The 142,062-nt window shown below is 33.0% G+C and overlaps 15 protein-coding genes and 3 long non-coding RNA genes across 27 annotated transcripts; 9 read left to right on the top strand and 9 right to left on the bottom strand.

Moving 5' to 3' along the window:
• The first annotated feature begins 7,063 nt into the window (after positions 1–7,063).
• Positions 7,064–8,326, top strand: LOC128284060 (uncharacterized). Its single transcript, XR_008274368.1, has 2 exons — positions 7,064–7,190; positions 8,142–8,326. It is a non-coding gene; the product is annotated as an uncharacterized LOC128284060 (long non-coding RNA).
• Positions 8,327–15,347: 7,021 nt separating this feature from the next.
• Positions 15,348–19,588, top strand: LOC108466883 (probable LRR receptor-like serine/threonine-protein kinase At1g74360). The gene is made up of 2 exons (XM_017767238.2): positions 15,348–15,940; positions 16,166–19,588. Exons 1-2 carry the CDS (start codon positions 15,856–15,858, stop codon positions 19,378–19,380), a joined length of 3,300 nt encoding a protein of 1,099 aa, XP_017622727.1. The 5' UTR covers positions 15,348–15,855; the 3' UTR covers positions 19,381–19,588.
• Positions 19,589–20,176: 588 nt separating this feature from the next.
• On the top strand, positions 20,177–22,196 carry LOC108467326 (40S ribosomal protein S2-2-like). Its single transcript, XM_017767949.2, has 2 exons — positions 20,177–20,979; positions 21,821–22,196. Exons 1-2 carry the CDS (start codon positions 20,329–20,331, stop codon positions 21,977–21,979), a joined length of 810 nt encoding a protein of 269 aa, XP_017623438.1. The 5' UTR covers positions 20,177–20,328; the 3' UTR covers positions 21,980–22,196.
• A 4,000-nt stretch (positions 22,197–26,196) lies between these two features.
• Positions 26,197–34,397, bottom strand: LOC108466911 (uncharacterized). Its single transcript, XM_017767279.2, has 8 exons — positions 33,932–34,397; positions 31,673–32,980; positions 29,754–31,568; positions 28,252–29,340; positions 27,607–27,711; positions 27,363–27,452; positions 27,091–27,201; positions 26,197–27,010 (listed from the first exon to the last, which is right to left on the bottom strand). Exons 1-8 carry the CDS (start codon positions 33,995–33,997, stop codon positions 26,465–26,467), a joined length of 5,130 nt encoding a protein of 1,709 aa, XP_017622768.2. The 5' UTR covers positions 33,998–34,397; the 3' UTR covers positions 26,197–26,464.
• A 2,435-nt stretch (positions 34,398–36,832) lies between these two features.
• On the bottom strand, positions 36,833–40,851 carry LOC108466913 (uncharacterized). 3 transcript variants are annotated; one of them, XM_017767282.2, is made up of 3 exons: positions 40,612–40,851; positions 39,008–39,152; positions 36,833–38,578 (listed from the first exon to the last, which is right to left on the bottom strand). In XM_017767282.2, the coding sequence occupies exons 1-3, from the start codon at positions 40,747–40,749 to the stop codon at positions 37,182–37,184; spliced, it is 1,680 nt and encodes a 559-aa protein (XP_017622771.1). In that variant the 5' UTR covers positions 40,750–40,851; the 3' UTR covers positions 36,833–37,181. The 3 variants fall into 3 exon arrangements, with proteins under 3 accessions (XP_017622771.1, XP_052878004.1, XP_017622772.1); XM_053022044.1 differs by having other exon boundaries at positions 40,547–40,739; XM_017767283.2 differs by having other exon boundaries at positions 39,992–40,739.
• Positions 40,852–43,481: 2,630 nt separating this feature from the next.
• Positions 43,482–48,617, top strand: LOC108466915 (uncharacterized). Its single transcript, XM_017767285.2, has 8 exons — positions 43,482–43,787; positions 43,880–43,964; positions 44,425–44,466; positions 45,022–45,190; positions 45,918–45,970; positions 46,459–46,680; positions 47,850–47,896; positions 48,207–48,617. The coding sequence occupies exons 1-8, from the start codon at positions 43,573–43,575 to the stop codon at positions 48,259–48,261; spliced, it is 888 nt and encodes a 295-aa protein (XP_017622774.1). The 5' UTR covers positions 43,482–43,572; the 3' UTR covers positions 48,262–48,617.
• Positions 48,618–49,011: 394 nt separating this feature from the next.
• LOC108466912 (uncharacterized) lies at positions 49,012–55,633 on the bottom strand. 2 transcript variants are annotated; one of them, XM_017767280.2, is made up of 8 exons: positions 55,379–55,633; positions 53,385–53,635; positions 50,959–53,245; positions 50,744–50,792; positions 50,406–50,653; positions 50,207–50,305; positions 49,316–49,529; positions 49,012–49,174 (listed from the first exon to the last, which is right to left on the bottom strand). In XM_017767280.2, exons 2-8 carry the CDS (start codon positions 53,575–53,577, stop codon positions 49,115–49,117), a joined length of 3,150 nt encoding a protein of 1,049 aa, XP_017622769.1. In that variant the 5' UTR covers positions 53,578–53,635; positions 55,379–55,633; the 3' UTR covers positions 49,012–49,114. The 2 variants fall into 2 exon arrangements, with proteins under 2 accessions (XP_017622769.1, XP_052878003.1); XM_053022043.1 differs by lacking the exon at positions 55,379–55,633 and having other exon boundaries at positions 53,497–53,625.
• A 1,764-nt stretch (positions 55,634–57,397) lies between these two features.
• Positions 57,398–59,819, bottom strand: LOC128283810 (uncharacterized). Its single transcript, XR_008274219.1, has 2 exons — positions 59,751–59,819; positions 57,398–57,564 (listed from the first exon to the last, which is right to left on the bottom strand). It is a non-coding gene; the product is annotated as an uncharacterized LOC128283810 (long non-coding RNA).
• Positions 59,820–73,852: 14,033 nt separating this feature from the next.
• Positions 73,853–76,929, bottom strand: LOC108462126 (glycine-rich RNA-binding protein 2, mitochondrial-like). The gene is made up of 5 exons (XM_017762115.2): positions 76,781–76,929; positions 75,849–76,002; positions 75,690–75,758; positions 75,174–75,280; positions 73,853–74,564 (listed from the first exon to the last, which is right to left on the bottom strand). The coding sequence occupies exons 2-5, from the start codon at positions 75,991–75,993 to the stop codon at positions 74,052–74,054; spliced, it is 834 nt and encodes a 277-aa protein (XP_017617604.1). The 5' UTR covers positions 75,994–76,002; positions 76,781–76,929; the 3' UTR covers positions 73,853–74,051.
• Positions 76,930–80,408: 3,479 nt separating this feature from the next.
• Positions 80,409–81,303, top strand: LOC108466163 (uncharacterized). Its single transcript, XM_017766520.1, has 2 exons — positions 80,409–80,881; positions 81,021–81,303. The coding sequence occupies exons 1-2, from the start codon at positions 80,409–80,411 to the stop codon at positions 81,301–81,303; spliced, it is 756 nt and encodes a 251-aa protein (XP_017622009.1).
• Positions 81,304–81,745: 442 nt separating this feature from the next.
• LOC108467211 (nuclear transport factor 2-like) lies at positions 81,746–86,878 on the bottom strand. Of its 3 annotated transcripts, XM_017767789.2 has the most exons (10): positions 86,627–86,878; positions 85,790–85,981; positions 85,096–85,393; positions 84,782–85,008; positions 84,516–84,693; positions 83,965–84,086; positions 83,804–83,866; positions 82,802–82,865; positions 81,924–82,142; positions 81,746–81,848 (listed from the first exon to the last, which is right to left on the bottom strand). In XM_017767789.2, exons 2-10 carry the CDS (start codon positions 85,979–85,981, stop codon positions 81,844–81,846), a joined length of 1,368 nt encoding a protein of 455 aa, XP_017623278.1. In that variant the 5' UTR covers positions 86,627–86,878; the 3' UTR covers positions 81,746–81,843. The 3 variants fall into 3 exon arrangements, with proteins under 3 accessions (XP_017623278.1, XP_017623277.1, XP_017623276.1); XM_017767788.2 differs by having other exon boundaries at positions 81,746–82,142; positions 83,804–83,863; positions 86,627–86,876; XM_017767787.2 differs by having other exon boundaries at positions 81,746–82,142; positions 86,627–86,876.
• A 10,760-nt stretch (positions 86,879–97,638) lies between these two features.
• On the top strand, positions 97,639–106,797 carry LOC108467055 (uncharacterized). Of its 2 annotated transcripts, none has more exons than XM_017767518.2 (9): positions 97,639–97,977; positions 99,705–99,954; positions 100,102–102,641; positions 102,758–102,867; positions 103,111–105,015; positions 105,189–105,237; positions 105,325–105,572; positions 105,672–105,770; positions 106,204–106,797. In XM_017767518.2, the coding sequence occupies exons 2-9, from the start codon at positions 99,762–99,764 to the stop codon at positions 106,427–106,429; spliced, it is 5,370 nt and encodes a 1,789-aa protein (XP_017623007.1). In that variant the 5' UTR covers positions 97,639–97,977; positions 99,705–99,761; the 3' UTR covers positions 106,430–106,797. The 2 variants fall into 2 exon arrangements, with proteins under 2 accessions (XP_017623007.1, XP_017623008.1); XM_017767519.2 differs by having other exon boundaries at positions 97,643–97,977; positions 99,709–99,954.
• A 2,017-nt stretch (positions 106,798–108,814) lies between these two features.
• Positions 108,815–110,890, top strand: LOC108460615 (probable UDP-arabinopyranose mutase 2). The gene is made up of 4 exons (XM_017760179.2): positions 108,815–109,245; positions 109,760–110,010; positions 110,093–110,261; positions 110,347–110,890. The coding sequence occupies exons 1-4, from the start codon at positions 108,919–108,921 to the stop codon at positions 110,689–110,691; spliced, it is 1,092 nt and encodes a 363-aa protein (XP_017615668.1). The 5' UTR covers positions 108,815–108,918; the 3' UTR covers positions 110,692–110,890.
• Positions 110,891–113,661: 2,771 nt separating this feature from the next.
• Positions 113,662–115,085, top strand: LOC108466762 (uncharacterized). Its single transcript, XM_017767131.2, has 3 exons — positions 113,662–114,153; positions 114,345–114,427; positions 114,641–115,085. The coding sequence occupies exons 1-3, from the start codon at positions 113,841–113,843 to the stop codon at positions 114,935–114,937; spliced, it is 693 nt and encodes a 230-aa protein (XP_017622620.1). The 5' UTR covers positions 113,662–113,840; the 3' UTR covers positions 114,938–115,085.
• A 2,007-nt stretch (positions 115,086–117,092) lies between these two features.
• On the top strand, positions 117,093–121,214 carry LOC108461333 (hexosyltransferase GAUT11). Its single transcript, XM_017761152.2, has 2 exons — positions 117,093–117,668; positions 119,292–121,214. Exons 1-2 carry the CDS (start codon positions 117,516–117,518, stop codon positions 120,738–120,740), a joined length of 1,602 nt encoding a protein of 533 aa, XP_017616641.1. The 5' UTR covers positions 117,093–117,515; the 3' UTR covers positions 120,741–121,214.
• A 736-nt stretch (positions 121,215–121,950) lies between these two features.
• Positions 121,951–124,254, bottom strand: LOC108466455 (isoaspartyl peptidase/L-asparaginase 1-like). The gene is made up of 4 exons (XM_017766815.2): positions 123,919–124,254; positions 123,318–123,551; positions 123,145–123,231; positions 121,951–122,613 (listed from the first exon to the last, which is right to left on the bottom strand). The coding sequence occupies exons 1-4, from the start codon at positions 124,078–124,080 to the stop codon at positions 122,131–122,133; spliced, it is 966 nt and encodes a 321-aa protein (XP_017622304.1). The 5' UTR covers positions 124,081–124,254; the 3' UTR covers positions 121,951–122,130.
• A 3,349-nt stretch (positions 124,255–127,603) lies between these two features.
• Positions 127,604–138,167, bottom strand: LOC108467222 (uncharacterized). 4 transcript variants are annotated; one of them, XM_017767804.2, is made up of 28 exons: positions 137,772–138,165; positions 136,999–137,697; positions 136,051–136,162; positions 135,851–135,948; positions 135,036–135,194; positions 134,545–134,613; positions 134,187–134,309; positions 133,960–134,109; positions 133,747–133,878; positions 133,553–133,632; positions 133,339–133,433; positions 133,193–133,260; positions 132,919–133,020; positions 132,764–132,822; positions 132,552–132,659; positions 132,373–132,448; positions 131,895–132,031; positions 131,650–131,809; positions 131,381–131,560; positions 131,180–131,296; positions 130,474–130,629; positions 129,920–130,087; positions 129,708–129,817; positions 129,423–129,546; positions 128,832–128,927; positions 128,508–128,570; positions 128,339–128,431; positions 127,604–127,938 (listed from the first exon to the last, which is right to left on the bottom strand). In XM_017767804.2, the coding sequence occupies exons 1-27, from the start codon at positions 137,922–137,924 to the stop codon at positions 128,369–128,371; spliced, it is 3,657 nt and encodes a 1,218-aa protein (XP_017623293.1). In that variant the 5' UTR covers positions 137,925–138,165; the 3' UTR covers positions 127,604–127,938; positions 128,339–128,368. The 4 variants fall into 4 exon arrangements, 3 of the variants coding, with proteins under 3 accessions (XP_017623293.1, XP_017623295.1, XP_017623296.1); XM_017767806.2 differs by lacking the exons at positions 127,604–127,938; positions 128,339–128,431; positions 128,508–128,570; positions 128,832–128,927 and having other exon boundaries at positions 129,420–129,546; positions 129,704–129,817; positions 137,772–138,167; XR_008274371.1 differs by lacking the exons at positions 127,604–127,938; positions 128,339–128,431; positions 128,508–128,570; positions 128,832–128,927 and having other exon boundaries at positions 129,708–129,813; positions 137,772–138,167.
• An 818-nt stretch (positions 138,168–138,985) lies between these two features.
• LOC128284321 (uncharacterized) lies at positions 138,986–139,618 on the bottom strand. The gene is made up of 2 exons (XR_008274731.1): positions 139,561–139,618; positions 138,986–139,196 (listed from the first exon to the last, which is right to left on the bottom strand). It is a non-coding gene; the product is annotated as an uncharacterized LOC128284321 (long non-coding RNA).
• Positions 139,619–142,062: the final 2,444 nt, after the last annotated feature.

A 142,062-nucleotide genomic window follows, 5' to 3' on the forward strand; every position in this document is an offset into this window, starting at 1 on the left:
ATAAATCTTTGATTTTAACTTTAAATATATTATTATATTTATTTTGTTTAAGCTTTCCATACTTAATTAGTTGGCTCGTACCTATATTAGGTTGAATGTTTGAAACATTGCACGTGCTAAAGAAAGTCTAAAGAGAATTTGGATTAGTGTTTGCTTACTACGAATAATTAAACAAAATTTAAGCATTTAGGCAAATTAATCAACCCAAATCTTGACTAAATAATGTTAGGCGCCTTCAAAAAGGTAACCAAAAGAAAGCCAACCATGCAAATAAAAAAACATGAGTTTAATCAATGTTTTGGTTTTTGAGCTTCATTATTATAATATATAATAAACAAAAAATCAAACAAAAACTACACATGACTTACAAATTGCATTTGTATACAATAAAACTCGAACCTAAACATCGAAAAACCCAAGACAAGACCTCATTAGCCCAAATACAAGTTTATTTATGTCTACTTATAATTGTCATCAGGGGCGAAGTCAGAATATTTTTTTAGGGGGGCCGGATAAAATTTTATTTTTTTATAGTTTATATTTTTATAATTTGTAAAATATTAAATTGAATTTTTATAATTTTAGAGGGGGCCAAAGTGTAATTTTATCTTAATTAATTTAAAATTTTTAAAAAATTTTAAGGATTTAAAATGAAATTTTCTATTTTAAGAGGGGCTGGGGCCCATGCCAGCCCCCCTGGCTACGCCCCTGATTGTCATGTTTCATTATTTAACTCTTTAACTCTTATGAATTTATAATCTATACTATTATTTAAGCATTTTAATAAGTAGGTGTCATTATTAATCGGTCATTAATTTAATTATAAATTTATAAAAATACCTTTTTTAAATTATAATTAATATTACTATTATAACAATTTTTTTCATAGTTTCATATAATCTTTCAACAAAACAATTATAAATTATAAATTCAAAATTTGATTGAACACGTGTTCAATAATATTAAAATATAAATTTATTATTTTATTCCATCTGCATCGTGAATATCTATATTATCATATTATATATTCTTAGAGAATAGATTTTGATGTATTTAAATATTGGATTACTATTTTTCTTTTTTTTTAAGACACGACAATATATCACGTATCCATCTATTCAAATACATTAATCAATTTTTTCTTAACAAAAAGTAATTTTGAGAGAAAAAATTTTGTCAATTGAATTAAATATAATATTAAACAAATTGCATGGGCAATTTTCATATTTCTTCAAACTTCTAGAGATCAATTCCTTATCCAAGAAAATAAATGGAAACTGTAATATTTATAATGTCCCATATTGTGGACTATTTTGTTTTATTTTAGTTCTTGTGGACTAAGAAAATCTTGAAGATGTAGTAAAATATAAATTTGGTTTCTAAATTGTAATTTTATTACTTATTTTTATTTTATATTGTATGATGCACGAGTTATTTGTATATTTTATAATATTATTATTTAAATAAAAATATTTATTTTCAAAATCATAAAATAATTTCTTTACGTAATTTTTATTTTCTATTTAATTGTTTAAAATTTTATTAGAAAAATAATTATAAAAAATAATTTGAATTTTAAAAGTTGTAAAATTGTTTTAAAATAGTATCTCAAAATTTTAAAACTTTTGATACTTTTAAATTGTATTTAAAAATGTTTTTTAGCGTTAAATACAAAATAGTTTTGAAAAAAAACTAAAATCAGTTTTAAAATTTAAAAAGTTTTAAAATATATACAATAACACTATTTTAAAACCTTTCGGAAACAATTTAGTTTTAATATTATCGATAAAGTGATATTTCAATTTTATTTTATTTTAAATATTTTTCAATATTTTAGATTTAAAAATATTGTATGTTTACAAACATATTTTAAAAAGCAAGTAATCATCCATGAAAATTAAAAAGAAACTATTCTTTCTGAATTTTTACATATTTTGCAGGAAAATATTTTTAAAAACTTTGTTGAAAATATATATATATATTTTTTGTCGAGAAGGACATCAATAAACTCGAAAAAGAGTTTAAAAATGTGACAAAAAACTATCAACTTCTACGAAAACGCCCACCGTCTTCAAGGGAACCTGAAAAGGAGATCGATTAACTTGAAGAAGATTTTGTAAATGTGACAGAAAGCTACCATCTCCTATCGGAGAATCTATCAAGAGTTTACAATATTGGGATTAATGAAGTTGGGAAACAAGTGTTAAATTTTAGTTGTTTTTCAAAAGGTTCATATGATACCAATCTACAAAAATGTTTAGTGATTATGAAACAAGCAACCAAAATGAATGAGAAAAATGTTTTTGACTAATTATAGAGAGATTTTTAACTTTAGTCAAAAGCCAAAAATGACATGTCAATAATCTGTTAGTAAATTAATATAATTTTTAATTGTAATGACTAATTTGAACAACTATCTTAAGTAGAAGATTAGATTGATAAAAATAAAATAAAATGACCAAAATAGAAACAATATTATTTTAAAACAATCTGTAATATAATTTACTCTATATTTCAAGTATAATATACATTTGACCCGTACATCGTATCAACATGCAAACTATTCCTAAAATGTGTTTATTCCTAATAAATAAGAATGTTGCATTAGTGAAAGAGAAAATTGGTTTCTAAATTGAAATATTTAGAAGGCTCGTATTGTGGACATTTTAACGAGAAAAAAATACACTAAAATATCGATTTTTTTGAGTATCCAGGTTGAAACTGTATATAAATTCAATTCCATAACATGCTGTTGTTATATGTGAGTTTTGTCTGGTTTTATTTCAATTCTTCCTCTGCTTTTGTGTTATATTGGTTTAATTATATTTTGTAATTGCTCCCACATTACATGTATTTGTAATTGAATTATACTTATAATTATATTATATTTTACACTTGTTCAAGAGTTGAGTTATCCACCTAACCCCAAAGGCCTACTCAAAATTTGAGAGGATGTGAGAAAAATAATAGGCTTAAAAAATAAGATTGAACAAAAAATAGGCTCATTTAAAAATTACATTGTATTTTAGACTTATTCAAGCTCGAGTCTAGCCCTTTATTTAATTTCTTAATATATTATATTATTTTTTATAATCTTTTGTAATTTATTTCAAAATTTTAATTTTATAGTAATATAATACCATAGTGTGAACATTAAAAATATTAAGTTGTCTATATATAAAAAGCTGATAAATGAAAATTTGTATAAAATTATTAAATTTAAAATTTAAAATAATATAAATATTTATAAAAATGTAAAATATAATATGAACAAACTTAAAATGAGTTTAAATTAATCATTTATAAATATAAACTAAATTATATAAAATTTAAACTCATATTTTAAAACAAACCAAATTTTTAAGTAAATATAAAATATATTAATATTATATTTAAACTCCACTCAATAATAAATACCTCTCAATTTACATTTGTAAAGTCTGAGAAAAAATCAAATTCATAAAATAAAAAGGAGAGCATTTATAACACTAAGGGACATCTAGAGACATCTACGACGACAATTATACGGAGTTGTCTAATTTTACTTTTAATATTATATTATAATTTAATTTTATTTTCCCAATTTCAGTCAGGGTTAGTATCCAATCCAAAATTAGAACCTTTGTTATCCAAAATCCCGCTCGTGACCAAATCTAAATAGACCCAACAGTTGACAATATATAATATTATTGATGACGTGTATATAGTACAATTCCACCTCCATCGTTGAATTTTTATTGTGAAGTTTTTTTTCAAAAATAAAAAATTTATATAGATGTAATTTTTTTATTATTTTTATTATAGTTTTTATTTTATTTACTTTTTTATATAATACTTAAAATTATTAATAGTCCCTCTTTAATTTTTAAGATAATAATACGCTTCAATTTACTTAAATTTATATTTTCTACATTAATAATAATATCAATACTAATCAATTAAAATTTCATTGACTAAGATACAAAATATTTGTTTGTATTATAATAAACAAAATAAATATTTTGTTGTGATTATTAAATAGGGCCGTCCTTTCTCTTTGACTACCTAAATAATTAATTAATTGAAGATGGCTTTGACTGAGCAGCCAAATTTGGCTTTGTTTACAAGTCATTACCACTCGTGAACCAATAATATAAATGGATTTGGAAAGTTGAAATTGATGATTTTCTTATTTAACTTATTAGTTTAATTTAAAACTATATATTTATTAAATTCATGGTTTAAAATTCAACGCTTATATGTCGAAAAACTCTTAAAATATAAAATAAAAATAAAAATTAATTAAATCGTTATATCAAATTCACATTTAATTAAGCATTTATCATTAATTAAAATAATCAATTAAATCTCTTCGTTAACAGTTTTTTTATTGATTAGGCTCGCCATTAAAATAAATTGATAAGTCAATTATATGGTGACACGTAACAAATGGCAAATTTTGATTTAATCTAATTTTTGTTATAAAAAGTAATTAAAAATATAAAATATAAAAATCATCAAAAATATAAAATTTATTAAATGTTAAAATATAATAAAAATAAAATTTAATATAAATTTAATAAAACATATTTAAATTTTATAAAACGTATTAAAATTCTATAAAAATAATAAAAATATTAAAAGTGTTAAAATTGATAAACTTATAAAAATTATAATAAAAAACATAAAAACTTGAATTAGATCAATTCAATCAGTTGAACCTATTAGACCGAAAAGTGAAAGGGTATCGTCGAAGAAAGCCATTAGATTGATTGACTTGGGAACCAGACGATTGAACCCGTTTTTTTTATTTTTAATATGTTTTTTATATATTATTTAATTGAATTTGACGGATCAATTGAATTGAAAAACTAATGGCTTGATCAGTTTGACAACTGATTCTGAAAACTTTGGTCAAAATTTATCATTCTGACATATTCTAATAGTTGAATATTAAAATTTTGGTTTGATAAAAATATTAAAAAAATTTAGTTCAACCACCTTGTTCTCACGTCAACCTGTCTAATGACTTTTCTCGAATTGGTACCCTTGCTGATTTCGAGCTAACCAATTCAGTTCAAGTTTTATAATCTTTTAATAGTTTTTATAAATTAATATCAATTTTAATATATTTTTATATTTTTTACAATTTCTATTATTTTTAAGAATTTTATTACTTTTTATTTTAAATATTTTAAATAAGATTTATTAATTGTATATATTATAAATTTAAATTTTTATATTTTTATAGTATTTGTAAGTTTTATAATTTTAATAAAATTATATCAATTTTAATATTTTTAATTTTATATTTTTTTATTTTTATGAGAAAAATATTAGATTAAACAAAAAATAGTTATGTGTCACCATCTAATTGATATGTCAATTTATTTTAAAACTCAACTTGGTCAATGATGAAACAGTTAATAAAAATTTTAATTAATTATTTTAGTTAACAGTAGGGGTTTAATTGTAGCGAATTTAATATAGTACTTAATTAATTTTCTTTTATATTTTTAAGAGCTTTTTAACACATAAATTAACATTGAATGAGTTTTATATTTTTACAAAATATGTTTGATTTAATTTATCAATTAAATTTTGTATTATTTGACTCTCTATCAAATTTAAATTCAATTAACTGCTTTTATTTGAAAAAGTATTCAAAGTTCAAACCACCTCAGATTTAATTAAAAAAATTATTTGCTCTTTTACGGTTTGAAAAATACACATTAAAGTTAACTCAAAAATTATTTGAATTTAAATTCAATTTAATATTATTTGATTGAAAGAATTCACAATTTAATTTTTATTTTAAATTTCTCAAAATAAACTTAAATTAATTAAAATAACTAGAAATCACGATTTGAATTTAAATTAAATTAATTTTCACAATAATTTTAAAATTGGAATAATTAAATTTTATTTGACATGGAAGGACTTGTCAAAAAAATCAAACTAAACTCAATTATAAATGTCAATTCCCACTCCATTGAAAGATTATTATTTTGTTTTCTATCACTGAATTAAAAAAAAAAAAACCTCTATAATACTCTCATTGAATAAATATAAAGAAAAATAAAAAGAAAAAAATGATTTTAAACGTCGAAACTTTTTTCAAGCTAAGGATAATTTAGATCTATACTTCTCTATCATGTTAAAGAACACACATGGATAACACCTTGGGTTTTTATTAAAGTAGTAAAAAAAAATAAAAAAATTTCAAAATAATATAATCCAAAAACTAAAAATAAAAAAATTCCAAAATAATATAATACAAAAACTATGTACCAAAATGGTACATCTCAGGGTGGTGCCGCCTATGGCAGTGGCATGACCACCCTGGGTCCGACAATCTCTGCCAAAATCTATTAAAAAAAAAAGGTGGTGTGGGCTAGACTTGTTCATAGGTCGGGCTACTCCGTCCAGCCCGAAGGCCTCCCCGAAATGTGGGAGGGTTTGGGCAAAAATATAGGCCCTAAAAATGGGCTTAGACAAAAAAAAGGCCCGTTTAAAAAACGAGCCAGGTCTCGGGTAAGGTATTTTTGGCCCAGGCCCAGCCCGGCCTGTAATGACCCAAATTTTACGGTTATCGGGAAAGTGAATCTTCGGGTCTCCATTTCTAAAAAAATAGATTCGTAAATATTTATTAAAAATATTTACGAAGTCAATTGAATGGTTAATTAGACTTTAATTAAGTAAATTTAGCTTAATTAAGAGTAATTAGTGGAAATGATTAAATTGAATTAAGTGTGAAAGTTTAATTATAGAATAAAGAAAAGTGAAGGGACTAAATAAGAAATAAGCCAAAAGGGTGACAAATGTATGGTTAAAATAAGTTAAATGTGTACAAATATAAATGGTACATATGTATTATACATGTGTATTTACTTATTATAAAATAATAATAATTAAAGTATATTATAGTAATATTATTTTATATTAATTAATTAAATAAATAAAAGTTATGACAAGTGTAAGGTGAAAAATTAATACATGTGTATTAATAAATATACACATGTATAAATAATAAATATTATAATAGTTTAATAATAAAATAAAGAAATAAAATAAAGAAATAAATGAAATAAAAGAAATGAAAAAGAAAAACAAAGCAAACGAAACAGAGAAGAACAGGGAGAAAGAAAGGAAAGAAAGAAAGAAAGAGAGAAAAGGGAAAATCAAGGTTTTGAAGCTTTAAACTTTAATAGGTATGTCAATTTAGTCCTTTTACTTAATTTTTGATGTTTTAAAATCTTTAGAACAAAGTTTTGATGAAATTAAGTTGATATTTTGAAAGTTATTAGATTTATAAATATTGTTCATGTTGAGTAAAATGATGAATTAAAGGCTAAATTGATAGAAATTCAAGTTAGAAATGAAATAAGGATTGAATTGTAAAGTGATCCATAAGTTTTATTCTTTAAGGACTAAATTAAAAGAATTTCGAAATTATGGTTTTATGATGAAAAATAGATAGTTATGTCTAAGTTTGGTTAAAATTTGAGTAGAAATAGAGTATGAATTAAGATAGAAAAGTAAGTGAATTTAGTTAGGATTAAATTGAAATTAAAAGTAGAAAATCAACATTTTGCACAAGACTATTTTGAACAGCAGCAGTAGTCTAAGTTTGAAAAATCACCAAAAATTGTATAAATTGAATTAGAGAATAAATAAAATATGGAATTAAAACTTATTGAGTCTAGTTTCCTATAAAAGAAACGGTTTAAGCAATTGAATTGTAAATTATGAGATATAATAAATTTTGTGAGACAAGGTTAGAATGAATTCGGGTTCCCCTGTTCTGACTTTGGAAAATCACCAAAAATTGGAGAAAAATAATTAGAGGGTTAAAGTTATATGTTTAGAATCCCTAATGAGTCTATTTTTAGGAGAAATCAATGGGAATATTATCCGAGTTCTGTACTGTGAGATAATTAATTTTTAGTGAAGAAGGGTCGAAACTGTCAGATAGCAGAATAGGGGTGAATTTAAAGAATAAACTGTACTTAATGGTTAAACCAAAAATTCTGAAAATTTTACGGTAAGAAGATTTGTGAGTCTAGTTTCAGGAAAAATTAACGGATCTTAATTTAGAATTCTGTAACTCAAGATATAAATTAGTAATGTATTAATGATTATGAATTGTATTAATTTCGTAGTCAATGTGGTACCGAAAATCTCGGCTAAGGAAGGACAAGACAAAGTCAACTGGAGTTAGCTCGAAAATTACGGTTTGTATTTATATAATCTGAACTCAGTCATTATTTGTTATATTTATAAACATATGACAATTGTTAGTGTTAGAATTATGATGTTTTACAATTGAAATGGATTGATTTTGGTATGTGATGAATTTATTAAATTTATATTGATTGAAATCATTTTGATTGAATTTATATTGATTGAAATATTTATTATATATATGATTTATGTAAAAATTTGAATATTGAATGAATTTTATATTGTAAAATTATATTGATTGGAATATGAGGAATTGATATGAATATATGAGATTTGTGATAATTGAATATTTTATATTGAAAAGTGAATTCAGTTGTATTGAATTATGAATGAATGTGAATAATTGAAATATATTTGTTGAATTGAATGAAAATATATGAAATTATGAAAATGTGTGAATATATGTGATTATTAGAATGGTATATTGATGAAAGATTTATTAAATTGAGAAAGTGAATCAAATACCCTATTAACAGTATCGGACTAGATTGGATACAAATGGCATGCCATTGGATTTATGATGTGATGAGGAGATTTGTAGTTCGGCCGAGAAGATGTTTCTGTTATTATATATTTCGGTTTATCTGAAGAGGCATTTAATGCCTTATTGGTGTGTTTGGGAGGATATGATATACTGGTGTGTTATGGAAGATTTATAATATTCCGGGTGTGTTTGGGTTGGATATTCTGCTGTGTTTGGGAGGAATCCACGTATCTATCAGAGTCCGAGTCTTGTTAATAGGGGTAAATAAGTGAAAAGATAAATCGAGTGAATTTGATTGATTGAGCTATTGGAATGAAATGAGAAATTGAATTGAGAATTGAAATTGAGATATGAGATTGAAAACATGAACCAAAAGGTTCATGAAATGAGTGAAGTTCAAATGGATGATGATTGATGTTAGAATGAATTAAAATGGTATATTGTTAAGAAGTAATGTGTGAATACAAATGAATTGTGAATATATTGTAAAGAATTTATACGGTAAGAAAATAAAAAGAATTGAGCAAATATGTTGTTGTGTTTGTTATATGGCTTGTATAGAATTTTTATGGTAAGTAAATGAAACTTATCTATAAAATAAATAAATGAATAGTTATATTTGTTATTGTGATTTTAAGTTTAATTGTTATATTATCAAGTGTTCGGATTATAGAAATACCACCGAGTGTATACTCAGCGTACGGTTTGTTTCCGTGCGCAGGTTAAGTTAAGGCTAGACTGTTGAATCAGCATTCCAGGCCGATCACGAATTCAATAAAGTAAAGTATGTTGAGTATTGACAATGGCATGTACCTAGGATGTTTAATGAGAGTCATTTAAGTTTTAAAAGTATTGATGAAATAAGTAAATTATGGTTGGCAACGGTATATAGTATGAATTTTGAAATATAAAAAAAAAATTCGTATTGATTCTAAATTAGTTCGAAATTGAATTTACTGTCCATATTGGACCGCGAGGGCCCATTAAATGGACGACATCTTAAAACTAGGATGAGTATGAATGTTTATTTTAATTAATGACTGAAATTGGACTGTACTGATTGGTAATGTTTCGTAATCCTGTTCCGACGACGGTATAGGGTTAGGGGACGTTACACGGCCCGAATTCACTCAATGACAAAAACAATTTGCTATTTATTATTATTATTTTTGAATGTTATTTTCTTGTTGTTTTCTCTCTATTTTGCTACCATATTACTATATGTTGCTACATTTTATTGTTATTATTTGGATATTGTATAAAACTTATTTTATTATTAATTTTATTATTATTTTAAAGGCATTTGTTAATTTTGTTATTATTTTAGAGGTATTTGCTTGTTAAGTTGCATCTATTTTAGTGCTATTTAAGTCTACATATTTTTAAAATTTATTTTCAATTGTTGGAAAATATTTATTTTGATTTTTTAATATTTTCAATGTATTATATATATATTTAAAAATTATATAAAATAATATACGGGCGGGCCGGACCAGGGTTTTAGTATTTTTATTTGGGTCGGGCTTGGAAAAATTTTCAGGCCCATTTTTTGGGCCCGGCCCATGAGCACCTCTAATGTGGGCGCCAGAGGCGGCACCGGTTGTGCCTCTGGCAGAGACAGCACCGGTGGTATGGGTCCCAGGTTTTTTTCTTCCCTCACCAACCGCCTCCTTCCTTCTCCTTCTTCTTCTCCTTCTTTTCTTTTTCTTCTTCTCCTCTCCTTCTTTCTTCCCGAAATAAGCTTTGGGAACCATATATTATGGTCCCCCAAAGAAAAAAATAAAGCCCTTGCATGAGGGGTCAAATCGGTGGTGCCGCCTCTGCCAGAGGCACAACTGGTGTCGCCTCTGGCACCCACATTATCACTTTTTTTTTCTTCAGCTTTTTGTTTTTTTTCGTTTTTTTTTATTTTAACAGAAAAATGGCAGAGGCTGTCGAACCCAGGGTGGTCACGCCACTGCCATAGACGGCACCACCCTGGGATGTACCATTTTGGTACATAATTTTTGGGTTATATTATTTTAGAATTTTTTTATTTTTTTGTACTACTTTAGTAAAAAACCCATAACACTTTTATCCCATATATAGTTATGGGGTTAATTTCACGATACATCTCTAATTTATAACATTTGTTTTATATTAGTCCCTAAATTGCAAAACATTTTAACTACAAAAAAATTATCGCTGATTCTCTCTCTCTCTTCCTATTTTACTTTATTTTTAGTTTTTATTTTGAAAGTTATGGGACAACTTTTTACTTTTTTTTTAAATTTTATTTTAAATTATGTCATATAAGACTCACGTGTCATTTAAAGATTAAATTAATGGTTTTAATAATTGAAAGACCTAATTGATATAACATCGATAATTTAGTGATTTGATTAAAATGTTTGAAAATCTAAGAGCCAATTCAAAATGAAAGTTATGATTTGAGAACGTATGATGCAATTAACACTATTAATTATTATAAATACATCAAAATTAAATTTAAATTACCAATAAGTATTTAGATTAGTGATTAAAGTAAGTTGGATTCCCTGTTCAAGAAAGAAAAAGAAAAAGAATTATATAGTTGGAGTATGATATATATATAGTTTCTAAAATTTTCATTCAATTTATAATCATAATGGAAAGAAAATGGTCCGCACCCAGCACATCATGGGCGGCTCGATTTTTAACTGGTTCATATTTTTTATTATATTCATGATTGGAGTAGAGAAATTGCGTCTTCTTTGTTCCTTTAATGCCTTAATTACAAATTGATTTATTTATTTAATTTTAATATTTTTAATATAATCTCTATATGTCTATTCTTTTTTTACATAATATTTAGAATTACTTATAACCCCTACTCAATCTTTAAATAGTAGAATAATATGCTTTAGCGCACTTAAACTCATGTCTTCGATCTTCCTACACTCACAATAATATCGATGACGATTAAGCTAATAAATCAATCTATTATACTTTTATAATTAAATTTATATAAAGTATTATTTTATTATTAACATAATAATTTGAATATTAAATTCATGCCAACGTAATTCGAATCGGAAATAATCTTGACTCATATAAATAAACTCTATCATATTGTTTTTTAATACATATAGTCATTTTTTTGGGTAGAAAATAAAATTAGTACATGAATAAATTTCCAACAAGATTAATGTCCAAGCGTCACTTCATGCAGCGAAATGTTTATGTCCTCTAATAGACTTCGCACATGTGATGGTGAATCTATGAGAACGATCAACTGGTTCAGTCCTCCTCCTGTCGCTTTGGTTATGCAGTCAATAACCTTTATCACTATTCTTCAGTAACCTTATTACTATCCCTCAAATTATGTTTAAATTTAACTTGTCAGCGTTATTGCACCACTCATGGATCATTCTGACATTCGCAATATTTGTCACTGCAAAATCATTCCTAATATTTGTATTTATATAATGTGAGTCTCTAGTTTAATTTTATGTCATACTTCTTCGAATATTTGTATTATATTTACCTATTTACTCTAATTTTAATACTAACCCTCTAAAAAAACTGAAAACCGAATTGAATGATACAAGGTTTTAGGTTTTTAAAAACAATGGATTGTTAATTTTATTTTATTTTATGACATTTATGGCATTCCTTTTTAATTTTATCTATTTTCAATATCAATTTATTAATGTAGAATTCCTTTTATCAATACTAGAGTATTCCTTGCTATGTTTCGGAAAATTAAATTATATATTAATTAATTAAATTAAAAATATTTAAATTTTCTATATAAAAAATTACTATAAAAAATATTTTTTTACTTTAAAAAGTCAGACATGCATCAAAATTTACTTGAAATAAATTATAAACATGTAAAATATCTATACACCAAAAAGTTAATATTGTCATCTTTATGTATCGAAATGTATAATTTATGTCAAATACAAGTACCAAGTTAGATAAAAAAAACAGGTATCACGTTAGAAATAAGGATCAAACTTGAGTACCAAACTATATATTATTTAATAAAACCTTTGATTGAGTTAGTGTCACCCTCAATCGAGTCATCGACTTAGTTAAGAAGTTATAATAATACCCTTTTGTATTTAAAATAAGTAACATTATTTGAAGGTATTTTAGTCATTTCACTTTTAAAATGAATACATACATATGGTAGGATTTGAATCTATGTCAATTGTATTAGTAAAATTTTTAATTTACCACTCAACTAAAACTTCATTTTAATATATTTATACATTTTAATTTTATTATGCATATTTTATTACTTTAATCAATTATATATATTAATAATGTATTTTATTTTAATAATGTATATTTTATATGCTATTATTAATTGTTTCAAAACATATGTTTTATTATTTTTTATGTTATTTTAAACAGAAATTTTATTTTCTAAATTTGTAATTTCTATATGTATACGTATGTGATAAAATTTTTAATTATTATTACGATGTAAAGCAATTTATATTAATGATTCAACCTGATAAAAGATTGTTAGAAGTTTGAGACCGGGTTTTACTGCCATTTCTTCTTTTGACTTGCATTTTAATGGATAAAAGATTGTTAGAAATATAATTCATCCAACCACGTAAAGTTTTACATCTTAATTTTAATTGCTATCTCTTCTTCTGACTATCTTTTTCTACGAGAATAACAATGTGTATGGGAAATTACATGTGAAACATGTTTTCAAGACTGGTCGGTAATTGAAAGGGCTAAGACACGTATTTACTTTTTATTTCGACAAGGATTTTTTACCTAAAATGTAGTAATTCTAATAGTCAACACGGTAGCGCAAGTTATAAATTAATACGATATCGATTGTAATAACAACTCATCTTATTAATGGAAGTCAATTATAAATATGAAAAAAAATTATATTGAAGAAAATTAAGTTTGAAATCATAATTGAAATTATATATTGTATTTTTATTCATACAACCATCATTAAATAAAATGATTCAGGAAAGTAAAAAATTTCAATTAAATTACGACATATCGTGTTTGTCATGAAAATTTTGGTGGAGAGATATAGACTGCTATGACTGCTATATTGGTAATGGTAGACTATGATAGATGCACTATTTTAATCAACTACTGTGAATTACATCATAGCTTTGCTACCATCAAGCTATGTTGATAATAAAATTTGAGCACTACAATGATAATGTCAAAATCTTCAAAATACTCTTCCAAAAATAAAAAATTAAATGTAATAATAACTAGAAAAAAATATAGCTAAGAACGCCACTATAACCTTCAAAGAAAACAAAACATGCTACCCACATCTAGAGTTGTCAATAGATCAAATCGGGGTCCACTTGAAAAATTAAAAGGTTTGGTTAAAAATATAAACTTAAAAAGTGGGCTTGTAAAAAAATAAGGATCATTTAGAAAGTAGACTTGGTATTTGTTAAGTTTTTTGGCTCAACCCGTCACAAATTTGTAACAAAAAACTTGCTATTTTGCTACTGTTTTTTTATATTTTGTTATCATTTTACTATTATGTTGTTACTATTTTAATGTTAATGTTTGGGTATTGTATAATACTTGTTTTATTGTTAAATTTGCTACTATTTTCGATATATTTACTTGTAAAGTTACACTTATCTTAGTGTTATTTAAGTATAAAGATTTTTTAATTTATTTTAAATTTGTTGGAAGATATTTATTTTAATATTTTTAATATATTTGGTTTATTATATTTCTTAAAATTTTTATATAAAAATAAAAAATATTAATATGACCAAACACAAATTATAATATTTTTATCTGAACCGAATTTAAATAAAAGTTATACCTATTTTTCTGGTTGGGTTAGATAGATAACCCTACTCACATCACAATTGCTTTTAAAAAACATAACAAATTTATGTTTTTAGTGGACCAAATTCGTTGGCTACTTTTTTTTTAAAAATGGGTTATTAGAAAACTTAATATTAAATTTTTGCGACAAACAAAGAAAAATAATAATTAACCAGTAAATAGATAAATTATCAGATTTAAGAAAATAATTAGGGTTCTTTTAATATATAATTCTAATCCTTTGTTAATTTGTTCTTATGGATGATTTTCTTAGAACCAACCAACAAAAACAGTGATACTTTTTCAAATTTCATTGTGAACATATATGGTTTTAGTCAAATGAAAAAATTAAAGTTGAAAAAAATACAAGTACAAATTTAAGAAGGAAAAAAAGGAAAAAAAATGTGAAATCGTACTCAAGATTGCCATTATATATGCCTTCATCTTATACTTGAACCCCCAGTCAACATAGGCGGCCATCCCCACCTCTCTGCTTCAACTCCCTCGTTTTTTCGGTCAACTTTTTGATTTTTTTTGAATTATTTTATTTTTAACTTAATTATTTTCGTAATTATTTGATACATTTGTACTCTTAGTGGAATTAAAATTTGGTTTGGTTGCATAAAAAAATTAATTTAGATAAATATTATTAATTATTAAATGTTAATTTCAATTTAATCGAGATTATTTAAAATACGAAAATGCCTTACCCAAAGCATTAAGTATGCAGGACGAGTGAGCTTACCTTCATACTTGTTTTATGTTTATATGAAAACCTATTTTCTGAAAATATAATTTTTATTAAGTTGATACTATATTGCTTTTGTTTATCTTCATCAACACGTGATGAGACTGTTGAAATATAAATAATGATATGATATTATCAATTAAGTTCCCAAATAGTTTAGTCTTATACCTGTTCATATTATATTACAAATGAATGATGAATAAGCAAGATCATAACTTTACCCCCAAAACATAACTGTTTTATATTAAGATTAAGACCAATTTACACAATGTTTGAAATTAATATAGTTTTTAATGTTTTCTTTAAAAAAATTATTTGAAGAAGATATTGTTGGAAACTTGTCTACGAAGCATTGGTCTCTGGTCTTTAAGTGTAGGCGCTGTGTTCTTAAACTGACTTTCTTCTTCTTCTTCTTTTTTTTTTTTCAGAAAACGTTCACAACTTTTTCTCTTACATTTTAATTTAATTTTTTTCGGGTTTAATTTAACTCCAAATTTCATTAACCTTTTTCTTCAAATGTTCTCATTTGATGGGTGCTTAATTGATTAAGTAACTCATTATTCGAAAACAAAAATAGCTGGAAAAAAAAAACATGAAGAAGAAGTTCATCATATCAGGAGACCAAGCTATTTCCTGGCGTTGTTTTACTTTGTTCATATTCTCCCTTATGATTTCAGGTATGTAACTTTAATGTTCGTCTTATCAGATAAGGATTCTCCATTGGGGATTCTTTGTTCAGTTCAGTTGTTTGAAACTTGCTTTTTGATACTGAATTTTATCATGAATGCATTGAAATGATTTCGTGTTTTCCAAGGATGATTCTGTTCTGTTGACTTAAACTGAAATTTTATGCCTACAACATGTTTGAGACACTGATTTCTGTGTCTGGTTTTAATTTACAGCTAATGTTGTCAATGGAGATTCACTAGAAACAGACAAGGAAGCTCTGTTGAATTTGAAAGCATTCCTTGAAGAACACAATCGAGTAAACCGAGGAATATATTCAGAATGGAATGTTGATAAATCCATTTCACCATGTCAATGGCAAGGAATCTCTTGTTCTTCGTCGTCTGTTGTTGGACAACAAAGAGTCATTGGTATAAACTTGTCTGAAAACAACATTTCTGGGGAAATGTTCCATAATTTCTCAGCTTTAACAAATCTTCAACACCTCGATCTCTCGAGCAACACCATCGGCGGAGCCGTACCGGACGATTTGAACCGATGCAAAAGCCTTGTGTACCTCAACTTGTCACATAATATCCTTGGAGGAAACCTAGTGTTTAAAGGGTTGAATCGTTTAGAAAAGCTTGATTTGTCTACGAACAGGTTTAATGGCGATATCAAAGTTAGTTTCCCAGGGATTTGCCAGAACCTGATTGTTGCAAACCTTTCAACTAACAATTTCACTGGTGAAATCAGTAGCTGCTTTGATGAATGCTGGAACTTGAAGCATCTTGATTTGAGTTCCAACAATTTTTCTGGTAGTTTATGGAGTGGATTTTCGAGGCTTGTTGGATTTTCAGTGTCGGAGAACTCTATTTCCGGGGTGGTTTCGGGTTCGATGTTTGCAGACAATTGTAGTTTACAGCATTTAGACCTGTCTGAAAACAAGTTTCATGGTGAACTCCCAGGCGAGATATCAAACTGCAGAGATTTGGTTATCTTGAATGTAGGGGGAAACAATTTTACAGGGCCAATTCCATCAGAATTGGGATCGATTTCCAGTATTGAAGCCTTGTTCTTAGGGGACAACAGGTTTTCGAGTTTGATACCGGAATCTTTACTGAACTTAACGAATTTGGAGTTCTTGGATGTGAGCAAACACAGTTTTGGTGGGGAGATTCAAAAGATTTTTGGGAGATTCAAACAGGTGAAGTTTTTGTTGTTACATGGGAATGCATACACAGGAGGGATCGATACGTCCGGTATTCTCAAGCTACAGAACATTTCTCGATTAGACCTGAGTAAGAATCAATTCTCTGGTCCATTGCCTGTTGAAATTTCTCAAATGCCAAGCTTGAATTTCTTGATGCTGTCCAACAATCAGTTTACAGGTAGTATACCACCTGAATATGGAAACTTCTCACAGTTACAAACTCTAGACCTGTCCTTCAACCGGCTTTTGGGATCGATCCCACCCGAGCTCGGGAAACTGAACTCTATGTTATGGTTGATGCTTGCAAACAACTCTCTTAGTGGCGAAATTCCTCCAGAGATTGGGAACTGCACTAGCTTGTTATGGCTAAATCTTGCTAACAATCAACTATCTGGAAGAATTCCTCCTGAGTTGGCTAAGATCGGAAGAAGCGCTACCCGAACATTTGAGTTGAACCGGTTGCGCAACGACACGATCATTGCTGGTTCGGGTGAGTGCTCGGCAATGATGAGGTGGATACCAGCAGACTATCCACCTTTCAGTTTTGTGTATACAATTCTCACTAGGAAGAGTTGTAGGAGCATATGGGACCGGTTGCTTAAAGGCTACGGTCTTTTCCCAGTTTGCACTGCAGGTTCAGTGGTTAGGACACTTCAAATCTCGGGATATCTTCAACTTAGCGGTAACCAGTTTTCGGGTTCAATCCCTTCGGATATCGGTACAATGCAGAATTTCAGTATGTTGCACTTGGGTTTCAATGACTTCAGTGGTGAACTGCCTGCACAAATTAGTCAATTGCCACTTGTCGTCCTGAATATAACCCGAAACCAGTTTTTAGGACAAATTCCAGCAGAGATTGGCAATATCAAATGCTTGCAGAATCTAGATTTGTCATACAATAACTTTTCTGGCATATTTCCAACAAGTTTTAGCAACCTGACTGATCTCACCAAGTTCAACATTTCGTACAATCGGTACATTTCTGGGGTTGTTCCAACAATCGGACAATTCGGAACGTTCGAGAAAGACTCGTACCTTGGAAATCCGCTACTGGATGTTCCAGATTTCATGGATAATAAAACAAATCATTTACCAAACCATAATGGTACACGAAAAAGATCAGCCAGATTTGCTGTGCTTATAGTGGCAGTAGCTCTCACACTAACCGCTCTCGCTTTTGTGGTTCTATCGGTTTTGGTTTGCAGACAGGTGAATTCCCGATCCGAACCCCAGAGGTATCTCTTACAAGATACGAAGTATCGACCTGATCTAGCATCTAGCTCTAGTGGATCATCGGATACTATCAAGGTCATCCGTTTGGATAAAACAGCTTTTACACATGCTGATATTTTGAGGGCCACAGGTAACTTTTCGGACGATAGGATTCTCGGGAAAGGAGGGTTCGGGACAGTGTACCGAGGTGTATTGCCGGATGGAAGAGAAGTAGCGGTAAAAAAGCTACAAAGAGAAGGAATTGAAGGTGAAAAGGAGTTTAGGGCTGAAATGGAAGTTCTCAGTGGCAATGGCTTTGGTTGGCCACATCCTAACCTTGTAACGCTCTATGGTTGGTGCCTTCATGGATTAGAGAAAATATTGGTGTATGAATACATGGGAGGTGGGAGTTTGGAAGATATTATATCGGATCGAATCCGATTAACATGGTGGAAACGAATCGACATTGCAGTCGATATTGCACGAGCATTAGTGTTCTTACATCATGAATGCTACCCCGCCATTGTTCACCGAGATGTTAAGGCTAGCAATGTCCTGTTAGATAAAGATGGTAGGGCTAGAGTCACGGATTTCGGTCTTGCGAGAATTGTCGATATTGGCGATAGCCATGTCAGCACAATGGTGGCGGGAACTGTCGGTTATGTAGCACCGGAATACGGGCAGACATGGCAAGCCACGACAAAAGGTGATGTGTATAGCTATGGAGTATTAGCAATGGAACTTGCAACCGGTCGACGAGCTGTGGACGGAGGTGACGAATGCCTGGTGGAATGGGGCAAACGTGTTATGGGAAAGGGACGAAATGTATCAAGTCGAGCTGTGATACCGGTTATGCTTTTGGGATCAGGACTATCGGTTGGTGCCGAGGAGATGTTCGAGTTGCTTCGGATCGGCGTTCGATGCACGGCCGAAGCTCCACAAGATAGACCGAACATGAAAGAGGTGTTGGGTATGTTAATTAGAATCACAAGCAATCGAGCAGATTTCAACTATGGCATCTCATGACAATTGTCGTAGAATGTCAAATAATAACTCATAAATATATGCAAATAATTAAAATACACAAGAAATTGTATTCTTATTATTGTAATTCTTCTTGTAAACAAAACTTTCCTATTCATTATGTTGAAAGAATTTAATCAATTTTTTATTATTATTTTGATTCAGTATTTGGGTTAAATATAATAAATTAAAATTTAAGATCTTCCAAATACCCAATAATTTTTAATCATTTTGATTCATGTTAGTTCATTGGTTTCTTTTTATTTAACAATTAGCTAAAAATAGTCTTTTGGTCAAATTTTTATTAATCACTCAAAAAATTCATGTTTTGAATTTTAGTTTCAGATCTGAAAAGTAATTGCGAATAATTCGCTTAAAAATTCCCATCTAGTTCTAATAACATTAATGAGAATGAATATAATAGTTTAAGAATTATATAAAAATTAGACTCACCTAAAAATTAATTATACAATAAAATTGAATTTGAAAAATTATAGGTTTGATTCCAACAAACTCCACTCAATTTAGTTAAAATTTTAATAATAAAATTAATAATAAAATACAAATATCGGTTTTTTGAAAAGTAAATACAAATATTGATATAAATACATGATTTAACGTGGAAAATCCATTAATAATAATCTATAAATTATTAAATGAGTCAGAAATACTTTTATTATTAAATTTTTGAATTCTAAATTAATTATTTATTTTCCGAAGAAATATAAATATACGATTAAATCAAACCTTTTTTTTTTTTTGATTTTTTAGGAAAAGAAAAAGCTTACATTGTCGGGCAAGTAAAGTCCGTGTACCATAGCCCATGTCCCCAAACCCTAATTTTCCTTTTTAACACCCACCCCATTTAAAACCCTAAACTTAGCCGCCCCATTTCATCGCTCCCACTATCTGATCCCTCAAAGCCTACAGAAAAAAAAAGGAGAGCAAAAAATGGCAGAAAGAGGCGGCGGAGAACGTGGCGCTTTTAGGCGCGGCTTCGGTGGAGGAAGGGGTGACCGTGGTCCAAGAGGCAGGAGACGTGGCCGCAAGGACGAAGAGGAGAAATGGGTACCCGTCACGAAACTCGGCCGTTTAGTCAAATCCGGGAAAATCACGTCCCTCGAACAAATTTACCTCCACTCTCTCCCTATCAAAGAGTACCAAATCATCGACCAGCTCGTCGGCCCTTCCTTGAAAGACGAAGTCATGAAGATCACTCCCGTCCAGAAACAAACACGTGCCGGCCAGCGCACGCGTTTCAAGGCCTTCGTCGTCGTCGGAGACGGAAACGGACACGTCGGATTGGGTGTCAAGTGCAGCAAAGAAGTTGCGACGGCCATAAGAGGGGCGATAATATTGGCGAAGTTGTCGGTTATCCCGGTGAGGAGAGGTTATTGGGGGAATAAGATCGGGAAACCCCATACGGTGCCGTGTAAGGTTACCGGGAAATGTGGATCCGTTACTGTTAGGATGGTGCCTGCTCCGAGAGGTGCGGGGATTGTGGCTGCTAGGGTCCCCAAGAAAGTTCTTCAGTTTGCAGGGATCGAAGATGTTTTCACTTCTTCCAGGGGATCCACTAAGACTCTCGGTAACTTTGTCAAGGTATTGAATTTTCCTATATAGAATCTTCAAATTAGTTCAGCTTTGTTGTTATTTTATATTGTTTATAGATTTATTTAGATGCATTTGGAAATGGGTTGTTAAATGTTTTAGATCCTGCTCCTCAACTTTGAGATTGTTGGTTAGTTTCTTTGATTGAGTAATTATAGGGCGAATCTACCTAAGAGGTCCCTCTATTGTAGGGACCTGATCAAATTAGTCCCTCTACTACTAAAAAGAATCAAATAAGGTCAAATTGGAATTGAGTTAACATTTACTGTTTATCAGAGTTAATATTTTCAAAGTTTTTATGGTTCTGTGAATAAAATCTTTTGTATGGAATTGAATTGCAATTGAAAAGAAAAAGTTTTCAAGACATTTTTATACTGTAGATGTTAACTTAGTTACAATTTGGAGTTAGTTGATTCTTTTTAACAATATAGGGACTAAATTGATCCATTTAATAATAGGGGGACTAATTTGGTCCCATCCCTATAATATAGGGACCTCCCAAGTACTTTAACCGTTATTACAGTATGCTTGATTTGTTTTAGATTACATGAGTGATCTGAGTTATTGATTTGTTTGATACATATTCAGACATGTTTATAGGGATGTGATCTTTCAAGTATGAAGAATGCATAAAAAATTGAAAACACCCATATGAAAAATACGCACTCGTATCAGTGATTATCTGTTGCTGTTGGGGATGTACCTCTATTGAACATATCCAATGGCCCTAGTCCTTTTAACGTAGTTTGATAGTTATATATTTACTGCATGATTTATGTGGAGAAGCTTCTTCGTTTATCTGATTTTGTTGCTGTTGGAAATGGAATTGCAGGCCACCTTTGAGTGTCTTCTGAAAACTTATGGTTTCTTGACTCCCGATTTCTGGAAAGAGACTCGTTTCACAAGGTCTCCTTTCCAAGAGTATACTGATCTGTTGGGAAAGCCGGCAAAGACCCTTGTACTTGAAGATGCAGAGAGGTTGGACGTATAGTTCCCGATATACGAGTCATTAGTAAGTTGCGCCTTCCAAGCCTGCGTGGCTGCGTAGGGTAGCAATATGAAGTTCTGTTTTGTTTCTTAAAAGAATCTTAATTTATATGTTATGTCTTGTTTGGTTGGTTTTTCATGAAATTTTCGGTTATTGTTTTAAGGCATGGAACATTTTTGTTTTCCTTTATATGGATTCTTTATAAAATAGTTGTTTTGCATCTCCAAGCTATCTGAGGTAGGGGTGAGCGCGTGAAAAAAGTTCCAGATTCTAATTCGATGGTGAAATGAAATTTGGATAGAATAGAGCAAAATTGTTCCAGTTAAATTTAAAAAATTAGACATGTTAAATTAAAATCTTATTACTACGATATAATTAATTTCATGTTAAAGCACCTAAATTTGAAATCGTATTTATTTGATTTTCAAAACAAAAAAAGTCGTTGCCTGTGTGGACGAAAATAAGCCATATTTCTCGGTCAATCTACAATTAACATTACACATATCAACAAGCCATAATTAGATATCCAAAACAAGCCAAAATAAGTGGCTAACCCAACAAATTACGTATAAACCATCATTAAATAAAATATCTATACATGTCATTATAACTAAAATCAAAACATTCGAAAGTACCGATAGAATCGATGAATAGTGTGAGACAACTTTGACAAGTTTCCAACCCAATCGAGCTTTCAATAATTTGAAAAGTAAAAGAAGACAAACACATAAGCAATGAATGCTTAGGAGGCTCCTATAAATTTTATTCATATATAAATTTTAATCATATCAATTCATTTTAAATAAAATATTTATACATATTCGAATAATCCAATCCGATATCACAATATTTAAACATATCAATTTATACATATTTAGAATAATTCATAAACTTATTTAGGTTTCAAAATTAGTATTTTAGAAACTTTTTAAAATTTTAGGTTTTTTATATATTTTTATGATTTTTTAAATATTTTAAATTTTAAAAATTATTTTGTAATTTTATTGAGATATTAATTTGTTTATTTTAAAATTGACAATGATCAAAGAGTATTTATACTAATTTATTATTTGAATTATTAGAGTTATTCGAATTGTAAAATTTAACTTGACTTGAAATTCAATTATTTATTTAAATAAACTTGAATAATATAATTTAATTAACTCAAAATTTAAATTATTTTTTTTAATATCGTGAAGTTTTGTTGAATATGAAGTTTAAACGGCAATGAAAAATGATGAAGTGAAACTATCCAAAGGTGGAGTTAAACCAATGTTACCTCTGGTTCCAATGTGTAATTGGCTCATCCTGTTGAACCCAGCTGGTTGTTTTAAATGGGATTTTAAAGCTAAAAATAAATATTAAATCTAATAAATTGTTAATAAAACATGCATTTACTTATTGCTCTGTTTTTAGAATCTCAGACACCTGAAAAGATGGAAAATGGTCATTTTTTTCCTCTTCAAAATTGGATCACTACGAAAACCAAAGTTGCCTTATCCACCCATTGTAATAAGAAATTTACAAATAGAATTAAAAACTTTTATTATTTTTAAATAAAATTTAAGGATGTATGAAAATTATTTTCATCAAATCTATTGAAAATTATGCACATTATCCAAAATAACGTTATAAAGAAGGAATAATCAAAACAACGTTGTGTATTTTAATTTTTTCAAAGAAAATCTTATTTTTCAAGAAAAATCTTCAAATTTAAGAGAGTTATTCGCATAATTTTTATTTCAATTTTAGCATATTAATATAATTTGTTTTACTCATTCTATATCATATTAGATTACTGCACAACAGGTGAAAAAATCAAATGTGACTTTAGTTGAAATAATAATAAATTTATAACTGGTAATAATGAGGCAATGAAGTTATCTTTGGCTTGAGTTTAAATCTCATGAATCTTGTTAATTGTATATTATTTTCTTATAAAAAAACATAAATGCTTTCAAATTAATATTTATTACTTTGCATCTTTTTAAATTTATCAAAAATATAAAAATATAAATACTTTTAAAATAATATTTATTATTTTAGAAAAAATAATTTTTTATAATTTTAAAATAAAATTAAAACCCAATTCATTAATAACACCAACTAAAAAACTTATTATAGAATATAGATAGAGTCATATTAATTTTGTATCATATCTTATTTTCATTGCTTTTACATGTCATGCTTTGTATTATATCTTATTTTGTATTATCATTTTCTTTATATATCATTCCTTCATGAGAAAAGATTGTATGAAATAGAGATATTATTCTTTTCAATATTTTTATGTCACATCAAAATTTCATCTTGAATTCAAGATTTTAAATTGAATTTAACTTTTTTAAAAAATGAAAATACTGATGTAGCATAAAATTATTAGAAAAAGAATATAGATAACATGGCATCACTGTTTCATACAACCTTTTCTCTTCATTCGCAACGACTATGTCCCTATGTCCCTAGAGTCCATCATTAAAGCACCAAGAGTTCATGTTGATACCCCTGTCAACCATTCTCGTTTCCTATTTTTTTAAGTAATAAAAGTAGGTTGCAGCCTTGATCTATTCAAAACACTCCCCGCAATATAAAAATTTATGTCAGCCCGAAAAATTAGAATTTTTTTTAAAAAAAATTCACATCAATACTAGAATAGTTAAGAAAGCTAACTATTTGAATTAATTAATAATATTATAAAAGAGAAACCAAGTTATAATTAAATTATAAAAATTTAAATTTAAATTTCAACATAATAAAGAAAAATCAAAACCGTAATTACACTCATTTATAAATAAATTTATTTCATAGTTCACAAGTCATCACCTATAAATTAAGATTTTCTAAATAATAATTCAATCTATTTGAACAACAATCTACATCTCCATGTTCGAAGGAAATTTCATAGGAATGCTACAATAATCTATCATCTTAAATAATATCCACCTTTTCAAAAATATGAAACTTATCAGTTATTTAATTTTTTGAACTTTTTTATTTATGAATTTTAAGGATTATCTTTCATGTTTACACACATATTGTCTAATTGATTGAATTTGAATGTACGTGGAGAAAACCATAGGGGTACAACATTTCAGCCAAGACAATTTGGTGTTAGAAGACAAGATGAAAGAGGACAATGATAGGCCTTGTGATGGGTGCATGCTCCCAATCTCAGCTCCATCTTATCATTGTTCAAAGTGCAATTTCTCCCTTCACAAAACCTGTGCTGAATTATCCAGAACCAGCACCAATGGTTTCAACGAGACGCCATCAACCTTGAAGCCCTTGCTTGATCGGCAATGGTGTCACTTGTGTGGTCGCTATTCTAGTGGTCTGCTTTATACTAGGAGCCAGGAGGCACTTTTGCCTTAAGTGTGTTGCAGACGCTCATAATTAGAAGTGAGTAAAATTGATTTGTTTTGAAAAATAAAAATAAAAATTAAATTTAAATAATAAATTACTGTAAATACTCCTTTAGTCTCTATCAATTTTGAAAATAAACAAATTAACCACTCTCAACAAAAATTACAAAAACTTTCAAAGTAATTTTTAAAATTTAGAATATTCATAAAAGTTCTATATCTTATATATTTTAGAAAATATAAATTTTAAATAAATTCTAAAAATATATAAAAATTTAAAATTTTAAAAGTTTTCTAAAACAATAATTTTAAAACCTATACAAATTAATAATAATTTAAGTTTATCATACTAAAGTATCTTATTTTACTTAGAAAAGTTATAATTTTAAATTTATGTGCTCAAACATACAATGAATTATACTATAACAAAATTATTCAAGTGAGTTATACTATAACAAAATTTTAATTTGATATTTTTAATTTTTAATTTAACCCAAATAATTTACTCAATTCGATTTCATTCGATTCAAGCAAACTTTCTTCCTTAATAGAATCTTATTGCAACTATTCAAATTAATTTATAATACAAATAGATTTATATTGATTTTGCATGCTCTGTTTTATAGCTTATTTTGTATCCTACTTTTCTCTGTATAATTAGCACAGAAAAATGCGTCAATTACACTCGAACAATTTGTCTATTTATGCTGAATACACATATTTTTGTCATAATCATTTTAAATATTTCATAAAATTTAAATACTTTTCGTGTTTTCATATCAATAATTTGTGTCTTTATAAAGTTTAAAGCAAAAACCAGACCACTGTTGAAACATATGCTACCTTCATGAGCCAACATTTTTGCCTATAGACATAAAGGATTATTTAATCAATAATAATTTTACGAGTTAACCATTTTTTTTTCATTTAATACACAGGCAGTGGTTAGCATTTTCCCTAAAAAGAATTTATTTAACCACAGATAGCTTGGGAAAAAACCTAGTGAAAATCAGTAATCATGAACAAAATCTTGATCAACTGTAGCAGTTATTTAGGGTTTATGAACTCACCTACTGGAAAAAGGCCTGTATATGTCAAACTACGATGAGTGGTATTTCATGCTAGTTTAACTCACAGTTCTGTCATCGGAGATCCCAGCTGAAAAGAACTGCTCAGCTCTGTCGATGAAGTTGCTCGGGAATCTGCAGTATAACGTTAGTGATGTCCCCAAAACTGGCAGGTTATTGTTATGTCTGGTAATTGTTTCTTCACAAGTTTTTGTTGTTCTGCAATCTCTTTGGTTTCTCGCCTTGCTGAATTTGAGGCTGTTTCCTATGGTGCTGCCCTTTCCGCCAGTGATCCTTGTGTTTCTGGTGTTGTATCGACTAGATTTTAAGGGAATATCAGCCTGAGATCTTTTCATATCAGAACCCTGCTGGTTGCACTCGCTTGATTCGTCTGTTAAAAGAAGTTCCGGGTGGGGATTGGATGTTTTGATGGTTGGTAAGATACTTCTGCAAGATTTTAACAAGGAGAGTAGCATATCCATACTTAGTTCCTGCTGAACTACATCCTTATTCTGTTCACAGCCATAACAGGCCGCAAGAAGCGTCCCCGCCAATGCTGGCATCAATTCTGGGTCACTGAAGAACACAAATGGCAGATCACACACCTGTACCCTTCCACCTCAACAGTTAGTATCTTGAGAAACGTTTAAAGATAAAGAGGGAAAAAACTGCAAAGATCACTGACCTTGTGAAGGATCGTGGGGCTCTTACCCCATCGAAGAACAGCTTGATTCCCGGAGTGGAACAATGCAAAATAACCAAGAAGCAGCAGAGATTCAAGGAGAAGCAAACCAATCTAAGACAAATTTGATAGCATATGTCAAGAATATGATTTCTGAAACTCAAACAGATTTCTTGGGTACAGCATGATTCCTCTCATATCGGTTTTAACTCATGCATGCATTTAACGAAAGATGGTTTGCATTAGAAAACCGTGACGAGCACAAAATACATCACCTGATCATTAGCTGCTTTCCATTTGCTTGTGCAATAAGAAAGAAGGAAACTCATCAAGTGGAAGAACTCCATTTTCAGGTCCGGCCTTGCCTGAAAGGGGTAAAAAGGGGACCGGATTAGTTCTCTTTATCACAACATATATCAAAATCAGCGTAAGTATAACAAGAATCGTGGAGTCAAGCTAAAACCTCTATCACCATTATCATACAACCAATATCCAATATAGTGCATGAAATTCACTCACCAGCATTCTCTGTATAAAAGTAATATCCAATAGAGCCAAATTATTCAGAACCTTCAGCACTCCAGTTGCTACCTCCTCAAAATTAGATGGAAGGGCATTTGAAGCCTGAAACAGAATTGACGGTCAATAACAAAAATGATATCTTCAGTACGAAGAAAACAACCACAAAGTAACCGTTTTCCCACAAGTGGCTTGGTTCTAGGGATGTTGACCACTTTATCTCTTCAAAACCATACCCTTGGTAACATTCCAATTCCAAATATTTCGTAAATAACAATTTAGATAAAATACGGTCTCATCAAACCATGAACAGATTGTGATAAAATTTGCTCAAACCAAAATTATTTTCATCAGAAGTAAAGCAGCTTAGATTTGTATTGGTCATGTCCTATCATGAATCCCTTTTCCCTGCTCAATAAGCATAGAGTGAAAAACAATACACTGAATATAACATGAGCCGATACCCAAGTCATTATAGGCACACGAAATGATCATAGAATCAGAATAAAAGATAAGGATAAAAAAAAAGGGCTGAAGCAGCAGAAGTTTTTAAAAGATTCCATAAAACGATCTTATTTGATTCCATGACATAAAATCAAAGAAGAAAAGAAGGAAAAGGAACTTTTCAAAAGGTGGCAAAGTTACCTGCTCAGAAGGTAGTTTATTGTTTGCTTGAAGTAGCACACTAGTCAACAGGGAAGGAAGGCTCACTAATCCAGTTTCTGATATAGCGGAAAGAAGGAATGCCACTGGTTGTTTCAAGCTTGATATGTTTTCATTCGGTTTCTCCTCCCTGGCAACTACGACGGGTTTCTCTTCCTTTTGCTCAACCAGAGTTTTCTGTGATGCATCTGTAACATCCATCTTGGAAGTGCTAAGATTGCTCAACTCAACTGAACTATCCGTCATCTTCTTTTCACCGTCTTTTCCGATGAATACTAGATTATCATTTTTATTTATTCCACAAGGTTCATCCAAAGGTCTATCCTCTGGTACTTCAGATAGCTGGGTCATTGTGCTACCATTTAGCGCACAGAATTGAGGGATAATGTCTCCAGTACTGCTATTTACAAAGGAACATCTAGAATCCACAGATGCTGCAATCTTAGTTTCTTGACTTTCACTACCTGGTTCCATTTCAATAGGTAAGGATTCCCAATTGATGCAACTATTTCCGGGACTGGATGTCAAAACAACCAGTAGATGGATACTCAAGAGAATAGATGAAGGGAATGGGGACCCTTCAACCTGGGGCCTATCATAAAGTGCAAAAAGATCTCGGAAACGTTGAATAACTTGATAGGCAACTAATAACTCAAGCAAGCCATCCCGCATTTGGAGTTGCCGTTCATCAGAGCTTACATGACCAATAATTGAGGAGACAGCCCATAAAAAACCATCCAATACTTCAGAGACTGATTCAAAATTTTCAAGAGAAGTTTTGCACGAAAGTGAGGTGCTACTTCCAGGGAGATTTAAAGATGCAGCTATCTTTATATAGTTCTCAAGTGCTGCTGACAGCATGGGGATCATAGGAGGTAAAAGATTCTGAGCAAGAAAATAACTCCGGTTCACAGGAGTAGATAACACCACCCTCAGAAGTTTTAAAAGATGTATCGTCACTTGACAAGCTTCGGGTTTCGATGTATGTGAAGCAGGCAAGGCAGAAGCAATAAAATCAAGCAGACCAGCTTGGCGAGAAGCATGCAGCTCGGGTTCCTTTCCCTCCAGAAACTAATCACCAGGAAATTTTCATAAGAAATGAGTTAGAAAGAGAGCATCAAATCCCCGCCCACCATTTGAATGGGTGCTGAAGATTGAATAGAACGTGAACCTATACATTGCTACTCTATTTTATAAAAGAGCACTGATGATCCTAACAGCATATAGTGAAAAAAGACATTAATAAGCTAAAAGTAGATTTGTGTACTTGTAATCCTCTGAAATATCAGAAGAGTGAATTAATTAAAGTATTCCTTAGGATGATTCAAAGAAAATATTTTCTGAATGTTACCACTAAAGGGTTCATATAAATTCCATTAAAACTAATAATATCCTTAAAGAAGACATCCCATGTTGATAAATCACAACCGTGGTAGATGTTAAGATCATAATATCTTTGAATGGTGGTCTAAAAATTGGTATACCTTGATCATTTCTGCAGTAATTAACCCTATACTTGAGGCTCCTTCTTTTCTTGCTTGTCGTAGTTTCTGAAGTTCCTGAAGCCACCTCCCAATTTTCGCTCTTGCAGTTCCCACTGCAGTCCTATATCCAATACCAGTATTTTCAGGAGCAGCAGGAGGTTCAGAAATTTCAAATTTCAGAGCCATAAGTCTTTGTCGAATTTTTTTAATCCTTCGCTTCAACGAGTGTTGCAAAGAACTATTGCCTGCTGCAAGTGCAGAGTTTCCTAACATAGCACTGCCATTTGCTTGACAATCCTCAGCACTGTTGGTTGGTGTGGATCTGCCCTGGCTCTCCTTGTTAACTAACCGACGCAGTAAAGGCGAAGACTGATCCCTAAAATCCATTGAAGCTCTCTCCCGTATTTGTTCAAGGTAAAATTTACGACGTTGTTCACTTTCACTTAGTTTTTCAGCTAACTTCTGTGCAAGGAGTTCAGCTTCCTCTTGCTGAGCTTTAGCTCTTTCCTCCCTCCTCCGAAGCTGCTCTATGGCCCTTGCCTCTCTAGCTGCACTTGATGCCTTCCGTTCTTCTTCCCTTCTAAGCTGAGCCTCCTCCTTTTTCCTCTGTGTCTCAGCAAGACGTTGTAACTTTTCAGCTTCAATAAGCTTTCGGCGTTCTAGAACAGCTTCCTCTCTAGCCATATCTTCTTTCTGTTTACTTTTCATCACTTGGAGTTTTTCCGCTCTCCTCAACTCTGAATCTTGCAGTTTCTGACGCAACATAAGCTTTTTATTTTCTTCATTTAATGAAGTAATGAAGCGAACCTCATTAACTTTGCTGCTTTCGTCACCTGCTCTCCTCACAACTTCTGCAAGAAAAGCTTCATGTCGTGATTCACTACGTTGCTGACGGGAATACATTCCCTCTCGTAACTTCATAGTCCGAACAGCCTGCCATTCATTGACTCGAATGAGTTTCTCTGAGGTGCGCTGAAGTTTTTGAACTCTTTCATTCTCCAATTCACTTCGGATCCTCAATGCCCGTGCATGCTTTTCCTCTGCTTCCTTCTTCAAATCAACTGGAGTTTTCTTCTTCTTCTCAGGGGACATTAGTTTGTCATGCAAAATACGGACACGTTCAGCACTTTTCTTGCCAATTCCGGGTGAGTAAGATACACGAGAAGAAACACGGAAGGGAGATGAAAGTATGTCTTCCCAATTCCTCTTCTCCTTCCATGCATCCATGGATTTCCATGAAGTAGCATTTCTCTTATCCTTGTCCTTATCAGGAGGAACTTGCCTCCTAACCTGATCCAAAATTTTTGATTTTTTATCAACAACATTTTCTGTTAATGTTTTATCTTTCCTAGAAAGCAGCTTCTCAGTTTCAGACCCAAGATATTCTCTCCTGCTCTTTCCGATAACAGATGTGGAGGGATTGTCCTTAAGAAGTGACCTAGACGAAGCAACATCAGAAGAGATATAGTTCTTTGGTGGGTCACGACCATTTTGAACAGAGTTTAATTTGCTGGATTTGCCTGATTCATTGCTTCTTTTCTCTCCATTTAGGTTCACTTGAGTAAGATCTGAACCTCCACGGAGTTTTCTTGACTTTATCCCCAACTCTTTATCGACGGATGTTACATCAGACGGCATAAGTGGCTTCTTCAAATTATCACCAGATGTAGAAGCACAATTGGAATTGTCCTGCCCCAGGGACATCATACTGTTACATGAAAGTCGGTTAGCTCTCTCTTGTTGGATTTTATTAAAAGCCTCTAGGGATGAAGACAATATCTCTGCTCTGTGAGGTGAAGTTGTCATTCTACGAACCTGCATTCAAGATAAAGCATTTATAGTGTTCCATATTGAATGGTTAGATGGCATGAACATGATGCTAGAAGAAGAAGAAGAAGAAAAGAGTTAAGCATCCTTACCTCCCATGAGAGTGCATGCGGCCTTCTGTGTTCACTCTTTAGAGTAATTGGCACACCGTCAGCCAATTGAGAGGACTTTTTCACATTCTCAAACTCTTCCACTCTTGTAGTTAATTCTTTAAAGTCAGAAGCAGCCTCTTCAAGAACAAGAATAGCCTCCTTCATCTGCTCCATATCACATTCTAGTTCACAAAGAAGATAAAGTTCATCTACTGCCCTATTAAGATTCTCGAAAAGGAAACACCACAGCCGCTCCCTAAACCTTTCTTTGCTTTCTCCTGCATCATCTTCTCCAAGGGCAGTTATAATTTGAGCTTTTGACAGATCAGGTTTTTTACCATCCTGTACACAATCCGTCACAATTGATTGTCTCAAGGTTTCAGGTCCAATGTTCTCGGGTGGAAATGACAATGCATCCAGTGAAACCATCTCGATGCTTGAATCACCATCTACAATAGGAATTTCACATGTTTTTGGCTCGCCAACCTCCATCTTGATATCAGGCACCTCAGGTATAACCACCGTTTCAGAGGCTTGACAAGATAGGAAACTAGGATCTACTTCACTATTCTCTATTGGTTTGATGTGTTGAGTGTTTATGTCCTCATAAACGTCATCGGCAGAAATTATTTTTTCATTATCAATCTGTGGTTCCACAATTTCTGAAGACACTTCATTAACCACTTTACAGGTTTCTTCCATTATTTGATCCTTAGGAGTCAATGGAGATACCTCACAAGAATGACTTCTGTCATCCATGGATGCTTCTACTGTGTTTTCTTGGAGGTCAGTACAAGAACGCGAAATCAAATTACTAGTATTCACATTCTTTGAACAGCCAAACACATTATCATCTCCAATATCGCCGAACTTGATTTCAGCTCCAACATTGTTTTCATGATGAGCTACCAGAACATTGTCTTCTAAATCACCCCACTTGATTTTGTGAACCATATGGGGTTTATCCTTTGATAGAATTTTTGGGTTAACTGCACAGCTGCCATTAGAATTTTTGACAAAAGAATTGGGGGATGTGGGGTCTTCACAGTCTTTCTTAAGAACACATTTATCTAGATAATTCACGTTCTTTTCATCTTCATTTGACTCGGCAGTAGAATTTGCAAGACCATCCCGGGTATGTCCATCTGAATCCCCCCCAGATGATCGAAGCAAAGATCTATATTTTCCTTGCACAGCTCCACCCTTCTTGTTCGACAATGGCTGACCTCTCACCAAATTATTAGCATTTTTGGTCGAATACCCCCCAACCCAACTTTGCACCGAAAACTTTGAGCCGCTTCTGTGCTTCTGGGAAAGAAATAAAAAGAACTAATAATAAAAACAACATTCGACACTGACAAATAACAATCTAGTTTACGAGACAGATTTAGAATATTAAGGTAGTTTTCTAAGAAATGTTTTAGTTAAGACAAGAGACCAAAAGCACAACTAGGAGTAGCAGATGACATCCAAGAAGGAACACCGACCATCTCACAAGCCAGAAAAACCAATAACACTAAAAGTTCCACATCAAGAACAAAGTTAAGCAAAACGAAGCATCGGATTGCAATGAACAACTTCAACAAAGCAAAGTTTCCAAACTTCTTGACTGAATAACAGAATCTTTTAAGTCTAAGACTCTGATTCTATCTTTTAACAAAAACATTCACCTATCAAACTTGTCATTGGAATCGTACTCAGGTAAAATCATACAAAAACTTATGGAACATATTTCCCTCAGCTGATAGACCCAAATAATTTGTAATTGCCAATAGTCGAGTGGTTCAGTACTGAAGTGCTGGACTCTTAGTTCCCATGGTCAAGCATTAAACCTTAACAACCTCAATTATCAAACTAATAATGATAATTTGAAATCAAACAATTCACTTTCCAATGCTAATCAGATTATAAATAAAGGACATTTCACTCGTAATCTAACCTTATGACCAATCCTAGCTCAGAAATCAGCATAAAGATACATAAATAAATTACTTAGCATATTGCTGGTTGCTAAGAAAAGCAATCACTTCAATACTTAAATATATGTATTCCATACTAAAACAAATATCAGTTAGTAAAGCTCAATGCAGCAGCATCAATAAAACTTCATTAAGCTAATAACATGAAGAGACAAAATACTCTCCTATATCCCCAGTTTTCATAGTAATCAGACAAATAATAAACTAAAATGGCAACAAAAATAAACAAATTATGAAAATGCGAACGGGGATTTAATAACATTGGTTTAAGGAAGAACACCTTTTTCACTTCAAACCATCCTGACCCTTGATCATCCACTGCTGATTCTTCACTGTTCTCCATCATCTCCAAACAATAAAATCCCCCAAAGTACCCTCTGAAAATAAGAACTTTACAACAAAAGGATTATAATTGATCATCAAAAAAAAACCCTAGTGTTACAACAGCAAAAGAAAAAAAGAAAAAGAATCTCCCGATTTGTAGATAAAAATGTAAACCTTGTTAATCAGAAACGATCAACATGATCAAAATCAAATTGGGTAAAATAAAATTTTACAAAAGAGTGGGTGATTGAACCGATCAGGAGAAAAAAAAAACCTGAAATGCGAAATGAAAGACAGAATGGTAAATTACGACAAAAGATTTTATCTTTTTAGAAGGAAAGGTTTCGATTTTTGAGGAAATGGGATTTTTCAAGTATTCTATTTAACTTTTTCTTTCCCATGGAGGAACGAAGGAAGGACTGGAGGGAAGCGAGAAGAAAAGGGTTTTATATTAGAAGAAGAAAGCCCATTATTGCCTTATTTTTTCTTTTTCATGGGCCTACCTGGGCCATGACTCAGATTTCTTGACCTCTTAACTCGAATTTGGCTAATAAATTTTTTTAAATAAAATCATAAAGTGGTTAATGATTTTTATTTGACGCGTCAATAATCAGAGTTTAAATTAGAGGTATTGAGCAATCGAGCTCCCTATATAAGTCATCCTTATGTTTATATTTTCTGATATTGGTCCCTCTATAAGTATTATATTAGCATCGATATATATTTAAGACATGTTAAATGTTTGTGCTACCATCCTTGCCTGGTAGGTTTTGTGTAACTCGAGTTCAACTGACTGATATAAAATTTTAATAATATAATCATATTTATATATTTCTTAAATAATAAAATAAACTTGCACGTAGCTTTAATGAATTCAAACTGGTCTCATACTGAATTTAACATGTATATACGCTTGTTTTAAAACTTTTAATATTGTTTTGAATAATAATAAAATAAACGTGTTTAGAATCGTTTAAAAGATAGTAGAAAAATTACTCATTAAATGGGGTATAATCAATCACGAAGTTAAGAAGGTTGGTAGGGTTGGGCTCGAATCTTTAAAATAAATTTTTATTTAATTTTTATAATTTATAAAATTTTAAATTATATTTTGACTTTTAAAAGATGATAAAATTTAATTTAATTTTTAAAAATTATAAAAATATGAATTATTAAAATGATAATTATATTTTTACTATTATAAAATATATAATTTAATTCGAACTCCTAAAAAATTTTGTAGCTCCACTTTATAATAAAAAGAAAAGAGAGTATGAAGTAATCACATAGTAGAAATAAAGAAAACAACCACAATTATATATATTCCATGTGATTAAACATATGCCACCAATCAATAATATTTCATAATACAGACACGGTTTATTCGATAAAAATAGGTTAAATAAATAGAATTATTATGTAAATATAATTCAGTTTAAAAGTTATGAATGCGACTCAAATATGCAAGATTATTATTCCATATATAAGTATAGCTGAGTTATAATGTGGATGCATTTAAAAAATTAATATATTAGAAATTTTATTGCATATGTATTAATGTCTCGTATTTTTAGTTTTTATTCTTTAATTAAATTTTGTCTTAGTTTCATACTTAAATTTAAACTTGGTAATTCATTACACATATTAGCTTTACAAGCTTTTAGAAAATTTTGTGTTTACGTTTTAAGAGTTTTTAGTTTGAGTTTCGAAATTTAGTTTTATCTTCATTTTTTATATTTTTCATTTTTCCTGTTTTAGTGAAATTATTTTTACCTGTAGTTTTTTTATCCTCTTTAGAAAGATTTTTTCACGTAAAATATTTGTATTTGATTTTTTCAATTTTTTCGTTATTTTACTTGTTCATTGCTTAAACCAGGTTTATCCCCAATAAATTGGTATCAAGAGCTAATTCGATTTTCATACTCAACTCGTTCAGAAATGGCAACAACAAAGTTTAATATTATTAAGTTCGGATGATGACAGTTCTGATTTAGGTTGATCTTGATAAGGTCATTACAGAGAAAAAGTCTGTAGACATGGATAAATCAGAATGGAATAAGTTAGATAAAAAAGCTTTATTCATGATTCAATTATGTCTAATAAATAATGTGTTGCAGGAAGTTTTGATGGAAAAAACGACATTCACCTTATGGAAAAGGTTAGAAACCCTTTACGTGATCAAGTCTGCAGTTAATCGATTAGTGTTGAAACAACGGTTGTACACGTTCCGCATGAACGAAGGTGAGTACCTTAGAGATCACATTAGTCAATTTATTACTCTTTTAAAAGATTTAAAAAACGTTAAGGTTCAGATTGACGATGAAAAGTAGGTTATGCTATTATTATGCTCTTTACCCCGTTCGTACAAATCTTTTAGGGAGACTCTTATTTATGGCAGAGACAATCTATCATTCAAGGATGTGAAAAGTTATCTATTGATCAAAGACAAACTCAACAATGAGTTTGGTTCGAATAGCAAGGTAAGTCTCGATTTTCGTAGTTTCAAGGAAGCGAGACAAGAGATGTTATTATAAGAAGTTAGCTCACTTCAAGGCAGATTGTTACAAACTGTGATATAAAAGGGTTGTTGACAGCAACGAGAAAGATTTAAGTTGAGCTAATTTAGTCAATGACAAGGGTGATAATTTTTTGTCAGTGTCAACAAGTGAAGACTTTAATATATAATAGATCCTTTTTTCACTCTAGAAATATATCCCATTACACACTGTGTTTATGTTTTAAGAATTCTTATTTTGAGATTTAATTTTATCTCTATATTTTGTACTATTCATTTTTCACTTCATTGTTGGACAATTTCTATTTGGAAGCAAAAAGTAAAGACTATATAATACATGAGTTACCGAAAGGGTATGTTGGAATCTAGAATTGATTTATACAAATGTTATTTTTACAACATTGCAATAAATAATTTCTACGCTTGCAACAATTATGACAAAGATTATCATTATTCTAAAATTGTCTATATGTACAAAGTAAAAAAATTGAATTCTATTTATTGAAGAGAATTTAATCCAAAAGAAGAGAGAATTCCCCTATGATTTACCTCAACGGTAAATCTCTGATGGTAGCCTCTTTTGATACCACCCATCACAGCAAAACAATTCAGACAAAACTGGTCAAAAGTTATACATACATACATACATACATATGTATATATATTGTGCTCTCCAATATAAAGATTCAATTCAAGACCCATCTCCAAAAACTTCTTCAATCATACTACATGTAGGTAGGAAGTCCATCTTGGTTTTCTGGCAAGTTGTATATCCAGAATCCCAAACTTTAGTATCACATGGTTCTGAAACATATCCATGGCTGCCACCATTGTTTAACCTGTTTGGGTTACCTTGCCGCTGATCACCGTTGTCAGCAGTCACTGGTGTTTCTTGTGATGCAGCCCCTGTATCAGAAGATGTGCACGAATCATCTTGGACCTCTAGTTTCTCGTGCTTTGCTTGCTCATCCTTGAGATTGTTTTCATAAAGCTGAGCCATGGGACCTTGGTTGCTAAACAGCTTACTGGAATACGTTTCTGAAACTTTGATATTGTCTGCAGCACTATCGAAATATATACTGTCATTATCACAAGTTTCATCAGCAGCATCCTCATCACAAACACACAATCTGCTTTCCTGATTCTGATGACAAGGGAAATCTCCTTGACATACAGGAGATTCGACAACAGAGTCTTCATCTTCGTCTGAGAAAACTTCATTGTTGTCAGAATCATCAGTTCCCTGCCACTCATCGTTATCACTATCGGTACTCACTGATTCACATCTGTTCTGAACTGACCTCTTCCACAGCATAAATACATTGAAGTAATAACTGACAATATCCATTTTGGTTCGATAAGGGAAAACCGAAGCAAGGTCTTTCCAGAAATTCTTCCCCATGGATACAGGATTAGAGAATACAACTTTGTGGAATAGCTGTTCCTCCTCTTCACTCCATTTATCAGCCACTACTTCACCCATCTCACAGAAACCAAGCTCGATAAACCTCTCATGCCCAAGCGATTCTCTAAGTTCTCCTCTCGCTTCCAATATGTGCTGTCTGACACACCTGACAGAATCCTTATCCTCACAATTGCAATCAGTTCTGCCACGTCCAACTTCGTCATAAGACACAGAAGACTCCAAAGCCGGCATTGGAATGATACAAGTTCCCATCAGTTCATTCTCATATCTACCAGCAGCAGTTTCAGATACATCAGTATCATAACAAATGTTTCTTGCAACCAGTGAATCTTCCCATTCTGGAATATCCACTTGGTAATTAGGTCCAACAAGAACCGGTTTCCTCGGAGGATATTGCAAAAGTATAGAATATATATCTTCCAAATGAGATATTGTCCTCATTGGGCGTTCAGGGTTAAAACATTCTCCAAATGAAGTGATGTGAAGTGGTTCTTCTGGCCAGGAGACCGCTTCACTGGCACTACAGGTGACCTGGGAAGAGTTGGCAATGCAGCCACGAACATTGATCTCAAAGTCATCAGCATGTCCAGGGTGTTCAGTATCAAAGGCATTTGCATGCTTCTCATCGCTATTAATATTAATGTTTGTGAATCTGCCCTCACCTTTGCCAATTACACATTACAATGCCGTAAGAAATAATTGAAAAGAATTACAGAAAGGAGAGAATAAATTTGACATATTTACAACTGAATCATTTACTACTTTGGTGTTACTTAAATACAATCACTGTTTCCAGAAGACACGTGAAATTGACTTGAGAGTAAATAGACAATGAATTCGATCCAGGCACACGAAATCAACATCTGGGAATAATTAAAAAGCATAGAGAACAGTGACACAAGATTGAATAGTCCATCGAATTTAGGAGCCAAAAAGAATTCATTTAAGTATGAATATGGTCTGTTTAATATCGGGTTTACATAATCTGTTACAATATAGATATCACCAGGAATAGGAATGTCAAGTTAACATGCCCAAATCACAGCCTCAGTGTCTCAAATGTAGTTTATTACAGGCTAGAAGTTATGTACCTGAACCATCGGAAATCAGGGCTTCAGAAAAAAAAGGTTCTGAAGATAAAACCTGCGGATCAGTATGTTCCACTTGTCTTGGTTGCTTGAATGAAACCTCAAACTCGTCCTTCTCAGCAAAAGGCCGCTTATGTACCATGTTGTACTGTACCAAAACATTGAAGTGATGAGAGAATAATAAAGTAAAAGAATTACTGACAAAATAAGCCAACTGTATGTTTGCACCAAGGAAGCCATGACCAAAAACAGATATTCAACGGCAATGACAATTGAAACAATAGCGACAACAACAGCCAGTAATTTCTTTTTCCGGCCAAACAGAGTCATTGACAGAAGTCAAATTACAACACAGTTTATAAAGATAGATGAACAGCGGGGGAAAACATCAGATCATGCTCACTATAACAAGCTTTACACGACTAATCAATCATTATTGTACTAAGATGAAATTACCGATATGTCATAGCACTAACAAATTTCGCTTGGATATATCCCTGCTCACTGTAAGTCATATCCTAATAATAATCTACACATCAAAACTATACGACTCGAAACTCATTAAAGTTGGATATAGTAAAAGAATGTCACAATCAACCAACACATTCTAGAGCCGAACTAGATATTGAACAATAACATGTTAGAAATGCACAAACAATACTAACAATCCAAAAACATAAGAGAAGCATAAAAGCCTAAACTAACAGCCATGTTACTTTTATAATTTCTATGACATAACACCATTAAGATTATAAATTCATGAAACAAGTTTTTTTGCTTTAACTATTATACATATGCACACACATATCTATATATGCATATATACATGTGTATATATATGTGTAGACATTTATGTCACTATTATTATTAAGAGAAAGGTGAGATAGGTAATTTGGGGTATCCTTTTAACAATTTTGTATTATTTAAAATTTACATGTGGGAATCTTATATTTGAAATTAACCAATATAAAAAAGTTATTTTAATACCTTAGGAAAAGGGGCCTTTCTTGAAATGATCGATCGGTTACAATTGGGAAATTACGTCTTAATTAACAAGAAATAAAAGGATTAAGATTGCTATGTTAGATGCAAATTGACCTTCCCGTAAGTTAATTAAACGAAAAAACCAAAAGCCCCAAATTTCAGAAAAACCTAACCCTAGATCTTGAAATTGCAAAGAAATCTACAAAATTGACGCCGACACATGAACAAAAGAAACCTATTCCCAACATATTTAATTCTAAAGACGATCTACAGATCAAACAATCATTTTTACGAATCGAATGCTAGAAATAAAATGACCATTGAAAAATTGATTCTTTTAAAGAAATAATTTCAAATTAGAAACTGAAATACAGATCCACAAAAAGACATAGCGAAACTCAAAATCGAACTTTACAGATCGATAAATTATTAAAAAGAACAAGAAACCCTAAACCGTAGAAACGATCTAAGAAACGAAAAAAGAAGAAGAGGAAGGTCGATAGAAAAATGAATCAAATCTAAGCATGATTAGAATAAACATAATGAAATAGAAACTACATGTATCGAGATCGAATTTAGGGATTTCGTTAAAAACGAAAAGAGGGGTAAATTTTAGGGTTTACCTTCGTTTTCTTTTGTTTTTTCGTAAACAGAAAATGGAAAAAGCCTGAAAAAAGGACACGTATCGGGTGATAATTACGAGGAGTGCCACACGAATAAAGAGAAAAAAATATTGAGAAAGGCTGGCTAATGGTATACATTTTGTTTGAATAAAGGGGGTTTATAAGCGGTTGGCGAACCAACAAAATTTGATTGGATGATCTATGGGACTAACTAATGGTGGGAAATTTTGGCAATTTGTTGACACCTACCCGCTTTCAATTTTTTTCGACTTTCCTTTATATGTTTTATTATTTTGGATACTAAACAACAAATATCAACTGTCAAAACCACTTCTATATTCAATTCCCAATGTAAATTAGAGTGAACTCGTCAATCTTAAAATTTACTTATCAGTTGCATTCACTCTAAAATCATCTATCATATATTTTATCCAACAAAGCTAAATCCCATTAGAAATCTAGTAAAAATATAATTTACGGTATTTTCACAACACCTTTTTTGTGACGGGACCTAACTTAATTTTGCAAAATACTTAATTGAATCTAAATAATATTTAAACTTTGAAACGGTGAGATTTTTAATTTTCTGAACTGACAAATCTAAAAATATATAATCAAGTAAAACTAGATCTAGCAAAACAAACAAATAAATTTAAAATTTTTCTCAAATGATTTTGAGGAGGAAGTTAAAAATTTTTAGGGGTGAAATTAAAATATATACTTAACATATATTTTATAATTTTAAATGGTTAAATTAAAATTTATTATTTTAAAAGGTTAAAATATAATTTTAGCATTACTAATTTAAAATTTTAGATTTAAATGAAAATTTGTCATTGAAATATTTCAATAATAAGTACTGTAAATTAAAAACTACAGATAAAAAATTACTTTTACTAGTCTGTAATTACTTTTGAACTTATTTTTCTTCTCGATTAATTGGATACAAGTTAAAATTATAAATTGTTAGAAATTATCATATATTAATTAATTCCATTGATATCATATCTTAAATAAAATATACCTATTAAAATATAATTTCTAAAAGAATTTAAAAGTATATGATATCAATTTTATATTTTTATGTTATAAATAGTAAATTTATTTATGTCTAGTGTATATATCGTATGCTTAATTTGTACATTGTACGAGTATGTAAACTAATATATTATATACTACAAATTTTTAAATTCTATGCTGATGTGAACAACTTATTTAATTGTCACTTGGCATACTCTTTTTATAACATGCGGACATATTTATATTATTGTGTTGTGAATAATAAATATTAGATTTTATTTTTTAAACAATTTTATTTTTATTTAAAAAATTAATATGCATCTAATATTAAGTACTGAAAATAATTTTTAAATAAAAATAATTATTGAATATTATTGAATTAAAATTTTATTTAATGATAAATAATGACTTTATACATATTAATTTTACTTTAATGATAATTTTTAAAAAGCGTAAATTATAAAGTCACACTAAAAAAATTTTAATGATGTACTTAAAAACAATTTTTTTTCACATTTTGATAAATACATTGTAATATTTTTTAATGATATATTATTTTAAATAACGGGTTGATTTTAAAAATACATTTATAATTAATAGTCGGTTGAAATTTTTTCCTAGGTATTTGTTATTAATACGTTATAAGATATATATATCTATATCTTATTTTAATTTTCAATGATGCATTTTTTAATAGGAAAATATTAGCATTAAGCGAATACAATAAAATTAAACAATCCGATTAAAGATATCACTTTTAGACTCCCAAATCTCTTGAATAAAAATCGGAAATTCTCAAAAACATTAAGCCCAATAGATTATAATATCGTATTTTGCCATTTGATCAATAATCATATTCGATATATAGTAATGATGCATTTTTTTAAAAAATTTATCCATATTTTGATATAAAAAATGAATTTAATATTTTTTTAAAAATTAATGTGTTGCCTTAGCTTCACTTTTTAAATACACAACATAAATAAATTTAACATACACTAGACAAATAAATTTAAATTATACAGGATAAATTTAATTAAAATTTTAAATATAAAAATAAATCTAAAATATAATATATTTTAAGTTTAAGATAAATTTAATTATATTCAATATTTAAAATAGTTTTAGAATATTTTTATTTTAAAAATTTAATTAAAATAAATTATATTTAAAATTAGAAAACACTTTTAATTAAGTTAATATAATTTATAACAATTCATTATTAAACTTTTATTATACTAAAATGTAAAACATTCCCTAACATAACATAACTTCAGATATATTTGCATTTAAAAAATAACTTTATAGATATATTACAGTATTTTTAAAAATTTTATATCGAAATTTGCTTTTTAGTTTCATATCGATTATACATTTAGTTTCTATTAGATTATGTTATATCTGGATTAAACCATCAACCTCGTGATTAAAGATGGGGTGAACAACTATTACACCACGTCTTATAGTTAAAATCTATATTACTTTTAATTGTATCTTTGCTATTTTAAAAAAATAATGTTAATATTATTTACTATTAAAAAAAGAAAGTATTTATATTATATTTATTTATTAAATATTTCCAATTACTTTTAAAAATATGTCAAGTTTTATTAAATGACTCACATCATATATATACACTAAAGTAAGGTTTAGACATAAAATAAATATATTTATAATTTCATATTTACATATTTTTATTTTTTCATATTAATATTTATCTTCCACGATCTCTATGCATGTACTATCTTTAAAGACAAATATATTATATTCACATATTAAACCCGTTACCGAGACGTATGGCCCAGCCCATTGATGTTAAGGTGGGTCCAAATAGACCGATCTATATTAACATGGGCCTAAATTATAAGCAAATGATATAAGGAGGCTCAACTTTGTAACAAAGGCGGCACCGTCACGGAAACTGAAACCTCGACTGTAAAGATGGGAACTCCTGAGCCTAAACCACAAAGCTTAAGCTCAAGGTCTTCCCCGTTCCCACTATCATCGTCTTCGGAAAGGCTATGGAGACCAGCTGCGCAACGAAACATGAGGAACCAGTGGTCGAAAATAGCGTCTTACCGCCAACAATGGCTTTCTTCTTCCTCTTCCGCTAGAACTCACGCCACTTCACTCGTCAACGTCTATTTATCTCAAAAGTGAATAAAACCCATATTTTGTTTTCCGAAATCATCGATTGTCTATCTCTTTTTGTTGTTAAATATTAGTTTATTCATCATTTTGATTTCAGATACATGCCTTTGATGGAGTTGGGAGCTCTAAAGGATATGCCAGATATTCGAAAAAAAGCTTCTTTTAAGTTATTTAAACAGCAAGTATGCTATTCATTTCATCTGAGTTTCATTCTTTCGCTCTTTCGTTTCCTTTTTCAGTTAAATTATGTTAATGGATGTTTCATTTTTAGTGAAAAATGAAAATGTCCTTGAAAGTACTTGTGAATATTAGCTGTAAAAGTACCCTAGAGTAGTCTGATTGTATTTTACCCCTCTACTTAAAAGATGGGCAAATTAATCCTTATATACTGGATCAAAAAGTAAATTGATCTTTCTATTAAAATTTATCCCTTTCTAGGTTTTCTGTATTCTATCAGCCATGTTAGTTTTTAATAATACAAATAGATGAAATTTTAAGAGAAAGATCAAATTGTATAATTGCAAGGCTTATTTTTTTCACAAAAAGGTTGAATTTCGAGCAAGCAAGATGTTAATCTCTTTTAAGTTCCACGTAAAATATGTTTTCTCATATATAATTGTACTAAATGAATATTTCTTTCAGGAGTTTCATGGCAGCAAACTTTTATCATCTTACAAGGATATGGTATGTACTTTTTACTCATGATCATTGGTGTTATTAACTTCCAAAGTTTCATTTTTCTTAAAGTTTATGTATTCGAAGTATATCCTGATATAGGTAGAGAAGTATGATCCTGAAAAGATTTTTCAAAGACAAGAAAATCTTGACAAAAATTGAACATACGTGGTTTGGATACATTTCCATATCCAACACTTACATCCAAATCTAGTAATATAGCTTATGACATTGCAAGTGCATCTCACAGTAATATATGTATGTCTAAACTCTCTTATGGTGGCTTGGATTTGATGAATCATGATAATATCTATAGGCTCCATCAGACACGCATGGTTATATGCATCTATGCTAAACTGCACTTGAACTTCATTATTGTATCAGTTCCATTAGCTAGATGTTTGGGTTTTGAAGGTTTCTTGACTGTGTCGGTTTATTAATTATAATTCTCAATCAACCATACTGATTGATCTTTTATTAGATTATCTATCGAAATGCCTTTATAGTCGTTCTCTATTAGTTAATTTGAAATATTTGTTTTTCATGTTAGTAAGTTCTCCACAGGTGGGGGTTGTTGTGAACATGGTGAATGCTAGTCAATCCATGAGATGTTATCTCAAAGGAGGCAATAGTAGTTCACTTGTCCACTTTTCAAGCTCAAGCGAGGATGTTAATGACACCGGTGATTGTGGTGGGGTTGCTGTCTTTGGATTTTGGTCGATATCTTCATTCGGTAAGACCTACGTTATTCTGTTTTTTCATTTTTCTTAAAATACTTGTATATGATATCCACATCTGATGCATATCCGGAAATGTGAATAGATACATGATCTTCCAAGGATCTTCTAAAGATATGAAAATCTTTAAAATAAGTATGAACACTCACTTGTTGGACACATATCCATAGCTGACACTAACAACCAGGTCTAAGTAACATAGACTGGATCATCGTTTTTTCATCTTTTTTTACTTATCACGGCAAAAGGTTCTGCATATTATTTTTAGGAATTAATTCTTGAATCAAATTTAGACCAAGTTTTCAAACAATGGTAAAAGGTATCAAGAAATCAAAAGACCCCAACCTATGTTACTTAGATTCTTCATTTTTCTAAAGTAACTATGTTTGAAATTTGTGTCTGAAGCACATTTAGACATCAGAATGGGATTTGACTCTCCAAATAATAATAATCGGAAGGATACAAATCCATATATGGCACTCATCTCTGCATCTATCACTCATGCTAGCATCCGAATAACATAGACCCCAACAATCTTAGATTTGTAAATTTGTTGTAGCTAATTGTTTATACAATATTACTAGAATCATTCAGAATCATACACAATGAATTTTGTTAGTGAAATTGCAGATTAAATTGATAATCTAAGACACTATGCGATATTATGTGCACGAGTTTATATGCATTTCATTTGGTTAATTATGTTCTTTGAATGATCCCCAGAAAAATTAGCTGAAGAGCTCATTCAGATGTTTAAGTTGGAACTAAGTTTGAAGGTAAATGGAATGTTCTTTAAGTGTTGTACCACACAACAGATCTATTATATTACTCGGACTCGGCTATGAGTGTTGGATTAGGGTATGCCATTGGCAGGGGTGTGATAAATATTTTCAAAGTTTTTTCATGTATTTGGAGGATCCTTTGAAGTCGTATTTCATATCCATGTGTTGGACATATGTATTAGACACGGTACAACAACAACAAAAATGAAGCGTTAAGCAACATAGTTGATATGTTTTATGGAATATGTTTCTATTTCTTGTTCTGAGTCTAAAATTTCTTTAGTGTACCTACTACCGATATCCAAATATTCAAGCATGAGCACGAAAATTGATATTTTGAAGATCTTCCAAATACAAGAAAAATTTAGTAAATAATTTGACATACCTAGGTTGAACAGATACTCATATTGGACACTCATTTTCAAAGTCAGAGTAATTAATGTTTCTATCTTTTATTCCTCTCATTCCCTCATTTTTTGCAGCGATTGCTTCTATTGGAGTTTCTGTCCATTAGTTGTGAAGTTTCACAAGGCAATCAGTTCTGCTGGTCTGATGAGCTTTATCCTGGAGAATTTGGTGATCTCAAAGCATGCAACTTATATTCCGACGAAACTTTTGAACCACTCCGTCCACGATTGAAGGATCGAAAATCTGATATGCCAACTTTACGAGGCAACCACCAGCCAGACCATGAAATCTTGCAGGTGCTATTACTCTTCATTGTTTTAAGTACTCATGTCCAACGTAACTTGGGGCATGTGTATAGCATATGACCTTTCAAGAATTTAATTGAACATACTCCATACCCCTTCCACACTCACTCCTGTCTGAGTAACACAGTTCATAATGAAACATAGCAGAAACATCCCAAATAGATCAGTGTCTATCTTCATGAACCTAGCTAAATTATCGATGTTCCTTTGTTGTAGATTTTGCATTTGGCATAATTGCTTCTGCATCTCGTAGCAAATTAGGGGCATTGTAATTTTCAACAGTTGCTAGAGGTTATGTTGTTCTGACTCTTCATTTTGCTTGAAGTATTCATGTCCAACATATTATGACAAAAACACCAAAATACATGAAAAAAAATATTAAAAGGAAAAGAACATACCCGTCTTGGGTACATGCACGTATCCAACTCTAAAATCCTAGTCTAGAGTTATAAGGCACTACTATAAAATGAATCGGTGTCTACATTTCTAGGCATGAATTAACTGTATGATGACACAACAAATTTGAAGTTTCTGATCTTACCCTTTTTTTGGTATGCACAAGTGAATTTGCAAAAACATTGAGATGTTACATACACAGATATATATTATTTGGATTCAGGTGTGTCAGATATGGGTATGCGTCTCGCATAGATATATTCATTTTTTTTAAATCCTGTATTTTGAGGGACATCCCTATGCTTATGTCTAGAAATACTGAAAACATAGGTTCTGGACACAGATTTCCTTAATCTGTATAACATTATGGATCAAAATCCTTAATCCAGAACTTGGGATTTAATAAGGGGGTTCTCTGATTAGATCATATATGTGCTTCTGCCATAGAATCAATTAAATTGCATTTGTATTAGTTATGATTGGATAGTGGTAGAGAAACTACATTCCAATATCAAGTAGCAGTATCTGAATTCACTTTCACAGGCACTAAAGGCTAGCACACAATGCCCATGTTACTCAGGTTCAAGTGTTAGCGCTGGACACATGTATATTTACTTCTTTGAAGAGTTTTCATGCATTTTATGAGTCATTGGAAGATCATATTTCAATGCTCTTGTATAGGGTTAAATGTTGATTATTAAATCTCATCCATAATTAAGTATTAAAGCTACCATGGATGCTAATAGTTATAGTTCTTTTTGCAGGTGTATATTACAACCTGGCTTGCAGAGGTGAACATAGATTTTCATAGGTAAATTATTGAATTTGAGAGTAAATTTTCCATTGTTATTCTTGCATACACTCTCCACTTGAACACACTACTTTAAGCATCTGTATTTAACACATATTCGCATACGGGGAAAATGATCCTCTAAGGATATTCTAAATACATGAAAAAGTCAAATAAAGTTGAACGGACTCATACCCTTATCCAGCACTTGCTCGTAAGTCCAAGCAGCATAGATTGTCGTTAAACTTGTGAACAAGATAGGTTGTGGTTAGATTGAGTAGCGAATTGATTCAGAAGTTCTGCTTATCTATTTTTTGTTTTTTACTTACAGGGTGGATGAAATAATTGCGGTGGTTGGCGAGGAAATTCATGTTTCTCTCTCGTAAATTGAATCTAAAGAAGATAATAGGCCCCGGAGGAATTATTCGTCATGGACATTGTTTGTCAAGTGCCACCAGACTTCATTTTGCGTCTGTGGTACATGTTCAACACTTACCTACATCAATATGGAGATATAATATTCATAGTTTCGCCACAGGCATGCCCCTGCTTCTAAAACATATTCATTTTCCCTAAATCATCAATCTCTGACTCGTGTTTGGGTCATAGTAATACATAAGTATCATGTATAATCTTCTAAAGTAAGGTTTTTAAAATATATGTGTTAGAAGCACATCTTGAATATAATAGGGAACATGGTTGCTAATACGTGCTATGAGGTATATTTACTCTTTGACAGATATATTCGTTCTTTAGCTGTAATGCAAATTATGTCTAAAACTATTGAAATCATTATCCTGTATTCCAACATCAGAAAAGCTAAACCCCTAGAAATTATGAGCCTTAAAGTTAAGTTTCTAACCACGAAAAATTAGTGGAGTAGCTACAAGATCCCTTTAATTATGTACTAGATAAATGGTTTTGGTTCAGATCAGATCAGATAATTTCGGATCTTTAGTACATATTAAATTTCTCTAATGAGTTATGATGGTAAAACAAGGTTGGTTTTTTAAATATGAATCAAATCCCAAGCTCATTTGAGGTTACGGATTTCGGATCATTCAATAGTTCTCTTGAACTCATTGCACACGCATATAATATCAGCAAGATCAGTTTTGCAGGCGGGATGGCATGCATTTCTTTCGGTGAAGAAGATTGTTCTTTGATTCCAGCTCGTTTGATACACCATACACACATGCATGCATGATCATACATATGATCAGCAAGAAGACTAATTTCCTAGGGATTGACTTGCATCAATGGCCTACAATGTGGGAACATCCCTATATGCTTCTGATCCTACAGTTTCATTTGTGTGCTTCAATTACGAGCAAAAGAAATTGGCGCATAGAATAGAAGCAGGAGGTGGGATAATAACGGTAGTTGACCCCCCAAAAAGGGGAAATCAGTAATTAATGATTAGAGTGAAAGACACTGTACCCTATCAGGGAGATTCCTAGGCATTGGTACTGCAAGAACGTATCTTTGCCCAAGGAATCTGTTAACTTTCGCAACAAAATTTGGGGATGATGATGTTCCAATCCATTCTGCTTGCCCCCGGCTATGGAACTTGGCAAAACGAGTGATGACTGAAACCTTCTCTTGATCCTGACATTCCAGTCTTAAGTCCAAGATTGAGGCTCTGTTGACCAGACTGCTTGAATAAAGAGCAAATATTAGAAGAGGAGACCATTGGCAACAAGAACTTACAGGTGCAGTCTAGCATAAACTTGACAACATTAGACATGACATAATCCAAGAAAATTACCCCCGAGCAAAATCAATCTTCTTACATAAAGCAAATCATCCAACCAATATCAAAATCTGAATTGATAAGACATGAGAAGGCCAGTCGTGACTGAATCTGGTAATATACTGAATTCAGGCAATCAATTTGTAACCTTCATATTTACTTTGTACGTAAAAGCGAGCAAAAGTAATAATAATAAAGAAGCAAATCAAAGCAAAAATCTCCTTCAAAATATATTAAACAATGCACCGGAATAGAATACCCTTTTCCCAAAGCTCACATAAAATGCCAAAATGCAACTTGATAGCAGTTTGCATCCTCCAAAGGATTAGTAAGTTCGTGCAGGTAAACTATTATACTATCCATGGGTATCTGAGAAGTATACCCTTCTGATTGGTTTTGCCCAGTTAAAAGCCAAATCAAACTCGTTAGTCATGCCAATAAACTAACCGATATATGACACCTTCACACCCACGAGACAATAAAATAATCAAACTGAATCTAAACGTTGAATTTCAAGATTCATATATTAAATGAGATACCATGCATAAAGGTATTGGTAAAAATCAATGCAAAGTTACCTTTGTAAACCATTTTCCAACATCTTCGCCCTGACGATAAACTCTTCTGCAGCCTTTAAGATGGATTGGTTTCGCTGCTCCCTAAGCTTTTCAGGGAGGCTTAAAGGAAAAAGAAAATAGTAAGATAGTATACTAACAATATTGATCCCCAGATGAGAGCCAGAAAAAGCAGGGTCAAGGATTCCAAAAATGTACTTACATGCTTCCACTGTGAGGAGGTACAGCTGTGTCACTTTCAGGTATATATGCTGTGCTGCATGCATCTCCTAAGACTGATCTGGCAACAAAATAGGCCAGAGTCTCATAGTTTTTGCTGGCATCTGCAGAAAGAACTACTCTTGGAGGAGCACAAATTAGTTGCTGCAAAAGCTGTGTTGTCAAAACAAGCCTTCTTTTTGATCCAGGCACTGGTGGCCAATCTTCAATCATTTCAGGTTCATTCTCAACCTGCAATTTAGACCATGTTTGTAAGCTGAGAACTTTCAGAGTTTTAAGAAGGAATAACAAACATTCAAATAAAGTTGACACTAAATGCACCTTCTCATTCAATCGATTTGCTGCATGAGCCCATTCCACTTCTGCCACACTGTGATGGGTAATTCGAAAAGATGAAAAAGGTGACAATAGTAAGAGAAGAAAGACTGGTTTTTTGCATTTTTGCAAATTATCATTTGGAATATTTTAGCTCTTTGGATCATTGAAATCTAAAATATTAAAAGCAATGCAAGAAATGGCATATTTACTCCACTCACCTGATGTTTTGAGGCCTTTGAGAACCCTGTGTCACTTCTTTATGCCACGGTAAAAACTCAAATGTCATAATTTTGCGCTTCATTGCTCTCACAGTGACCAAATTCTGACTTGTGACATCAGGTGGCTGTGAGTGAGGGGAGATATACTCAGTTGCTACTGGCATAAACTTTGAGCTTTGCTGGGCTTTATCTAGTGGATTAGCATCAGCAGCAGCATTTAGCTGCTCACTTGAATGAACATGCAAACTGTCAGAAGACCGAGCACCAATGAATGCTTTTTCCGTACCATTCAAGGCAGTTTTCTGGGCATCATGTATGGGGAACATTTTCCCATTTTTAATTGCCCCATACTGATCAAACCAGGACAGAACCATCTGGAGACTGATCTGAGAGTGTTCACCCCTGATGTTAGCAGCTGAATTATTAGAATTGGAGAAATGCTGGGAATTATCCCGAAGAAATGCCAGTGTATTAGCAGATAACTGTGTCTCATGATTATCTCCGATGTTTGATAAACAGCTTAGCATTTTAGAGTCTCCAGAAGGAACTAAAGGATTATTAACCAGGCCATCTCTCATCAGACTATTTGATCCATAAGATAATTGTTCTGCACCTGGGGAACTTACCTGCTGAGAATCCAAACTAGAGTCTGCAGGTAGACCCTTGAATCTTTTAATACTCCTATTACTTGGATCAACCTCTATGTTTCTAACAGCCTGCACTTGATGCAACAATGAATGGTTCTGATGTTCAGCATTATTGGATCTTACAGAATGGCCAGAAGCTTCGATGTCTCTTTGCATGCTTGCAGGATTTTGGCTGGCATTATTCTCTGGGACATCAGAATTGTCCATACTTAAAGGATTAGATTTCAGCAACGAGGCATCAGGCAAGTCGTTATCAGCCCAAGCCGATTGCTGTTTGCTGCCATCATTGACAATTGATGCTGGCAAGTTTCCTTTTAGAGGTTCGCAACAATGCATATCCGAACCACTCCATTGTTCCTGTACCCTTGTATCATTACTGGATGTTTCTGCTAGAGCAGACTGCATAAGAGCACTCCAACTTCCACTTTGCACAGAAGGAAATCCCCCTAAAGAGTCTGTACCATCCAACCCTGAACCTAGGTTGGTGCTCTTTCCCAAGATATCCCACATACTGTCATCTGAACCGAACAAAATCTTTTCTTCAGTTGGATCCAGTGTAGCCACACTCTGCACAGAGGAGACCTGAATTGCTGACTTCTCCAGGGGTGTTTGTGGAGGACTGCAATGCTCTTGCCTCCAAGGAGACTCCTGCATCACTGCATTTTTTGGCTCGATAACCATTTGCTGCAAGTTTTCTGAATGAAATATGCTATTTAAACCTTGAGCAGCCCCAAATACATTATTATCCTGATCACCCTGTCTAGAAACTGAAGTTCCATCTTGCAAGCCCACTTGATCTGAAAACATAGCATACTGACTATCCAGAAAGGAATAACCACTGGCTGGCACCTGCTGCATCAAAGGCTTATCCATTTGAACAGAAGAATATTGATATGGATTTCCCCTTGCACCACTGGTAGAAATCCCATAAAATGATTGATCAACTTGTTGAGGAACCAAACCCGTCAAACGCATGCGACCTTGCTCAGGGGAAAACATACCAGAGGATACCTGCACTGCTGGAGAGGCACCATGCTGCAGAAAATTTGCATTTGGTGTCATGTGCTCAGGATGCCAGGAATAATTTGAAGCATCATGGACAGGAACGCCATTGATTAGAGCTGGAGAAAGGCTATCTGATACCTGTTTAACAACAGAGGAAACCTGATTCGCAGAGCTCAACTGCCTTGCTTCTGGTAACTGAAACTGTGGCTTTGGAAGTTGGTGTTTCTGCAATTCTTGCATTATTGCTTGTTGCTGTAACAACTGCATGTCAGTCATCCCTGATTGCTGACTCGACAAAGGTTGGACCAAGCCAGGATGCTTCCCACTAAATTGTTGTTGCCCCTCAATAAGATCATAATTTATGGGAGATCCAGTAGATTCCAACCTCAATGAATTTTTTTTATGAAAATTAGGGCCATTTCCTATTAGTGAATCAAGAAGTGATAAGCCTCTGTGCGCCATTTCCACTCCCAATAAATTTGGTTCATTGTGCCTTGCCTGGAAAGACTCGTGCCCTTGTGCATAAGCTTGATTTTGCAATTGACTTCTGGCAATTTCAGGCCTCAGATCTGATTGAGTGAAGTTCAGCTCGTGCTGCAGGCTTGAAGACTGGCCACTATGTCCTCTGTCAGACTCTGTTAATGCCAAAGGAAAATATAATAATATCAAATGAACAGTAGAAACATGGAACAACCGTGGACTAAGATCTCAGTACAATAGTTGTGGTACCGAAGAGAGTAGAAACTAAAACAATCAATATGCCTCGATTATTACCTAACTGATGAACGCTTAAATTCTTCAAACTGGAAACAAGAGGCCCACCAGCTTGTCTATGGTTTCCAACCCACAGATTGTTATTTAAGCCAGGCCAGGTACTATCAATTACCTGCGATTGATGTTGGCCACGGGACAAACTCTCTTGGCCAAGGAAATTATGGATCCTGTCTCCAACTTCGTTGCCAGGCATAGATAATCCAAGCCAAAAATATTCAGCAACTAAAATTTTGAGAGAAGAAAATTACCACCTACAAGAAATAAGAATTAAGATAAAGTTTTCGGATGCTTGGAATTCCATTACAGAACACATAATCATAGGAATCATTCATTTAATAAAATTGAAATTAGAAACTAAGCTCCTGTACATTTGAAATATTCACTCCACTTGCCACGTTTCAAAACTCAACCTTATCCTGCATGAATAAAACCAACATATTGTGTCTTCATGGCAGAAAAGATTAAAGCAACAATTTCACCTCTTCTCTTCATTTTGGAAGGGAATGCGTAGCGATGAGTATAAAAATGTCAAAAAAAAGGCATCCAGCAAACAAATTAAATAGCAGCATGGCATAAAGTCAATAACTAATACGCTACAAATACAACTTATTCAATAAAACAATTCTCAAATTTCTTAAACCATACAACCTCTTCTTCTTCTTCTTCTTTTTCTTTCTTTTTTTTGCAAAAAGAAGAAAGATAATTAATGTCTTCCATTTTCTTGTATGAAACTACTAAGACAAAAGGGGACGAAAATGTATTTCCTGTATGGAGCAAGGATGATCCAGGTAGAAGAAGCTCACTGAACCAAGAATCCACAGAACAGCTACCAATGTGAATAATCACACAAACTCGGTCGTATAAAACCTTCATTCCTTTTGCAATTAATATAAATTTAAATACAACATAAACTTATGAAGCTTGAAATTGTCCCCCAGTTAACTACTAAAAGTATAAAGTTCTTAAATAATTTTACTGCCACTCAGACATTCGCTAACCCACATTTTATTGCATTGTCAGAGCTTATTACAAGGTATCTCAACTCAGCCAAGGAAGCCGAATGAGAAAAGACAACAGTGGAAATAAACTGTTGTTAAGCACATTCCTGAATAGCCTAGACAAGAGCACATAGCATTCTGACAGTAAATCTACTAAAAAGTGTTTGCTCCGAATTCATCTTAAGTTGCTAGTTGTCGCCTCCAATCTAACATTTAAAGCTTAGTATTTTTTCACTATTGCAATCTAATGGCACAATGTTTCTTTGTTTTCTAGTCAATTTATGGGGCATCCTCGTTGACCAACATGAAAAACAAGCTTCACATAGGTCAAAGTTGATTACAGGCAGAGTTCACTAAATCAAGATGTACATATGAGAACCGCAGTCTGGCAAACCAAATAAAGAAAGAAACTGACAACGTAAAGCTAGAAATAAAACCAAGGGAGCATCAGTCAAGATAAAAAGAAAAGGCAGCCACCAATTAACAGAAACAAACAAACATCAAAAACATCAAAGACTATCATAGCAAGCTCAACGAACTCTTTTTTTTTTTTTTTTGAAAGCTCAACTAACTCCAAAAACCATAAAAAGAAAAGGGGCATTCAAAAAGCAGCCAAAGCAACTACTAAATATGAATAGAAACGTATATCCACTATTAATGAGATAAACACTAACAAATTAGCGGTAAGAAACGGACAATCGTAACTTTTGTTCAATTTAAACTATGCAATTTGTTCAAAATAAAAACTCCCCAGCATCCTCTATTTTCTAGGCAACCAAACAGACATTAAAACTCAAAATTTACGTAAAAATCTAAAAACTGTAACCAATACAACAAAATATCGAAGCAATTGCCACTCCTATTAAACGAAAGTACAAATAACATAACTGCCTTGCCCTAGAATACCACAGCCCTAACAGAGATTCAGTGCCTCGAGATGAGTTAAACAAACGAAGACATTATAGTTACTAGAGAAATATAGAGAAGTGGACTTACAGTAACGTAGTGAAGCCGTTGAACTTGAGCTTGAAAACTTGATCCTTGAAAAAGTGTCAAAAAAAAAAAGTTAGGGCTCGAAAACGAAAATGGATTTTTTTAGCCGAGACAGGGGAGACAAAGTGAATCAAATTAGTGCCATAGTTTCAAGGATCAGTAAGGTGTGAAGAGTGAAAATTGAGGTTTGGATCCGAAGGTAAGGTTTGGTGTATCGAAGCTGAAAGAGAGATGGGGTTGAACAAAAATGGAGGAGATGGGAAAATAGTAATTGTAGTGAGGTTTACAAGGAATTTGGTGATCCTGCATGGAGAATCAGACACGTGGTGAATCAGTCGGTGATATGACGCCCATCATTCAGTATGTTTTTGACCGTCTGATATGCATAAAACTTTTCATCTCCTTTGTTTTAATAATTAGTTCCATATCTATTTTACTGCACCGAGGTAGGTGTGTAACATTTAGGTAGACCTACTTTTTCATTCCTCTCTCTTCCCCACGTTCCCTCCCTTTTCTTAGTTTTTTTATTTTTAATTTTATTTTATACTATTATTTCTGTTTTACTGAGTTCATCATCAACTCAATTATTAAATTGTCAAAATAAATATCTTCTCATAATAAAAAAATGATATTATAATAAAAATGAAATTATAATATTATTAAAGAGTATTTTGATTTTTTAATCTTTTCACTTCAAAAACTCAATGAAAATATCTATATAGTAGAATTCAAACTACATCAATTACATCAATAAAACATTTTATTTACCACTCAAATAAAGAATTATTTTAATATTTTAAATATTTCTATTTTATTATGTACACTCTATTACTTTCACTAATTATATGTATTAATAATGTATTTAATTAAGTTTGTATCACAAATTAACTCGACACTAACTTAATATTGATGATAACATTATGATAAATAATTTAATATAATTTTAGTAACTTACATATTTAACGTGTTATTATTAATTGTTTCAATTTTAAATTTCATTATTTATTATATATTATCTTTAAACACATAATTGTATTCTAAATTTGTAATTTCTATACGCATACACGTGTAATAAGATTTTTAATAAATATAAAATGCTTTTAGGAAAAAAAGCGATTAGCCTCCCTAGCTTAATTCGCAATCACATTTAATTGAATGCAAAGGTGTATCTGCCTCTAATCTTTGATTTCATGGCAGTTGAGGGGGAGTTATGGGTTTAATTCGTCGCTGTGAAGGGTTTTCTCTTGAAGGGCAGTCATCTAGGGTCTGGCAGTGTTTCTTGTCCTTTTTTTTTATCTTTTTTCATTTTCTTGCAGTATCTTGTTATGTCTACATACGGACTGCATGGGGGAAATGGCAAGTTACTCTCTGTTTTATGAACCCAACTGTGGCCAGAAAGTTACTTTAGTTTTAATTTTACGTGCTTTGTATGAAACTGAGGGGTTTCAACAGTTTTCTTGAAATCTATTTGCTCGTTTTGATTTTGGTTTTATTAGCCATCTCTTTACTTTTAACGTTTCTTTGTTTTACTATATGTCCTCTTTGTTTTCGTAGTTTTTTTGATGATTTGTTTTTTTCTTCTCTCGACTGTATGTGTGTTTTTTTCCTTAGTGCTAGTTTCTGTTTTGTTGTGGATGCTTTTGCTTGTGGCGTTAGTTGTTTGGTTCTTCGAGTCTTGTTTCGATTGATTTTTCTTTGGTTTAATACAGATGTTTTTTTTTATGGTTTCTTGATATTGCTTTCTCTTATATTAACCTTCTTCGGGGATCTGTTACTGGGGCCTCTTTGTTTTTATCCGTGGTTGCCAGGGTTGTGTTTCTTTGATTGAGTTTTGGTGGTTTTTTATCCTCTATTTCTTTTGTTTTCTTCTGTTTGTTGTCGCGTGGCGGGCTATGGATGTAACACCCTTCGCCTGTATCCCTCACCGGAACAGGGTTCGAGGTGCTACCAGATTTAAACTTTTCATACACACGTATATTATCCTTTAATCAGGCTTACAAGGCCCAAAATTTTCATGAGGCATTATTAAATATTTACCAATATCTTAGTCTTGTATCATTTACTTACTCAACTTTACAACCCTATACATGCCATAGACTCGAAACACTAAGATTTACTTACGCCGATAGCGTAGACTTGACAATGTGATAATATCTTTGACGGCCTCCAACCGAGCTAACCTGGCAACCCTAGGGAATATGGGAAAGAAAAGGGGAGTAAGCTTTACGCTTAGTAAGTTCATAAGAAAACAATAAGCAACTCATTAACAAGTTTTATCAATGTTTACAACATAATCACAAATTCACTACAAATTGTCTTCCTGAGCAATAGTCACTAAATTATTTATAAATGGAGCTACAAAACTCCAAATCAATTGCCGTTAATTTTTCCTGAAAACAGACTCATATATCTTCCATCCATAAAATTTTTAGAATTTTAGGTTTGGCCAATCAATACCAGATTTTTCTTAAAGTTTCCCCTATTTCACTGTTTGACTAATCTGACCACTCTTCACTACGAATCAAATTTCTCATTGTACAGAATTCAAAATATGTTCTATTTGATTTCATTTGAAACTAGACTCATTAAGGAGTCTAAGCATGTAAATTTTATATTATAATCATTTTTGTACAAATTATAATGATTTTCTAAAAACAGAACAGGGGACCCCGAAGTCATTTGACTCTATCCCACGCCACTTCAAATATCTCATTATCAGCAATTCTTTTGCTTACACGGTTTCTTTTATAAGAAACTAGACTTATTAAGCTTTAATTACATAATTTATTCAGCTTCTAACTCAACTCCAAAAATTTATGATGATTTTCCAAAATCACGTTACTGCTGCTGTCCTAAGCAGATGTATTACAAATTTACTCTTTCACACATTCTTTGCATTCACATTATTTAAACATGTATATCACCAATCAATTTCATCACATATCTATAATTTCACTCAAGCATAATCTCAATACAATACATCATGCTCAATGATTCGCACACAACCGTTCAAATTAGCAATTATAAGATGATTCCGCACATAGTCCACCCTTATCGATAATTTACGATGGTTTTGCCCTTACTCACATATATGACATAGGCATTTTCACCTATGCTTCTCATTTCACATTCATGATTCAATTCCAATCGATCTAACATGCATAAGAATATATCACATACCTGGCCAACTTAATGCATTGAACAAATTCAATTGCCGATTTAACACAAGGTCTCATAGTCTTAGACTTTTATCAAATCACCGCATTTAGCACGCTAGGTTTTAAACCGATAATATTATTCACCACTTAAAGCTTGCTAGGCTCAAAGCCCAAATATCACCATTATAAAGTCGTCTCATAAACAATTCATATAATATAGCATGTATACCTGTTCACTTTGCTCTATTTAATCATTCAATCACAATTTATAATTTCCCTTTGAATCATTCGATATTTTGCACACTAAGTGTCATTCTCAATATCTCGCACACTAAGTGTCATTCTCAATATTTCGTATTATCGTGTACCATATTTGATTGCCCGCACACTAAGTGCCACATTTTGTCGATATGTCGTCAGACATTAAAATATTCACGTATATACAATTTATACAATATTAAAGCATTAGAAACATCAATTTAACAATGCTTATTGCATACGAACTTACCTGGCTAAATTGTAGAGATACCAAAGTTCAGGGGCATTTTGGTAATTTTCTCATTTTTCTCAATTTTCCACCCGATCTTGATCTAAATTAATAATTTCATTCAGTATATTAACTTAGACATTAAAACACCTCATTTCATACAATTTGGTCATTTTTGTCATTTTTTACAAAATTACCCCTAAAGTTTTACTTTTATTCATTTTAGTCGCTGAGCTCAAAACATGCAAATTAACCATTTTTAACCATAATTAAGCTTAGCAAAATGTTCATGGTATCAAAACAGTCCATAATTCACTTTATGGCAAAATTATAGTTTTGCCCCTAATATTTCAACTTCTTTACAATTTAGTCCCTATATCATAAAAATGCAAATTCATGAAATTGAGTAAAATTCTACTATAGATGAATATCACTAGTGTCTCTAGCAGCCCACACATTTCATTTATTTGACATTTTAACCACAAAGTTTTCACATTTATCAATTTAGCCCTTAATTGTCAATTTCACAAAAAATCACTTAACAAAAAGTGTTTAACTATCAACAAGGACTCATATTCTTCCATTAAACTTCAAAGCCCTATTATACTCATCAATGGAAAATATTAAACTATTCAATGGTTTTGCAAAATAGTCCCCTCATTAGATAGATTAAGCAACAACGATCCCGAAAATATAAAAATAATTAAAAAACGGGACTAGAAATGCCTACCATGCATTAGCTGAAAGTTGGAAGCTTCTTCGATGGCTTCTCAAGCCTTCATATTCGGCTGGTAAAAAGAGAATGAAAAAGATGACACCGTGATTCTTTTATTATATTCATTTTATTATTATTTTTAACCAATTTACAATATTAACCTTTATACACTTTATTTATTACACCAAATGCCAAGCCATCATATCCCACCATCTCTTTAATGGGCTAATTACCAAATAAGGACTTCTACTTTTAAGTTCTATATCTATTTAATACCTTTAGGTTATAGAACACAACTTTTACACTTTACACAATTTAGTCCTTTTTGTTTAATTAACTATCGAAACGATAAAATTTTTCAACGAAACTTTAATACCATCTTACTAGGTAAATATTTATAAAAATATTTACGACTCAGTTTATAGAAACAAGATCCCGATACCTCATTTTCTAAACCCACTTGACCTTAGGGTCATACCACTTGAACTTAATAAATCGCTTATAAAACAAAAATCACAATATCAAAAATATTTTTAAAATCACAATTAACTCGTAAATATTAAATATAATATTTACCAACCTACTAGTTTGGATTTGGTGGCCCCGAAACCACTGTTCCGATCAACCCTAAAAAAACGGGTTGTTACAACTCTCCCCCCTTAGGGATTTTCGTCCCCGAAAATCTTACCAAAGAATAAATTAATGATTTTCTTTCACTACCCTCAACAATTTCTCACCTAGCCTCAGATTTCTCAACTTTTCAATCTCATGAGTTAAGATTATGATCTGCTCTTTGCTATACATCATAACAAGTTGAGTTTTTACTTCTGTAAGAGATACTATAGATAAAGGATCTTATTTGTATCATCACATCATATATATAAAAAACACATTACGGCTCTTCTCAAGTTTTGATAATAATCTCATTCAATCCGATGAACTGCGAACTCAACTTCTCTTTATAGCTAAATCTAGAAATTCTATTCCCACTATAATACCTTTACAAATACTCAATTTTCTAATTGAAAATTCAATGCTTTTACGCATCAAGCCCACATATATTTTCTGCAAATCTAAAACTGTTTTTAGACGGTCATGAATTACTTTCATTTCCTTTCAGTCTTTTCAATCACATCGACCCCGAAATTCTTTTTATAAAAATTCAATTCAATACAACGAAGTTCAGTAATTGCAACCACACCACACTCATACAATGCTATCTTAACATTCATCTCATAACTATTATTATTATATGCAAACTTAACCAACAATAAATGTCTTTCTCGGTTGCTTTCAAGTTCTAGAACACAGTGTTACAAAGTAATTCCATACCCAAAGCTCATAGTAGTTTATTTTAGTAACACGATATAATCCTCGTGTCCATTTGAACAATGAAAACTAGCACTCTTTTAGTACTCCCGTGCAGACGGATAATTACCATCGTGCTAGATGTCACAATTGTTGTAAAATCTCTAGATTTCTCAATACGAACTCTATCTCGACATAACGAACAATTGTAGGTTCTAATCAAATTCTAAATCAGAAATCAATTTACGTTGTACCCTTTTTAACTTGTAATTCACTGACACACCTCTTAACCTCACAAATTTGCTAATTAAACATCAATTTAGTTTCTAGCTCAGCCAATAACTACTCATCATTTGATAAGATTAATCACATGATTATCGGCCGTAAAACACATAAAGATTCTCGCTCAGAACCCCAAAAACTATAATTATTTGTCCAGATTGATAATCAATCGCTGACTCATAATCTTTCAATAGTTCAAACCATCTTTAATTCTTGTGTCGAATAACTCTTCACTTGAGAACTGACGCTTCAATTAACAATTTCTTCAACTGTTTACCACTTTATTGATAATTATCACATCATTCAGACTTCCCAATCGCGATCTATAAGAACATTTCTCAATAAAATCGTTCTGATGGATATAATTCTGTATCATATATTCTAGAATATGAATCATGTATTCAGAATATTCATCTATTTATCCGTGAACATTCAAACTTTATTTCCACCCTGTGGATAGATTCGAGATACAAGTAACTCGATTAATCCTTCAAGCAATTAATCTAATCAAACTAGACAACCTGAATCGATCTCATTGTCAAGTACTAACTTTTCAATTATTAATCAATGAAGCTTTGAACCATACTGAAGCCACAACCATCAGATAATTTAAAATCATAGTGCCATAATAAGGCTGACATCTCAACCGTATAGATATATAATGTCCCAATTATCAATAATGCATTTTGAACATAAGAGAAATTGAAATATAGTTACGATCATTCAATAGATATTTTTCACAGATAACCATATAGAATCATAAGAAAGCGAGAATCTGTAATTCTCGAATATATCACTATACTAATCTTTTTAAGAAAGCACCCATATCGGATGTGAGATATCTTAATGATGTTTGAGCGAAATCCGAAGTAAAGCATCACTCATATGCACGGAATCAACGATAATGAAACAATATAATCTTCATGTATACTAAGCAGATCAACAACTAGTAGGAGCAGAATACCAACATCACACTGATTTAATCGTCGATCTTTTCTTTCAATAAAATGAAATAGAATACCAGAGAAATATATAATAATGCTGATTGTAACCCGAACACCCAACAATGCTTTCATATATCAATATATATAGATAACGTTCTCATATGATAAGAATTTCATCGAAAATATCTGACTTCACATACCTCGAGGATAATTGAACACATAGAATACCCGAAGAGTTATCGTAAACCATTCGACTATAATTGCTGTGCTCAAATATCTTTATAATTCAAATATGATTCTACTGTCTATCTCTGACATCACTAATTTCTCATTACCCCAACACTAACGGAGGCCAATTCGGAAGAACTTCCAGTTAATATATTCTTTAGATATCATACCTGAATATTTGGTTTCATCTAATTCAACTTTTCTTTTAACAGTGACTTTGCATATTACAAATGGCCTTCAACACAATCCAATATCTTTTCTGTTGCTATCTTCACTTGCGGACTCATTCTCTTATCTGATCACAATACTAATCCTTCAATCACGAGACTCTGTCATTCCGCACTTGTAAGCTTATTTAAGCCATATAGTACGGATCCCATTATAATGCTTTACCAATGAGGGGGTGGGGGTTGTAAAGCCAACAATTTTAACTCTTACGTAAGCATGCACATCACACATACTATTATGAACGAACAGTTCATTACTAATTCCGTATTCTCAAACATCTAGCAATCATTTACTTATGATCACTTGGTACATAACACATAGCTCATACGCTAAATCAAATCATAAATTCCAAATCAAAATATTCACACAACAATCATATACCCAACATCACAACTCATATACTCATATAATTATAACATTTATCAATAGCGAATATCATGCATTACGATTCATACCTTTTATGAGTTTCAACTCATCACCAACATATTTTCACTCAAAGCGTTTGAGTATAACATTACGTATTATCAGAATTAGCTCGGTTGGAAAGCATATCTGTCTTATGAAAAACATACAGAATAAGCTTTGAAAGCTTAGTAAGCCTTAAGTAAATAAATCATTTCAATGATTATGAAAATTCCATATCACTAATCCGAATTGAAAAATAATCCCAATTGCATATACATTCATAGTACTCTTAAGTTCATATAACCTTATTAAATAGCTTCACTTATTTATATTTACTAATAACTTATGACTATGATTTTAAATTCGTGTGATAACTATCAATTCATTCGTATGAACAAAACTTGCACATATCCAATACATACTAACCAAAACATGTCATATATTTCCCTGTTTGATTCATGGAACCACAAGGTCACATGTCAAGCACATATAGCATATACTTATCTGTTATTTATCACGTCTCATTTTCACATGGACTACATACATCGACCAAGTTTATTCAATATCGATGCCCTTTGTCCGGACGGTCTTACACGAATCATAAGTGATGCTAGTGTCCCAGACACGTTCTTATACACTACTTCAAATCAATGCCTTCGTCTCGGACGAGGTCTTACATGATCTCATTTAACACACTTAGTGCCCCAACAACCGATCTTACACACACAGTGCTTGGTTACGGAACTCGCACATGCAGTGCCTCAACAACCGATCTCGCACACACAAGGTTTCGATTCTGAAACTTCGCACACGGTGCCTCAACAACGATCTCGCACACACAAGTGCTCGGTTCTGAACTCACACACACAGTGCCTCAACAACCGATCTCGCACACACAGTGCTCGGTTACGGAACTCGACACACAGTGCCTCAACAACCGATCTCGCACACACAGTGCTCGGTTACGGAACTCGTACACACAGTGCCTCAACAACTCATCTCGCACACACAGTGCTCGGTTACAGAACTCCCACACACAGTGCCTCAACAACCGATCTTGCACACACAGTGCTCGGTTACGGAACTCACACACACAGTGCCTATGTTCACTTGTTGTTGCACATTGAAGTGACTTAACCAAGTCTATAAAACATCACATATGTGCACTTTGAACATATCATTTCATTTAACTTTGGATTCATATATTCATGAACACTTAAATATTTCAGAGCCAACATTAATTTAATCAAATCAATATAAAACACAATTTCATTCGAACATCTGAGTACATATTCTATACTATTAAAATTAGCTTGATTGAAAGACTTATTTGTCCTATTCAAATAATTTTCGTCAGAGTCAGGAGATATCTCACTATCGAAGGTCAAATGTGGCATGTACAACTAGACTCACATACGCCATGGTAGTCCTAGAATCGACTAAACCATGGCTCTAATACTAATAAAATGTAACACCCTTCGCCCGTATCCCTCGCCGGAACAGGGTTCGAGGTGCTACCAGATTTAAACTTTTCATACACACGTATATTATCCTTTAATCGGGCTTACAAGGCCCAAAATATTCACGAGGCATTATTAAATATTTACCAATATCTTAGTCTTGTATCATTTACTTACTCAACTTTACAACCCTATACATGCCATAGACTCGAAACACTAAGATTTACTTACGCCGATAGCGTAGACTTGACAATATGATAATATCTCTGACGGCCTCCAACCCGAGCTAACCTGGTAACCCTAGGGAATATGGGAAAGAAAAGGGGAGTAAGCTTTACGCTTAGTAAGTTCATAAGAAAACAATAAGCAACTCATTAACAAGTTTTATCAATGTTTACAACATAATCACAAATTCACTACAAGTTGTCTTCCTGAGCAATAGTCACTAAATTATTTATAAATGGAGCTACAAAACTCCAAATCAAATTCGTTAATTTTCCCTGAAAATAGACTCATATATATTCCATCCATAAAATTTTCAGAATTTTAGGTTTGGCCAATCAATACCAGATTTTTCTTAAAGTTTCCCTATTTCACTATTTGACTAATCGACCACTCTTCACTCTGAATCAAATTTCTCATTGTACAAAATTCAAAATATGTTCTATTTGATTTCATTTGAAACTAGACTCATTAAGGAGTCTAAGAATATAAATTTTATCTTATAACCATTTTTGTACAAATTATAATGATTTTCTAAATACGAATAGGGACCACAAGTCATTTGACTCTATCCCACGCCACTTCAAATACCTCATTATCAGCAATTCTTTTTGCTTACGGTTTCTTTTATAAGAAACTAGACTCATTAAGCTTTAATTATATAATTTATTCAGCTTCTAACTCAACTCCAAAATTTATGGTGATTTTCCAAAATCATGTTACTCTTCTTTGTCCTAAGCGATTTATTTCAAATTTACTCTTTCACACATTCTTTGCATTCGCATTATTTAAACATGCATATCACCAATCAATTTCATCACATATCTATAATTTCACTCAAGCATAATCTCAATACAATACATCATGCTCAATGATTCGCACACAACCGTTCAAATTAGCAATTATAAGATGATTCATATGAGTCCACCCTTATCGATAATTTACGGTGGTTTTGCCCTTACTCACATATATGACATAGGCATTTTCACCTATGCTTCTCATTTCACATTCATGATTCAATTCCAATCGATCTAACATGTATAAGAATATATCACATACCTGGCCAACTTAATGCATTGAACAAATTCAATTGCCGATTTAACACAAGGTCTCATAGTCTTAGACTTTTATCAAATCACCGGCATTTAGCCTGCTAGGTTTTAAACCCGATAATATTATTCACCAGCTTAAAGTTTGCTAGGCTCAAAGCCCAAATATCACCATTATAAAGTCGTCTCATAAACAATTCATATAATATAGCATGTATACCTGTTCACTTTGCTCTATTTAATCATTCAATCACAATTTATAATTTCCTTTTGAATCATTCGATATTTTGCACACTAAGTGTCATTCTCAATATCTCACACACTAAGTGCCATTCTCAATATTTCGTACACTGAGTACCATATTTGATTACCCCGCACACTAAGTGCCACATTTTGTCGATATATCGTCGGACATTAAAATATTCAGGTATATACAATTTATACAATATTAAAGCATTAGAAATATCAATTTAACAATGCTTATTGCATACGAATTTACCTGGCTAAATTGTAGAGATACCAAAGTTCAGGGGTATTTTGGTAATTTTCTCATTTTTCTCAATTTTCCACCCGATCTTGATCTAAATTAATAATTTCATTCAGTATATTAATTTAGACATTAAAACACCTCATTTCATACAATTTGGTCATTTTTGTCATTTTTTACAAAATTACCCCTAAAGTTTTACTTTTATTCATTTTAGTCCCTGAGCTCAAAATATGCAAATTTACCATTTTTAACCATAATTAAGCTTAGCCAAATGTTCATGGTATCAAAACAGTCCATAATTCACCTTATGGAAAAATTATAGTTTTGCCCCTAATATTTCAACTTCTTTACAATTTAGTCCCTATATCATAAAAATGCAAATTCATGAAATTGAGTAAAATTCTACTATAGAATAATATCACTAGTGTCTCTAGCAGCCCACACATTTCATTTATTTGACATTTTAACCACAAAGTTTTCACATTTATCAATTTAGCCCTTAATTGTCAATTTCACAAAAAATCACTTAACAAAAATTGTTTAACTATCAACAAGGACTCATATTCTTCCATTGAACTTCAAAGGCCTATTATACTCATCAATGGAAAATATCAAACTATTCAATGGTTTTGCAAAATAGTCCCTCATTAGATAGATTAAGCAATAACGATCCCGAAAATATAAAAATAATTAAAAACGGGACTAGAAATGCCTACCATGCATTAGCTGAAAGTTGGAAGCTTCTTCCATGGCTTCTCAAGCCTTCATATTCGGCTAGTAAAAAGAGAATGAAAAAGATGACACTTTGATTCTTTTATTATATTCATTTTATTATTATTTTTAACCAATTTACAATATTAACCTTTATACACTTTATTTATTACACCAAATGCCAAGCCATCATATCCCACTATCTCTTTAATGGGCTAATTACCAAATAAGGACTTCTACTTTTAAGTTCTATATCTATTTAATACCTTTAGGTTATAGAACACAACTTTTGCACTTTACACAATTTAGTCTTTTTTTGTTTAATTAACTATCGAAACGATAAAATTTTTCAATGAAACTTTAATACCATCTTATTGCCACTACGTAAATATTTACAAAAATATTTACGACTCAGTTTATAGAAACAAGATCCCGATACCTAATTTTCTAAACCCACTTGACCTTAGGGTCATACCACTTGAACTTAATAAATCGCTTATAAAACAAAAATCATAATATCAAAAACATTTTTAAAATCACAATTAACTCGTAAATATTAAATATAATATTTACCAACCTACTCGTTTAAATATTAAATATAATATTTACCAACCTACTCGTTCGGATTTGATGGCCCCGAAACCACTGTTCCGATCAACCCTAAAAAAACGGGCTATTACAATGGAGGAGAGATCATCCAGCGATGAGATGGTGATAATGGATGACTTAAACTGGTTGTTAGAAAAATTAAAGTTTTCAAAAGAAGAATATGTTTAAGTGTTTAGCACCAACGCATGTAATAACTTACAAAGGTTTGAGTCTTGGGCTGTAGGAAAGATTATGGCAGAGGTGAAACCAAACCGGGAGGCGATGTACAGGATTTTTCGAACCCTTTGGTTTACAAAAGAAGAAGTGGACTTTGTAGCTTTGAATGATAAAATCATAATTGTTAAGTTTTGGTGTGTGGAAGATCGTAGTAGAATACTTAATCTTACACCCTGCCTATTCGACAATTGCTTATTCTCAATGTTGTCGTTTGTAAAGGGGAAAGATATTAATACTTACGAGTTCAATTTGTCATCATTTTGGCTAAGAGTTTATAATGTCCCCCTAGAATTTATGGATCGAGCAACCGCGTTGGATGTGGGGAAAGCTATAGGCGAGGTGGTGGCAATCTACTGGAAGGATAGAAATGGTGGCTGGACTGAGTTTATGCAGATAAAAATAATGATTGATATCCTCAAACTCTTAAGAAGAATTGTGAAGTTGGTGGACAATGATGGTGGGATTATAATATGTGTTCTGAAATATGAAAGACTTCCAGACTTTTGCTATATTTGTGGTCTGATCGGACATACTTTTAAAACATGCAAAAACAAATTGCCAGGCCCAGTGTCAAACGAGGAAAACTTTCAATATGGCAACTGGTTGAGGGCACATTTTGCGGCACCAATTCAGAATAGGGGAATAAGACGCAATGGGGTTGAAATATTGTCAACAAAGGCTCTGTCGAGTGAGGATAGGGAGGACAGCAAAATAAACACGAGGAACGAAAGTAGGCACTCTGATGAGAACAAAAAAGAGAAAGGCCAAGAGGAAGGCTCGGTGTCAACCTCTCCTGTAGAAAAAATGGGTCATAAATTTTTGAGGGATGGCATGGGTCAGTTAAATAATAAGAGAAAAAGATTTAGGGGGTTGAGCGGTGATATCGTTGATAAAAGCCCATCGAAAATTATGAGGAGAAATCTAATGGGGAATGTTTCACCTTTGAAGAAGGTGGCTGGCGACCAGTCCTCCAAGACAATGAAAATCCTGTGTTGGAACTGTCGTGGGGTGGGGAACCCTACGACAGTTCACTAGCTGAAGCAACTTCTTATTGCTAATAACCCGGACGTTGTCTTTCTCTGTGAAATTAAGATTCAATCTAATAGTTTCTCTCGTATTCGTACTATGTGCAGGATGGAGGGGTGTCTCACTGTGAGTGCGGATGGGAGAAGTGGGGGTCTGGCTCTGTTGTGGAGGGAAGAGGTGAATGTTACGATTCATAATTATTCTAAATACCATATTGACTCTTTGATCAGTTTGGATGATGGTATGTTGTTCCAGTTTACTGGTTTCTATGGCCAAGCTGACCCAAATCTTAGAAACCAGTCTTGGGATATACTTAGGAGGGTGAAGAGTAAGATCAATGAATGGTGGATTGTGGTTGGTGACTTTAATGCAATACTCAATAATGCTGAGAAAGAAGGTGGCCGTAGGAAGCCTAGAAGCTAGATGGAGGATTTTTGTAAGTTCATTGAGGAGCTAGTGCTGGTTGATATTAAAACCAACAATGGATGGTTTACGTAGACCAATAACAATAAGGGCACTGACTTAGTTAAAGAAAGATTGGACAGATTTCTTATATTTAGTTAAAGAAAGATTGGACAGATTTCTTATATCTGAAGATCTTATTGTGCAATTGCCTTTTCTTACTACTAAAATTTTACGCCAGTCCAAATCGGACCATGAGGTGATTTTAATGGATACTTTGGGTAGTAAGCCTGGGGTTAACAACAATGACCCTAGAATTTGGTTCAGGTATATGCCTGTTGGAATAAAGAGAGGGAGGCCCGTAATCTCATCATTCGAATTTGGTCTAATAGTAATAACAATTTACTGGATAAGTTAGAGTTGGTTCGTAAAGAGCTTGGTCCATGGCAACATCAGCGGTATAAAAAGATAAATAATAAAATTTACGACCTGGAGAGGACTATTAGCAAGCTTATGGACAGTCCTAATTGTGAGAACTCTACTAGTCTGCTTAAGACGGCTCGTATTAAGCTGAGGTATTTGTATGAGGTGGAGGAGAAGTATTGGGCTACTCGGGCTCGTACTCAGTGGCTTAGGGAGGGGGATAGAAATACTCGATACTTTCATGTGAGAGCTTTAGGCCGTAGGAAAAAGAATAGTATTGATAAGTTGAAAGATGTGTATGGTGTGTGGCATGAGGACAATAATGAAATTTGTAATATCGCGTGAAACTATTTCAACGATCTTTTCAAGTCAACGGTTAACCCGGGTGCTGTCTCTGATTTGCATTTTATCCCTGCTTGTGTCACTGATGGTATGAATAGGTGTTTAATTAATGACTTTACTGATGAGGAAATTTTAAAGGCTTTCAACCAAATGGATCCCCGCAAGGCCCTCGGGATTGATGGTCTTCCAAGGAATTTCTTCAAAAACCATTGGCAGTCTGTGGGTAAAGATGTTCTAAATATGTGCCATGACATCCTTAAGGGGATTAAAAATGTTGATTGTATAAACAAAACCCTTATTATAATGATTCCCAAGATTAAAGACTCGTGTGTTATGACTAACTTTCGGCCTATAAGTATTTGCAGGGTCATCTATAAGATTATTTCGAAGGTTCTGGCAAATCGGGTCAAAGAGGTCATTCCCTACTGCATTAGCCAAAATCAAAGTGCCTTCGTGCCTGGTCGAATGATTCATGATAACATGCTGACTGCCCATGAACTTATGCATTATCTCCGTAGCTCTAAAAGCGGCCCGAACAAAGGCTGTGTGATTAAGCTCGATATGAGCAAAGCTTACGACCGTGTGGAGTGAGACTTCCTTGAAAAAGTGATGCTAAAGTTCGGCTTCTCTAGTGCTTAAGTTAAGAAGATTATGAGTTGTGTACGCACGGTTAGGTACAGAGTCAAGTGCAACTCGAATCTTACTGACGTTATTGTCCTGGAGAGGGGACTTCGTCAAGGGGACCCCTTATCACCTTATCTTTTTCTTTTCTGCATGGATGTTTTTTCCCGAATGTTGATTAATACGCAAGATAATAATAAAATTAAGGGCATCTATGCGAGTAGGGGTGGCCCTAGAATTAACCATCTATTCTTCGTTGATGATGCTCTTTTATTTGTTAGGAACAATAGTAGTGAGGTAGAAGCTTTCACGAAGATTCTGGACGAGTTTGAGGAAATGTCAGGTCAAAACATCAATTTGGAAATGTCGACGGTGTGTTTTAGCTATAATACTCCGATACCTCAACGGGATACCACGAGTAGTTTGCTCAAAATGAGGGTTGTGGATAAGTTAGATGGTTACATAGGGCTCCCTATTCCTGTCAGAAAAAAAAAATCAAGTGCTTTCAAACGTATTTTGGATCGCAATTGCTAGTAGAATTAACAGTTGGTCTAAGCGTTTACTTTCTAACGGGGGAAAAGAGATTTTTATTAAGTCGATCCTTACCTATGCTTTCTTCGTTTTTTTGACACCTAAAGGGGTGGTGGAGGAGATTCAATCCTTGATGAGCCGTGTTTGGTGGGGGTGGTGAGCATAGTAGAGGTTGGAACATGTTAGCTTGGGAACATATGTGTTATCTCAAAGGAATAGGAGGTCCTGGCTTTAGGGACCTTGAGCTTTTCAACGTGGCTATTTTGGGACGGCAAGTTTGGCGTCTAATCCACAGTAAAGAGACTCTGTGCTATAAGGTGTTAAGCTCGAAATACTTTCTAGATGGTGATGTGTTTCACCCTAAGAGAATGGATAAGCCTTCCTACATGTGGCAGAGCATAGCCAAGGCTACCAATATTCTATACGAGGGTTTCGGTTGGAATGTGGGAGATGGTAGAAACATTAATATTTGGAAAGACAATTGGGGTTTCGAAGGGTTGTCAGGTTCATCCATACAAATTGAGAAGAGATTGGTTCAAGAAAATAAAGTGTGTGAGCTGTTTAACGTTAACAAAGATGGTTGGAACGAAAATAGGGTCCTGGAGATCTACGGTGATAATATAAAGGATCAAATTTGTAAATTGCCCGTTATTCATAATAGCCATGCAGACCAACGAATATGGTTCCATAGTCCGCATGGTCGCTTCTCTTCGAAATATGCTTATTCTTGGTTGATTCTCAAAAAGGTGGGGTATAGGCCACACAGGTTTTTCTGGAGAATGATATAGAGGTTGAAAACTCTGTCTAAAATCTGTATTTTTTGTTGGAGATTGGGTCACGAGATCCTTCCCACGTATGATAAAATTGCTAGCATCCGTCACGGGTTTAATAGTTCTTGTCCGAGGTGTGGGAACGATAAAGAAACTTTGATTCATGCTATGAAGGATTGTCCGAAGACTAGGGCGGTGCTGGAGTACAGAGGTTGCCACAACAATTTTCTCGATGGTAATTATTCCTGCTGTATTGATTAGATTAAAGCGGTGACTCATGTGCTGGACAAGACGGTCGTCTCTGATTTTATCACGGTTCTCTGGAATAAATGGAATAGTAGGAATAACCGTATTTTTCGGGAGGTGGAGGAAGATGCCAAAGTTATTTGGGAGAGAGTAGTATCCTTGAGTCATGACTTTTGGATTTTTAACTTAGTGGAAGTTCTTATACTGCCACGGACGAGAGTGGACAGAGAATGGAAGAAGCCGGCCCCGGGGTGGTGAAAATCAACTTTGACGCTACTGTTCTCAGCAATCAAACGTGGTTCGGTCTTGTGGCGAAGGATAACGATGGTTTTGTTCTTGGAGGTCGGACGGGGTCCATGAATAAAGAGATGAATATTGAGAGGGCTGAGATACAAGCTATGGAAGAGAGCATTAATTTTGCAAGGATAAAAGGTTGGGATAAGTTGGAGCTGGAATCTGACCGTGCAAGTTTAGTCAACTGCTTCTATAAAAGAGATTTAGATTTAACTACTATGGGCCATTATTTGCGACTCATTTATAAGCAAACCGTCTCTTTTTCCTATTTTAAGTTGAGTTGGGCTCCTCGTAACTGTAATAGTGTTGCTGACCGTCTTTGTAAGATGGCGAAAGAGAAGAACTGGGCTATGAACTTTGATGTTGATTACCCGTTAGATATTCATGATTTAATTTTAAAAGATACAATAAAGTGATGTTGACCTTTGGGTCGTTTTTATAAAAAAAAAATCACATTTAATTGAACACTTGTCATAAATAAATAAAATCAATTAAGTTCTTTTATTAATGATTTTTATCTTTAATTGCATTATCATTAAAATTAATCGACAAACCAATTAAATAACAACACATGACAACCTAAATTAATCTTTCAATTTTCTAATAAAAAGTTATAAAATTTTATGAAAATCACAAAAGATATGAAATTTTATTTAAAATATAAAAAGTTTATATAAACCTATAAATTGATTAAAATATTTAAAAATCGTAAAACAAAAATTCTTAAAATTATAATAAATTATAAAATTTATACAAAAAATAAAAAATTTATTACTTTCTTATTTTAGAAAATAAATCTAAAATCAGAATGAAGTAAAACATAAGACTAATGAGAATAATTATTAAATCATCGAAGTGATTTTCGTGCCGAATCAAATATTTTGATTTGCACAAGTAAATAACAAGAGTGGGACTATATCCTTTTTATTGATAATTTAGTACATTATCGTAATTTTGTCCTATATTTTTATATGGTTAGATACTATAAAACTTTTATTATTCAATTATACCTATTGCCACGTGATTACTTTGATTTTAAAAGTTCAATTTTCAAAACAAAAACAAATAAATAACTTTTTATAATATATATTAATATTTTATAAATTTTTAAAACATTCATTTTATAATCAATTAAAAATTTTAAAAGTTTATATAATTTTTTATAGTTTTTACAAGTTTATATAAATTTTTAATATTTTTTTAAAATTAGTAGTTAAAAAAAAGGTTGTGGGGGGACAAATCTATTGAGCCAAACAAATAACCTGGCCATAGACAAAAATCAACAAGCCAAATGAAAAATAAAGCAAATGTTTGGAGCATAAATTATTATTCCAAGCAATATTGACCTTTCTCCATGACAAACACTGAAAAGTATCAAGGTTTACAGAGAGAACGATTCACACAAAACTAAAATGATAAAGAAGATTAGTTCAGAGAAAAAGATAACTAAAACAAAAACCAAAAGAAATCCGCCATTAAATTATACCTCAAAGCTCAAACACCTTTATTTCATGCCCTTTTGACAAAGTCGCCACTTTCATCTTCATCTCTTGAGTTGTCATTCAGGGCATCATTTCCATCATAAGCTCCTTTGTACCCATCTTCACCACCACCAAATCCCATTGAGTCACCTCCATACCCGGTCGAACCACCAGTTGCAAAGCTATCACTGCCTCCTACATTGAAATTCCCGCCATCTACACCAGATTGACCAAAATCACTACCATAGCTAACACCACCGGTGCCATAGTTATTACCACCACCATAACTTCCTTGACCTCCATAACTGCTACCACCAGGGTTACCATATCCAACATTACCTCCATAATTTCCAGAAGAGAAACCATCATTTCTGTCATAGCCCCCCCCACCACCTCCATAGCCACCACTGCCCCCACCATAGCCGCCACCGCCACCTCCATATCCGCCACCGCCATAACCGCTATTAAAACCTCCACCTCCAAAGTTACGAGGAGGCCTCTCATTTGCATAGTTTACTCTTACTTGACGGCCATGGAGAACCTGCAAACAAGAATTCAGCCACAAAAGTTCCAAAAAAGATGATAAAACCACGCGTTACACTCAACCTATTGTTGTAGTAACAAAAAGTTACCAAGTTGAGACTAAACCTGTCAATTGGATGGGGTTGATTAATTAGGATTAGGTACATATAGGCCTTAAAATTATTAGGTTATTTTCAAGTTTAGGGTCACTTTGGTAGTGGAACATTTTGGGTTTTGATTTTACAAAATACTCAATACATGTGTTGTTTCAATTTTTCATTGATTCTTGATTGAAATACCGTGTTTGATACATATGCATACATGTGTATGAACATATTAGGATCCTATAAGGTTTACCAGCAGCAACCAATTGATATTTCCATATTGCCGATATCAGAGGCTAGTTACTCAGACCCGAGTAGTGAGTGTAAGATATGGTTATGTTTTTTGTTTTAAAATATGTTTTTGAAGGGTCCTGAAAGAGTACCCATGTCTAAATATGTGTCTCACATAAATACTTAAAGAAAAACAAAGAGTCAAAACATTTTTTTTCGTATAAGACTTAGAACAACATTAATCGAAGTAACACATAAATCAGCAAAAACCAAATACACTTCTATATTATTACCTGACCATCCAAGGCCTGTAGTGCACTGGAAGCATCCTCAGAACTGGTGTAAGTGACAAAGCCAAATCCTCGGGACCTGCCTGTTTCTCGATCCATAATTATTCGTGCTACAAGAAATATAAAATTAATCAGCAGTTTACACAGTTGAAACTGGTAAAAAGCAAACAACATCGATGATTAGAAAACCAACAGGGAAATCAATTGGTGCACCGATAGCATAGGCAACCGGACATAGGCAAACTCAAAGTTGGAAACAAATAAACATATCTCAATTAACAAATCAATAGCATAAGCACCGAGACATAAGCAAACTCAAAGTCAGAAACAAATAATCATTTCATAGAACAGTTAGTGGATGACACCTAAAACGTTCACACAACACAGCCTATACTAAAAAAATACTTGAATACCTCATACAAAATGTAGAAAACAAGATTAAAACATCTTGAGACTTTGCTGTCCCGCTTATAACAGCACTAGCAAGTTGAATTAAGGAATTCATTCGTCATAACATACCATCAATAACTTCACCGTATTTGCTAAAAGCTTCTCTCAGACTTTGATCGTCTGTTTGGAACGAAATACCTGCAATTAAAAAAAATTTTACAATAAGCCGGAAGAAAACCAGGGAACTTAAAAAATGGCTTGATTGCTACAGTGGAAAGTTCAACAGACCTCCCACAAAAAGTTTCGAGCTTGGCGATGTTGACATGCTTCTCAACACTTGAAATAGGCCTGGTCCTGATGCAGACAACTTAGCATTGACATGCATACTTGTGGTCTGCCTAAGTATACTTCCAATTTTACTTAAGAAAGCCATTGGTATAACCTAGTAAACAAATAAGTAAAGAAAGATCAAAACCAGCAAACGAAATTGATAAATTATAAAAGCTAATACCTAGACTTGAAAATATACAAACACGATTAGCAAATCCAACACAAAAAAATGAATTTATCAAAAATATATAATACAAATTATTAAAGTATTAAAATTCCTATAAGCATAAACTACATTACGACAAACCAAAACACAAAACCATGACTAACAAATCAGTGGCAAAAAACCTAAACAAACTATACAAACATCTAAAGAAATGCAGAAGAAAAAGAGATGGCTTATTACAATAATCACTTATTTAGTACTACACAAAGACACAAAGATAGCTTCTAAAGAAAGAGCCATAAATTAACATAAAAATGATCAAAATATGTGATCCAAAACTATAAGGTAAAATTTAAAAACATATTTTACAAGATTTAATCTTTTTTTTAATTGGTTTTAAACCCCCAAAGGAACAAAAAGGAAGACCCAAAATTCAGACTTTTCTAAGAAACACTTTCTTTTTTTTTCCTTTTTCGAACATTGTCCCCCCAAAGCCAATCTTTCACTGATCTTAAGCAACCAAAAAACCAAAGCAAACCAAAGCAAATCATACATATTAATTTGAAATATGAAAACAAAATATATAATACTAAAGGAAAATTTGAAAAAGTAAACACCTGTAACAATAAATGAAACAGTCTAACGAACAGGTCAATAATCAAAATAAAAAAAAAATGAATAAGGGATTAAACGGATAAAAATTAGGGGTTTTTTCGAAGCCTACCCCTTGTCTATGGAACTGAATGCAGAGAACGGACAGTGACTGATATATTTCTTTGCAGGTTCGTCTCTAAGTAAAACCCTCGGGGTTTTTAGCACGGAGCGGCGTTCATAATATATAAATACTCTCCTTGAAATAACATTTTTAACACGTGTGAGCTTGTGATTGGCAGTGTTTTTCAAGTTGGTAATGTCACCCGCTGTGCAAAAGAACCCTATTGAGGCACACCTTCGTGCTATAATTTTGATTAAATTGTAAATATTTAATAAGGATAAAGATGTATAAAGTTTAAATTTGTTAGAATTTTTTTAGAGGTAAATATAGAAAAAATTTAGGGTTTGAAATTAAATTGTTATTATTATGATAATAAAAATGTATTTTTTAAAGAATTAAATTAATTTTTATTATTTTTAAGAGGTTAAAGTATAATTTTACTTTTATTAATTTAAAATTTTAAAAATTTTAAAGGGTTAAAATTATTTCTATTTTAAGGGGGTTGGGGCTTGCTAGCCCCACCTAGATTCAGCCCTGACTCTCTTATTGTAGATTAGAATTAATCTTAATCGTTTGATGCATTATTTTCTTATGGCTGATTTAGGCTGATTTTAAGCAAATAGATTGTCTAATGCCTCAAGATTTGTCAAACTTAAGTTCTATCCCCTTGACTGTAATAAGTTTAAATTTTTTTTTCATTATAAATAGATATTCTTTTGCTATAAAGAACATCAGTCTTATGATGCGTTACTTTTGGGTTTTTAAAATTTTACAGAGTTTTGTGGACTCAATTTAGGTTAAATTATAGTAATTTAATAATAGAATATGTTTTTGGTTAAACTATACTCAATGTCATTAAACAATTAGTAAATTTACGTTTTAATCACTTAACTTTAAAAAGTTACAATATGATTACTAAACTATTCCAAAATTTTTATTTAAGTCCCTGGGTTGTTAGTCTTTTTTTTTTAAGGTCTGACTAGCAAGCTCCAAATAACAATTCAATGGTCAGTATGGTGAATCAGTCCCCATAGATGAGTAAAAAAAAGTACCTTAGATCCAAGTCAATATGACAGTGTCAAAGATCGAAGAAGAAAATTGTTTGAATTTTTGTTTACAAATTTGTTACATTCAAAGTTGTTTCATGAAAAAGAAAATTGAACTATTGAAGAGAAAGGGAAAAAACTTTTCATTGGTGTAAGCAGGATAAACAAAGAAGACTATACAACAACGATTTTAACAGCTCAATAACTTAAATGAAAATTTTCGAATAGTTCAATAACTATTTTGTAATTTTTCAATTTTAGGTGACCAAAATGTGAAGTCACTAATAACTTAGTGACCTTGGGTGTAATTTACTTTTTCTTTTATTTGAATTTAATTTATGAAATTATATAAATATTAATAAAAAGCAAATTTTAATTATTTTATTACCCGTATGTCACTTGGTTTGAATTTAAACAAAAGATTAAAAAAGCTAAATTTACAGAGTAGACAATACCTTCTTTGCAACTTCGATAAAGTTTCATTTGTAACATTTTACACTAAATTTAAAATTAAAAGAAGTTGATCCTAAAGGCAAGCACTAGAACTTCAGGAAGAAATTAATCATGATTCATAAGAAGTTGATCCTAAGCATCAGCTACAATGGCAAGATAACATCCATACACTGTCATGAACATCATGCATTGCTGCCCTACCGACTAGGAACTAGCGCAGTATAGAAGATTAGGTCCCCCGATCCAAGCTCGATAACACCGCAAGAAACTCAACCCCTAGACAGCGGTAAACGCAGAAAAGTTTTTTAAGAAACCGAATAAAATTTTAATTTTTAATAGTGTATATTTTTATAATTTTTAAAAGATTAAATTAAAATTTTATAATTTTAGAGGGTTAAAGTATAATTTTATTTTTATTAATTTAAAATTTTTAAATTTTTTAAGGAATCTAAATAACAATTTTTATTTTAAGGGGCTGGGGCCCTGCCAGCCCCTGGATTCGCCTGAACTTTCGGCCGAGATGTCTCGGCCAGTCATTTGGTGATCAACTAACGGTGCCGGAAGCTCGACATTCCTCTCTGAAACCCGCCTATCTTCCACTATAGCAATTCTCATGCCATTATGGCTGCTTTAAACAGTAACTAGAGTAGAGTTAGAACCAGATAAAACGTTGCCATTCAGATTTGAACTATCAACCGAATCCTGCCCAACATTTCTCTTTTCTTTCTAAATCCTCCTTTGAACCGTAATCACGACAAGTAACAGGACTGGCCTCGTAAACTGAAGAAGCCTTAAGGGCCTAACAGGCAACAAAACTGCAGCAAGATCATACAAAGCCACGGCAACTAATAACACCCAAGTAGTCTATTCAGGAAAAGGAGTAAACCAATAAGCAACCAACAAACATTCCAATGAATTTTAGTAGCTTGCTACATTACTAATCCCACGCTGCTAAGAAATACATAGTATAAATTTAAATATAAAATCTTTATAATTTTGGTCATGGAGTTAGGGGTTAGGATTCTTATAATTTATTCTCTTTGATTTTGAGCCATTTGTGCACTCAAAATTAGAGATCAAATTTGAACCTTGCTCCAGTTTTTTTTTTTATCAAGCTCGCAAAAATTACCAGGTTCTAGTTTATTTCACTAATCAATCTCGGGAGAACGGATACTAACTGATGACTATGCTGACTTTTTACTTAGGAACATTTTTAACGGCTAAAGAGTAACAACGTGCCACCCGGAGAATTTCATCCCGGGAAGAACTGATATTAAATTGGCTGATTAATTAAACTTGTATTTTGTATCGATATTAATTTTCCGTTAGTTGAAAGCAGGCGGATAAAGTCCGTTTATTACTATAGTTAAAACAGAGAAACAAAACTGCCTATACCAAAGCCAGGCCCTTCAAATTTTCCCTCTCATCCAAAATTTCCAAAATTTTCCATCATTTTCTCTCTCATATTTTCTAGTTTTCTTGTTTTTCGAAAATTCTTTTTTCTGTTTCGGTTTTTTTTTTTTAGTTTCATTGTTACTCTGCTACTGGATGATTAATTAGAGATTTTGATTTGGGATTCATTGAAAGTTCGTTGTTTTCCTTAGTTTTATTTTCTTATTTTTAATGTAAGTTTTTTTTTTTTTTGGTATATGCTTATTTCTTGGTGTGATTTTGATTTTCTGTTAGGATAATGTAAATGGGAAATTCATTATTTGATGGTTTTTTTTGGTTAATAACGATTAATCATCTAATTTGGGGCGAAATTAATTAACAAACAAGCAATTTTAGTTTTTATTTGTTAGAATCTATCTGGTTTTAAGTTCCATTCAATTGTTGTTTTTGCTTCTTAAAAAATTGGAACTCTGATTTGGCGTGTTATTTACAGCATTAATTTCTGGGTCTTGGAATGGTACAGCACATGAAATCAGAATCCTGAAATGTGAATGAAATCAGAATCCTGAAATGTGAACGGAGTTCGTGACATCAGCGGTGATTTAAATACGACCGAGTTGCTACTCCGAGTAAAAACCGTCGTGTTTCATTAGACTAAAAGTTAAATTCTCCCCCCTTTCATTATCTTCATCTTCATCCGTGATCATCAAGTGGTTGGATTGGTTGAATGTAATCCGCTTAACTCTATGCCGAAAAGCGAACAATCTGATTCAGCCACACCAAATCCTCAAACAGCGGCAGCTATGGAACAACCTGCTGAAGAATCATCAAATAGGCTTCCATCATATGTCTTCGCTAGAACAACCACTGCAGGTCCTACGGACTGGAGCATGTGTTCCAGTGAATCATTGTTTAGTATTCAAATGGGGAACATGAGTTACACAAGGGAGCAACTGAATTGGATGTCGAAATCGGGCGAGCATAATTACAGTCACAATCTCACACCACCAGAAACTCCGGATAATAATCAGATAACAGCCGAAATTACTGAGCAACGAAGTGACTCAAAGGAGGGCAGCAATGGAGTTATCGAAGCAAATGCGGCTGAAACAATGGAGAAAGAATCTCAACATAAGGACAATGTTCCTCAAGACCTACCTCATTCCACTAGTGTGTCCCGAAATTCGGACGCAAGTCTCAAATCCTTTGCCTTCCCTATGTAAGCTTTCATCAAGAAAATGTGTTTTTTTTTTTTATTGCAACATTTCGGAAATTGCATATATTCAAACTGAATGCTTTAGTATCACAGGCAAGGCAATAACATACTGATTTTACTTTTTTTTTTCCTTGTAATGAAGATTGACAGGGGAAGCAGATAAAAATGGAACAGAGGCGCCATGTACAAAGAACAAAAACCAACCATCACTGCCCTCCACCCCTGAAACAATCCCTGAGATACCATCAGAAACAGCTAGTAAACAACAGACACCGCCTGAGAGCCCTAAGGTAGAAGCAGAGAGCCCTAAAGAAGCCTCAGAAAGCCCTAAGGAAACCCCAAAGTCTCCGGCACCTAATGCACCCAAAAGCGGAGGTCCAAGAAAATGGTTCGGATGCTTCTCTTGTTGCTCTTCGGGTTCTTGACAGAACTACTACTGCATTGCAATGAATGAACAAGCACCATGGATTCCATGTTAGCTGTACAAGTTTATGAGGGCTTCTATTTTCACTATCATTTATCAATTTTTCTCCCTATTGTTGTTATTACATTATCCATTAAATTGAAAAACATTTAAGATGCATTTATCTTAAAAGAATGACAACTAGTCTTGGAAATCAAGTTTGAACACAAATAATTGAGCTTGAATCAATTTTCAATCTTACCTCAAATAAAGTTCAAACTTTGAACGTGGAACCAGATTGTTCTCGAACCTAGCTTTGAGCCAAGAATTTCAATTTGAGTTTGAGCTTCTTATAGCTAGATTACACCCCCTTCATGCATAAGCTATCGATTGATGCTTTCATGTAAATAAATGTAATAGGGGAAGATTTGAGAGCATCTCATCAAAAATACCAAAAAAGAAAATTGACCAAAGAATCCAAAATAGTTTTATTCATTCACAACAGTTGGAACTTCATGAAGATTAAAAACCACGAATCTTTAGCTCCATCATTACCTTTAGTTTATACTGTCAAAAAAATCACCTGGTCACTTTCTCAGCTAATGTCTGAAAACAAATAGAATTACGGTTTAGGGGCCACACCTTGACGGCCACCCCTTCCATTCTGATTAGCCCGCTGATAACTGTCTCCATTCCGTCCATCCGGACCTTTTGATCGTCCTGAAAACTCACCCTGGTTTCTGAATTCATTCCTGCCATAGCCTCCTCCTCGGCCACCGCTGAAGTTCCCTCGACCACGGAAACTGTCACTCCGAAACCCACCTTTACCTGATGTATACCTTGCTCTCCCACTGCTACCAACTGCAAAAAGCAGCAGTTTCTCAAGTACATTATATATTACCAGAAATTCAATTACACACATATGCATATGGAAATCACGTATTTAGAACAAATGTGAGCATTTAAAAACAACATACAATAACTATGAAATGTAAGGTTTGGACATAATAATAACACATGCAATATGTACAAAATTAGAATACAAATGATAGTTTAAATTGTGAGTAAATGAAATTTAAATAGGTAAATACATCAGATCAAGAATATTAAATGCACTCAATTGTGTATCATAAACTAGTATTGTCATTTTTCTTGAGTTGGTATCAAGTTATCAGTATATACAAACAATGTGGGTGAAAGACAAAAAGTGCCCTTATAATGATATAATTTATTTAAAATATGGTTATTTTAGTAATTTCCTTGACTAAGTTGGTGTCGAGTTGAATCATGGCACCAACTCAATCACAAACTTAAATAATAGTATAGATATATTATACAAATGCGGAACATATTGCATCACAATGACGAATTTGAATTGAGAACATATGTTCCTAATCTCAGTATTATCATTAGATGAACTAAAAAGTCCAATTCATGAAAAACAATATTATTAGTAAAAATGGGAATTTTTATGAAATATCAGTGTCAAAAGCATTTTTCCCAAATAAATTTTGAATTACCTCGAGTACTTGTCCTCTTTTCTTCCACAGCAGCTTGCCGATCCCCAATTGTGATCGGTGAAGCCTGAAATGCCATTCAGCACAAACATAAAAGGGAACATAAGGGATGATATTTAGTTAAATCTTCGATTTAGGATCTTAGAAGCCATTAATGTGTAAATTTTATAACATCCATAAAACACCAAGTTTAACATTTAATTGGGTTAAGCGTTCAACTTTTCCAGCTTAATTCGACAAGGCTGTAAATAAGTTACAAACTACAAGATGAATATAATGTCAGGGAGAATATCAGATGTACATGTACAAGAAACATACAAGGTCCCTGTTTCATGGCTATATACTGTCTAAAAAGGTAACAAAGGAAATGAAAGAGATCACAGCTAAGTTACTTGGACTCAGGTGTGTCTGACACAGGTATGTGTAAATTTTTTTCACAATTTGCATGTATATAAAGAATTCTAGGAGCATCATATTCTTCTACCCATGTTGGGTAGGTAACAAATCATGAAGGGTTGGAGCAACATAAGATGCCAAATAAAGGAGGATTTGTTCTTTTAGACCAGCTGATGTGAGTACCTACACAAAAGGAAGAGTTTTTTGAAGAAAGTTCTAGATGAAATCATCTAATGAAACACTTTTCAAGTGAGCCAAAAAGCCCAGGTAATCCATTCAATCATTCTGGCCACTTAGAAGACATTGATCTAAAATTTGGGTTCTATTTCTTGTTTCTTGTTTATTCATTTTAATTGCTTAGGGAAAGGATGAGGTTTAACATACTCCTGCACTTGATGAAAGCTTAACCCAATAAATGAGTACATTTCTGTTTCAGTCGACTTTTGTGCTTCAATAACTTAACAGAACTTGTCTGACATTAGGCATATATTTGGTAGACTATAACTATGAAAACATTTGTTGTGTAAGATTGAATGGAAGAGTGACTTATGGTGGTGATCATATGGCATCACATTTATAACGGTAGTGATAAAAGGTGTGAGACAATACCTCAAGTGCACTCTGCACTGAACTCGGAGTCTCAAATTCAACAAAACCAAAAGTGAACCCCTGCTGCAGGAAGCAAGAAATACATGTAACAGTAAGAACTGAGAATTTGAACTAGAAATGTCAAATAGGTTGCAGAAGGCCAAATTAATATATTAGCTAACCTTGTTACTTCTGACTTGGATGCCATTGCGCTTAATAGGTCCAAATTTTTTGAATGCCTCTTCAAGTTGTGCAGGTGTTGCATTATAAGGTAAATTCCGTACATATATGGAGTGTCCTTCAGCTTTGGTAAGAAGAAAGCACGTGAGGTTATATTTTAAAACAACAAAGAATCCGCATTAAGCATATCAAGAGGAAAGAAAATATATATGACATAAAATTAACCATGTCAAAATCAAGTACATCTTCTTTACTCCCTTATCGGATAATTGATTAAAATTGAAAAGATAAGGATCTAGCTTCGTCAAACAAAGAGAACAGCGTATGTTACTCGGACTCAAGTGTTTGTGTCAAATATTGGCATGTGTCCAGCACAGGTATGTTCATTTCTTTCCGAGTGTTTCCATGTATTTGGAAGATATTTAGAAGGTTATACCCCTATATCCTATGTCTCGATATGCGTTGGATATGGTTACCTCATGAAAAATGAAGAGTTGGAGTGACATAGAGAACACTTATTCTTCTATTAGCCATAAATGAAATTAACAATTACCTTCCTCATTTTCATTGCTACTTTCAGGTGCATTATCACTATTAGGTACTGCTACTATTGGTGCTACAGGAGCAGGTTTTGCAGAAACATTTGATCGTTGCTCTGCAGGTACCACCCTTGCATATCTGGTAGTAACATTGACCAGAGTAGGTGGTGCAGTACTTTTCATCACTTTGACCTAATATGTAATTCAGTGAGTTCAATCAAACATCAAAGGAACCACTAAAATATCAACAGAAAGATAAAAGGAATTAACGTTAACTCACAATTGATGCATAGGATTTCTTTGGAGCATCTTCTAGAACTGCAGGAGTTGAATCATCAACCACAACACTCTCATTCTGATTGACAACTTTTTGAGGCTCAACAACCTCTTCTTCAATTACTGAACCTTCCTCCTCATCTGAGGGGTCACAAACTTCAGCACCATTATTAATATCTTCGTCCTCAGGATAAGTTAATGGGTCCTCCACAGGGTGGTCATTAGAGGGCTCTGGAAGCAAAATTTAAATCAAGTCCATAATTTAAGCGTGTCGAAAGTACGACCGCAATGCCTAAAAAGAAAAGAATCTGGTCAAACCTGGTTCAGATGTCAAGATAGATGTTGAAGCCTGTTCGCTGACGCCATTAACTGGAATAGTGTTCTGCAACTCGTCGTCTTCAATGTACCTGAAAATATCATTTAAGACAAAGTAGCCTTTGTCTTGTGGAGCTAGAAAGAAGGTTTGAGTGAACTTCCTTCTAATATTATCTTTCCCTGTTAAGCATCCAGTTACCACTACAATGACCCCTTTCTCAAAAGAGTCCTGAGCATCTGCAGTTTTTATCTCGGCTGTATAGTCCTGGTAATTCAGCGATAGTACCTTCTCATTAATTGCCTGCTCCAAAGCAAATACCAGTGCACTAGTCAATAAAACCACGTTAAAGCTAAGATATAATTTAAAGAACGTCTATTCAATTTATAAAATTTAATATTACTGTATCAAATATATCTCCACAAACAAAAATTTAAAAATATCCATTCCTAAATTTTAGCATATCCACCAAAGAAGCCATTAAAAGCTTCACCTAGGAAAGCTAAACATCCATACTTTTCGAAGTAGATTTTTCAATAGAATTACAAATTTTCAGAAATTATTCTCAAAAACTTGTTATCAACTTAGTCTAGCAACAGCATCTCCCACACAAAGGCCATAAATTTTTGAATTCTTAATTACAATATGATAATGACTCCTGCCCCCTTAAAATGGGAAATTACTCCTGGCTAAACTTACTTGCATTGTTGTTACTGTAGTCATGTTGCCGAACATATCTGGCCGACTTAAACAACTTAAATCTTGATAAAATCTGTGCACCAGATTCGGTGATTGGTGAAGAATATGGTAATACTGCTCCACAAAAGCATTTCCAACGACTTGAGCACTGGGAGTATGAGTGTCAGCAGGACTTCCTTCCTGCATGGCCATCTGCACATGATATTCAAGTAACCGATAAACGAAACTTCAACTAATTATCATTTCGTGACAACAGAAAATGAAGCATGAAAGAAAAGTACTCATTGCAAGTAATATTTAGAAATTACACTAAACATGAGAGTAGAGATCAATGAAATGTTTGCATAAACCCAAATGCCGAAAGCTCGACAAGCAAAGTGCGGATATTCAATCGCCTAGACAACTTTGGCCAGAATAAAGCAGAACAAGAAGACATAAAGATGTTAAGAAACAAACCCTTTTTCCACCATAAAGCTAATTTACAATCTAAGAAATCTTTGTGCTAACATTAGACACTATACTATCAATTTTCAATCAATAAACAACTAACAATAAATACCCATCACTGCAAACAAACTCTTTATAAATATAAAAGGCATAGACATAGTTCTTTCAATCTACAAACAACTAAGACAATTTAATAAATAAAAGAAAACCCAAAAAGAACCCTTTTAACAGAAATAAATAGTATGAAGCATATTTAACAACAAAATTCAACAGGAAAAAAAAGAGCAAGATTTTGCAAGCGATTAGCATATCAATAAAATACTGTAGCTATAACGATCAAATAGAGATCGATTGGAATCAAAGATATGGGGAAAGCAAGATCAAAAGTACCAGATTCGTGGGTAATTTGAGCTTAAGAGAGTGAGCGCAAGAAAGATTTGTGAGCTTTCAATATAGCAGAGAGTGAGTGAGCGAAGCCCCAAACTGAAAAACGGGATGCGTTGCGTACGAATTGAGAAATGCGAAGGACAATAGCTACTTAGCAAGCAACGCCAAAGAGAAGATACTGATATTAAAAATGTGAAAATCGTTTGTTTTTTTTTTTTTTATATTTCGTCCAAAGCCCAAACCCGGCTGGTCAGATAAGTCTTAGATAAAGGTGTTCATCGTCGGATCTAAGCCCAATTCTAGAAAAAAAATTCAGGCCGGTTCCGAGCTCAGCTCATCAACTAATTCATCCCATGGTTTTAAAAAATTAATAATAAATATCTTATTTAAATTTAATTATAATTTTTTAAATTTTTGAATAGTAAAAAGAGCTGGTACAAAACTAAAAAACCTTAACTCAAGCCCGGTCCATAATATTAACATACTTTATACTCGTTTAAGTCTGACCCGACCCAAAAGATGGACCTAATATTTTATCCGAACTCGGTCATATTTATAAATAACTAACTCAAACTCATTTTAAACCTGTTCATTTTATTTAATATATATTTAGATTATTTTAAATTTAATATTTCCTCTTTTATAAAAATTTTATATGTATACATCTTAATATTATAGATTTAGTTTTTATATGTTATAAATTATATAATATATTATAAACATAAAAAATGGGTTAAATCGAGCCGAGGCAAGTTTGGGTCTTAAATGTTTGAGCCCAAACTTGACTCATATTTTAAATGGGTTAAATTTTTTTGTCTAATCTTATTTTCGGAGCTCAAAATTTTTATCCAAACTCTTTTAAATTTTAAGCTACTGACTTGGATGAGAAACCTAACTCATGAACAGGTCTAACCTAATAAAGTCATTATCAATACGGATTCAATTTAAATTCATATTAAAATGTTGCCAACGTAGGAGTGGATTCAAGTGCGCTGAAACACATTATTATCTTATTTAAGGGATGATGAATGAATATGAATAATTCTAAGCATTTTACAAAAGAAAACAAATATAATAAGAACCTACAATAAAATTAGTATTTAAAAATATTTAATTAAATTCATTTAACAAGTTAATTAAAATTCGAATATAAATTATTGAAAAATCATTCTTTTACATAATAACAAATACAATAGTTTTTTTATATTTTTTATGTAAAATTTATAATAATAAAATAAAATTAACTTACCGCATGAGACAACCATTTTTTTTAAATTTCTACTCAAAATAATATTTTTTCACAAAAAATAAAAAGTCTTAATCATCGAGAATACACCGACAAACTCAATAAAAATAAAGAAAAGATGAAGGTTAACGTTTCCAGAAACCCTTTTTATTTAATTTTGAGTCAGGTTTTGTATTTTCTAAAATTTATATATATATATATTTTGGTGAAATCTAAAATTTATATTTAATTTTGCTTTTTGTATTTATATTTTTATACTTTTTAGTTTCTTAGCATTTCCATATAATTTTTTCTCATGTTTTTATTATTTTTCAAATGATTCTTTAATAAGATGTATCTAACCTAGCATTGTTACAAAAAAAAAAATTAAATAGTTGACTGGATAAAGTTTAGGTATTAATGCCCGTGAGTGAAGTGTTAAGATGTTTTTTTAAGAACAAATTTTAGATTACGGTCCTTTTTCTACATTTTAGATAAGTATCTATTTTGAAGGAAGCTATGATGGAGGCGACCGGCCGGTGATAGCTCAGAGGCTGATTGGGTAACCAAAAAAGTAAGATTCAGGGCAAACGAACATGACGGCTGCGGCGTAGTGGTCGACTTTTCAAAGGGTTCCAGACCATACTTTAAAGATATACCGATCGGACATAGTGCAGAGAAAGATTCTAAGCGTACAAATATCGCTTTTGATGTAGATGAAGACGATGTTGAAGTTCACGAGTGAGACGTAACCAAATCGGTTGTCAACGAGCTTCCGGCGATCCAGTTTCCGGACAGAATCCACAAACTTATCAAAGACAGTATGGCAAGCACGATTATTATTAAGCTATTGGGACAGCGTATTAGCATTAGTGCGCTTTCCAATCGGGCTTATGCTCTATGGAAGTCGTTTCCTTCCTTCCGTCTCGTGGACATTGAAAATAGATATTCTTTTTTTTTTTTTTTTGTTAAGAATGATTTTTGACAGGCATATTACATTTACTTTCAGAAGTGTAAAGTAACAGTAACGGTAAAATTAAATATTATAGTGATATTGTAACCAACAAAAGAATCTTACTGCTATAGTCTTTGGTCAAAGTAGTGGTTCGACTCAAGTTATTGAAAGTACTAAGTTGCAGGTTGTACCCAACTTATCCCATTCTAGTTGCTCAATGTGTCATGAATAGCAAATCAAAGCTTGTAACTATTATGCAAAAATGTTTATAGATGTCAATTTATGAGATGAGGCTCGTTTGACCTCATGAATTGACCCGATTCGTGAAAATTATAGAGAAACTCATCTAATTGAAGTATCAGTGGCTCAGTGTAATACTCTAATAAAATTAGAGTTATCAAGATAAGTAATGTAAATTCAATAAAATTGTATAGAATTTAAATCTCTTAATATTCTCAATTGTAGATAAATTCTAATTTCGATTGTTAACTAACTCAAATCTATATTATTGATTTTGAAGAGTTCAACTATAAATATAAATAAAGATCTTTTCCTTATTTGTAATAATCCCGTTGTATTCAAATATTATTGAGTTAAAAGAATATATTAGTATTGGTGGGCACTTTTTTTTTTTTGGTGACTTTTCAATTCTCTTATTACTCTTTTCATTTTAAGTTACTTTCATTATATTCTTTGGTGTCTTACAGAATCTTTGGGAGAAAGTCAAGCAGCAACTTAATTCTTTAGAGGCTATACTAAACTCTCCTTTCCTTGTCAAGCCACTCTAATAAAGTCTGTCTTGATGGCTATCCCTAATTTTTTCATGCAAACAATGACAATTTCGCGTGGCATTTGTAAAGAAATTGAGAAAGTTGCACAAAGCTTTATATGGGGCTCAAACCAGTTCTTGTTAAATGGTCAAAGTGTTGTCAACCACTAGAGAACGGTGGTCTTGATTTGAGATTTTTAATGGTGCAAAATTCTTCATTTTTGATGAAATTAGCTTATCATTTTGTTTCAAATACTGATGCATTGTGGACTAGAGTACTTAAGGCTAAATATAACTTTGACAGTACCTATCTGGATAGTATTCATCGCACAAACTATTTCTTTGTGGCGATTCTTAGCTCAAGTTTGGCCCCGCTCGAAGGAGAATTTATACTGGTCGGTTGGGAATGGGGAAAGCATTAAAGCATCTACGGATTGTTGGATTAGTGAACGCGGGTTGAAGGGGTCCCTAATGATCCAGCTGGTGACGTTGATTTGACTCTCAAGGAGACTGTGACTGCTTCAGGGGATTGGAACTGGGATTATTGGAAACGGATTTTGTGCAAGGAAGACCTGGAGCTTGTTGCAGCCATTCCACCACCCACCCCTGATGCGGTTCCTGATCGTTTGGTCTAGAAATGGAATACTGACGGCATGCGCACGGTCCGATCAGCCTGTTCTAACTGGTTGAAGGTTCTTGGGAAAAAAGTAGTAAGGTTTGGTCTTTGGCGTGGAAATATAAGGGCTTCCAACGAATCCGTTTATTTTATTGGTTAGTTTTGAATGGCCGCATTTTGACGAACAGCGAGGGATGTCGTAGAGGGTTCTCTAATGACCCTTCCTGTGGCTGTTGCGGACACGTGTTAAGAGACGCTTTGCACGTTTTGCCAGATTGTCCTTTAGCTCGCACGATCTGGTCCCAAATTCTTCCTCGAAGGTTGATGATTAATGAGTTTTTATCTAGTTCGTTAGTGCAGTGGTTGTTCAACAATCTTTCTAACACATGGAGAATGGACTTTGAAGATATGGACTGGGGAACCCTATTTGGGATTGTTGTATGGAAATACTGAAGCAAAGGAACCAATTTTTATTTGCTGGTATACATAGTAATGCTGTCTGTTGAAAAGTCAAAAATGGTGGGTGGTGGGAGGTGCAATTGGCACCGAAAGAAAAAAAGTGGCAAGCAACTTGTTTAAAGTTGAATGGGATAATTGCAATTTTGGTCCCTAATTTTTTAGGCCATTTGCAAGTTAGTCCCTGAGCCTTAACTATAAATAGGCCTAACCATTTCTCATTTCAATCATCCCAACCAATCTTTCTCTCTTAGTTTTCTCTTCTCCCATTTGAGAATTCTTAGGAATTCTATTTGTTTGTAATATTTTGGAGATAGTAAAGTTATCATCCGGTGTTAGTGCAGAGGGCGTAGGTATAATTTACGAACCTCGTTAAAACTCTTGTGTTCTTTCTTGTCCTATTTTTCTTTCAATATTTGAGGTATAATAGTAGTATTTAATTGTGCTATTAAATTACTATAAAGGGATATTCGACTAAGGAAAGACTTGGTATTTAAGAGATCCTTGTGATCCACCTCTCTTCCCGGGAATTAAACTTTGTGTGATTTTTAGTACAATAATTTACACGCTTCCGACCCTATTGAAACAACAAGTGGTATCGAGAGAAGGTTAATCGTAGTATGCTCTGTGGTTGCGTTTAAACCGATCTTCCACATCGAAAAGATTTCCTTAGGTATATTGAAAGATTATGGAGAAAAGCGGTCGGTGTAGGAGCTTCAACATCGTCCATGTGGACAAGACCGACAATTGCAAATGCAAGATTGGCCGTGGAGATCTTTGATGGCACGGGCCATTTTGGTATGTGGCAAAGTGAGGTTCTAGATGCCCTTTTCAGCAGGTCTAGACATTGCCATTGATGAAGAGAAACCAGATGATGTACAGGAGAAAGATTGGAAGGCGATCAATCGGTTGGCATGTGGCACAATTCGATCATGCCTTTCTCGAGAAGAGGTATGCTTTTTCAAAGGAGACTTCGCAAATAAGTTGTGGGTGGCACTTGAAGAAAAAATTTTGAAGAAAACAGTCAAAATAAGCTCCACTTGAAGAAAAGACATTTCGCTTCACTTACGTCCCAAGTACCACAATGAATGATCACATCACCAAATTTAATCGTTAGTCACCGATTTCTGAATATGGATGAGACATTCAAATATGAAGATTTGGCTTTGATCTTGTTGGGGTCACTTCGAGGAGTTTGAGTTCCTAGAAACTACTCTACTTCATGGCGAGAGTGATATATCTCGGCGAAGTGCATGCGGCCTTATCTGATTATGAGCAGAGAAAGAAGGACAAACAGAAAAACTCAATCAGATATACAGAAGCTTTAGTAGTCCGAGGTCGTTCATACACTCGGAAGAAAACTCAAAAGGGGAGATCAAAGTCAAAGTCCAGACTCGGGAAAGATGAATGTGCCTTTTGTCATGAGAAAGGTCACTGGAAGAAAAATTGTCCAAAGCTGAAGAATAAGGGAAAAGCTGCTGTAGATGCTTGTGTTGCAAAGCATGATACCAGTGACTCTGAATTATCATTGGTTGCATCATCATCGTCGTTCCATTCAGATGAGTGGATATTGGATTCGGGTTGTACCTATCATATGTCCCCTAACCGGGAGTGGTTCTCTGATTTAGTAGAACTAAATGGAGGAGTTGTTTATATGGGCAATGACAATGCCTGTAAAACTGTTGGGATAGGTTCAATCCAATTAAAGAATCAAGATGGATCAACCAGAGTTCTAACTGATGTTCGGTACGTGCCCAGTTTGAAGAAAAATCTCATCTCATTGGGAGCCTTGGAATCCAATGGTTCAGTTGTTACTATGAGAGATGGGGTTTTGAAAGTGACATCTGGCGCACTTGTGATATTGAAGGGCATCAGGAAAAATAACTTGTATTACTACCAAGGTAGTACAGTTATTGGAGCAGTCGCTGCAGCTTCCGGTAACAAAGAATTGGACTCAATGCAGTTGTGGCATATGAAGTTGGGACATGCCAGCGAAAAATCCTTGCAAATTCTGGCAAAGCAAGGATTGTTGAAAGGTGCAAAGGCTTGCAAATTAAAATTTTGCGAGCATTGTGTTCTGGGAAAGCAAAGAGAGTGAAATTGACCTGCTATCCATAATACAAAAGGTATTTTGGAATATGTTCACTCGAGATGTGTGGGGCCTTCCAAAACACTTTCGTTGGGAGGAAAACACTACTTTGTTACTTTTGTTGATGACTTTTCCGAAGAGTTTGGGTGTATACCATGAAAACTAAAGATGAAGTGCTTGGAGTTTTTCTTAAATGGAAAACTATGATCGAAAACCGATGGCAAGAAAATCAAGCGGCTTAGGACGGACAATGGAGGGAATATGAAGTGATCCGTTCTTCGATGTGTGCCAAGAGTATGGTATTGTTCGACACTTCACGATTAGGGATACACCACAATGAGAATGGAGTGGCAGAGCGTATGAATCGAACATTCTTGGAGAAAGTTCGATGTATGTTGTCCAATCTTTGGGTTGGGCAAGCAATTTTGAAATGTGGTTGTGACATCTACCGCCATCTTGTTAATCGTTTGCCATCATCTGCATTAGAAAGAAAAACTCCTATGGAGGTATGGTGCGGAAAATCGGCTACTGATTATGATTCCTTACATGTGTTTAGATCCACCGCATATTACCATGTGAAGGAGTCAAAGTTAGATCCGAGGGCAAAGAAAGCTCTCTTTATGGGAATCACTTACGAGTGAAGGGATTTCGTCTTTGGTGCTTAAGCACAAAGAAAATGATCAGTAGCGAGATGTTACCTTTGATGAATCTTCCACATTGAAAAAGGTAGCAGATGAAGATATTCAGACAAGCGATACTCCACGCGGTGGAGTGTACTCCAAAACAGTGGAGTTTGAGCGGATGGGGATTTGCCCAGTTAATAAGTCTAATTCTCCACCACAATGGAGGAATTAGAGGTTGAAGAGGTTCGACCCAAGAACCATTAAGTACACCGAACCAATTGCGATTTGCAAGGCCAAGGAGAGAAATTCGTAAACACCGCTCGATTATCGATATGGTGGCTCACGCCCTTCCCGTTGTTGATGATGATATTCCTATCACTTATCAAGAAGCAATGCAAAGCTTAGAAAGTGATAAATGAAAAGCGCCATGGATGAAGAAATGCAATCTCTCCGAAGAACAATACTTGGGAGTTGGCGCAATTACCGAAAGGTAAAAGGGCAATCGGATGCAAGTGGGTATTCGCAAAGAAAGATGGATCTCCTAGCAAGAAAGATGTTCGCTACAAGGCAAGGTTGGTAGCTAAAGGCTACGCTCAGAAGGAGGGAATTGACTACAATGATGTTTTTTCCCCTGTTGTGAAGCATTCCTCCATTAGAATTTTGTTGGCCTTGGTAGCACAGTTGAATTTGGAGCTAGCTCAACTTGATGTTAAAACGGCTTTCTTGCATGGTGAGTTAGAAGAGAGATCTATATGACTCACCCAAAGGATACAAAGATCTTGGTGGTAGAAATTGGGTTTGTAAGTGAACAAATCGCTATATGGATTGAAGCAATCCCGAGGCGATGGTACAAGCGATTTGATAGCTTTATGAAAAGCGAATACACAAGAAGCAAATATGACAATTGTGTGTATTTGCAAAAGCTACATGACGGATCTTTCATTTATCTACTCTTGTATGTTGATGATATGTTAATCGCTTCAAGAGCCAAAAGAGATAGATAAGCTGAAGGCTCAGTTGAATCAAGAGTTCGAGATGAAAGATCTAGGTGAGGCCAAGAAGATTCTCGGCATGGAGATAAGTAGAGATAGACAGAGAGGCAAGCTTTGTTTGAATCAGAAGCAATATCTGAAAAATGTATTACAATGTTTTGGTGTAAATGAAAACACAAAACATGTAAGTACCCCACTTGCTTCTCATTTGAAACTTAGTGCTCAATTATCTCCGAAAACTGAAGAAGAAAGAGAATATATGGCAAAAGTCCCATATGCTAATGCAGTTGGGAGTTTGATGTATCTTGATGGTGTGTCTGTACCGACATTTCACAAGCTGTTGGAGTTGTGAGCAGGTATATGCATGATCCTGGAAAGGGACATTGGCAAGCTGTGAAATGGATTCTGCGGTATCTTCAAAAAACCGTAGATGTTGGTTTAGTTTTTGAGCAGGATGAAACACTTGGTCAGTTTGTAGTTGGATATGTTGATTCCGACTTTGCTGGTGATTTAGATAAACGTCGTTCAACTACGGGGTATCTGTTTACTCTTGCTAAAGCCCCAGTGAGTTGGAAGTCTACCTTGCGATCTCTGATGAGTCGTGTGTCTACTACTGAGGCGTAATATATGGCGATTCTGAGAAGTCATTAAGGAGGCTATTTGGCTTAATGGATTGTTGAAAGACTTGGGAGTTGTTCAAAGTCACATTAGTCTATATTGTGACAGTCGAGCGCTATTCATTTAGCGAAAAATCAAGTCTATCATTCAAGAACCAAGCATATCGACGTAAGATATCACTTTGTGCGGGAAGTCTTTGAAAAGGAAAATTCTACTTGAAGATTCCACAGCAGATAATCCTGCAGATATGATGACCAAAGTGGTAACAACAATCAAGTTTAATCATTGTTTGAACTTGATTAACATCCCGAGAATTTGAGCACCTTCAGTGTATGGTATTTCGAGCGCATTTAGAGGCATTACAAAAGATAGCTTTATCGAATTTGGGGAGTTGAAAGAAGTGAAGATGTGATTATCCTAATCAAATCTTCAAGGTGGAGATTGTTGAAAAGTCAAAATGGTGGGTGGTGGGAGGTGCAATTGGCACCGAAAGAAAAAAAGTGGCAAGCAACTTGTTTAAAGTTGAATGGGATAATTGCAATTTTGGTCCCTAATTTTTAGGCCATTTGCAAGTTAGTCCCGAGCCTTAACTATAAATAGGCCTAACCATTTCTCATTTCAATCATCCCAACCAATCTTTCTCTCTTAGTTTTCTCTTCTCCCATTTGAGAATTCTTAAGAATTCTATTTGTTTGTAATATTTTGGAGATAGTAAAGTTATCATCCGGTGTTAGTGCCGAGGACGTAGGTATAATTTACCGAACCTCGTTAAAACTCTTGTGTTCTTTCTTGTCCTATTTTTCTTTCAATATTTGAGGTATAATAGTAGTCTTTAATTGTGCTATTAAATTACTATAAAGGGATATTCGACTAAGGAAAGACTTGGTATTTAAGAGATCCTTGTGATCCACCTCTCTTCCACAGGAATTGAACTTTGTGTGATTTTTTAGTACAATAATTTACACGCTTCCGACCCTATTGAAACAACACTGTCAGCATTATAACGGGTTGTGTAAGTTGGGCGAAATCTGTTAAAAGGAATGCTTTGGTTCGTGTATCTTATGGCACGTGTAGAAGGATCTCAACAGGATGGGAACCTCCAGCGGATAATTCCGTGAAGCTTAACACTGATGGAGCATGGAGATCATCCGACCGTGCAGGCTGCAACTGTTGCTGGAGGGTTGGTTCGGGATAAGAATGGGAAGTGGCTGTGGGGATATACAAGAAGCCTGGGCTGGGACGCTGCTCGGTATTAGAAGCGGAGTTATGGCAGATCCTGGATGGTTTGGACTTGCTGTGGAAGCATGGGTACCGGAATATCGTAGTGGAATCGAACAAAGCTGCTGCTGTGAGGCTTCTAATGAACGAGGAGAATGCGCGACAGAGCATAGCTGTGGCTCGGAGATTCCGATCTAGCTTGGATCGACAATGAGAAGCCGCCAGTTGCAATGGAGCATATTCTGGTTTTGGATAGTAGCTGTACAGGGACTACTCCCGATATTTTTAACCTTTGTTTTATTCAAAAGAAAAAAATTTTAAATATTAAGATGAGAAAAATCATAAATATCAAATTAAGAAAATATACTAAATCAATGGTCAAATGTTAATTTAAGCCATTAATTAAAATATCTAAAACAATCTATATTAAATTTTTAAAAATCATAAAAACGTGATACTCATTGAGAGAGAGAGTACAAATATTTTTCAGTTTTCATTTAATATATATATATATATTATTTAATATATATTTGAGGGTAGTTGAATATTTTCAAATATCAAACACTAAGCCTTAGATTAAGAGAAATATTACATTTTCTACTCTTAAAAATAAGCAAATTAATCCATATATGTTAGATCAATGAATAAATTATTTTTTAGTTTTGATTTAATATATAAAGATTAATTTATCCCTTTTGAGTAGATGGAGGAAAATGTAATAGATTCTTAATACAAGAACCTCTATGACACTTTTACCAACATTGGTAGGTTTCAGGTAAAAGTAACAAAAAAACTCCCTATATTGTACCTTAAATTGCATTTTAGTCATTTTATTGAAAAATGTGCTAATTAGTCCTTATATGTCAGAGGAGAGAGTAAAACAACCATTCCATTAAAAATTGGTGTTTATATAAGGTATAATAGCAAATCTAACCTTCAACCTTTACAAATTTATTCAATTTGACCCCTACTCCTCTATTGGGTCAGTATTGTTAAGAATAGGGGTTAAATTGAATAAATGTGTAAAGATTAAAAACTAAATTTATTATTATATCTTATATAAACACAAAATTTTAACAGAGGGATTACTTTGCTCACTCATTTACCATATAAAGGTTAGTTTGCCATATTTTTAGTAAAAAAACTAAAATGCAATTCAAGATAGATATAATGTCATTTTAGACTTTCAATTTATGCAATTATTTGTTAGTGTAATATATAAGGCAAAATAATATATTATCAATAATAAACACACATGAACAATTACACAAGATACCACCTTAGCGCTTGAATGTCACATCAATTTTTCATTTGTATTTGATCAATTTGACAAAAATTAAAAGTATGAAAGCAAAATAAAACGAAAAGAGAAAAAAGCGCTATATTGATTTTTTTAACCTAAGTTGAGGGTTTAAAATGTCATTATGCGTTCAAGGTATAATAGAGGGGTTTTGTTGTAGCTTTAGATAAGTTTCATACTTTCCCATTTGATTAAATGGGTACTGATTAATTCGGTTGCCCGAACATTTGCATAATTCTGTAATTCTATCCTTATTAAGCTTCGACTCCAAACCTCACCTTCGGGTCCAAACCTCATTTTGCTCCTCTCTCTGATCGTTGAAAGCTTCGCATTAATTAAATCACTTTATCTCTCTCTCCCAGCTAAAAAGATAGAAAAAAAAATCTCTTTCGCTTTCAAACCCTAACTTTTTTTTTTATTTAAAATTTTCCAGAATTTTTTTGACACTCTTCAAGATCGATTTTTTTCGAGCTTAGTTCTTCACTACTTTACTGTAAGTCCACTTCTCTTTCTTTGTTTCTCCTGAAACTATAATGCCTTTGTTTGTTCAACACATATCGAGCTGCTGCATTTGCGTTAGTGTTGGGGCTCTGGTATTCTAGGGCTGGGCAGTTAATATTATTTATGTTGTTGTTTAGTTGTGGTGGGAATTACTTGCTTTTTGTTCGATCTTTTGTTGTATTGGTTAGAAATTTGAGTTTCTTTTACGTAATTTTGAGTTTTCGTGTTTGTTTGATTGTATTGAAAATGGGTTATGCTGGGGAAATGTTATTTTGAGCTGTTGCAAAGCTTAAAATGAGCTGAAGTTATGATAGTTCTTTTCTTCCTGTTCTGTGAAAGGTTATGCAATTTTTATTCTGATTTATTCGCGTTTATATTTAATTTAGTTTCCGATATTTCTCATTAGTAGTGGATTTATGTTAGTATTTCACATTTAGTGTCTGCTTTGGTTGCTTTTTGAATGTCCTTTTCCTTTTTATGGTATTTGGAGTTCATTGAGCTTGCTAGGGTAGTCTTTGATGCTTTTAATGTTCATTTTTGTTTTCTTTTTCCCATTCGCTGATGCTTACTTGGTTTTAGTACTAGCTTTCTGCTGTCCGTATCTTTATTTATTTGGTTTGCCAGACCGTGCTTATTTTATGTACATCTGAATTTTGTGATCTAGTGAGCTCTACCTTCATTAATTTGACCTATATGAACTTTTGAAGCTTGTATTTTTACTCTTTACTTTTTTCATGTCCATTAACAAGAATGCAACATAAATAAGAAAACAAACAAAAAAGTGGCATTAGATTGTTGGAGTGAAGAAATAAGAAACTTAATTATTAGGTTGTGAACAACTTGCCACTTATGATGAATTCAGAGTAAGCACTTTTCAGTATATTTAGCATCAGAACGCTCCTCACCCTTGTTTAGGGTATTCAGGAATGTGCTTACTAACAATTTACATACAGGATGTTGTCTTTCCTCATTCTGCTTCCTTGGTTGGGTTGAGATACCAATTTAAGAAGCTTTAAGAATGCAAGGGAATGTGGGCTAATGAAAGTCTGAATGGAAGTAAAATTATTTGTGAAGTCTATACTATAGTAGTTAGCTGGAGGAGGATGTCAAGCTTCATGAGTTTATATTGTATTAGGAGTTAGATTGATTGCAAAAACAGTGAAGGTTTTATACGGAAATGTTTGTGTGGTTTTCCACTTTGGTGGCTATTTTGTGGACAATGAGTGATTATTCACCTTGGTTGGGTGAGGTTTTTGTACTTGGTTCTTCTTGCTCCATACTGGAAATACATCTGTCTCTTCTTTCCTTGGTAAGTGTTTACTGGGTCTTCATTGTCCGCTCCCTTCTATATCTCTGTGTTGAGCCTAGATGGAATTTGATTAATGTTTGTTCAATGGACTTGTATTCTTCATTCAATGCCCAAAATGTTGTATTTTGATGGGAGGCTTCACAGAATCTCTTATTGCTTGTACCTAAGGTTGAAGCATAGCTGTTTTAGCTAAATACTTGAGTTCCTAGCTTGACTTGAGGAGTTGGAAGATCATCTACTATTCAATAGCTAATATCTTTTGAAATATGGCATCTGGAGTGAATTTTAAATGTACAGACGAGTTATGTTTCTAATTACAATTTGATTTAATGAAGGATTCATATGATTGTGTGCCCTATAATGGAATTTCAGGCAAGTGAAAACTTTAACTTAATTCTTTTTTTTTGTAGGTAGTAATTTTCTTCTCACAAAAATTTGGCTGCCGAATAGTTTTGGCTGGATTATCTATGCCTGGGAACGAAGTTGGAGACAGGATCCATAATTTCCTTGGCCAAGAGAGTTTCTCCCAGGGCCAGCATCAATCACAGGTTATTGATGGTACCTGGCCTGGCTTAAGTAACAGTCTCTGGGTTGGAAGCCAGAGACAAGTTGGTGGGCCTCTTGTTTCCAGTTTGAAGAATTTAAGTGTTCATCAATTAGGTAATAATTAAGGCATCTTGATTGTTTTTCAGTCTCTACTTGCTCTGGTACAACAATTATTGTACCGAGATATTAAGCCATTGTTGTTACATGCTTCTAAACTACTTTTTAATTTGACATTATTATATTTTCCTTTGGCATTAGCAGAGTCTGACAGAGGACATGGTGGTCAGTCTTCAAGCCTGCAGCATGGGCTTTACTTCAGTCAATCAGGTCTGAGGCCTGACTTTGCCAGAAGTCAATTGCAAAACCAATCACCAACTGCAAATGGCTATATACAAGGGCATCAGGCTTTCCCAGCAAGGCAGAATGAAACAAACTTTTTAGGAGTGGATACGTCATCTAGAGGCTTATCAGTTCTTGATTCACCAATAGGAAATGGCCCTGATTTTCATAAAAAAAATTCATCAAGGTTAGAACCTACAGAATCTCCCAAAAATTATGATTTTTTTGGAGGGCAACAACCAATTAGCGGAAAGCATCCTGCCATGATCCAATCCTTGCCCAGGCAGCAATCAGGTATGACTGACATGCAGCTGTTACAGCAACATGCTATAATGCAAGAATTACTGAGACAACAACTTCCAAAGCCACAGTTTCACCTACCAGAAGCAAGGCAGTTGAGCTCTACGAATCAGGTATCAGACAGTCTTTCTCCAGCTCCAATCAATGGTGTTCCTGTCCGTGATGTTTCAAATCATACCTGGCAGTCTGAGCACATGACGCCAAATGCAAATTGGCTACAGCATGGTGCCTCTCCAGCCATGCAGGGATCCTCTGATGGATTTATGTTTTCCCCTGAACAAGGGCAGAAGCATTTGATGGGATTGGCTCCTCAACAGGTTGATCAGTCATTTTATGGGATTTCTACCACTGGTGCTAGAGGAAATCCATATCAATATTCTTCTTCTCAAATGGATAAACCTTTAATACAGCAGGTGCCTGCTAGCAGTAATCCCTTTCCGGGTAATCAGTCTGCTATGTTTTCAGATCAAGTTGGCTTGCAAGATGGAACTTTGATTTCTAGACAGCATGATCAGGGTAAAAATGTATTTGGGGATGTGCCTGTGCAAGGTTTAAATAGTGTTCATTCACAAAACTTGCAGCAAATGGTTATCCAGCCAAAAAATGCTGTGATGCAACAGTCTCCTCGGAGGCAAGAACATTGCAGTCCTCCAGAAGCATCCCTGGAGAAGGCAGCAGTTCAGGTTTCCTCCTCCCAGAATGTGGCTATGCTGGATCCAACTGAAGAAAAGATTTTGTTTGGTTCAGATGACAGTATGTGGGATATCTTTGGAAAGAGCACCAACTCGGGTTCAGTATTGGATGCTACAGACTCTTTAGGGGGATTTCCTTCTCTGCAAAGTGGAAGCTGGAGTGCTCTTATGCAGTCTGCTGTAGCAGAAACACCGAGTAATAAAATAGGGGTACAGGAAGAGTGGAGTGGTTTGGGTATGCAGAATTGTGAACCTCCAAATCGGAACATGCCTGCATCAACTGTCAATGACGTCAGCAAACAGCTATCCCCTTTGACTGATTACAACTTGCAAAAGGCCCTGACTTTGAACTCTAAGCCTTTTCCCATGTCTATGGATGCCAATATCAATTTTGACTTTTGTAGTGTTCCTGGGGTTCAACAATCAGGAGTTCAGACTACAAATGAACAGATGAGGATGCATAATGATACCCCTCAGAGGTCTGTTCAACAGCTAACAGAAGGACAAAGCAAATGGTCATATCAGAGTCCTCTACAAAAGAATGTAGCTGAAAGTGCTCAACTCTTAGAAAATGTTGCTCAGAGTCCTGATGTGCAAGTAAGTGCAAGGAGCATTTCAAGTCCCCAAGGCATAGCTGCATATGATCCTCGTGGTCAAATCCACAATAAGCCAAACAGTTGGAACTTTGTTGAGTCTGCATCACGTAGTGGTGGTGCCATATCAAAAAGTCAGGATGCTGAAAGCTCGTTGCAGTCGTCTCAGAATAATGATCACATAGGTTCTATGTATGAGAGAGGTCATGGTTCTGCTCTTGATCATCCTGAATCACGGAATGTGAATTCCAGCTTGGGAAGCCCAGAGGTGAATCGGGAAGGTTTTGATCAGGATAATGTTGCTGCAATAACAGATTCAAGAACCACAAGGGTCACCAAGGAGAGCAGCCAGCAGCTTCCAAACAGCCATAATCTTACTCTTTGGAGAAGTATTGATTCTAAAGTAAATTCTGGATTAAGCAGGGTGCCAGCAAATTTTAAGGAAAATCTGGATAAGAGTCCTCAAGCTTTTGATTCCTCTGGAAATAATTACTTGGACAAGGGACTGTCTGAAGCAAATATGGAGAACCTCAATGTCAAAGAAAATTCAAATGACAGTTTTCGCCGTAACTTTTCCCACCATACTTCCACTGGTGGCAATAGAGAAAATGTCTGGTTGGATGCAAATGATCCACAGGGAGCAAAACAGAAGTCATCTGTTCAAGTTAGTCATAAACCTTATGGAACCCGTAACTTCCAGTATCATCCTATGGGGGATCTGAATGCGGAGGTTGAACGTTCTTATGGAAATAAAAGTGTCACACAAATGCAGGGAAGACCCAATGGTTCCCAAGGATCCAAAGTTCATGACCAAGGATATTTTGGGCAGTCAAAATATACTTGTCATGCCGCTGGAGAGTCTACAGACACTGAAAAGGTTATTTTCTTTGTTTGGCCATATATGTTAATGGTTTGAAATAGCCTAACTTTCTTTTATTAATGTAGCCATCAGAAGATCAAACATTCTTTTATTAACTTTCTTCTGCATATTAGGGTTGTTTTCAGGGCATTCAAGTAGACGAGGTACCTTCCAGAAGCTCAAATCCTGGTTCATGTGAGAGATCTTTTGGTGGTTTTATGCCAAACAAGACAGCTTCAAATAGGTAGGCGAATGTTTTGTACTTCTCAATTTTTAGCTCGACTTGAATATTGCTTTTCTCAATTCTTATTGTGGATGTTACTGATATGTAAGATATAGTCTTTTGGATTGTTAAGCTATGATAGTAAAAACTCATTCATCATCATATGACACTTGAAATATGGTAAAGCCAACAATTCTGCTTTCCTTTCTATTACATTTGTGCTATTTACTTTTTCTTGTGCCCTGAGTTTTCAAAATTTTGCAGTAAAAATATGTTGGAGCTTCTTCAAAAAGTTGATCAGCCAAGGGAACATGGTACTGCAACACACTTGAGCTCTTCTGAATGCAATCAATCATCTGAAATGCCAGATGCAGAGAATTCTGATGGATCTGTAGGCCAATTTGAATATAATAAGCCTTCTGCATCTCAGGGTTTTGGTTTAAAACTGGGTCCTCCATCTCAAAGGTTTACTATTCCAGATCGTGTAATTTCATCTCAGAGTTCTCTGCAAGGAGTTAATTCTTTAAATTCAGTTCATGTTTCTTCTGAGGTAGGAAGGAAGGATCGTACATGGTTGGGTTCAACAGCTTCTGGTCAGTCCTCGACTCATGGAGCATCCCAAGAAGATATTATGAATAATGTTTCAAGTGTTTCTGGTCTAACCGGCAATAAAGGTTCTCAGTATAATATCCAGGGCAATGTTTCTGCGGGTTTTACCTCTGATTATTCTTATTTAAAAAGTCATCTTCAAAGCCAGCATTTTATTGGTGCGGGTAGACAGATAACACCAAGTGAATCTGTCAATGCACCTTTTGTTGGGTTGGCATCTGAGTCAAAGCAGATTGATGACTCTTCTGAGAGAGCTCGAACTAGTCAATTGGTTGGCAAATCAGCACCTCGCAAACGTAAAACTGCTCCAGATGACGACTTTTCTTCTTCAGAGACTTCTTTTCCTAGTAGTAGCACTGGAAAACAAAACCTTGCACAGGATTCAGGTCAGCAGTTTCCGGTGTTGGAGGCTATGCCAGCTTCCCAACCCTCTGCCACTGCTGAATCTTCTCAGCATGGTGCTTATACACAAATGCCCAATGTTTGGACCAGTATCTCAGCCCCAGAATATCTATTAGGAACTCAGTTCTCTCAGGCGTCACAAAATTTGTTGAATCCTCATCAACAGTCAAATAGTAACTCAGAAAAAACTCTTCCTGGATCAGAGAAGCTAGACGATCAAATTGCCCGGGCAGGAAATAGTGGCCAATCTGAGTTCCCTGCAGGCTTTGCTAAACCAAAAAGCTTTGTTGGAGAAGAGCAGCCAGAAAAAGCCCAACTGGGATTACCGGAGAATAATGCCATCCAAAATCCTGTAAGAATGCAAAGAGACATTGAAGCTTTTGGCCGTTCTTTAAGACCAGATGGTGCTGTGTGTCAGAATGATTCATTGTTGCATCAGGTGCAGGCCTTGAGAAATACAGAGGTTGATCCAAGGAGTGTTAAAAAATTTAAAGGTCTACCTCCAGACTCTGATTTGGATGCTCAGCAGGAAAGTTCCCAGGGTGCAGAGCAGTTATCTTATGGATCCAGTACTACGATGAGAGATGCCCTGGTTAACTGTACTTCAGTTCCTTCTGGAGATTCTAAAATGCTGAGCTCTTTATCAAACACTGGAGATAACCATGAGACACAGTTATCTGCTAATAATATGTTGGCATTTGTTCGGAATGATCCCCAACATTTCTTCAATTCTAATAATTCAGCTTCTAATATCAGGGTTGAACACTCTCAGATCAGTCCTGAGATGGCTCCATCCTGGTTTAATCAGTGTGGGGCAATTAAAAACGGGAAAATTTTGCCCATATATGATGCTCGGAAAATTGCCATGATGAATGCTACAGAAAAAGCATCCATTGTTGGTTGGGCTTCTGACAGGTTGCCTGTTCATTCAAGTAAGCAGATTAATACCGTTGCTGATGCTAGTCTGATGGATAACCGGGAAAGCTCAAACTTTATGCCAATAGCAAGTGAGTACATCTCCCCTCACTCACTGCCACCTGATATTGCAAATCAGAATTTGGTTGTTGCGAGAGCAAAGAAGCGCAAAAGTATGATGTTTGAGTTTCTACCATGGCATAGAGAGGTGACTCAAGGTTCTCAAGGGCCTCAGAACATCAGGTGAGTGGAGTCAATCTCCCGTTTGTTGCAATGACTTTTAACATTATACATATTGATGGTCCAAAGTGCTCAAAATTTTCTGATTGATAATTTGCTAACATGCAAAAAATAATTGCTCTCCTCTCACTATCCTATTGTTTTTTGTTCTTTTTGGAATTTTCTATTGATTACAGTGTGGCAGAAATGGAATGGGCTTATGCAGCAAATTGGTTGATTGAGAAGGTGTGTTCAATGTTAGCTCTGATTGTTTGTTTTTCCTTCTTAAAACTCCGAGAGTTCTCAGCTTACAGACATTGATCTTAATTGCAGATTGAGGATGAATCTGAAATGATTGAAGATTGGCCGCCAGTTTTTAAATCCAAAAGAAGGCTTGTTTTGACAACACAGCTTATGCAGCAACTACTTCGTGCTCCTCCAAGAGTAGTTCTTTCTGCAGATGCCAGCAAAAACTATGAGACTCTGACCTATTTTGTTTCTAGATCAGTGTTAGGGGATGCATGCAACACGGCATATATACCTGAAAGTAATACAGCTGTTCCTCCTGGAAGCAGAAGCATGTAAGAACTGGTTAATTATTTCTGAAATCCTTGAGCATCTTCTTTTTTGTGAGCATACCATCTTACTGATGATTTTTTTTCTTGTCTATTTGCTTTTAGCCTCTCTAAAAAGCTTAGGGAGGAGAGAAATCAATCCATCTTAAAGGCTGCAGAAGAGTTCATCATCAGGGCAAAGAAGCTGGAAAACGATTTACAGAGGTAACTTGCATAAACTTTTTACCATTCATGTTCATGCATAATATCTCATCCAGTGTATATTTAGGAGTCTTGAAGTTCAACATTTTGTGTTAAGTACTTCCGTTACAGACCACCCATTCAGTTTAATTATTTTGTTGTCTCATGGGGTGTGTCAACATGTCTGAATTCAGAATTTTAGTTTGTTGATTTGCTTTATTTTAGAAGTAATATTTTGCTTGAGGCTCGACTAAACCTAGTAATCTGTGCATTCTCATTGTGTTTTATGTCATATCTAACTAATATTGCCAAAGTCTAGGCTAGACTGCACCTCTATTTATTTGTCTACTTTTGGATCATTTTCTTTGCTTTGTTTGGTCAATGCAGCAACCATTTATGGTTTTGCCTTAATCATGATTTTGTTGTTGTGTCTAATATTTGCTCTGTATTTAAGCAGTCTGGACAAGAGAGCCTCAATCTTGGACTTGAGACTGGAATGTCAGGATCTAGAAAAGGTTTCAGTCATCAATCGTTTTGCCAAGTTCCATAGCCGGGTGCAAGCTGACGGGGCTGAGACCTCATTGTCCTCAAATTTGAGTCCTCGCAAATTCTCCCAAAGATATGTTATCGGACTACCAATGCCTAGGAATCTACCTGATAGGGTACAATGTCTTTCACTTTGATCATTAATTGATTGATATTTTTTTGTTGTTTTTTGTTTTGGGGGGGAGGGAGGTTGGAGGAGAGTGAACGGCCATTGTTATCCGTCATTCTTCTCTTACTATGCTCCAAGTTCTTTTGCTCATAATTGAACCACACAAACAAAAATGTAGGATAAGAAGCACGTAGATCTTCACACATTGTAGGCCATTGATTCTTCATGCTGATCAGGTTTAAACATTTTGAAATTTCTTGGTTGCATGTATGTATGTATGTATGTATGTATGTATGTATGTATGTATGTATGTATGTATGATGTATGCATGCGTGTATGTATGTATGTAATGTATGTATAGAAAGAATTGGAATAAAAAATCAATCTTCATTGGAAGAGCTGCTTGCCACCCCACCTGCAAAATTGTCCTTGTTGCCGCATCATCACCAATTACCATCATCTTCTTCAAAACCAACCTGGATTTTGATCCATGCTTAAAAACTGACATTATCAGACTGAATCTCACTCATTCCGCCATAACCGTTTCCGATCATATTCACATTCTAGAATGGGATGATATTTTATCAAATTGGATGTATCCTAATTTCATGCTATTTGAAATGTAAAAGCATAGTCTTGTAATCTTGAATATTCAAAGGTCCAAAAACGAAATTTGATTTTGTTTAATATTAGACATGAAATGTCGATTTAATTTATTTTTTGACTTGTCATAAATACAATTATTGACGTACTGTAAATTGACATATTATTGTTCGATTATATTGATAGAATTCGAATCATTATGAAGTATATTGGAACCAAAATAGAACTTTCTGTATCTCGTTAAATAAAAATAAACTAACAAAATATAAAAAATAGAGATATACTAAAATGTTACTCGTCAAACTACTCGTTTAGAATAGAAATAGAGTAACATTCCAATAATGTATAAAATGTATCAAATAGGAATATACTAACAAATCAAATATACCAAATAATGAGTCTTTGAGTAAACCCCTTGGCGCGGTTTTGTACGTGTCTAATACGATTTATCAATCAAATCAATGCTCGCCCTTTTCTCCTATAATTTTGGCGCAAAACAGAATCCAGTCCACTCGTCAACTTCTTTCCGTTTGACTAATTCTTTTATTTATTTCTTCCTCAAACTGACTGAAAGCAGTCACTTTTCCCAATTTCGAATTTTCCAGCCTAGATCTGAAAATAAAAAAAGTTGACCTCCCTCTACCAATGCGCCACGTGTTCTTCCTTAGCCTAACTTCTTTTTTGGCTTATACACTCGTCAGTACGAATATCAAAGCCACCTAAACCGGCGAGTTTGAATTTGAAGTATAAATTGGAATAGTCGCCCCCATGTTGACAAAACCTTTCAGACAAGTCATCGTGTCGGCCATGCCGGCCTCGCACGTCCCAATTTTATTGTTAGAATTTTCTTTTACTGATGATAAATAGTGGTAAAAAAGTATAATAATCCTAATTTTTTTTAATTATTATATAGGAGGATAAATCCGTCTTATTTCGGATCAAAATTTCAATTGCTAATACAAACATTGACTAAATACTATTATCATTTTAAAATTTATTCTTATTAAATTGAAAGAACATTTATTAGTTTTTTAAATCACTTCAATTGATGTCATTTCTAACATTGCCCTTCTATCATTTAATAATATAAGATGAATAGGAGGTCAAGCCGGGTCCAGTTGAGAATTATTATTCAAAATTCTGTGGACTTATAAATATAATTAAATTTAAATATAGGTAATTTTAAATTACAACATATTTTATAAAACTTGATTTGATCTAAGTTTGATTTGACTGGTAAATCGGTTGAGACTTACCGAATTATAATAGGATTTCAAAATTTTCTAATCTCAAATCCAAATGTAGTCTAGTACTATTTAAAATGTTTATTAAATTGGTTTAAATTTTTAATTGAATCTCAATCCAATTGAATAATTATCAAAAAATTTTGTTTTATAAAATAATTAATATTACTTTTATAAAATTTAAATCTAAAACATTATTATTTAATTTTTATCATTTAAATTAAAATTTCATTTAATTTTAAAATAATCTTTTATAATTATATTTGTTACATAATATTTAAGAATATACCATAATGTGTTATATATTATATATTAATATTAATATTTAAATATTTTAAATTAATTTAAAATTTAATACATATATTTTTAAAATCAAGCTATTCAAGATAAAAAATAAAATAAAAAAAACTTTAACCCAAATTCGACTCAAATCGAGTCGGACCCACCACGTCAGGAGGACCACTTATTACCAGCCATAAACAGGTGTACGCGGGAATCTAGTAAAGCTGTTTTATTACAAACAGTCACCTTATTTCTTCGCACGTGCCATCCGCGTGCTATTTCCCCTTTTAAACAAATACCTCCACCCCTCCTTTCCCCACCCAATTTCGGTTTTGCATTGCTTCGTTTTGGTTTTTTTGCTTTGCTCTGAAACTCCAAGCTCTCATCAATGGCGGATCCAGCGACTATCTCACCAGCCACGCTGTTGAAAGATGAGCTTGACATCGTGATTCCCACCATTAGGAACTTGGATTTCTTGGAGATGTGGAGACCCTTTTTCCAACCTTACCATCTCATCATAGTTCAAGATGGCGATCCTTCAAAGGCCATCAAAGTTCCTGAAGGCTTTGATTACGAGCTTTACAACAGGAACGATATCAATAGGATTTTGGGTCCTAAAGCTTCTTGCATCTCTTTCAAGGACTCTGCTTGTCGGTGCTTTGGATACATGGTTTCCAAGAAGAAGTACATCTATACCATTGACGACGATTGTTTCGTAAGCTCAATATTCATCTCTCATGTATTTATTAATTCTTGGTTTTGTTGATTTCATTTTTAAATTAGTGGTGGTTTTCGAGATCTGGGTTAAATTAGTGATGATTTTTTTTTGTTCTGTTTAGATCTTGAATTAATTTGAAATTTGATTTGGTGTTTTGGCGGCTTGAATTTTCAATTCAAAATATCTGTTTTCTTAATGTAAATTTTGTGATACTTGCACTTGGATCTGCAATTGCTTCCCCCACCCCCCGGTAGATTATGAATCCATCCGTTACGAATCTGTTTTGCATTGTTCATCAAATAACATGCACTGATCTGTGTCTTCTGTATATATGAAAAAATTTAGAAAAAATTTACCATACATATCCCACACCCTCGTATCCGAGTTCGATTACGGAGATCTTAGAGCTTAAATTTTATAAATGTTCGATTCTGTTCCACTAATCGATTGCTCCGGCTATGTTCCGATGAATTTGTGAATCTGAAAGTTTGAGGCTGCTTGGTTTTTACAGGTTGCTAAAGATCCATCTGGAAAAGACATTAATGCATTGGAGCAGCACATAAAGAACCTTCTGAGTCCCTCTACTCCGTTTTTCTTCAACACCCTTTACGATCCATACCGAGCTGGTGCCGATTTTGTTCGCGGGTACCCATTTAGTCTCCGCGAGGGTGTTCCCACCGCCGTGTCTCACGGTCTCTGGCTCAACATCCCAGATTATGACGCACCAACTCAGCTTGTCAAGCCTCTTGAGAGGAACACCAGGTACTGATAATGTGTATATATATAACCGATGATGATCGCATGTTATTGTTTCGAAGACTAAACCGTGTCTGAATCCGATCAGGTACGTTGATGCTGTTATGACAATACCTAAGGGAACCTTGTTTCCCATGTGTGGTATGAATCTCGCATTCGACCGTGAGTTGATCGGCCCGGCAATGTACTTTGGACTTATGGGCGATGGCCAGCCTATTGGACGATACGATGATATGTGGGCTGGCTGGTGCACCAAGGTATCTTATCTTTGTCGCTGCCGTTATAGTCTTATGGCCAGCTTATTAAACTGCAGTCGTTAATAGTTTGTCCGTTGTCGTGCAGGTTATATGCGATCACCTCGGATGGGGAGTGAAGACCGGATTGCCATACATTTGGCACAGCAAAGCAAGCAACCCATTCGTGAATCTTAGGAAAGAATACAAAGGGATCTACTGGCAAGAAGAGTTGATCCCGTTCTTCCAATCGGTTACCCTTCCGAAGGACTGCACCAGCGTTCAAAAATGCTACATTGAAATCGCCAATCAGGTGAAGGCGAAACTCGGCAAGGTCGATGACTACTTTAACAAGCTTGCAGATGCTATGGTGACATGGATTGAAGCATGGGATGAGCTGAACCCATCAGGTGCCTCAAAATCTTCTGATTTGCCTAATGGTCCCTCGAAATAAGCTTACTTCGCGTTAAGTTTAGCTGCTATTGGCTCGTATCGCTGATCATCCATTTTTGTTCAAGCTCTTGCATTAAAGCTTGGAATGATTATTTTTGCAGGGGGGATATAGATCTATTTATTTACCGTATTACTTAGCATGACTAAGAGATTATTACATCTATTTATTTACCATATTACTTAGCATGATTGGAAGATTATTACGTCTATTTATTTTTCCGTATTACTTAGCATTAGAGGTGCTCATGGAATGGGTCAAGCTGGGCTCAACTAAAAATTTAAGTCTATTTACTAAACTCAGACTTGGGCCCGTCCTGAAAAGTGGGCTTAAATTTTGTCTAAGTTTGACTCAAATAAAAAATGCTAAAATTTGGGCCTGACTTGGCCCATATGTATTAATTTTATATTATTTTATATAATTTTTAAATATATATAATACATTAAAAATATTAAAAACATCAAAATAAATATTTTTAACAAACTAAAAATAAATTTTAAAAATATGTAGACTTAAATAACATTAAGATAAATGTAACTTAACAAGTAAATATTTTAAAATAATAACAAAATTAACAAATACTTTTAAAATAATAACAAAATTAACAATAAAATAAGTTTTATATAATATTTAAACAATAACAATAAAATAGTGACAACATAATAATAAAATAATAGTAAAATAAGGAGAAAATAATAAGAAAATAACATTAAAAAACAAAAAAAAGAATTTAATTTTTATTTTTACTGAATTAAGGCCGGGCCGGGCGGTCTAAATGGCCCTACACACAATCAGATCTACTTAGATGGAGAGATTATTAGATCTATTCATTTACCATATTACTTGGTATGATTTGAGAGATTATTTCCTTCGTAAAGCTACTATTTTATTTGAAAGTACTAGCATTTAATATATATGTATAATATATATTCCAATTTGCATATAAAAATATAATGAGTAAATTATCAAAATAATCACTTTTATTTTTTTAAATTACACTTTAGTCACTTATATTTAAAATGTTAAATTTTAGTCACTTACGTTATTGTATTGCAACATTTTAATTATAAAGCATTAATTTTTATTAACGTGTAATAGTGAGCTGACGTGACATGTTAAATTATTATTTCAAACAAAAATTTTAGGTTAAATTATATAATTAATCCCTATTTTTTTGAGCAATTAAATTTTTTACGCTAAAAGAGATGAAGAATGAAGAAAAATAGAGGAAGAAGTAGAAGAGAATGGAAATAAAGAAAAATAAATTGATCAAAACGAAAAAAAGAATATAGGAATCAATTGTAAAATTTAACTTAAAATTTTTGTTTGAAATGATAATTTAATGTGCCATATCAGTTACCGTTACATCATTAATAATAATTAACGGTTCAGTGACTAAAATGTTACAACACGTTAACATAAATGACTAAAATGTAACTTAAAGAAAATAAAAGCGACTATTTTAACAATTTATCTAAATATTATATTTTGAATGTATTTTTCTTTCTTTTAACTCTTTTATATAAGAGAAATAAATTTGAACCTAAAATATTATAATTTTAGACATTTTTATCATCTCAATCAAAATTTTATTTATTTATAAATATATTTATTATATAATTATATTTTTACTCACATTATAACTGTGCAATAATCTAATGATTATTTAAATATTCTTTTAACTTACCACCCAAGTACAAATCAAATAGGTACATTTCATCCAAGAACAAAGCACTAATAAATAGTAAATAAAATTATTAGTTAAATGCTTAGCTCTCAAAGAAAAATTTAATAAAATTTCATATTTTGGCTTACTTTCAACCCCAAAAATCGAAAATTTTACTAAATAAAATAAATCAATTTGTTAAAATTATCAAACAGAAGTTTTTAGAAACTGGTCTTGGATGCAAGTAGAAACAAAAAGTAATAAATTGTTAAAAAGTGTTTCAAGTCATGACATTTAAATTCGAGCAAAATAAACCAAAGTTAAAATTGTTTTTTTTTTTTCAGAGGGTCATGTATTTTATTATTACATCTAATATTTGTTGGTATCATAGTTATGTATGTTGAGTTTCTTTTCTTATTTTCTTATTATAGTTTAGGCATGAAAATTTAGGTTCAATTCTAAATAATTTTATTTCTCTTCCCAATTATTTATAATAAAAAACTTATTACAAAAAAATGTCAATTAATTGATATAGTTAAAATTTTATTAATGCAATTTGTATGGTAAATTATTTATTAATTTTAAAAATAAAAGGCTAAAATAATTTAAAATGATATAACTTATTTTAAATATAAAATAATATTTCATATATTTTTAATTAAATTGATATTTAATTAATTCGTGAAACACTACGTGAATAAATAATTTGTAAAGGAAAAGAAAGGAAGGAAGAGAAGGTTAAGGAAAAGGAAAAATCTATGTTTATTTTGTTAATAAAGAAAAGGAAAGCGAAAGACTTTTTATTATTTTTGTTTGGTTAAATTGGAGAAAGATAAGGAAATGATTTTTATAATATATTTTACCCTTTCTATAAAATAATTTACGTAAAAGGTTAATAGGACAATATCGATATTTGATATGAAATATCACTTTTTTCACTAGCTTTTTTAGGATAATTAAAATTAAGTAATTCAAGGGAAAATAAATATATTCAAACCCTCTTAAATAAAAAATGTTATCCAAAAAGGAAATGGTATTGCTTTCTTTTATTTATTTATTATTATTATTTTTGTTCAATCTAAACATAAGGTAAATAATAGTATAAATATCAAATCAATTTATTTATTTTAAATAAATAAAATAAAATATCTTAGAATAACATAATTTATTTTTAATATGGAAATAAATTTTATAATTTTTCTAATGAAATTGATATATGATTGATTTTTAACATAAAGTCAGGGATTTTATATGACTTGTCCGACTTGCAACTAATAACCATAAATCTTGATGGCAGGCACGTCCTTAAAAATGCCCCACCACGAAGAAAACGAAAGAAACAAACAAGAAAATGAGTAACGGAGATTCGGTTGCAAAGTCAACACAAGTGCCGAGGACGATCACATTATAATCATATATCCACTTGTCGGCTGCCCTTGCATATACCAATTTTCCCACCTTAATTTCCACTCAAAAGTGAAAAACCATGGGTCGATCACATTCTGGGTCACCAAAATTGAGCCTCGGCCGATCCCTGCCTCGAGTTCGCGTCCACTCACCTTCTCTCCGGCGGAAAAAATCAGCCGCGAATTGCTTCGAAAACGATCAGCAAGCAGCGGAGTTCTTAGGTGAGCGCGGCGATACTGATAATCTTATCTGCAATGAGCGCGGGAATAAGGTTATGGTGGTGGTTGATTCGAGCCTGGAATCTAAGGCAGCGCTTGAGTGGGCATTATCTTACGCTATTCAAGATCATGATTCCATTGTTCTTCTTCATGTAGCCAAGCCCAGAAGAAGAGGTTTTTCCTAAATATTATGTTTACATATATATAAATGATACTATAACTCTAAAATGATTAGTTTCTTTGAATAAACTGATCTCTCTGTGCATATTCGTTACTTCATTTTAGAGTTTTGTTGATTGATTTATTTCTAAGTTTGTTGGTGTTGGATTTCAAATAATTGACGAGTTCATTTTGATATTATGCAGAGTGGTCTAATAAGAAGCGTAATGCAAGGGCACATCAATTGCTTCACTCCATGAAAAATATTTGTCAGATGAACAAGCCAGGGGTAAGTACTTTAATTTCACTTCACTTTTAAGGGTAAAAACGTAAAAGAAAGAACAGGTTGAGGTATCTTGATTGATCTGATAATTAGTTTGGTTCAAAAAACTTTTAAAAAAATTACTAAATTATTATCCCTAATTTATTAAGCCAAGTTTACATTAGAAATGCATTTTGTATAGGAAGTAATGGATATGCGCATGTACACATTTGTCTGCAGGTTGAAGTTGAGGTGGCGAAGGTTGAAGGAAAGGAGAAGGGTCCAGTAATTGTGGAGGCAGCAGAGCAAGGCAAAGTGTCCATTTTGGTGTTAGGGCAAAGGAAGAGATGCGTGATTTGGCGTTTATTAAGGAGATGGGGTGGAAAGAGAAGAGGCAGTGGCGGCGGAGTTGTTGATTACTGCATTGAAAACGCTCCTTCGTCGTGCAAGACGGTGGCCGTGAGGAGGAAAAGCAGCCAGCTTGGTGGCTACTTGATTACCACGAAGCTTCACAAGAATTTCTGGCTTTTGGCTTGAATTAATTCAAACGTCTCAATTTTGTCATTGTTTTTTTTTTTTTTAAATTTAATTATTACTCACCACCATGGATGAAGCTTTATTAATTTTAGCATTTTTTTAAAAAAAATAATAAATTATTAAGTTGCATATTAGTATTTAATTAAAAGTTTCTAAAAAAATAATGCAAAGATAAAATAAATTGAAAAAAAAAGAACAACTAGGCCACCTACCATTTCAATTTTTAAACATATTAAAGAATAATATTAAAAGGAAACAAAAATATGCTAAATCATCTACAAATTATATTACAAAATGAATAAGCAATAAACATAAAATATCAAATGTCCAGGCCAAATGGTAGCAATTAAAATTGTTGGATTAAATTATATCATTAGTTTTGTATTATGTATAAAATTATGAATTTAGTCGCTATATTTTTTAATTTTGAAATTTTAATCTTAATATAAACAATCTTCATTAAATCTATTAATTAATTTTTATGAGTAATATATGAAAATAACAAATTGACATAGCATTATATATGTGATAATATATTTATATCAAATTTTAAAATGATAAAACTTAACTTAATGAATTTAATAGTTATCAATTATTCAGAACTAAAAGTTTTAAAATTTAAAAATATAAGAACTAAAATGATCAAATTAAAATATAAATACTAAATATATAAATACGAAATCTAATAGCAAAATCTTGCCAAATATCAAATGACTGCAAATATGATAACCCCTCTTTATTCTTTATTCAGTAATAAATATTTTAAGAATAATATAACTTAAATTTTGTTCTTTTAATTATTTTTGATTCTGTTTTTAATTATTAAATTGCCATAATTTTATTGTACTGTCTTTGTCGTAGTATTTAATACTAGATTTATCAAATGGCCTATGGCCGTGCTATTTATGGTTTCATTAAACCCGATATCCGCTCAATAATTTTATGATTTTCAACAACAAGAGCTAATAAAATCTCATTTTATTTAAATTTAATTATAAAAACATTGATTTTGACATTTTTTAATGCTGAAATTATGATCCGACCCATTTAACGATTACCATGCGAAAAATGTTATTACTATATATAATGGAATAATAATAAATTTAATTTTTAATGTTTGTCATTTTATTATTTTAGTTACTTTTTAAATTATTTAATTCTCAAAATTTAAAATCTATTCAAATTAAATTTTTAAATTCAAAATTCACTTCAACAGAACTGACATGTCAAGTTGTATAGAAGTTAATGTGTAATTCATTAAACGGCAAAAAAATATTTTAAAAATTCGTTTAAAATTTTTATAATTTTTTATTTCTACTCCATAGTCCATATATAATTAACCCGGAAATAGTAGAATCCAAACTTTCTGTTAATGATAGATTGGATTTGTCTGTTGTGGGGTAAAATAATATAATTGCCAAATTGGAGCACATCATGTTAAACGTAAAAGTAACAATAAATGCAAAATTCAAATATAAATAAATACAACATAAAAAATCTGTCCAATAATTTTTTTCAGAATTTACATAAATAAACGTTAAATGAAATTATATAAATACAATACCAATTTTACATGCCATTTTCATTGGCTTATAAATAGCAAATAATTTTTAAAAAATTTGTGAGTATATATGGGCATTCATTATCATCTCAGGCAAAAAAAGAAAAAAGAATATAGCATAAATATATTAATATTTATGAAATATAAATTAAAATTTATATAAAATATGTAAATGGGTTAGTATATATGTAAAATATGTAAATGACAGTGTACTTTTTTTAATGTAAATTTATATAAAATTTATTTTTATACTTAAATTTTATAATTAGGTTTATTTTGATTTTTAACTTAAATTTTATTAAACGATGGTGTGGTATAGTTTTAAAATGTTATAAATAGGTGGATTTCAAGTTCAAAGATTAAAATATATATATTTTTTGAAATAAGAGTAAAATAGATCTAATTGATAAATTAAAGGTAAATTACATTAAACTTAAATTTTATAAATAAAATAAAATATATTATTAAATAATAATTTAAACTTTTAAATATCTAGTACAAATATGATATAAATATATAAATTATTTTTATAATAATTATATGGATTATTTGGATTTAAAAAAAAAAAAAACCATAAGCTTATCACATGGTCTCATGTGCTTGATCCCTTTCCCCCTCTCTTTTCCTTGTCGTTTCCCTCTCTTTACATCTATAAACCAAAATATTAAACCAAACCCGAAAATAATAGAAAAAAAGGGAAAAAAAACAAACCCTTCTTCTCTGGTTAAAATCTTTACCCTTTGTGTTCTTTAACTGTTCATGCAGAACAAAGAAAACCCAGATCCCATTACTGTCAGTTCTTATTCATATAGGCCTTTGATTCGCATCTAAAAACAATCCTAACAGTGTTGTTTTTGTTTCTTTTTATTGCTAGATAGAGTGGGAAAAGAAGAGTGGAGTGGTTGTATATAATTTTTTTCTTTGAAATTGTTTTTTTATGATCGAATCTGAAGAAAAAGGGTATTTGAGAAAACCTTGATTTGGTGGTCAAATTGTGGAGGGTATTTGGTTTATAAGATGCGGCGGCGGGCCACCGATTACCGGCGCCCGGTCCGAAGGAGGTTTTCGCATTGGATCTGTGCGTTGCTTGGGCTGTTTGTTGTTGCTGTATTGGTTTTATTTGTAGTTCATCATAATCATAATGAAGATCGGGTCGAGCATCCTGTTCATGTAAGAACATAAACAACCCATATCTCTCTAATTTTGATATTTTATTATATGTTTTCTATTTATCTGGTTTGTTTTAATTTTGATCTTTTAAGTATATGTTTTTTTATTTATTTATCTGGTTCTGTTTATGTGGGTTTATATTGTTATTGTATTATTCAATTCTTGGTTATAGGATTTAAAGCATAAGGATGAATATGAAGTTCTTTATTTTAGTGTTACTTTAGCTGTAATCTCAGTTATGTATGTATATATATAATGAATAGCACAATCCCAATAATAATGGATGATCTAATCTGTTAAAACCCATAAATCAATTCACATCTCGAAATGAAACTAAAACGTAAACCAAGTGTCACCAGGAAACCAGCCTAAAGCCCTTCTGCATTGCTTGTAAGAGCAATGCTCTCAGTGACCCTTAGCTCCACTGATGAAGTAAATGACCTTGATTTTTCAAGCTTCACCTTGGTGTTTCCGTCCTTGTAATATGTAATCCGAAATGAGGTATTGCTGCTTGCATAACCCTCCCTAGTCAGTTGCAGTATTGTCTCATTGCCACCATCATATTTCTGCGCGAGAGAGTCACTACCGTTACTTGCATAAGCCTCCCACTTTTAGTATGACTGTTGTTCTGAAATGACATTATGATATGCAGCTTAACCAACCTTTATTTAGAGCTATTCAGGTTTAAGACCAGATTTTACCAGTGTCGATAGTGAACGCATTTTCGCAACTGGCAAAAGTTCAGAAACTGTCTTGTATTCCTCATCTTTGATTTAAAAAAAAAAGGAAGTAAAAGCTTTGATGCGATAATATTTTGTGTCAAATACTTTCAATGTTGAATAAATTATAATTAGATGTTTGTATTATGGAGGGAAATATACAAATAAATGTAGGAACAATATAAAAAGTAATCGTCTTATGATGATAAGGCTTTTTCACTGAAATCTAGTATTGTTATAAAATTTATAAGATGATAGACGCATGGATGTTGTAACCTTGGTTTATGAAAGTTCTATGATAACTTAAAATAGGATTCTTGTTGTAACCTGAGTGGAGAGAAACCTTTTGAGTTTGTAACCATATAATAATTATCTAGCATCACACTACTCGTGTTATTTTGCTGGCAACAAAAATAGTAGTGCTAATACTACAGTTTATACTGAAACTTGTGTTTTCCAGTGTCTTCATAAACCGTCAGACTATTGCAACTCTCCAACCCAAATTGAACAACTTATGTTGCTTTTTCATTCTGGTTTTCATGAATAGGCGTACCTGGGTTGTATCTTCATTTGATTGATCGGTAGGAATACTATTTCAGGAACAGAGCTGAAAATGGAAAATGATAATTACTTGGTGTAATGGCAAATAAATTTGTGCCTGAAATTGACTCTATTTCTCTTTTAAGATCAAAAGGAAGAAAGAGATGGAATGTCTGTGTCTTCTATTTTTTCTTTGTGCTTTTGGGGTGCAATCTGTTATGCTTTTATGTAGTCTTCAGCGTGTCTTATTTTATCTTTCATCTCCATCAATCAATATGGGTTTTAAATATTTGAAGGTTAACTGATTTTATCTTTTGATCTGATTGATGCATGAGTTACTCATTAATGACATTTGCTTTGCCAGGAGGACGATTCAAGAATGGAGCGGGTTGTTCATGAGAAGTTAAACTTGACTGAAGAAATATTGAGTGCTACATCATTGTCCCGGCAGTTGGCAGAACAAATGACACTTGCCAAAGCTTATGTTGTAATTGCAAAAGAGCACAATAACTTTCACCTTGCGTGGGAGCTAAGCTCAATGATTCGCAGTTGCCAGCTTTTGCTTTCAAAAGCTGCAATGAGAGGGAAGCCTATCACACTGGAGGAAGCAGAGTCAATAATTAGCCGCCTATCGTCTCTAATATACAAGGCAGAAGATGCTCATTATGACATTGCAACTACGATAGTGACGATGAAATCTCATATCCAAGCTCTTGAAGAGCGAGCCAATGCTGCAACTGTTCAGAGTACAGTGTTTGGACAATTGGTAGCTGAGGCATTTCCTAAGAGTCTTCACTGCCTCATTCTCAAGCTTTCAGCTGATTGGCTTAAAAGGCCGCCCCTTCAAGACCTTGCAAACGAGCGGAGAAACTCTCCTCGACTCGTGGACAACAATCTCTATCATTTTTGCATATTTTCAGACAATGTTCTGGCTACCTCAGTTGTCGTTAATTCTACAATTTCGAATGCTGATCATTCTAAACAAATAGTTTTCCACATTATCACTAATGGGGTTAGCTATGGTGCTATGCAAGCTTGGTTCCTTAGCAATGACTTCAAGGGGGCCACGATAGAGGTGCAGAACATCGAGGAATTTTCATGGTTGAATGTTTCATATGCTCCCATCGTAAAGCAGCTACTGGATGTAGGTTCAAGGACCTATTATTTCGGGGAAAATCCTAATATTGAGCCAAAATTGCGGAACCCTAAATATATTTCCTTGTTGAATCACCTTCGGTTTTACATACCAGAGATCTATCCGCAACTTGAGAAGATAGTATTCCTTGATGATGATGTTGTTGTGCAGAAAGATCTAACACCACTTTTCTCATTGGATTTGCATGGAAATGTAAATGGGGCAGTGGAGACTTGTCTTGAGGCATATCATCGTTACTACAAGTATCTGAATTTCTCAAATCCAATCATCAGCTCGAAATTCGATCCGCAAGCATGTGGATGGGCATTTGGCATGAATGTTTTTGATCTAATTGCCTGGAGGAAAGCGAATGTTACTGCAAGATACCATTACTGGCAGGAGCAAAACTCTGATAAGACACTTTGGAAACTTGGAACTCTTCCTGTTGGCCTTTTAGCATTTTATGGGCTGACAGAACCACTTGATCGGAGATGGCATGTGTTAGGTTTAGGTTACGATCTTAACATCGACAACCGCCTGATCGAGAGTGCAGCAGTCATTCACTTCAATGGAAACATGAAGCCATGGCTAAAACTGGCCATCGGAAGGTATAAGCCTCTATGGGAAAGGTACATAAATCTTAGCCAACCATATCTCCACGAATGTGTCACAAGTTAGACAAATGTGCTCTGTGCTCTATTTTTGGTTCCAATTGCTCGACCTCCAATGATATAAACCCATGGAAAGGCCGATCGCGAAAATTCTTTTTTGACATTGTTAGGAGATTTGACATATCTTTTTTGTTAGTTTTTTTTTTTTTGGTTCATCATAGTATCTTGAAAAGGAAAAGGAATGATTTTCTTATGCACAAGAAAGTTTGAAAAAGGTGAAAGATTTGTGGGAAATTCATTTTTGGTTGATGGGGTTTTGTTGATCCCCTCAAGCAAGAAAAAGAAACTTAAGAAATTTTTTTCTTTTTTTACAAATTATTGTAATAATCTGTTTGATCTTTTGGACTACATATATATATTTATTGTAAGCTGAATTATTCCCTGTAAACGTGAAGCAGCCCTATAAGTTCCGGCTGAAGGATGTAGACAATTCCTTATTATTAATGTGAAGCTAAGGTTCAGTAGACGTCCAAAGTATAAAGATTTCTTTTTTCTGTTGTATATTTTGAATGTCCTCGACACATTAATTCTTATCAGATTAGGAGTACCAAAACAAGTGCATTTCTCCAAATTTAAACTTGTAACCCATCTGTATGGGACCGAGGTTACTACTAACTTTTTACGAGGCTTGTTGGCATCCATTATGGTTTGACTGACCGATTGATAATGTTCAATTGATGGGGTATAATTGAAAAAAACTAGTAAAAAACCGAAAAACCTGACAATAGAAGTTTGCAATTCTACTAAATATGATTTTTTAATATGTTTTTATATTTTTATTTTTCTTTAATTATCCTTGAATTAAGCATAGGTAATTTGATGAGTATAATTATCGATTTTATATTTACATACAAATTAAAATAATTAAAATATATAAAAATAATAATTTTCGATAAAGTTACAAAATTAAGGAAATTTTGTTATTTGGGCCACTATTAATTTAATCATCACTACAATTGTTTTCATTTCAAGACACATGATTACGTGACAAAAATCCCCACAAAATCTGGCACTATAATTGAACGTTGTAAAAGAACCAAATTGGATGTTTTAATTATAGTTCAAGGATCAAATTAGATATTAATCATTGAGTTAATATGTCACGTTACTTTTCAATTACTGTTAACACATGCATGACCAAAACGTTATAATTCAATAACATTAATGACTAAATCGTAACTTTTCATAGTTTAGTGAAAAAAAAAAAGAAGAGAAAATTCACCAAAGATGAGTGACTATTTATGGAATTTACCCTAAAAAATATTAGCAACACTTGCAACCAAATGATGTCCGAATCTTGTCTATAAACTACATGAACCCATCAATGTTGTTTAAGAGCAATTTCCCAGTTTTTCTGAGGGACATAAACGCAAACAATTAAAAGGCTTATTAATTGCTTACTTCAATGGAGAATCCCATATGGCAACCTCTGAATATCCATCTTCACTGGCACAAGCACGAAACATTCCGGTAGTATTGAACACCGTGGCGATTTCTCCAGTCGATGACACAGCGACCAACCCAGCATTGCCCGGTGGAACTTGGTCTATAACATAAGCCGCTGCTTCTTTGAGCGAAAGACCTTTGAACTCCATAACAGCAGCGACATCCCTTGCGACAGTGCCACGGATCATGGCTTCGCCTTTTCCGGTTGCTGAAACTGCACAGAGATGGTTGGCGTAAGTCCCTGCACCAATTATTGGAGAATCGCCAATTCGACCCGCCATTTTGTTCACTAGTCCACCGGTGGATGTTGCCGAAGCCAGATTTCCTTCGCTGTCCACTGCCACACATCCAACTGTGCCAATTTGGCTATCGCCATTAGGAATTGTAGCAGCAGCATCCTTCGCCTCTTTTTGAACTGGTTGGGTGTAATCAATCTGCAGATTTAAACAAAGTAAAAAAGGCTTAAAAACCAAAGAATTTAAGTGTTGACTAGTGCTATGTTTTCAGCACCAGTCTGTTGAATTTTTTTAAAAAATGTCTTCCTTTAGCATATATATGCTCATATCTTCATATTTTTATGATCAAAGTATCATTTATATGTATATATATATTTTTAGTTCATAAATCCAATAATGTAAACTTCAAAATTCAAACCCGAGTCTGAAAATTTGAACTTGAAATATTAAACTGACATAACTTGAAATATCACTAAAGGATAATATCTTTATATTCATATCCAAAAGCATACTTGATAGGAATACTAAACACAATACTTCGTAAAAGATAGGAATCCAATATTGAAGCTAGGCTACAAAGATGAGTAAACTAACAGGAATTTGACCTATTTTATTTGGGTTTAAATATGACCATCATATGAGTATATTAAATTTAATGGAAGTTTTTCACAGGTCTATATCCGATAAGCATATCTTGAAGCATACCAAATCTATCAAAAATGAAAATACCTGAACTCTGTTGGCATCTTGTGCCTGCTTAAGCCTTTCAATGTTTTCTGGAGTGATAAAATAGCTGGGGTCAGCAGTCTCAACACCCTGAGCAATTTGATACAAAAATAAATAACCCATAAAAGAGCGTCAAAACGAAAAAGTTAGAAGCAAAAATGATGAATGTGACTTACCTGTTCCCTAGCAAAGGCCTCAGCACCATGAAATCCCAGATATATATGAGGAGTTTTCTCCATGACTAACCTTGCCAGTGATACGGCATTAACAACGGTGCTGAGACCTGAAACAGCCCCACATTTCTTGCTCTTTCCATCCATTATCGAAGCTTCCATCTCAACCGTGCCTGATGAAGTTAACACTGATCCTTTCCCAGCATTGAAATGTGGGTAGTTTTCCAGTTCACGAACCTATATATATACATGTGCCCAATATTAACAAAGGGATAAATAAAAAAACAATATGAAATTTAGATTTATTCGGTTTTCATGCATCACTAACACTGTTATCAAAATAACATCATTTTACATTTACTTTTATGTACATCCTTGTATCAGAGTTGCAGAGTTTTAGAATTAAAAATGCCCCCATATTTACTTATAATCTAAACACCAACCATTTGGTCATTTTGGGGACTCCATTGTCACCAATTATTTATGAGAAAGAAACAAGTGAAGCTGTAGTTATTTGGCATGAACCCAGATCGTAGAAGCACTCAAAGAAGACACAAGTAAAGCGAAAAAGAGAAAAGTTTAATACAGTAATATAAGCAAATACCACAAGTTCAACAACATCCAAAGGGTGCTTATGGGCTTTGAGAGCGGCGATGCCAACGTCAAGGCAGTGGCGGAGACCAACTTCACGAGGGAGGCGGCGATCTGGTGGCAGAGAATGTGGGATGTCACCGGCGCCTCCATGGAGTGCTATAGCCCACCCCATTTTCTTCCCACCTCTCCTCTGTCTTCAAATCTATAAAACTCTCCCCCTCCCCTTTCAACTCTTATAGGTTTTTCCTCTCTTCCTTTTGGTAGTATTTATTTATCGAGTTTACGTAATTTAATTAACTTTTTAAAGAGAAATAATTAAAAGTATGATTATATCGTATATTAAGAATAGCGGGTCGGTCAGATTTTAGAATTCTCTACAACATATGAATTCATATTCATATGATTTAGTTTAGATTTATTATATAAAAATTCTTTTGGAAATAATATAATAATTAATTAAGTTGTTATTCAGTCAATTGAGCTTTCACTCAATTTAAATAATTAATTAAATTTTGTATATTAATATGTCGGTAACTTTACCACGTGACACGTTAAGGTTAAATCACGTGATGAAATCAAATAATTTTGTTATATTTATTTAATTTTTTAAAAGTTTTAAAATATAAAAAAATAGATTTTTTATTTTTAAATAGATTTTTTAAAATTATAAAAATAATAGAAAAATTATTTAAAATAAAATTAAAATTTTAAAAATTTTAAAAGCTTTTTATAAAAATTTTCGGACCTACTCTCCTCTCTCTCTATATGCTTGATCTCCAAGCTTAAAGATTGTTATTAAGGTCTGTCGGTTGCTGCCGCCAAGAAATAAGGGTCACGAAAGCTACTTGAAGTCCAGTTTTGGATATTTTATCTGCTTTATGTTGGAATAAAAATGGTGTGTGTGTGTTCTTTTTTAAAAAAACCCAATTCTATTTGCATGCTTTCAAGGGTATGGCCTTTTGATTTCCTCCATTTTTTGATGGTAGCTTTTTAGGCAATAGGGTTTCAAAGTAAAGAATCAAGTTTAAAAGTTGAGAATACAGTGGATGATGATAATGTTATGCAATATTTTAGTGGGAAAGAGTCTGAACCTGGGATTAAATCAAATGTTAAGATAACAGAGCCGTCAAAAAACGGTATATACAATCAGAATGCTTTATTAATGAACTCAAAGATATCGACAACCACTTTTAATAATTTTAAAAAAATCTATTTAAATTTCTTTTTCTATTTTTAATATTTTAGAAATTTTTAAATAAATATAACAAAAATTACTTTATTTTGCCACATGACACAATCTTGGCGCATGGTACAATCTTAACATGCCACGTGACCAAGTTTATAGTGTTAAAAGGACGATGGCTTAATTGATTGCTTAAATTTAATTAATGGCTCAATTGATTATTAAATTATTTTGGATAGTATGAAACGTCCATTTTTCCCTTATGATTCACGATGGGATAAAGATGAAGAGTGTGCTGAGGTTGTCAAACAAGCTTGGCAGCTTAATGTGCGTGGTTCAGACTTGTTTAAAGTGCAGCAAAAAATGACAAATTGCCGGGTTGAGCTGCTGAAATGGAGAAGCTAGCTAGACAGCCCGTGTATGACCATGTAAAGGCGAAATCATTGAAGCAGGACCTTAAGAGAGAAGAGGAATTCTGGAGATGTCAATCTCGGGTTCAGTGGCTTCAAGCTGGTGATAAAAAGACAAGTTCTTTCCATGCTTTGTGTGTTCAGAGTCGAAGGCATAATCAAATTCGGGGATTATGATAAGCCTTGAATTTAAACTGAAATCCATTTATTATCTATATTATATTAACCTCTAATTGAGTTGGTATCACAAACTATACAACATCAATTAGGGACATTTTTTTGTTTTATTATTTATATTTTTATATAAATTTATTAATACCTGACATTCTGACATTCAAAAAAGTAGATATAAACTCATACCCAAACCAGTACAAACAGGTTAGATCAATGGGTAGGCTAGTCAAAGTAACAAAAGAAATTAGCACAAATATTCTTTCACGAAATGCCCTCTCCTCTCTTGTATCTTTTTAGCTCAAGAAATTAGCATCAGATGAATGCTTTTTAATTTAAAATTTAAATTTAATTATTAACATTATTAAAAAGAATTCTATTAAATTTGCTGGTAAGTTTTGAAATTAAAAAATATTTAATAATTATGTAGCAAAATATAGCATTCTAATTAAATAGAATTTTTTTAAAATTAGATAATTTTAAAAATTCAGCAAATTAAGATTCTATATTGTTTTAAACGCCAATCAGAACGCGTCATTTTTTGTTATTTACAACAAGAGCTTCCTAGGAATCATAAATTCTTTAAATGCGCTACGTGCTCTATTAACTTAATTAATCTTGTGCAATTAACAATCACCTTACAACAAGTTAGAAATCAGAATATAGAGATAATAAATTTAAACGCAATGTAATTAAATAATATAAAAACAATTAAAATATAGTATGGAAAAGGAAAGTTGAACACAACTTGCTGATACATAATTGTACCAAAGTCTTAAAAAATGAAGTATTAATACATCAAAATTTTATCTAAATATATAATACTTTAAACAATATAAATATACAAATGGTCAGATCTACTTGTATGAGTCAAACTATTTGTCGACCATAAACAAATTGCCTTGTTCATATATTTCTATTATGTTTGCATTTTGTTTTTTTATTAACATTTTAACATTTTATATTTATATGTAATATTTCAATATTTGATGCTATAATAATTTATGACACAATATCCTATTTGTATTATCTCTTCATATCATATATTTTTCTTCTATGATATATATATATTAAACATAATTCCAAATTCCAAGCCTGCACTTGGTTCAATCCTGCAGAAGTTTTCGGTATTAAAATATTTTCATTATCAATATATTAATTACATTCTCTGAAATCTAATAGAAAATAGTAGTAAATATAAAAGCATATGGATGATGTTTTCTCATTTTCTAAACATGTGATGAGTAAGACACTATGGTTAGTTTTTTATCTGACATAATCAGTTCATGCCTGTTTCTATTTTTAAATTTTATATTTGATACTGTTTTTCTTAATCCATAAAAGTTTAAAAATTTATCACAGTAACTGATAAAAAGAACTTTAAAATAATTTGCATGACACCTCATTAAACTCCGAGGATCAAATTAAAGAGCTCAAATTTCAATACACGTTGATTCTTTAAAGTTTAAAATAAAACTCAATCTTTGAAATTTGCAAAAGTAATTTATAAAATAACCATTAATACTTTTTTGTGAAAAAAATACTTTAATATATATGTTATAGATTTAGGCTACAAAAATGACCGTTCCAATGCTGATCCTGTAAATTTTCTCGCTGGAGTCGTCCAAATTATTGTTTATTAAAAATAAGTTTAATAATAAAATATAAAAACTATTATTTTAATATTGTTTAGAAGCTTTAATAATAATAATAATAATAATAAACAGAATACAAACTGCCATAGACTTTGCACTGTTTAACTCGAGCCATGGGCAGAAAGAAAGTTCACCAAAACCTGAGGCCAAAATTCGATCCACAAATTTACTTCCGTGACTTCGAAATTATATTGTATAAAGAAAAACTTTGCATTATTCTATTATTTTATATTGGAGCTTTGAAAATAGAGGTGATATTGATAAATTAAAGGGAACTTTGGTTTAAACTTAAACACGGTTGGTTCAGCAAGCAAATCCAAGCATGAATCAGAGCTAGCTCCAGTTTAGTTACACTCCCTGCTAAATCGCCTATGAAACCAACTCAACTGATGGGATAGCAAGGTTGATGGCACCCATTTAAACATGACACTATTTTACGATACTAACACTAAAAAAGAAAAATAACAAAAAATCAAACACGAATAAGATGAACATATCAAACTTCATACAAAAAAATTATTTTAACATGTCAATTTATATAAATTCAACGTTATATGAGAATGACGCAAATACCCGGATTGTCAGATCTACTGCAAGGTCCTAGCTTGAACCTGAAACAAAGTTTCGGCACTCCTTTGAATTATGAAATTTAATTAACCCAAAAAACATGTGTTACTGTAATTAGATGACGTCAGCAAAAAAATGTCTGGTGTACAAAAGAAAATTAACTGGAAGTCTATGGGATACGTAGGTGAAGGAGATCTAGCCATATCGTTACTCAGACTCGGAGTACGTGTGCTAGATAAAGTATGTGTCCAGCACAGTTATCTTCAAAATTTTTCAAGATTTTCATGTGTTTAGAAGGTAATTGGAAGACCATATCACGGTACCCACATCCATGCGTGTCAAGCATAGGTTTTTACTAAAAGAAAAGCTGGAGCAACATAAATCTAGCAGATCGTATGAACAAGCAATGCAAGTCAACATGTAAAATCAGCCAATGTTGCTTACTTATAATGTTGAATCTTTTGTTTTCTGTTCTCAACAACTGGGTGTTGAATCGGAGTGCCCTTCAAAATATGTTTTCTCTGCATCCAAAACTCCCTGAACGAACAAGAGTTCAGTAGTCAGTCTTATCTAAAAGCAGCAGGTTTAACTCCATTGGTTTAGAAAGTATAACCTTTATAATTATGATGGCTGCATCCTTGTTTATTAGCTCATTATACTCTTGACAAGCCAGATTCTGAAATCAACAAGACCTATAAGTTATTAGAGTGTGTGTGTTTGCTATGTTACCAGACTCAAGATGAGTGCCAGATATGGATATGATTAACTTAAGTTTTCCATATATTTGGTAGATTTAACCTCCATACCTATATTAGAATATATGTCAGACACAAGTGCCGGACATAGGTGCTTTAGGAAAAATAAAGAATCAGGATAACATAGGTGGTGAGAACCACGAATAAATAAATAAATAAACTACTTGAGAATTAAGGCAAACCTGAACACAATTTGGGCAACCTGTGTCTGAGGAGCAGTGGCAACATGTGAGAAGTTCCAAAGCAGAATGCAAAAGCTCTGTGAAATATGGTTGGATCTGTTGCATATTTGAATGTTTTTACTTTTCATATTAAAAAATTGACTCAAAATAGAATTTTTCTTGATAATGATTCAACTAACCAAGCATCCATAAACTTGCATAAAAACTGCCAATTCCATGGAAAACATGCAATTGCCTTATTCCACTTATTTACTAATCTATGATGATTAAGTTCAAAATTGCATCAAACAGCAAGGAGCATATATACCATAAGGTGATATTTTATAATGGCTACCAGATCTAAAATCTATTGACAGAAGGTGAAGAGGCCCTTGCTTTACTGTAAGCCACTGTACCTTAGATAAAATTAAAGGATTTATCTTTCGTCACGTTCTAATAACTCAACACTTTAGCAGATTTTGAACAAAATGAAATTATTTCAAATTTCATTTCAAAGTAACACTCACTCACAACCTTCAAAGTCTTCAAGCAAAAATATAGATCCGTAGCTTTCCAGTAGTACTGTCAAGTAAGACTCCAGCATTACATTACCTGTTTCGAGACACCAGTCCCTCCAGGATGCTGATCATACAATAGAATTCTCTCAGGAAAGAAACGGCTATCATAAGGATTTGGACACTCTGGAGCCAAGTCGGATAAATTGCATCTCATATATCTACGACAGGGAATTATTAAAAGAAAAAGTAAAAAAAGATCAAAAAGAGCACCAATGTCTAATGTTCATTGGTAAGAAAGCCTCAAAAAGGTTAAATAGAGCTCAACATTTTTATATGAAAGGCTGAGATATTGAATAGATCTTACATATAAAATACCTACAATGGTACAACATGTAAAACCGCATGACAAGCAGCATGCAGACCTGCACGGAATGAGTACTTCTTCTCTACTATTATTTTTAAGGATTGTGGAACACTAATCCAAACTGCCTGCAAGCATGCGAATTGATATAAATAAGGCATACTAGTTACCAAACGATTATCAAAAATCAAATTGAAATAAAAAATGGTTAATACTGATCCTAAAAGAACCTGTGATTCATATGAATATCTAGGCAGAGAAAGATCAACAGTGTCCAAGACTTGGTTGCTCCCCCTACGTATTCGGCGGAAACCAAACCAAGTAGTTGTTACACTGCAAGGATTTGCTTGAGCTGTTGTTTTTGGGAGTTGATCTTTTGAGACCCGGGCTGGATAGGCCTAAGGAAAACCAAGATGAATGGCAGGTGAAGCTTTCGCATACCAGTTCCAACAAAAGTTATGTTGAGAAGGTGAAAAAAAGGACATCTGATAGCAAAATATATAGTTTCAGTTCATTTCAGTTTTATGTCAGATATGAAACTTATCTTCAATCATTAAAGATTGCCTTTCTTTGCTATTTAGTTTTTAGTGTATTTCAATGTTAGTCAAATCAGGTAATAAAGTTCTCTCGTACACCTAGTCCTACAGCCATTTTTTAAATTTAAAAACTATGAGGCTAGGAAAGGACTAAGGAGGTGCCAATACCAACTTCAAACATCTTATCAAAAACACAAAGTTTAAGGGTAAGCACCTCAACAAATTTGAGAAAAAGAAGTCTGACTTACAATTTTACCACCAACAATATGTATGTCTGTATAATCCCGAGTCTTTGTGTAATAGTCCACCACAGCTTTTTCACAATAAGCAATTTTTCTCGATAAATCCAAATTCTTCACCAGATAGGTCCTCCCTTGGTGCAAGTAAACAGCACCTTCATATACCTGTGTCATAGTAACAATTATAAAAGAAACTCAACAAAAGGAGTGAAGAAAGAACAAATTCACTGTATATATATGTAGAAGTAATTAGGAACAACCAATAAACTATGACGAAAGAGAATACACAAGAGTCTGATGAATAAGACTTTTTTTATTTTTTTAATTAAGTTCTAAATAAGATAAAAAGCACGCCAGAAGTGATATGGAAAAGGGTAGGAAAATAAATTTTGACAGAGAAATAGAGGAAAACAGAGATTTGAAAGGCAAATCAAAGGACAAGGCCGAAAATAGAGGAATCCTAGGGATAGGAAAGAAATGAGAAATAAGAGGGGCCAACTTCTTTAACAACAATTCTGAATAGCTGCATTCATCATCAACATAAGCTACTGAAGAATCAGAATAAGTTCCGTATGCATAAGCTACTACTTTACCAAGCATTGGATAAATAAAACAAATCTACGAATATTTTCTTTTATATAGTATTTTAAATAAAATCTCTCAATATTTTAGTCCATAAATAAGTGTGAACTTGTCATGCATCAAAAAATTACACCTGAAAGAAAGCCCTGCTTTCCTCAATCTCTTCTAGGGTTTCATTCAATTGTTTATCTATTACTATATATCTCTCTGCCTCTATTGCTCGTATACTGATTGAACGTGAAGGCCTTTTCTGAAAGGAAAGGATGTAAGAAAATATTTAGTCATCAAAAGTAAGAAGTAAACAAGCTATCAAACCTAAATATAAGTGTCTTACCTCATGGCCCATATAACTCCATATTTTAGACAAAGAATCATTTGAAGGATTAGAAGTCAAGTATCCTCTATTTTTAAGAGCAGTTATGGCTTTGCTCAGACCAGAGCCAAAATATTTTTCATCATAAAGCAAACTCAATGGATGTTCAATAGCTGCACAAACCAGATGCTGCTCAAGCACCTGAATGAATAGAGCATCTCAGCATTGATTTGCACATTTGTTGGAACCTCTAACATAAATTGATATCTCAATTGCTGAAAATAAAATACCTGCTGGTTTTGAGCATCAATATGACAACACTCAATTGGACCACAGAATAATTTCTGAGGGAATTTCATAAAATATTGATCAAGAGGCCCCTCAAATGCAACATACACAGCAAGAGACGACCTTTCTCTTCTGCCAGACCTACCAGCCTGTTGCCATAGGCTAAATTCAGAAGAGAAACACCCCCAATTAAAAATTATGAAAATAATACTCGTACAAACCAAATGATGATGAATTTGCACCATACCTTGCAATACTACCAGGAAACCCCAGATGCAGAGTCACATCAATATGTCCAACATCAATTCCCAATTCAAGCGCATTTGTTGCAGCAATACCACAAAGCTTTCCACCAAAAAATTCACTCTCTATCCTCCTCCTATCCTGCTCCATAGTCAATAGATATTAAAATAAAGAGAATCATAGGTCACAGTTTTTAACTCCTGTTTTCCAAAAAATGCAAATTTGCACTAAACAAGATAATTATGAAAACTAGAAAACTATTTCATAATAAATTATTGACTCTCACCGAAATTTAATGAACCAAAAAGAAAAGTCAAGACTTAAGTAGGATAACAATATTAGCCCTAAGACAAGAATCCATGCTGAGAAAATTTTATAGCAAACAAAAACTGAATTCAAAGAAGTAAGGGTGTAACTTAGGCATGCCATCAACATCATTGTCAAAATTTATTGACAATAATTACCACAAATATTAAACTGACCTCAGAAATATAACCAGCACGATAGGCACATATGGAATTGACAAGGTGGGGAGCCACCTCTTCAAGAATTTCACGCCTGGATAGTATATGATATGAATACAGTTATACACCATTTTCTTGCATAGGATAACAGCTTGAAGAACAACTAGTATATGATCAAATCATGAAGTGAGACATACGTATAACATAAAACTAGCTCACAAAGTTTACGGGATTTACAAAAAGCAATACATCGAAGTCCATGCTGAACCATTTCCGCAAAAAGATGTGAAACTTCTGAGATTGGGCTGAGCAAGAAAGTGAAACATCATTATGATATGCAAATGAATAACAACTTACGACCCTTAAACATCATCCTTTTCAAGGAAGAGAGAAGACTATATCATCAAACCTCAAACTCTTATCAGAAGCGTTTCTACCATCTATGCCAAACTCACTTTTATCTAGCTCCTGCAATTTAACAGTATTAGTAGGTATATATCATAACCTACCCAAGCAAAGCGATGGCAAAATAGAAAGGACAACAATATTAGCAAAAAGACCCACGGTTCTCAAAGGTAAAGCAGGATTCCAGAGAACAAAAAACTTTTCTGAAGAAGGACTTCCATCTTTTTCAATCAGCTCCAACGTTGACAAATTTGCAAGTTCCTGAAGCATCAGAAAAAAAAAATTCCAATTCAGTGAATAAATATAAAGGTTGTATATCATGCTGGCCCAACCTAATCAGAAGTACCGAAATACAAAAGAAGAACCATCATAACGGGAACATACAGTAATAGAAATAAAAGCAAATGAAGAGACTAGTCTTTAAGAATCTTACCATACAGTGCTCAATAGGATTTGAAGAAGTTGCCGTACAGAAAACAAAAGACGGATCACTTCCATACACTACAAGATCGACCTCACCAAGTCAAGGGAAAAAAGAGGATATATATAAATAGGAATCTGTAATTTCTTTTTTATTACCATGAGAGCAAAGCCTGCGAAGTCTTCTTAGTATAAGGGCAGTATGGCACCCAAATGCCCCTTTATAAGCATGAGCTTCATCAATCACTACAAAACTTTACGACAAGAAGATAGAATTTGGTGATGAAAAAGTAATAAATAGGAACATCACATCTAAACAGGCCACAATTTGACTCAAGATATAGTGTAAAGAATGTTTTCTGATGAATCTCACCTAAGATTTGATAATATTCGACTAAATTGTCTATGTAATGGCAGGATTGCCATGTGTAACATATCGGGATTTGTGATCAACTGCATGCAAAATGGCAAGGACTTTAGATAAAAGACAGCTAAATGACAACTGGGGGCATGGGATGGAAAAGACTAACTCTACATTTGAGACAGCTGATACTTTAGCTAATATACCAATCTAGCATTTTCTCGAAGCCATGTCCTTTCTTTCTGAGAAGTATCACCATCATATACCCCAATATTTATGCCACAATCAAACCCATTTGTCAAAGTTAACAAAGCTCTTAGTTGATCTTGAGCTAAGGCCTGCATCAGAGAAAACATTGTCAATAGAGATAATGCCCATGGACCGTGTTCATAAAATTGAAAAGCCTTGTAGCAACAAACCTTTGTGGGAAACAAGTAAAGTGCACATGACGAAAAATTATGAGACAATGCCTCCAAAACCGGCAGATTATAACAAACAGATTTTCCACTAGATGTCATTGTTGCTACAACAACATTCTTCCCTGAAAGAGATGCCAATATTGACTCTGCCTGTAAAGGCAGCAAGGGTTCAGACATATGCAAGATCTTACCTTTAATAGGATAGCAGTAGTAGAAACAATCCATACCTGGTGGCTGTAAAGCTTATTGATTCCAATGCTTTTAAGGGCAGATTTTGACTTGTCTGAGAGTTCATTAGGTATCTCCACATAGGAACCTTTCCTAGCACCAATTTTTTCAACATGCACCATCTGCATCAGTCATATATAAAAGACAATTAGAAGAATTCTTCCAAATAAGAGACAATAAAAATGCTAGCATGTTAGGGCGATTTGACACTGAGGCATAAGCATGTACAAGATCCCAAAGCTGTTTTTGAGAAAATAAACCCATTATATTTGCACAGCAGCCTTCCTACCAGCTGCTATGAAATTCAATCGGAGAAATATTTCTTTCCGAGAACCCAAACAGAGTGTAGGAGATAACCTGTCCACCTGATCCAATGCTCTTTCTGAGGTGCTCAACCATTTCTGATGGTAGCAATTGACTTGTATCCTGCTAAATCAAGAGGGTGTTATGATGATACAAGTCCCTTAGACTTCAAAAACAGTTTTAAAATATTAATAACAGAAAGGTCAAAAACAGCCCAAAACTGACCTTCAAATGTTGTTCTAAGCCTATCGTAAAGAATTCATGATCTCCAACAAATAATAACTTCAAATGCTTACATAACATATGAGCTAGAGAAACTATGATAGCCAAACAGCATGAATAAAGGTTATTAATATGTAAATTAAGTATTTGACACAATTTAACCCCAATATGGCATGAAAATACTATTTCACTCAGCTCAAGGGTAAATTATCTATATTTTCTTTTCTTTTTTTTCCTTTTTCACATTTTTTTGTTATGCAAAGATAAAATTTATATCTTGAAAAAGCACCATAACCATGTACTGAGTGTGAACTGGCACATACATGACATCGTCGTTTGACTGAATGAGAATTCGAAGCAGAGGAACTGCTTCTCCTTGCCCGTTTTGCTTCATTTCTTTCCAAAACATAATCACCTTTCTTTACAAATAAAAGCAAATCCTCTAAGGAAAATGATAGCATATTCTCATAATTCTTTTTAGACTGCACGAAACAAAGATAATTATTCAGTTATTCATAATAGGAAAAAGAAAAAGTGTGTTAAATGCCTACAGCTGAAAACATAATGCAGGGGTAGTCAAGAAACTGGAAGTGGTGAATCAATAATATGAAAGTGCTACAAGATTATCCGGAGGAAAGAAATGATACTTTCCCCATTGGATATTGAAAGTAAAAATTGTCCCTTGCTAGTAATGAACCTGAAGCGCATGTTATTTGGTAACAGTGAACTTTTCAATCACAAAATGCTATGGTTGAAAAAGAAAAAAAAAAATCAACGGATACATACATGTAAAATCAACTTGCCTCAAAACAGAAAATCATGTCATTCATATTATCTGTCATTTGAAAGCTACAGAAACAACTGTGAGAATAGATGGATGATGGATCAGACTCATCCTTTAATGTTAGGTGGAGTTACAATAGAAACAAAAGACATTGTGGAAAGGCTTGACAAATTTAATACTTGCCACACAGGAAAGTTAAGGAGAGGGAAAAAAGAGCTCATCAAATCAATTTAATAAACATTACCTCGTAGATTTCAAGCTTCCTAAGAACCACTAGAATATCGACAAAGGAAATATTTATTTATGCTTTGGATAAACAGAAACAAAATCAGGATTGGAAGCAGTTAATACTACCATTAACAACTTGATAGTCTCCCACAAGCTAGTTTTGAATGAACTCTCCCATTTCTTCATTAAGTTAAAAATCTTTGAAAGAGACCTGCATGTTTTACCTGTGAACAAGCAGGTTGAACAGTCCAAGATGTTTTACTAGCTTGGAAGCTTATCTAAAATTAACCAAAAGAAAAGGAAGATGTATTTATGTTCAGTAATACCAGCTCCAAGCTTGCTGGCAAATTTGTCTGCCTCCTTTGTTGAAGAATGGGTGATAACAAGTGCATCACTAAAATTTTTAGGCTCCATATCATTATTTACAAAATACACCACCTGAGATAGGCACAATGAAATGCTTTACTCCAGCATATGAAAGAAATAGAAGCTCGAAACGTGCACTATTTGACAGATAAAAATCGAAAGTGCTTCAAGAGCATTGTCACGACAAGTTAAGGGATGACAATAGAATTAAAGAAATTCAATATTGTGAAATATGACTACAAATTGTACAGCCACACAAACATCCAAAGAAAGCTAAGTTGAAAAGGAATTGTGACATAAAGCACACAAGAAGAACAAGGATAAAATTTCCGAGACTTAACATTAGATTTCATGATTACTTGCCCCTGTTTCTTGTTTACTTTTCAAAAAGAACAATGAAGTCAAACATAAAGTTAAACTACACAAATTATGCACGGCATCATCAAAAGCATACTAGGAAAGAATACCTAACAACACAAAAGTGGATCCATATACAAAGACACCTCAAAGATAATATGCAATAAACAATTTTATCCATGGTTACACAGTTGCATACATGTGAGTATGTATTCTTTAGCTATCCATGCACTACCAGGTTTGGTAGCTAACAGCACAGGTACTTTAGCCAGAGGGAAAATTCCCTCCCAAAATGCAACATGTACAGTTAGATAAAAGTTTCCAATAGTTATACAGTAATTATCATGCACAATTCTTCTACTTCATCTTTTTAAGTCACCCTATCCGCTTAATCCAAATGGAAAAGCATGTGGAAACCAGTACACATGTCTAAAGTTAGCATGAAAGTATCTCAATCTTAAGTCACCAACATGGAACATTGATGGATGGGCTTTGTATCGGCTAGAAACTTGACTAAGAGATGGTCTATATAACCTACGAGAGAAACAAACCTTAGGACAAAGAACAGAAAGATGCTCTATGTCCTCCATAAAAATCCCAACTCCAAATTGTTCTAAATGCCCCAGAACTTGCTTCAAACGACTTGTAGTCATTCTCTCTGCTTGCAGCTGAAGAAACGCCCACAAAATGCTTAATAAAGCAAAGGCCTCCACAAGTCCCCTCAACCAAGTAGGACACAAACAAGAAGCATGATCATCACTAGTCCGGAATATGGCCTCACTTAACAGCATACATTTCCCAGAATATGGACTGGACAAACAATTCATGGACTGTAAAACCTCGACAAACTTCTCACAATTCTTCTCCTCAAACAAATCCCTATCTGAAGACCGCAATACATTCCACAATAAATCATAAGGATGCCCCTCATTTCTCTCATCCTTATCAATATTTCCTCCTTGTTTTCTTCTACTCTTAAAGGAATCATCATCATCATCATCACCATGACCATTACTATTGTTATTATTACCTTCACTGAACTTTCTCGAATTGTCGCGTAAATATGAGAATTCTTGCATCATATGAGAATAAGTAGAATCCGAAAAGCTTGTGGCAGCGCTTGCGTCGTTAGAAAAACTAGGGTTTTCGACTTGAGGCTTGTTTTTCTTAGTAAATGGAATCAAAACAAAGAATTCACCAGACTGAAAGGCGAGGCTACTCACTTTGCATTGCAAGTTCAATTTAGTGCCCTGCAAACAAAAAAAAAAACGATTGAACTTAATACAGTGAGAAGAAGAAATGTTGATTTGTTCGTACTTCATACCTTGAAAAAGAGGTGGAAATTGGGAGACGAAGTGGCGGGAGCAAAAGAAAGTTTCAAGAGATGTTTGAGATCGTTAATTGTTGTTTCTGGAGATACGGTAATGGTGGTGGATTCACCACTCAGTGTTCGGACTTCGATTTCCCTCACCGCCATGAACTTTTACATTAATTTCTACGATGTTTTTTTCAGCACGCTTTCAATTTTATCAATTTGAAACATTTAGATATAAGCCCGGCAGGTATAAAGGGTAGCTTAGGGAATTTGGCGGGGAGTTTTAGTTTCCTTTTTCACAAATATCCCCCGGTTGGGCCCGGTTCGGACTAGGTCTGACTTTAGTCGGTTCCAAAACAACATTTTCTCCTCGGTCTAGATTGAGTTGGGTTAAGAGGTAATGTTTTCTTCAAAGAAAAAGTAAATATAGAGAAAGTTTTTAAAGGGAAAAAAAGGTAATGTTTTCTTCTTCAAAGAAATCTTTTTTTTGGTTAAATAAACTTAAATTATTATTTAATAGTTTGTGTATTATTATTGACAAAAAAATTAACTATCAGACTAAGAATTAAATATAAATTGAAATCAATTTATTAATAGACAGTAATATGAATATTTCACATTAAATTATAAAACTAATACATATGAGGATTGATAACTTTTTTTTATTTAGAGTTATTTTAGTATAATTTTATAGTATTTTAGAAAATAATTTTGGTAATTATGTTAGTTTTTATTGTATTTTATAATCTTTTGGATTAATTATATTTTATATAATTTTGATCATTTTAGAGTTAAATTAAATTTACTTCCTATTTTTCTCTTTGTACTGTGCAATAGAGCAAGATCTTCAATTCAAAAATTCTTACAGTAAATGGTCTGGTCCTTTGTAATTTCTGCATCTAAGCAAGGGAATACATGATTTATGGAAAAAAAAAGAAGGAAAATTGTATGAAATTAACTTGGAATTTATTTTATAACTTTTTTCTCTCTAAATTATTATTATTTTAGTCCTTATTAATGGAAATTTATTTTGAATCTCTTCTCATGTGTTTTCACACAACTTAACATGAACTAACTATATTTCTTACAACAATGATCAATCTTGTTTTTAATTAATTAAATTTAATTTATTTTCTATTGTTTCTACCATTACTACTTATTTATCTAGTCATATGCTTGCTTATTTTGTTTGTGTGGCCATCAAATTGTATTATTTTGATAAATTTGATTGTTTTAAAAATAAGAATTAAGATAAAGATCTCTGTAAGGCCCAAAATTTGCCCGGGCCTACCAAATAATAAAAAAAAATAATCAAACCAAACCCAAAAAAAAAGCTAAAGCCCCAACACCTAAACAATTCTCAGCCAAAAAAGGAAACAAAAACCCTAGCCGCCGCACCTGGGCCCGCCACTACCAGCTGTCTGCCACTGCCACCTGAAATTATGGAAAAGCAACAGGGGCCACGCACGAGTTACTGTAGCAAATAGTAAAAAATTATTATTATGTTGTAAAAACCATATCAATATGCTGGTTAAAAGGGGGGTGGATGGGATTTTTGAAGAGAATGGATTGTATTTTAGAGGGGGAGATTACATAGAGAGAAAAAAAAGGTTTGAAGGATTTTCAGATGAATTTTTCTTTTTGATTCTTTTGGGTTCTAGTTTTTTTTTTTTCTTCTTGATCTTTACTTGCTGCATATTTATAACAAAAAAGAGAACATTACAAAGCAACAAAAATAGGAAAAGCAGTGATTTCAAGGTTTTCGTTTTTTTTTTTTGTGTTCTTATTCTTTTCTTACCTTATTTCGAATCTACTTGACAAATCTAAAAGAGGAGTTTATTTACTATTTTTGGTGTCGATTTAGTCGACGTTGGCTCCTCCTACCGATGGTCGACAGATCCTTGTGGTGCATTTGAAACCATGACGGTGGTGGAGGCGTATTATGCGCCGGTGAAGCCTAAGAGTCTGCCAAGGTAAAGAATAAGAAAAAAAAAATGGGGGGGTTAGGTATAAGTTTCATTGAAAATGGCAGAGTTCAGTGGTTCTGTTTTTTGCTTTTTTAATATTGAAATGGTGGTGTTTAAGGGTGGGGGCTGCGTGTTGATCCATGCCCAGACCCAATTTATGCATTTATATGTCAAATGGGAAATTTCCACAATTAATCCCTCATTTTTGCATCACATTCCAGCAGACCCCATTGGCATCCATGTGTTTTATTTTAATTTTTCTCCAAAGAATTTGTACACCATTTCATTTTAGTCCACTCCAAGGTGCAGCGTTTTGGGACCTGGATTATTTCCAGTCCTAGTCCCTATACATTTATATACTTTGCACTTTTTATTTTTTTAAAAAAACTATCTTATTTGTAAATTCTTCCTTTTATTTTAGGTTTAATTTTAATCTAGTCTTTTATTTGTATAATCTGCTATTTTAATGCTTTCATATAACATCTTGTTTAAATATTTATATATATATATATATATTACTTGTTTCAAATTTATTTTTCATCTGTTATTATTTTAAATCTCTTACTATTTATTTTAAATTGCTTTATAAATTATTTATTTTATTTGTTCTATGTATCATTTTTATTGTTTTATACATTGATGACTTTAAATTGTTTCATATTATTTATTTTGAATTGCTTTTTGTAATATTTATTTTAAACGTGTTTTTACATATATTACTCATCTAGAATTAGCTTGTTATTCATTTTTTATTTATTTTAATTTACTTTGTACATTATTTGTTTTAAATCGTTTTATACCTCCTTCATTTTAATTTGTTTCATACTAGTTACTTCAAGTTGTTTCATTTATTGTTTTATTTCATTTCTTTAGCATTAATATTGATGCCAATATAATATGTGTTGTATGGTTTTTGTCATTAGATACTTTGTAGTTCGTTTACTCATATTGTCATTGTGATTTATTGTGGTAGGATTTTATTCGCTAATTATTATGCCACGTTTATACCATCATTTTTCCTCGTTTCATTCAAATCACATCGTGCATTAAAGCTCGAATGCATACATTTAATGTAGATTGTTTTACCTTATTCCAAACAAATCAAATACACATAGTTTAAAATTTCATGTTTGCTATTATTTCATAAAAAGAGAATTCTCTAATAAAAGCAATATTTCGTATTCAAAAATTCGGGAAATCGTGCTCTAACTTACTGGGTTTCGATTTTCTCATTTAACCTAAATAACGGAATACTTTTTAAATCGCTATATGCGAGTCTTGAAAATGCTTATTCTCGGAGATACGAGGTGTTGTGCCCTAACTTCTGGGTATGGCATTTTGTTACCTCGAAATAAGATTTTTGAAAGTAAAGGCAATATTCGGTGTTTGGGAATTCGAGAAACATGCCCTAACTTACTGGGTTTCGATTTTCCTCGTTCACCTTAACTAACTGAATAACCTTTTGAAATACACGAATTTTTATATAAAAGGCAAGCTCGATCTCGAAAATTCAAGATGTCGTGTCCTAACTTCTTGGATGTGACCTTTTATATTGTGAGGCGAGAAGGTCCTTAACATTTGAGCATTTTCTTTACAAAGAGGGATCGTATTTTAAATCCTTTCAAGTTTTCAAATTCTCGACATTAAGACACTAATTAATCAACTAGGTACCAATTTTGGGCGTATCGAGGGTGCTAATCCTTTCTCGTGCGTAATCGACTCCGAACTCATTTTCGATTTTCGTAGACCAAAAATTATCGTTTTAGTAAATCTTAACTTTTATTAAAATGATTAACTTAAGGTGATCCGATCACACCTAAAAAGATTGGTGGCGACTCTGTTTTCATTTTTTCCCCAAGTCGATACGTTTTTTCAAAAAATGGTTACGACGACTTAGCGACTCATTGGGGACGCAAATAAGAGAGTCAAGCCACAAGCTGATTAACTTTTGTCTTTTTATCGAAAATTGAAAATTTGGTTTTAAAATATGATCCTTTCATCACGTTTCATCTATTATTTGCGATATAATACCTGTTATGTTGGTTCGAGTCTTTAAATAATTTTGCATATTGCATTGCATGACCATTATGGTCACACCCCTCTAAGTGAGAGTGAGAAACTACGCCTTCGTGAGGTTTTCACCTCCGTGCAGGATAGTGGATCGCTTTCGGAATACGTCCGTACCTATGTCTTCGTGAGATTTTCATCTCCGTATAGCCATAGGGAAACGTATTCCCGAATTGAACTCGTGCTGTATGAGCCTATAATGGGTGAAGATCGAGGAATCGCCGATTCAGTACCTTTACTCTAGAACCGAACCACATATAGAGACC

The sequence above is a fragment of the Gossypium arboreum genome, chromosome 11 (assembly GCF_025698485.1).
Source record: "Gossypium arboreum isolate Shixiya-1 chromosome 11, ASM2569848v2, whole genome shotgun sequence".
Classification (NCBI taxonomy): Eukaryota; Viridiplantae; Streptophyta; class Magnoliopsida; order Malvales; family Malvaceae; genus Gossypium; species Gossypium arboreum.

Coding starts and splice junctions, on each gene's coding strand:
- LOC108462126 (XM_017762115.2), bottom strand. CDS start 75,993: ATGGCTTTCTTAAGTAAAATTGGAAGTATACTTAGGCAGACCACAAGT. Junction 75,759..75,848: donor CTCGAAACTTTTTGTGGGAG/GTCTGTTGAACT, acceptor TTTTAATTGCAG/GTATTTCGTTCCAAACAGAC. Junction 75,281..75,689: donor ATACGGTGAAGTTATTGATG/GTATGTTATGAC, acceptor TATTTCTTGTAG/CACGAATAATTATGGATCGA.
- LOC108466912 (XM_017767280.2), bottom strand. CDS start 53,577: ATGCCTGGCAACGAAGTTGGAGACAGGATCCATAATTTCCTTGGCCAA. Junction 53,246..53,384: donor TTTAAGCGTTCATCAGTTAG/GTAATAATCGAG, acceptor TGGCATTAACAG/AGTCTGACAGAGGACATAGT. Junction 49,530..50,206: donor TTGGAAAATGGTTTACAAAG/GTAACTTTGCAT, acceptor TTATTCAAGCAG/TCTGGTCAACAGAGCCTCAA.
- LOC108461333 (XM_017761152.2), top strand. CDS start 117,516: ATGCGGCGGCGGGCCACCGATTACCGGCGCCCGGTCCGAAGGAGGTTT. Junction 117,669..119,291: donor GGGTCGAGCATCCTGTTCAT/GTAAGAACATAA, acceptor TTGCTTTGCCAG/GAGGACGATTCAAGAATGGA.
- LOC108467055 (XM_017767518.2), top strand. CDS start 99,762: ATGCCTGGGAACGAAGTTGGAGACAGGATCCATAATTTCCTTGGCCAA. Junction 105,238..105,324: donor CAAATTGGTTGATTGAGAAG/GTGTGTTCAATG, acceptor TCTTAATTGCAG/ATTGAGGATGAATCTGAAAT. Junction 105,573..105,671: donor CCTCCTGGAAGCAGAAGCAT/GTAAGAACTGGT, acceptor ATTTGCTTTTAG/CCTCTCTAAAAAGCTTAGGG.
- LOC108466883 (XM_017767238.2), top strand. CDS start 15,856: ATGAAGAAGAAGTTCATCATATCAGGAGACCAAGCTATTTCCTGGCGT. Junction 15,941..16,165: donor ATTCTCCCTTATGATTTCAG/GTATGTAACTTT, acceptor TTTAATTTACAG/CTAATGTTGTCAATGGAGAT.
- LOC108467211 (XM_017767787.2), bottom strand. CDS start 85,981: ATGGCCATGCAGGAAGGAAGTCCTGCTGACACTCATACTCCCAGTGCT. Junction 85,394..85,789: donor CTACAGTAACAACAATGCAA/GTAAGTTTAGCC, acceptor GCTTTGGAGCAG/GCAATTAATGAGAAGGTACT. Junction 85,009..85,095: donor TATCTTGACATCTGAACCAG/GTTTGACCAGAT, acceptor TTTTGCTTCCAG/AGCCCTCTAATGACCACCCT.
- LOC108466455 (XM_017766815.2), bottom strand. CDS start 124,080: ATGGGGTGGGCTATAGCACTCCATGGAGGCGCCGGTGACATCCCACAT. Junction 123,552..123,918: donor TGGATGTTGTTGAACTTGTG/GTATTTGCTTAT, acceptor GTATATATATAG/GTTCGTGAACTGGAAAACTA. Junction 122,614..123,144: donor AAGATGCCAACAGAGTTCAG/GTATTTTCATTT, acceptor TTAAATCTGCAG/ATTGATTACACCCAACCAGT.
- LOC108466163 (XM_017766520.1), top strand. CDS start 80,409: ATGCCGAAAAGCGAACAATCTGATTCAGCCACACCAAATCCTCAAACA. Junction 80,882..81,020: donor AAATCCTTTGCCTTCCCTAT/GTAAGCTTTCAT, acceptor CTTGTAATGAAG/ATTGACAGGGGAAGCAGATA.
- LOC108466913 (XM_017767282.2), bottom strand. CDS start 40,749: ATGTATACCATTAGCCAGCCTTTCTCAATATTTTTTTCTCTTTATTCG. Junction 39,153..40,611: donor AAAAACAAAAGAAAACGAAG/GTAAACCCTAAA, acceptor GTTTTGGTACAG/TACAACATGGTACATAAGCG. Junction 38,579..39,007: donor CCTGATTTCCGATGGTTCAG/GTACATAACTTC, acceptor TAATTGGCAAAG/GTGAGGGCAGATTCACAAAC.
- LOC108467326 (XM_017767949.2), top strand. CDS start 20,329: ATGGCAGAAAGAGGCGGCGGAGAACGTGGCGCTTTTAGGCGCGGCTTC. Junction 20,980..21,820: donor CTCTCGGTAACTTTGTCAAG/GTATTGAATTTT, acceptor ATGGAATTGCAG/GCCACCTTTGAGTGTCTTCT.
- LOC108466762 (XM_017767131.2), top strand. CDS start 113,841: ATGGGTCGATCACATTCTGGGTCACCAAAATTGAGCCTCGGCCGATCC. Junction 114,154..114,344: donor AGCCAAGCCCAGAAGAAGAG/GTTTTTCCTAAA, acceptor GATATTATGCAG/AGTGGTCTAATAAGAAGCGT. Junction 114,428..114,640: donor GTCAGATGAACAAGCCAGGG/GTAAGTACTTTA, acceptor ATTTGTCTGCAG/GTTGAAGTTGAGGTGGCGAA.
- LOC108466911 (XM_017767279.2), bottom strand. CDS start 33,997: ATGATGGAGAACAGTGAAGAATCAGCAGTGGATGATCAAGGGTCAGGA. Junction 27,453..27,606: donor CTTTTATACAGAGAATGCTG/GTGAGTGAATTT, acceptor TACCCCTTTCAG/GCAAGGCCGGACCTGAAAAT. Junction 27,202..27,362: donor GGAAAGCAGCTAATGATCAG/GTGATGTATTTT, acceptor AATTTGTCTTAG/ATTGGTTTGCTTCTCCTTGA.
- LOC108460615 (XM_017760179.2), top strand. CDS start 108,919: ATGGCGGATCCAGCGACTATCTCACCAGCCACGCTGTTGAAAGATGAG. Junction 109,246..109,759: donor CCATTGACGACGATTGTTTC/GTAAGCTCAATA, acceptor TGGTTTTTACAG/GTTGCTAAAGATCCATCTGG. Junction 110,011..110,092: donor CCTCTTGAGAGGAACACCAG/GTACTGATAATG, acceptor GAATCCGATCAG/GTACGTTGATGCTGTTATGA.
- LOC108467222 (XM_017767804.2), bottom strand. CDS start 137,924: ATGGCGGTGAGGGAAATCGAAGTCCGAACACTGAGTGGTGAATCCACC. Junction 135,949..136,050: donor TGCCAGCAAGCTTGGAGCTG/GTATTACTGAAC, acceptor GCTTGTTCACAG/GTAAAACATGCAGGTCTCTT. Junction 130,630..131,179: donor AAAGCAGGGCTTTCTTTCAG/GTGTAATTTTTT, acceptor ACTATGACACAG/GTATATGAAGGTGCTGTTTA.
- LOC108466915 (XM_017767285.2), top strand. CDS start 43,573: ATGGGAACTCCTGAGCCTAAACCACAAAGCTTAAGCTCAAGGTCTTCC. Junction 43,788..43,879: donor AACGTCTATTTATCTCAAAA/GTGAATAAAACC, acceptor TTTTGATTTCAG/ATACATGCCTTTGATGGAGT. Junction 45,971..46,458: donor AGTTGGAACTAAGTTTGAAG/GTAAATGGAATG, acceptor CATTTTTTGCAG/CGATTGCTTCTATTGGAGTT.